General features: G+C 39.5%; 3 protein-coding genes across 4 annotated transcripts; 2 read left to right on the plus strand and 1 right to left on the minus strand.

Moving 5' to 3' along the window:
* The first annotated feature begins 8,182 nt into the window (after nucleotides 1-8,182).
* MIOS (meiosis regulator for oocyte development) lies at nucleotides 8,183-18,678 on the plus strand. The gene is made up of 10 exons (XM_069859675.1): nucleotides 8,183-9,548; nucleotides 9,766-9,864; nucleotides 10,686-10,943; nucleotides 11,926-12,095; nucleotides 13,778-13,843; nucleotides 14,465-14,623; nucleotides 15,368-15,520; nucleotides 16,772-16,976; nucleotides 18,085-18,214; nucleotides 18,459-18,678. The coding sequence occupies exons 1-10, from the start codon at nucleotides 8,252-8,254 to the stop codon at nucleotides 18,553-18,555; spliced, it is 2,634 nt and encodes an 877-aa protein (XP_069715776.1). The 5' UTR covers nucleotides 8,183-8,251; the 3' UTR covers nucleotides 18,556-18,678.
* A 3,099-nt stretch (nucleotides 18,679-21,777) lies between these two features.
* RPA3 (replication protein A3) lies at nucleotides 21,778-26,119 on the minus strand. Its single transcript, XM_069859676.1, has 4 exons — nucleotides 25,954-26,119; nucleotides 25,565-25,639; nucleotides 22,796-22,904; nucleotides 21,778-22,325 (listed from the first exon to the last, which is right to left on the minus strand). Exons 1-4 carry the CDS (start codon nucleotides 26,050-26,052, stop codon nucleotides 22,243-22,245), a joined length of 366 nt encoding a protein of 121 aa, XP_069715777.1. The 5' UTR covers nucleotides 26,053-26,119; the 3' UTR covers nucleotides 21,778-22,242.
* A 182-nt stretch (nucleotides 26,120-26,301) lies between these two features.
* Nucleotides 26,302-113,141, plus strand: UMAD1 (UBAP1-MVB12-associated (UMA) domain containing 1). 2 transcript variants are annotated; one of them, XM_069859694.1, is made up of 4 exons: nucleotides 26,302-26,336; nucleotides 34,747-34,861; nucleotides 90,384-90,469; nucleotides 111,558-113,141. In XM_069859694.1, exons 2-4 carry the CDS (start codon nucleotides 34,780-34,782, stop codon nucleotides 111,813-111,815), a joined length of 426 nt encoding a protein of 141 aa, XP_069715795.1. In that variant the 5' UTR covers nucleotides 26,302-26,336; nucleotides 34,747-34,779; the 3' UTR covers nucleotides 111,816-113,141. The 2 variants fall into 2 exon arrangements, with proteins under 2 accessions (XP_069715795.1, XP_069715794.1); XM_069859693.1 differs by lacking the exon at nucleotides 26,302-26,336 and adding an exon at nucleotides 32,251-32,441.
* Nucleotides 113,142-144,179: the final 31,038 nt, after the last annotated feature.

Genomic DNA, 144,179 nt, shown 5'->3' on the forward strand with positions numbered 1-144,179 from the left:
TAAGTTTACTTTTTTATATTCCAAATATGCTCTTTACTATAAAGAAATGCAGATTTTTTTTTCTGACTAGGAGACAGTTAATGGATGTAATTTGAAGTATGTGTTTCTAACAGTTTTTAAAAAACACTGCTTCTAATGCTACATACATCTTATTCCAATGCCATTGTTGTTCATTGTGAGTAAAGGCAATGTCTTTTTTAAATCATATCAAAAGGATCATTTAATTCCTGAATTAATTTTTTTTGTAAACCACAGATGTGTTTATGCTATCTAAATCCTGCCCTCTGGTGTACCTACATGATAATGCGTACTGGTAGTATTTTATACTGAGCAAATCATTCAGCATTTAATCAGGACACAGCTAGTAAATGAGGCTATTGTCTGGGCAAAATATTTGCCCCCTTGTAACAGAAGGTGGAATCTAAAGACTAAGATATTAAAAAATAAAACACAATGCTTCAAGGAGGCAGGATATCTCATGGAAGAAATGTTTTCATTCCTTAATTCCTACCTGATCCTAAGAAACTAAATACTCATTTTATACATTCCTCTCTTTTAGATATCCAAACTGGGTGCCCCCATACCCAAGATACAGACCTTCTGAGCACTGCAAAATCAATGCAAGCTGAAAGTGATCCCTGAATGTACCAGCAAGGTAGCAGGATCTGCTGGACTAAGTATAGTTCAGAGTTTTCAGAGAATTCAAATGACGGTCTTGTTGTGTCACTTTGGAACACATGCAATAAAGGCCTTCGAAATATTCTCCATTAGTCTCAAGGTAAATTATTATTTTAAATTGTAAGAAAACAAAGAAAGGATTAAAATAGTAACTGTTCCAAAACAGACTTAGTTTACTTCCTGGCAGTCCAACTCCTGAAATTCCACAATTTTTGGATCAGGTTCACTTTGTTGTCCCTAAAAAAAAACCGAAACCACCCCCAAAAATTTGGATTTAAGTTGTTTCTCAAAAAACATTTGACTTCACTGACAGCTTAAAGCAAAGATGACCAAAGTCTTCATGTGTGGTGATCTCATCATCTGCTATGCAGCCACTTTGTGGCTACAAAAAATTATTAGTTTGAAAAAGTGCTTTGGTCAGCCTCAGCAATGAGGAACTTGATTAGAATACAGCATACTTCATCTTCAAATCCTTTAATTCCTTGTAAAGCCCGTACACTTCAATTTATTTTTTTTTAGCAGCAGGTGACTAAGGTTACCTATCATAACATGAAAAAAGTCTTACATATGGAAAATACCCCTGCAATTTGCACCTACAGCTTCTAAATTTACACTGCTGAATCCATATAATTAGGCGCATTTTTAAAAGGACACGCATTTTACCTAGGCTGAGGGGTGGTTTTGGGAGGAGCCATGAAACAATAACAGGCAGAATGCTCCAGTATTTGAGGTATTTTATCGCAAAATATGCTGACCTGAGCAGCTTAGAGAATGCAGATGTAAAGGTATGGTTGCTAGCCATCTTTTATTCTTTTTGTTTCTTTTAAGATATTGGTGGTACACCTAAGTGAGGGAACTGTTCACTAAGAAACAGAGTAAATATTTCAGTTTATGAGAGTTAAATTGGATTTTGATTACTGTAATCCAGCTACATACTATACTAAGCAAAAGTTGTATTGCTGAAAGTACAAGAAGTTTTAGTAATCTCTATATTCCAGACTAAGTAGATCTGTAAATCATTACTTTGTTCTGGAAAGAGTACAGCATTCTTGCTGAACACTTAAGTATAATGGGAAATTCAGAAGCAGCTAAATGATCCATAGGACCAATCCTACAGAGCATTTCTCAGGATCAACAAAACAAGCCTTGTGCTCCCTAAATCACCAAGGTCAGAACTTCCTAAACAGTTTTTTTGGCCAAGTATCACCACTGTCAACAGTGTTGGAGAGAGCCTCATGTGCCTTTGGAACAGCAACAGAAAGTTTCACCAACAACAGCGCTAACTCCATGCTATGAATTAGAAGTTGCAATGGGAAGTGGTTTTGTGTATTATTAGTGTCCTTTTTTGCCAGTTTTTTAATCTCTACAATTAACTCTTTCAGGGAACTCATCAAACAAACCATTCTTTGAACAGCTGAGTTAAGGAAAGCTATTTGTTTTCATTCTCTATGTATTTCCTCTGCAAATTCACCATTTGTAATGATGGTATGTTCTACCTCCTCTTTCTGTTGGCACAGATACACGATGATGCCTAAAGTATCATCATCACTGGGCAAAACAGGACATATGTTCTTAGTAGTTAAAGAATCAGATGTTCTAGCTGGATAGTCAGTACTCATGTATGAAGTGGCAATCTGGTAACTACCAAACAGGGGAAATAAGGCCTGAGTGTTCCCTGTCTGCCTTTTCTTTACTAAGGGTATTAATGTGGTATCTCTATTTACCACCCTATAATTTTCAGAAAACTTGTATACACATTAATTATCTTTGATACATGTCCTCTTTCAAAGTGCACTGATATTAACCCTGAATCCAAGAACTTACACTGCAAGACAAAGTGACAAACAGGCAAGTGATTACACAACCTTCCCCATTCCTTAGAAGCATAAGCTAAAATTTAACTGCAGTGCAATTACCTTTATTTTTAAATTTCTCTGAATCTCTTTTGTTTCAGACACTCTTCTGTAGTTTCTGTATATGTTAGTAGCATACTTGGTCCATCATCAAGACTCAAGAAATCATAGAATCATAGAATGACTAGGTTGGAAAAGACTTGTGAGATCATCAAGTCCAACTGTACCTGTCCACTAATAAATCCTATCCCTAAGCACTTCATATGCCCATCTTATAAATCCCTCCAGGCATGGTGGATCAATCACCTCCCTAGGCAGCCTGTTCCAGTGCTTGATAACCCTTTCGGTAAATAATTTTTCTTCATGTCCAACCTGAACCTCCCCTGGCACAGCTTGAGGCCACTCCCTCTCCTCCTATCACCTATTACTTGGGCGAAGACACCAACACCCACCTCTCTATACAACCTCCTTTCAGGTATTTGAAGACACCCTCAGCCTCCTCAAGGCTAAGCAAATCGAAGTTCCCTCAGATGCTTCTCATACAACTCATTCTCCAGCCCCTTCACCAGCTTTGTTGCTCTTCTGTGGACACACTCCAGGACCTCAATGTCTTTCTTACAATGAAGGTCCAAATGAATAAGATGTCAGATATTTAAGCTGCAGATTCCCTAGTACCTAAAGAACTTCCTCTTAAAATCAAAGTTAGATGATGTGATTATTGCAAGCATAAATTAAACTCATGCCCTGTAATTTAGTATGGAAAAAAACATCAGGAATATACCAAATAAAGTTCATCTTCGTTATAGGAAGAACCAGTACATGAGATTGGAAACAGATGTGAAAAAGTCACTATGTCACACTACAACAGTAGCAAAGGAAGTGAAATAATGAAAAATGAAATAGAGAAGCACGAAACTATGGGCTGACAATTTTACCTTTGATATATGATAGACTAGTCTATCTGAATTACTCTTAATATTTTCACGCTTTTTGGTCTACTTTATTTATCAGTACAATTGTTGAGTTCCTAGAGGCAACTACTATTAAGGAAAAAAATACTGGGTTTATGAGGAAAAATGCTTTTAAAATGGAAGGAATATCAGAATGTAGGTTGTAACATTACGCAGCATTAATGCAAGGCTTGAAATAAAGAGAGTAAAGAAGTAATAATCAAAATAACTAGCACATACTTAAAAGAGAAAGGTAATTCAACCATCAAAAGGATTCAGTTACAATCCACACGAGAAATCTGAGCAATGACAACAATATCTATTTTTCAGTATTTTTCTGCTTACAAAACAGAGATAATTTGGCGTTTACCCTACATGTCTATGTAATAAGGCTTCAATTGTTCTTCCCCTGAGCATGTTTCTGAGTCTACAAAGTCAAAGACTCCTGTCTGGCATCTGTAGACAGTGGATTAGACTCCATATTCACTTGCAATTCTCAACACAGAGCACATTCAAGCGCGTATAGAACACATTTGTATAATCACTGACAGGCCGGGTACCACATCCATGTGTCAAGGTTGCCCAGTATTTCCTATTTAAGAGTCTGGTTTTCATTGTTTACGGCTTTATGTAACTTTAAAGACATAAGTGGAATTATTCATGCCAGATGTCTTTCTACCTATGTTTTAGCCAAAACAATTCACTCATTTCCAAGAATGAGTCTAATGAAAAACAGGTGTTTTTCTTTCATTAAATAAAATCTGCACCCTTAATGTTGTAGAGCAGGAAAGTTTACTTCAGATATTAAAGACCTTAAGGGAGGATAAAAATGAAAGAGGGATGTACTTACTGTAGTTCTAATGCAAATCTACGGAATTTTGGCCAAACTGCAAGCGATTGTAAACTGTAATCTGCCCACTTATTAAACACTGGAACAGGGAGAGAACTTGGAAAGAGAGAAGCTAGAGTAAGTAAATGCAAAAAGGACTGAATATGAAGGTGATAGCCAGAGTCTGTCCTTGGTGCACTATATTCCCCTCTAGAGTTTGGAATCAGACTACATTTTACTCATTCTTTTTTCATCCCTCTCTAGGGATAGTCCACAGAAACAATAACAAACTTGTCTTGCTCTCTTTTACTACCTTACCTCGAATGATAACTTCTGGATGAAGATTTCAGTTCTGATTTAAGGACAAAATCTGATCTCAATGAAGCACCGTTTTTATGGCAAGTATAGCTTTAGGATTAGTAATTCCTTCTGAAGCACAAAATTTTTTCCTCTGAAGAAACTCGTAGAGAGAATGGATCCTCAAAATATCACCAGTTTGACAAAATATCACCAGTTCCCACAGGAAATCAATAAAATATGCAAATACAATATACAATAAAACATCTCCTTTAATTGGTTTGAAGAGTTTGAGTGTTGGAAAATACTACCATATCTGTTATCTATTCCAGCCATTATTCCTTCTTCAAAATGTATACTTAATATTCTACTAGAAAACTTCGAGCTCCCCTTTCCAGCCACAGGCCCTTTAATAATGTCTTCATCTGCAACACCAGAAAGCCCTCCAGTGTCAGGTATATCTTCCATTCATGGATAACAGCTGGTAAGATTAGGAAAACGAATTTCACAGAAAACACAGATAGTTTTTTAGGTTTGCTTTACTTGTTTTCTGAAGAATTCCAACTTGAGTAACAAGACACTGCTCATATCTCAGAGGAAATTGAGGTCAGTTGTCACCTGCCCTCACACTATGACACTGCCACAGCAGTGGCTCTCCAGTGGGGTCACACATCTTGTTGATCAGCACTCTCCGTTCCACACAGGCAACAGCAAAGCTCTCCTTTGCGGCAACCAGCTTTGCAGATGGTGACCGACACAAACCAGATCCCATCTGTGCCTCCCCTTGGAACAGAAATAGTCCTTCAATGGCACCAGTGTGTCACAGAATCACTTTCAGAAAAAGCAAAACTACTCCATACAGAAAAAAAATTTATTTAGGAAGACATCAAAAATTCACACCACTAGTTTTAATAATTCCTTACCAACCCCATGTCAGCCATAGCCACCTCTTTTTGTGTTTGCGGAAGTACTGGATTTACCCCATAGGCACATGTTGCCAATAACATGACAGAAAAAATCAACTGGGAGAGGTACTGCTACTGGATAACAGTGGTGCGGCCCCCCACTTCCGTGTGGGGACTCTGGAGAGCCATTTGGACTGCAAAGGCAGCAGCGGCCCCCAAGCCAAACAGAATTTTCATATAATAATAGAACGGCTTGTGTTAGAAAGGACCTTAAAGATCATCCAGTTCCAATCCCCCTACCCATGGCAGGGTCACCTCCCACTAGATCAGGCTGTTAGCAGAATGACAAACACATAACCACACTAGGAGGTTATATGTGGTGCTTTATTTCGAGGCCCCGGGAACCAGGGGTACGCACCCAGATCTGGTTCCAAAGACCGTCACATCGCGTCCGCTTTTTATTCTCTAAAAGTTTCGCAATCTATTGTATATTCAACAGGTTACTTCATTATCTAATACATATGCATAGGTAGGTTACTTCATCGCCTTATTGCGACATCAGTCTCTATTGCGCCTGTGTAGCCCCCTCTGGGGGTCGTCCTGATGAAGTAAGTAGTCTTCCTCAGATGAAGTAAGTAGTCTTCCTCGCATTGTCCTTTTCACTTCTTGTTCTTTTGGCAAACTCGTCGATTTTTCTTGGCTGACCCGCACTTATCTCCACTTGACCGCTCAGGTATATCTTTTTTGCCTCCTGAAACTTTTTCTTCTGTCTTTCACAAGATTTATGATGGTCTTTTGGCTGTTGCAGGTGTATGTTCTACTTCGGTAGGGTAGCTAGTACGTACTTTTCCTAAGCACACTTGGATCCTATTTATCACATGAGGTCCTTTGAGCAAGTACCTTGGGGTCTGTTGCTAGGATACGTTAAGAATCAACAGAATCATGCAGTTTTTACATTCAGTCTTAGTTCTTGATTAGTCGATGATCAGTGTTTATCATACTTTAAGTGTAACTTTCCTAAGAAGGCTGTCCAAGGCCCCATCCAACCTGGCCTCGAACACCTCCAGGGATGGGGCAGCCGCAGCTACCATGGACAGCCTGTGCCAGGGCCTCACCATCCTCATAGTGAAGAAATTCTTCCTTATGTCTAGCCTAAATCTGCCCCTCTCCAGTTTACACCTATTACCCCCAGTCTTATCACCCCAAGCCTTTGTGAACAGCCCCTCCCCAGCTTTCTTGCAGCCCCTTCAGGTACTGGAAGGTCGCTATAAGGTCTCCTCAGAACCTTCTCTTCTCCAGGCTGAACAAGCCCAGCTCTCCAGCCTGCCCTTGCATGGGAAGCGCTCCAGCCTCGGTTCACACCCGGCTCCCACGACAATAACATCGCTTAGCTGCTCCCCCTCCTTATCAGTAGCTCTAGAGAGCTGACCCCCGACCAACACCACTCCAGTCCCCGGGGACTGCGCGCACCCACCCCCGCGCCGGACGTGACGTCACGAGGCCCGCCCGCAGCATCGAGCCAAGAGGAGCGTCCCGCGGGTGGAAATAAGGTCGCGGCCGGAAGCGCTCCAAGCGTACTGCCGTTCGCCCTCACCGGAAGCGCAGCGGGTTTTACTCTTCCCGCGTGCCGGATACGCCTCGGATTTTATTTCCCCGCTGTCCCGTAGTCGGAAGCTCCCGTTCGCTTCCCGTTCTTCCTGCTCGAACAGCGGGGGCGGCTGGCGGCGCCTCGTTTCCTCCAACTCCCGGTGTCACGGGAGACCCAGCGGGTTGGGTGAGCAACCTGGAGCGGGGGCGGGAGGCGGAGGCGGCCGCTCCGCTCCGTTCCGCTCCGCTCCCGTTGCTGCGGGGCCCCTGGCGGGGTGGGCGGCGCTGGGTGCCCACAGCGTGTGGTAGCCAGGCTGGGAGGGACCAGCGAACACCCAGAGGGGGGCCTGGGAGAAGTAAATAAGGCTCCCTTTTCCTGCTTCCTAGTGTAGTAGGTGCCTTCCTCCGCTATAGAAGGCGTTTATAGGATCTGTGGGTTCTTTATGTGTAGGGACGTGTCATGGTTCTGGGCGTACAGCTCCTGAAAACATAAGTGGAAATTGGCAGTAATATCCGTTTGTGAGTGCTACCAGGCCAAATACGAACAAAGGCGAGGTAGTGTTGGGGCAGGAGGTGGGATTCAAAGCAGGAGAATAAGATAAGTCATAGAAAGTTGTATTTCTGTCAAAGGGCAAGCCTTTCTAGGCTATGAAAGAGATTTCAGAGGAAACAGACTAGTTTTTGAAGGTTAGTACACTTCTGTTAGGCAGAAAAGTTTTCTTTGACATGTTTTAGGGAGTGGCTCTTTACCAGCAGCACACCCATGTACTATGCCATGTCACACCTTGGTTAATCCCTTTTTCTTTATTACTGGTGTGGAGTTTGTAAACAGAGCAGACCTGTTGTCAGTGTGTATGTGGCTATGTTGGTTCTGTCTCAGTAGGCGCATCACAGCAAAACCAAGGTGTGCTGTGGGGAAAGTGATGTAATGCAGTGAATGCAGGTTTTGACCTGGAACGCAGATGTGTTAAACCCTTGCACTAAGAATCATTCAGAACCGTAATTTTGTTTGTTTAAAGATGGTCTTAGATTACAAAGGATTTTGGGGTTTGATAACATTTCTACAAATTATTTTCTCAACAGTTTCCATATGCATGGATATCACTGAATCTTTTTACAAGAGCTTAAATTGTGTGTAAACCCGCCGCAGACATGAGTGGCTCGAAACCTGACATTCTGTGGGCCCCGCACCATGTTGACAGATTTGTTGTATGTGATTCAGAATTGAGCCTTTACCATATTGACTCTGCTGTAAGTTCAGAACTCAAGGCAGGGTCCTTGCGCTTATCTGAAGAAACTACAGCTATGCTGTTGTCAATAAATTCAGATACACCATATATGAAATGTGTGGCTTGGTATCCAAAGTACGATCCTGAATGTCTCCTTGCTGTTGGACAAGCCAATGGTCGAGTGGTACTTACCAGCCTTGGTCAAGATCATAACTCAAAATCTAAAGATTTGATAGGCAAAGAGTTTGTTCCTAAACATGCACGGCAATGCAATACTCTAGCATGGAACCCACTAGATAGCAATTGGCTTGCTGCTGGGTTAGATAAACATCGGGCTGACTTTTCAGTATTGATCTGGGATATCAGTAGCAAATATGCCCCAGAGGCTGCAGTTGCTACAGAGAAAGTAAGACTTTCAACAGGAGATGCGGAAGCAGGTCTGGTAGTCACAAAGCCACTATATGAATTGGGACAGAATGATGCTTGTCTCTCTCTTTGTTGGCTTCCACGGGATCAGAAGCTTCTTTTAGCTGGAATGCATCGAAATCTGGCCATCTTTGATCTGAGGAACACAAGCCAAAAAATATTTGTAAACACCAAGGCTGTCCAAGGAGTGACTGTTGATCCTTATTTCCATGATCGTGTAGCTTCCTTCTATGAAGGTCAGGTTGCCATATGGGATTTAAGAAAGTTTGAGAAGCCAGTTTTGACCTTGACAGAGCAACCAAAACCCTTAACAAAAGTTGCGTGGTGTCCAACAAGAACTGGACTGTTAGCTACTTTAACAAGGGACAGTAATATCATCAGACTGTATGACATGCAGCATACTCCTACTCCCATTGGAGATGAAACTGAGCCAACAATAATTGAAAGAAGTGTCCAACCATGTGAAAACTACATTGCTTCGTTTGCCTGGCATCCCACAAGTCAAAATCGAATGGTAGTAGTGACTCCCAACAGGACTATGTCTGACTTCACAGTTTTTGAAAGAATTTCTCTTGCATGGAGTCCAGTCACATCCTTAATGTGGGCTTGTGGACGACATTTATATGAGTGCACGGAAGAAGGAAAGGCTAGTTCCTTGGAAAAAGACATAGCAACCAAAATGCGGCTCAGAGCTCTGTCAAGGTATGGTCTCGATACTGAACAAGTTTGGAGAAATCACCTTCTCGCTGGCAGTGAAGATCCTCAGCTGAAATCGCTTTGGTACACTCTGCATTATATCCTTTATTTTACTGTAGCTTATATCCTAAAGAAGTAATGTACCTTAATATGTAAACCGATTGAATGAAATCCATGATAGTCTTCAAATATAATGCAACATCCTCTAAATACTTTGCAGATGTTAATAGAATGTGACTTTTAATTTTTTTTTTTTTTTAAAAAGAATTTTTTCAGACATCTGGTAAAAATTAAGCTTCCTATACATGAAAATACTTATGAAGCAGTATACTGAAGATATGGATCAAAAACTTACAGGAAACAAAGGTCCCTTAGTTTATGCTGGTATTAAATCAATTTTGAAGTCATCTTTGGGTAAGAATGTTCCAACTTTGTTAAGTTATTATTGTAGCATGTTTACAGAATGATGCACCCATGAGTTTGTCTTTAAAAATATTGAGAGAAGTATTTCAATTTGTATTTTAGTATATCTCAGTTAACAGTTTATGTTACAGTAATTTCCAGAATTTTCAGTGAAAATTCTTGCTCCCCACGTAACTATTGTGTTTTTCAAAGTTCCCCGTCAGGGTGTAGTTCTAGGAAGCTATCTTTACAGAAGTCACTGCTAGTACTAAGTATATTTATATAACTATGTTTAAATAAGCTGCCTTGTTTTGAAGTGCTAATTACCCCTGGCACATCACATTATGCCTGTCAAGCTCATTGAAGTTTTTATTAGTACAACCTATTATTTGAATCTTTCCTTCTCTATTGTGCATCTTGTTAACATTTATCTTTCCTGGAGTGAAAAATAACTCTTCAGTGGTGGGGAAGCTTCTAGCATATTGGTGCTTGCTAAGAAGAGGAGAACTGGTAGAGCAGATGTTTGACTGTGCATAAAGTTTTTTCAGATTAAACGTACTGATCACTCCTGTGAACTATGTAACAAGAACCTCCAAAATCTTAGGAGGCAGAAGAAAGAAAAAAATATTTAGTGGCAAACGTGTCAAGTTTAGATGCATGACTTTTAGCAGACCAAAATAACTTTGTGTACGCTGCTCCTTACCACAGAGTGATGTTAAAGTAATTTAATTTAAAAAAAAATAATTTAAATCTCTAAAATATGATACTCAGCTTTCGTACTCTGCTTTATGATTGCAACTTAAATTGTGATTTAACTTATTTCCCATTTCTAGGAACAACAGAGAATCTCAGGCACAGCAGGAGTGGATCTGATAGACAGGCAGATATTATTCAGTATCTGAGTGAGGAGAGATCCTTGGCTTTACAGCTCTGTGGGTGGATAAAGAAGGGAATTGACATAGATGTGGAACCTTTTTTAAATGCATTGGAACAGGAAGGAGACTGGGAGCGAGCTGCTGCTGTAGCACTTTTCAGCTTGGACATACGGCGAGCAATACAAATTTTAAATAAAGGGGCTTCCTCAGGAAAAGGTGTGTTATATGTAATGTCTTTTCTTTTGGCATTCTATCACCTTAGTAGATCTTTTTTTCTGTAAACAGAATTATGGATGATAGTATGGAAAAGATGCCTGTTGTCTTATAAAATAGTTGAAATGGCTGTATTGGAGCCTGAGAAACTGTCAGATCCTGATCAATCACTCTTCAGACTATCATATACCTTACTGTCTAGTTAAAAAATATTGTATTATTCAGAATTTCTTACTGATGCATAGACCAGAAAGTGTTACATTCCAAACTAGTGTGATTCTTTTATTTTGATGGAATTGCATCTTGACTAGGTGTCACGTGTACCAGAAAATGCTAAGTGCAGGGATGTTCACAGAACTTTCAAGCTATATTTGCATTGAATTATATTTTTCCTTGTTTACTTGTGAAAATAATTTTACTATGTAGAAACAATAAACAAAAATTTCACATCAAGCTGTACGCAGCTTTACCACCAGTGTGATGGCTGTGGAGTAACTGAAATGTAATATTCGGAGTCTGCAGAAAACACTTGTTTTGGAGTAATATTTGATCAGAGTTGTAAAACGCTGCGTGGCCAATAGAGTGGGATGGTGAGACATGAAGGGAGCTGTTAAGGTTCTTGTATATTTAATGTGTGTGTTTGCTTTCAATAGAGAAGGTACAGAGTTGTGACATGCCATCTTTGCATTCAAAAATATAATTGAATTTTCTGACAGAATGAATATTTAGATTAAATAGATTGTCTTGTGATGTTTGGAGCTGTTAATTTACCTGAACAGAGGCATTTAAAGTAGAAACTGAAAAATTGTATTCACATTTATTTTAGTTAGCGTTAGTTCTACTGCAATTTTTCTTGCATCCTGACAGAATGTTGTTCCAAACGCATGTTTTCAGTTATAGTTTTAATTGGATTTATTTTAAGTCCTTAACTTGAATATTGTTTCACTGTTATTTTGTTGTTTTGGGTATTTTTTTAATAAATCAGGTGATCTGAACCTTAATGTAGTAGCAATGGCTCTGTCAGGCTACACAGACGAGAAGAACTCCCTTTGGAGGGAAATGTGCAGTACTCTAAGGCTGCAGTTGAACAATCCCTACTTGTGTGCTATGTTTGCTTTCCTGACAAGTGAGTCTAGTTCATATGATGGTGTTTTGGTGAGTATTTCTTTTATGTTAGAATTTCAGAATTTCTTTAAGTAAAAGATGCACAAATATACTCACATGTAGGAGAAGTGCTATATACTCCATTAGCTAATCAAATTAGAATATGATGCTGGCAAATGCCATTTTTTTTTATCCTAAACAGACATCTAGCATTAGCAAATGTTGTGTTAGTGAACGGAGTATATGAAAACATGCATAAGCAGCCAGAGTGCCCAATGTCATTCTCACAGAGTAACTTTGTGTGTGTGTGTGTGTGTAATTCTTAAACCTTTAGAACTATAAACTTTACGGTTGGACTCGGTGATCCGGTGGGTCTCTTCCAACCTGGTTATTCTGTGATTCTGTGATATATTATCAAAATAATTTAAGCAGGAAGAAAAAGGGAGAGAGAGGTTAATACTGGAAATGCAGAAAATGCTAAGTGCAGGGATGTTCACAGAACTTTCAAGCTATATTTGCATTGAATTATATTTTTCCTTGTTTACTTGTGAAAATAATTTTACTATGTAGAAACAATAAACAAAAATTTCACATCTTCTGAAATTGGTATGAACTTGCTATGTGATGAGCAAACTAAATCTTTAATTATGAGATACTTTGAGCCTTCAGAGGGGTGACATACTTTGTGGTGTTCTGTAACCAAGAGCCAATGTTTGTTTCAGTAGGAATTATTTATTTTGAGGACAACTGTAATGCAACAAGGTAATTGTCCTAAAACTGTTGAAGACAAAGCTGTCATAATACAATGCTTTTAGGGTGTTAAATAAGAAAAAGTGAAGAATCCCAGAGAAGAGAAACCAGAGTCTTTTTTTTTTTTTTTCTTTTCCATCTCACACTAGCAAGATAAGAATGCTCTTGTGTTCTGGGTGTTATGTAATAATGTTACAGTTGTTTTTTATTGACAAATCGGGAACTGATAGACCACAAGGTATTTTTGCCTTTTTTAAAGTTTTTGCTTTAGTGAAAGCTGATGATACTTACCTTAAAAAAATCTTGCAGTGAATTTCTTGTTTTGGCAGTGTCAATCCCAATTTCTCTTTTGAAAATATCAAGAGGGATAGATATGGGCACAGCTAAGTACCAGAATGAATTTAGTCAGAGTTTTTCCTTAAGTGTCAGATGTAGTAGAAGGATTAGAAACCAGGAAGTAAAGACTATTCCATTGCTGCACCTTAAGTGCCAATATATTTGAGAAATCCATGTTCTGGGTGTTTGGTTGGGTTTTTTTAACTTTTTAGTTGTGATTTTAGGAAGGAATCCAGTAGTTAGAGTGGTTATTTTATAAACACGGTAGAGGAAATTTGGTTTGTTTTTCTTGCCCCTGTGACTTGGTGACACTCTTGGTTGTACATACTAGAACTATATGTCTATATTGCCCAGTCCTAGATGTTTTAAAAATTTCTGTATCCAGAATTTCATGAACAATATACCAGGCTTTCTGCCATCTGAATAGAGTGTTCCAGTAGTCACAGTCTGGCACAGATACCTGTATCTGATTATAAACAATTCATCTGATAATTAGTGTTATCTTTCTTCAGATGTGACGCTTTCTTTGTCCATTATCAAATTTATAGTACTAGGTATACAACAGTGCAAAATTTCTGACTTCTACAAAGTACTGAAAAAATGAAAGCTTGAATGTGATGGTAGTTTTCCCTTTTTTCTCTCTGAAGTATGAAAATAATGTCGCTGTACGAGACAGAGTTGCATTTGCTTGCAAGTTCCTCAATGATGCTCAAGTAAGTCTGTGGTTGCACATATAAGCAAACTGTTGAGGAGGGTTTTATTTAGAGACAAGAAACTGTGGGGTGGAGGGGTGAACAATGGGAGCAATGACTCATGAGTGATTTTGTTTTTCTCATCACAATAATATATAAGGTATACGATAATCTGGTCCTCAGTTTGTTACCTTCAAAAATTTATTTTTTGTGTTTCTTTGCTTTTAATATTTATGACGTGCTGGTTTGTTAAATGTTACTGCATTAACTCTCTTACTGGAGAATATTTGTACTTATTCAGTATTTGTTTCCACATATTTACCTTTTCTTGAATTAAGGCTTGGTTTTACAGCAGGAACACTTTCTTTTAAATTCACTGAAGTATTTAAAGAATACATAACCTCCCTTTTTGCACTTCATATCAGGAGTCTTAAAATTTGTTGATAAATATTTTAATTCTTGCAATATAGTGGATATAGCCACATACCTTTTCCTTTATAAAATCCAGCAAGCAGTGTATTCTGTTAGCAAAAGGCATACTTAAAGAAAGCTATTAAAAGTTTTGACATAGACCAACAGAAATGCATTAGGAAGAGATGAACATATGGCAGAAATTAAGTAAAATATGTATTTTTTCAATAGCTGAACAGGTTTATTGAAAAGCTGACAAATGAAATGAAAGAAGCCGGGAATTTGGAGGGAATACTATTAACGGGGCTCACAAAAGATGGAGTGGATTTGATGGAAAGTTACGTTGACAGAACTGGAGATGTCCAGACAGCGAGTTACTGTATGCTACAGGTTAGTATTTCACTCAAAAATAAATCTTTATAGAAAACAACTAATCATAGTTTCTTTAGTGGTATAATATTGAATCTCATGAACTAAAAATTAGTTTCTATAATCTGTGATGATATATATCATGCCTGTTTTGTGGAATCATCTGAAGCATTAGATGTTGACTAGAGACATGTATCTTCACTCTCTCTGGTTGAGATAGCTTGAGGAGATAATAGGGGAAAGAGGCAAAAAGAAAAAATAGCACTAGCTGAATACCCATTGCCCTGCTTACTGCTGGTGTGTTTCCCGATGTGTTCAAAACATGATTTTTTTGCTTCACTATTTTGGTAGAGAACTGAGGTGAGGGTTTTTTTGTTTGTAGGTATTGGTTTGGGTTTATTTTATGATGTGCTTGTCTTGGCCCTTCCACAGTTGCAGCTCACGCCAGCACTCTGTTTAACTGCATGTGTATTCATAACAATGATAAGGAGCCTGATATGTGACAGAATTTTATAAGCCTTCATCTGACAGGGATGAGTTTGTTGTAGGACAAGGCAGCACAGGCATTTTCAACTGGAGAGGCAGACTGAAGAAAATTTTTATTAAATGTGCATTACAATTTAACAGAAAACTAATCTTTTTCTAGACAAATTACGCTATTATTTCTCGTATCTTGTATTATGTTTTGCAAGGTCTTTTGAAAATGAGTAATATGTATTGCATATCTTCAGTGTGTATCTTGACAGTTTTTCCTGCCTGCTTTAGGGTTCTCCATCAGATGTCCTTAAGGATGAGAGGGTTCAATACTGGATTGAGAACTACAGGAATCTTTTAGATGCTTGGAGGTTTTGGCATAAACGCGCAGAATTTGATATCCATAGGAGTAAGCTGGACCCCAGTTCAAAACCTTTAGCCCAGGTAAATGGAATTTGTGTATGAAGTACAAACAGTCCAGAAAGGATTGTGGCATGGTACTTCTGTAGAAAAAAGTTGCTGGTCACATCTTGTGTTTCGTGAGGATGTGTGTAAAAAAAAGATTTCAACTAAGGCTGCCCTAAAGACAGAGCTGTGGGTTTTTTTCAAACTAATTTTTGAGAACGGACTTAGTAACTGTTTTGATAGAGAGTACAGAATATGGTAAACAAAGCAATGTTTCTTCATATCTAATAGAGGAAATCAGTTCCCTACCATTTTTATTCAAGTGGTTTTTTTTTTTTTTCCTTTCCTTAAATATTTTCTTTCAAATTAACAGGTGGTATTTCAGAAACTAACTTTTCAATAGTTTTTCTGTGGAAACTTGCTGAAAAAAAAAGCCAGAGAGGTATCATCCAGCTGAAGTCTGCATCATGGCGAGGATGATGCTGAAACTAGGGAACTGAGCTAAGAACCAGTTCAAATTGGCTGTTTTAATTGAAGTGAAACCTCTAAGCTACCTTGAAGTCTTTGAACCTAAGCTAAAAGCGAATGGCAGTTTTCATTATCAGTTCTGAACATAAAAACCCTGACACTCTATCCACATGCTATCTATTTAACATCTGGTAGTGGTTTTAACCACCATGGTCTTACCACAGCACCCTCCACTCACACCTGCTAAATCTGTGCACTACAAGCTTCAGGACCCAATGGCTTCCAAGGAAGACTATTTTGCAATTCACATATCTGTCACAACTGTTTAAGGAGAACCGCATCTGTACTGTTCCTAGTGGGAGGAAGTTGAGTTTACTACTCCTTTCTTATGTGACCTATATAAATAATCCCTAAAAAGTTTAAAATATGGGCTCATTGGTATCAAGTCACAACTTCTGTTGGAGACTCAGAGTGGGTCATCTGACTGTAAGGAGGGAGAGAGCAGATTTAATTAAGTGGAGTAAACTTCATTTCTGTCATTACTGCAAGTAAAGCTTTTTACTGTCTTAAATAACACCTTTCCAAATCTTAGCAATTGCACGTGTTTTTATGTGCTTTTGAGGTAAGTGGGCATCATTAAGACCTGCTTCTCGGGACACCGTGCCAAATCTGTAAGCCAAGAGGTTAGAAACTCCTTTATAAGTAGCCTTGGCTTTTCCAGGGCACTCTCTAGAACATCCAGTAAGTCTTTGAACTAATTCATGCATAGTTGTAGCAAAAATGCAACCAAACCAAACAAAAAATGTTTTCTGTTCTCTTTAGGTGTTTGTGAGCTGCAATTTCTGTGGAAAATCAATCTCCTATAGCTGTTCAGCTATTCCTCATCAGGGGCGAGGTTTTAGCCAGTACGGAGTTAGTGGTTCACCAACTAAGTCAAAAGTTACGAGCTGTCCTGGTTGTCGTAAACCCCTTCCTCGCTGTGCACTTTGCTTGATAAATATGGGAACACCAGTTTCCAGCTGTCCAGGTATGACACAATGGGTTTTAGGTGTTCAGCTACAGCATTAGTTAGAGGCCTAATTAGCAGTCCTTGTTGGAAGACCTTCTATTCCATCTTTTTCTTTGTATTTGTATTCATACCATGAATATTTGTGTTCATCATTTTGAGGGAGGGAGGCCATAACTGAAATCTTGTTTACATCCCATCTGATTTTATGATGAAACCTGTGTCTCAGTTCTTTGGTGTTAGGTGGTATGAATGGTTACTTGCTTCTGACTCTTTTCCCAGTGAGATTGTCAGTGAAATTTCATGGTTACACAGATGCAAAGATTCAGGTGTTGGGGTGGTCAGTTTTGTGACCTGTAAAACTATAAGAAATGAGAAATGAGACTCTTGAGATGAATTGTAGGGATGCTAGAGAAATATTGGAATGTAAATGAATTGTTGTTTAGCTGGAAGAGTAAGAGAGAATAAATTTAATGTATATACATTCTGTCACTATAGAAGAATGTATGGATCATGCCGTCACAGCTAGGAGATAATTATGACTGCAGTCTCCTGGTTCTAAACATCTTGGGCACAGTGTTATAGAAAGTCTAAATAAAACTGATTTTGTCCATATTTTTAAGTCAGTCTTATTATAGAGCCATGTGCAGCTGTGCAGTTGTCGATCTATTTTACCTCATTCTTTCACTGATCTGTTGTGACTTCTTTATTGTAATTCTTCCAATTCATAACATTTTTTGTTGCTTTATCTCTATATAATTTATATATATTTATTTTTTAAGCAGAACATTTTGTGTGCAGTAAAATAGGTCCATAATTCACAGGAACATAGTTGGATCACTGAAACATAAATCACTGTTGAAAGAGATCCTGTTTAAAAGTTGTTTAATAGGCAAGCTTAGCATGTCCATAAGAGAAAGAACAGCTGAGCAACATAATTCTTGTTTTGGATTTCCACCAGTTCTTATCTGTTTAATAATTTTACTGACTTATTTTTTTAAATCAGGCCATTTTATTCACATAATGTTCCTACTTTCAAATTTGTTCTAATAGTGTTACTGAGACTGGAATACAAATTAAGCATAATGATTTATGAACATAATGTGGGGGTGGGTTTGCCTCTGCACAGGAGGATCCAAGTCAGATGAAAAAGTGGATCTTAGCAAAGACAAGAAGTTTGCCCAGTTCAACAACTGGTTTACTTGGTGTCACAACTGTAGGCATGGCGGACATGCTGGGCATATGCTTAGCTGGTTCAGGTAAGTTGATGTTACAGTCTTTCTTGTTTCAGATGTGTATGCTTTGCTAAGTAGGACATACCTCCTTTGCTGTATCTGTCTTTATGATGTTTTGTAGGTTTAGAACATGTGCAAAACTTAACTATGATGCTGAGTTTTTCTGAGATACTATATCCCTGCACATACTTAAACATACAGATTACAAAAATCTTTTTAGTTTTATTTTACCTGTTTTTTTCTTTTTTTTTCTGTTATTGCTGTCTAGGGACCATACTGAGTGCCCAGTTTCTGCCTGCTCTTGTAAGTGTATGCAGCTGGATACAACAGGGAATCTCATTCCAGCTGAGACTGTCCAGGCGTAAATATTGTTTGAAAATATGGGGCTCTCTAAAGGCTGTCCATCATAATCCAAGCATATAGTTTAGACAAAGGTCATTTGTGACTTACTGACTGTGAAAAAATAAATTGCTCTTGGATTAGTAAAATGATGTGTGTATGACTCTGCTTGGTAGTTCCTGAAATGAGCCTCTGGATGAAGTATGTGCTCCTTGTTCAGAGATTGAAAAAGTTCAGTTCAAAAACAGTCCTGCAATTCTGGACTGTCTGGATTTTGAACTTCTAATGTTTTCAGGGTAATGACGATTGGCCTTTTTATTTGTGTTCCAAACAAAGCAGTGTTTATATGCTGTTCAAGTGGGCCTTCAAACTAAATGCTTGAAAAGCATTCTTCAGGTGATGCTGCCCATTCCTCTGTTTGGTGTTTGATCACACTTTCTTGTATGCAAACGATCATTTCCTTGTAAGTTCAATATGCAATGTTAATTGCATTCCAAATATTTTTATTTTGAAGAAAAAAACAATTTCTGTCCGTTCTCAGGTTTTGTTAGTAGTATAGCAGTACCTTTGCAATTCAAGGTTTCATTTATTTTACCTACATACCTAGCTGATGTGAATTCTAATGCTAATGAGTCTTGGGGGGTTTGTCTCCTAGTGACATCTACATCCCAGAAATGAGTTTCCTGAAAAGCCACATGTCTGTTTCAGTGTAGAGTGCAGGGAAACTACAGGAGGCTTGGTTAATTTTTAACATAGTATTGTAAAGATCTGAAATCTTAAGGACTGGAGACTTGTAAATAAACTTAAGTTTTAAACTACATGCTGAATTTTGACTATAAAAATGTTTGAAGACTTTTGGAAAATCAGCATTTCCCTGTACTTCTGAAATATGCTAGGTGAAAATCCACCTATACAAATCCTGTTTCCGGTCCCTAGTGGATGCCAGTCTGCTCCCAAAAGGCTGCACAATTTTAGCCCATTGAAGAGAATTAGTTCTAGCTTTGTTACTGGGTGGAATTAAGGTTATTTGTTAACTTGAGAAGTCAATGATGTTCTGCAAATAGTGTGCTAGGAGCTAATTGGAATTGTTGTCCTTGATTTTGTAGGCAACAACATTCACACAAATTAGGGAAAAAAACCTGTTTTAAGGTATGTGATAATAACATCAGTTTACTTGGTGTGTGTTTATTTACTCTTAGAAACAGGGTCTGAGTTACTTGTGTGCTATTAAATGCTAAAAGAAATGCTAGCAATAAGCTGGTACAGTACTGCTAGGATGTGAAAATCGGTGTTTTAAGACAGAATATATCGTAATCTGCCATGAGTTCCAAGTGCTTTAGTGTAGTTGCAAGTAGGTATAATGTGGAAATGCTTTTGGTATATGTACATGATTATATTCAGGACTTCAGGTTATATTTTCTGATTTAGCATTAATATAATACATCTGCGACATTTATTCTCATCTAAAATTCTTGCCTAATTGACAGATCTTTCTGAAGTTAAAACAACAGGTACGTGGTATTTGTAGGTATGGGAGGGCACGGGGTGTTTTTTTCTTGTTAGAATATTTATTTATCTTTCGGGTATTTTTGCACTTTATGTTGCTGTTGAAGAGCCTGCAAAATGTTGCCCATTTATAAATGTAAACTGGGGTTTAATTTATGATACCATATTTATATAAATATAGGCAATAAAACACTTGCTTTTTAGAAATGAGGATTTGTAAGTGTCAAGGGTGTGGTTTTATTCCTTGGTAGTAACGATGACTAGCATTTTCTTCTGGTAAGTTCCATGTCCAAGTGAATGGAAATGGTGTCTCATTTTCTTATGTAAAGAAAAAACATATGTGTCATTTTCAACTTGACTATATCTGTTTGTGTGAAATTCTGTCACTTCATTAAATTAGATGCTTACTTTGATACTGAGCATGTCTTTGAAGTGTTTTGGATTATGAATGTGTGCATATTCTTGCACAGAATAACTACCAGCTTTGACCATTGTAATTGGTAATCAAGCTTTCAGGCCAGTAATTACACTATTTGCAAAATTCACAGGGAGGTGTATGGTTTTTAATGATCAGATTGTCCTGCACAGTACATCACTGCACAGCTGCATTCTGGTGGCCTCCCTCAGGATCCCTACTGGAACTGAATTTCCCCAAGAGAACTTCCAAAATTTTAGTCTGTTCCTCCCTGTCATGCTCGCTAACTGCTTTCTGTACCTTAACCAACTACGATATAAAGCCATTCACCCTCTGGGCTGTCACAGTGGAGAGGGAAGTCAGGGTAGCTTACTGGCCCACAAGGAGGGCTACTCCCAGCTTTCTTACCTGGGTGTCCTTCTGTCCCATTACTACAGGGCTTTGAGCTGGAGTGACTTAACCACTTAGTGATTATTTCCATATCCACCAGACTTGCCAAGGAGAAGGTTGGCAGGAGAAGGTGGGGACAGCTGTACTGCAGCATGGCCACTGTAACAACAGCTATCTCCTGTGACTCCACACAAGGGCTGATGGGATGCAGCTGTGTCATTGCCCTCACAAAGTGCAGACATTGTGTTACCATGCATTCCCTAAATAAAACTCTCTACCACCTGTTGCATAGTTTTTATTTGCAGTTTAGCCTGCTGGACAGCTAAACTAAACTGCTGGTTTACAAACTGTTTTTCTCCAACTTCCAAACAAAATAAGTTGTCTTTAAAACAAATTCCTTGACTGAAAATGGAGGTGTCTATAAGCACAAAGCGAGCAATCTTGAAAAGGCACTAGATTTTCCTAGTAAGCCTGAAGCCTGGGTATGTGGAAGGTTAATGGACATGGCTAAAGTTTATTTTAATTACTTAGAAATATTTATTAATTCACACATGATATTTCCAAGGTTAGATTTTACTTTCATTGTGTGACCTTAAGAAATGTAAGAATTCTGCTATGTGCTGTGGGCAGCCTGGATAGTAACAAAAATTGGGAACTGTATGGAAGTTTCTATGATTCAAGTTAGGATGACAAACTGCCTGAATCTGCTTGTACTTTGGCTTAGACTCCCACCAAGAACTAAGGTTGTGAGGGGAACTCGGCAGTGCTTGAAATCCCCAAGCCTAACTAGCATCTTCCAAGCTTAACATCACTGCAAAAGGCAAGTACCTCGTGCTTGACTTTGTTAAACTGTATCAGTTATGATAGAACAGGAGTCACCATGTGTCACCGAAAACAGCACTCATAAGATGACAGTATTTCAACACAAACAGTTAAATCTAGTTGGACCTTTTATTGGACAATAGACCATTTTCAAGATGCAAAATACCGTGTTCAATAAATTTGTATCAAAGCAAATTAAAAAAAAAAAATCTTTACATTAAAACCCTACCCCGTATCTTCAATATGAGTTTGTAGTACTCTAAAGTATCCTTGAACTTCTACCAACAACAAAAAAACACCTACAAAACTTCAGTTTCCACCAATTCCAATCCTGTAATAGAACATTCCTCATTGATGCAAAAGGGTTAAATATATATAGACAGTGAGATGTCAACAGAAGTGGTATTCTTGCTGAATAAATAGTTTAAAAGAAAACATTCTTCACCATCAATACGTGGCACATGTAATAGCATTTCAGTATATTTGCTAGAAAGAAATGCAACTCTGCTACCATGCTGTCAGGCAAGAAAGTCAGGGTACTGTTGTCCCCTCTGATGCTCTAAATACATGCTAAGAAAAATCAATTGTTCCTCTCAATACCACACGGGAAATATTCAGGGAAATCATGAATAATTTTTAGTGCTTCATTGTAGAGTTCCAAATCTGAAACAGGGCAAAGAAAATGGTTATGATGTATAAACTGAATTCCCCACAAGCAAATAACAGCATTAAAGCACTGCTTATTTTAAGGCAATATAGCTGAGCGTTCCCAGTACCTCTCATCCTCCCCAGTTTTCTCAAGCCAGCCACAGTCTCATTGCTTGCTTTCTGGAGGGTATTTTTAGGCCTGCTAGGTGCACAATCATATAAGGGCCAGTGAATGCAAGAACAATGTGGCTGGGAGAACTGTCAGATCATGATCTAGACTGGCTCCAGCTGTGAGTCAGTCCTTACGGTTTGACAGTAAACCAGTGTATTTTGTACAGAATCTTTCCCATGGCACTCTCCTTTTCTACGTTCTACTCCATATCTAGCACCTCGTCCACAAATAGAGATAACCAGGCTCTCCCTTCTTACTTATTTAAGGGTTAAGAACACAAAATTAATTTGTCATAATGTATATCATTACTTACCAAATGGACTTTTATCTTCTCTGAACTGGACATAGGACATGCACATGATGGTTGCCTGATTTGTTACTCTTCCTACTACTTCAAGAACTCCTGAGATCTCTTCATCTAGCTAAAAAATATACCAAATATGAAATTATTACTACTAAATTAACTGCCATTTCTATTGCACGGTGCTTAAGCCACGAACTCTACACAACTGACTGCTTGTTCATGGCAACAGTTTTCATTCTACATCACATAATACTGAACTACTGAACACCCCCATTCTTCTCCCAAAATAAACCCATAAAAGCCTTGAGCTAGTTAAGTTTGCAAGTTTTGTAACACCAACCAACACAAAAAAAAAAAGAAAGAAAAGAAGCAGCCTCAGAGTGAAGATCAGTTTGTAAGCATATAAAACTGTCACTTAGTCACTGAGCAGAGGCTAATCTAGGACAAAGCAAGCAGAAGGATTCAGATTTTAATCCACTGCATTCAAACATGAGTAAATTACAGAACTCTGTAAGAGCTAAGGAGGTATCATATATGCCAGAGAGCAGTTCCAATATTCCAGATTTGCAAGGTGTAAGGGGAAATAATTTTTTCAGTAATATGTCAGTAACTATTCAGAATACAAGGACATTGGAACCTGACAACAGCAAGCCTTCTGCTGAACAATGGGCAGGGGGGAGGAGGCTAAACATTTCGTCTTACTCCAAAATCATATGGGTTGAACACATTTTCTTTCAGTTTTAAGATACTAAATATAAAAAAGCAGTACTATTTCAGTAGCGTTTTTCCAAAATATCTTACTTTTAGCTAATAAGTTTCCTGGAACACAGCAATAGATTGCCTCCCCTCCCTTTAATCTGGGCTTCTGTGTTGAAAGGAGGACCTACATACATGCAAACAAAGAGGGGAAGGAGGGGGAGTTAGAAAGCATATACAAGTTCCTCCATTAATTTCAACTAGAGACATGCTGGCTACTTCTTTGCACACATGCTTTTCCCTTCCCTTACAAAGGAATACTGACTGCAAAGTCCCTAACACTGCAGCTATACGTTTATGAAATTTGACCAGTTACTCTTTTACGGAAAGTTGTGCAATCTTTGGTTAGATGCTGACATCTGAAGATTTAACAACCCAAGGAAACCTTTTCAGCGAGTTCCATGAAAGACATTTTTTTCAATTTTAAGAAGAAGCCAAGAGGCTTTACATTTATAAGACAACACTGTTTGAAAGAACAAACTGCATTTTTCATCAACAAGGTAATACTACTGCCTTGAAAATCAGAGATCATTATGTGCAATTATTTCACATGGAAATGGCCAGATTTCTCAGCATTTAACAACTCATTCAGAGAAAAAGATGGAAAGGTCACACACACGTTCAGTTAAGACACAGCATTTGCCATCATAATCACAAATAAAATAATGCTTTACTTACAACATTTCTTAGAGGACAAATAATAATACATAGACGGAAGAGAATGCTAGGGTGTTACTCCTTTAATGGTAAGTGATAACAAAGGAAGCAATATTTCTGTGCCGTAGTTATCCACCGCATCAGTTGCTTGATTTAGGGGTTTTTTTTAAGAAAGAATGCTTCAAGCTAAGATGAAGTTTATTGGAATGGTATGACAAGTGTTCTAAGAGTAAAGAGGAATGTCAACTCAAGTGAATCCTGAGAATATCATGTTATTGGTTTTTTTTCAATTATCTTCCCAAAATATTCTGTTAGGCAGGTAAAGATAAAAGGAATAAAGTGGGAGGAAAAGTGAAGGGAAATAGAGTTAATAGAAGTACTGGAATATACTACACTGTAAACACACACAGTTAAAACAAAGTAGCCAAATAAGGGCGTGTCTGACAAGGAATTAACTCCCTGTTTCAATAGCAGCTAAAAATTGATGAAGACGAAGGCAGCTCATTAATATGAAGACTGAAAGTTAGCTGCAAGATGTAAGAAACTGAGGAGGAGGGAGAAAACACAGTTATTGGTGTTTATTTTTAACTCCTGACTGAAACCTCACTGCACACACTGGTTTCAGAACAGATAATACCTCAAGGAAAAAGATATATTCGAGGTGGCCACACCTCAAATACTGTGTTCAGTTTTGGGCCACTCACTATAAGAAAGACATTGAGGTCCTGAAGCGTGGCCAGAGAAGAGCAACAAAGCTGGTGCAAAGGCTGGAGAACAAGTCCTATAAGGAGCAGCTGAGGGAACTGGGTTTGTTTAACCCAGAGAAGAGGAGGCTGAGGTTATTTATTGACCTTACTGCTGTCTACAACTACCTAAAAGGTTGCAGAGAGGTGGGTGTTGGTCTCTTCTCCCAAGCGATAGGTGATAGGACAAGAGGGAATGGCATCAAGATGCGTCAGGGGAAGTTCAGATTGGACATTAGGAAAAATTTCTCCACAGAAAGGGTTATCAAGCACTAGAACAGGCTGCCCAGGGAGGTGGTTGAGTCACCATCCCTGGAGATTTTAAAAGCTGGGTAGATAAGGTCCCTGGGGACATGATTTAGTAGTAGATAGGTACAGTTGGAGTAAATGATTCTATGATTCCATATTTTTGTATTTATATATAAAAAATTTTCCTTTTTTTTTACTATCCAAAAATGCAAGGCATGCACAGGATTCAGAACAGCCAAAACCTCAGGGAACAGAGATGCATTTTTAGACGGGAAAAAAAAATACAAGGTATGCAACAGTTTTCAGAAGAGACAAAACATCTAGTTATCCACAAAAGGCAACACCAAGAATTTCAAAAGTATTCCTTAAATACCGGTTCGCTCAGCTCCACAGTCGTATGCTTCCCTTCTCCATCTGAAAGCACAAAAAGCTTCCCAGTGGGATGAATCTACAAAAGAACCATCACAGAACGGTTTGGGTTCGAAGGGACCGTAAAGATCACCCAGTTCCAACTCCCCTGCCACGGGCGGGGACACCTCCCACCACACCAGGCTGCCCAAGGCCCCGTCCCGCCCCGAGACGCCAGGCAGGTGCTCTCAGAGGGCAGATGTGCCTCAGAGATTCGGGGGGCACCGGGGAAACCGCCAACCTCCCCACGCAGGGCCGAGGCCCCAGGCAAGGCCCTGCCCTCGCCGACACCGCCCCGGGGCCCTGCGGCCCGGCCCAAAAGGGCAGGGCGCGATCGCCGAACAGCCCACGGACCTTGACGACGCGTCCCACGAAGCAGACGGGCTTCCCGATGTGCTGCGCCAGGTGAGCGGTGGCGATACGCGGCCGCGGCGCCTCATGAACGTCTCCCATGGCGGCGCGGGTTTTCCCGCCCTCGGCCGGCGGGAGGGGGAGGGAAGGCGGGCGAGCGCCGTTGCCCCTGCCAACCAGGAAGATTGACAGGGGACTGGGGAGCGCATTATAAGGTGGGGCGGGACTTAATCGCCGAGGGCCGTGGCTTCGTTGTCTGAAGAGGTGTCACTTCGCTGTTGGGGTCGTGGCTTCGTACCGGGGTTTGATGCGGAACGGGGCGGGGCTTAGAGGTTGGGGGCGGGGCTTCGCCGCCGGCCGAACGCAACCCGGAAGCGGAGGCGAAGGTCGGTGCGCGGCGGCGGCCTCGGGCGGCCGGGGGCGTGGGTGGCAGTAGGGCCAGGGTCAGCGCGGCGCGGATTCCGGCTTCCCCGGGGCCCAGCCCCATCCGATCTATATTTCGTTAGTTAATCCTTTCCTTCCTAAATTAACCCCTTGTTTTCCCTTCTGTGCGCCAAACACAGCGCAGGAAGGACATGGATCTGTTAGAGTCCGGAGGAGGGCTACGAAGATGATCAAGGGGCTCAAGCACCTCCGCTTTGAGGACAGGCTGAGAAAGTTGGGTTTGTTCACCCTGGAGAAGAGAAGGGTCCAGGGAGACCTTAGAGCAGCCTTCCTGTACCTGAAGGGGGCTTATATGAAGGCTGGAAACGGACATTTTACAAGGGCCTGTAGCGATAGGACTAGGGTGAATGGCTTTAAATTGGAGAGGGGCAGAATTTAGACTAGACATTGGGAAGAAATTAATCTCAATGAGAGTGATCAGGCATAAAACTGGGGTGCCTAGAGAAGTTGTGGATGCCACATCTCTGGAGGTGTTCAAGGCGAGGTTGGATGGGGCCTTGAGCAGCCTGGTCTGGTAGGAGGTGTCCCTCCCTGTGGCAGGGGGTGTGGAATTGGATGACCTTTAAGGTCCCTTCCAACTCAAACCATTCTATGATTCTGCAGCAGGCTGAGAGAGTTGGGGTTGTTCAACCTAGAGAAGAGAAGGCTCCAGGGAGACCTCAGAGCAGCCTTCCAATGTTTAAAGTGGTCCTAAAAAAAAGTGGGAAGGGGCTCTTTATAAGGGAGTGAAGGGATTGGATGAGGATAACTGTTTTAAGCTGAAAGAGGGGGGATTTAAATTAGATTTTATGAGGAAATATTTTACTGTGAGGGTGGTGAGGCACTGGCACAGGTTGCCGAGAGAAGTCATGGATGTCCCATCCCTGAAGGTGTTCAAGTCCAGGTGGGATGAGGCTTTGAGCAGCCTGGTCTAGTGGAACATTTCCATGACAGGAAATGGAATTGGTTGTTCTTCAAGGTCTCTTACAACCAAAACCATTCTATGATTCTGAAACGAGCCAGTCAAAAGTGGGGATTATACTGCTGTATTTATTATTGGTGGGACCTCACCTTGAGTACTGTGTGCAGTTCTGGGCCCCACAATTTGAGAATTATGTGAAGGTCCTTGAATGCATCCTGAGCAGGGCAACAATGCTGGTGAAAGGGCTGGAGGGAATGACTTCTGGATCCTTGAACGCATCCAGAGGAGTAGCCAAGGACTCTAGATTTGCCTAGTGCAAAGAAAAGGAGAATGAGGACCTCATTGCTCTCTGCATCTTTCTGAGAAGGGGAAGTGGAGAGGGAGATGCTGATCTCTTCTCCCTGGTACCCAGTGACAGGAATGGTTCACAGTTGCACTAGGGGAGGTTCAGACTGGGCAGTAAGAAGCATTTCTTTACCACCACGGTGGTCAAATACTGAAACAGGCTTCCTAGAGAAGTGGCTCATACCCCAAGTCAGTGTTTTAGAGGCATTTGGGAAATGCCCTTAATGACATGTATTCACTTTTGGTCAACCAGTTGGACTAGATGATTGTTGTAAGTCCCTTCCAACTGAAATAGTCTAATCTGTTCTGTTTTGTTCTATTAATTTTATTTCATTTCACTGTTAAAGAACTTACACTGCATCCTCAAGGTTAGAGCAATAGATGGATTTGAGACAAAGCTAGCATCTGGACATGGAGCTCTAACCATAAGTCTTGTCTTTGTGTGCATTCTCCCTGACCATCCCTTGTATGGAGAGGTTCCTCCTGATTGGTCTTGTAGCAAAGGTGGCTAACGGTATCCTGAGCTGCATTAGAAGGAGTGTTGCCAGCAGGCTTAGGCAGGTGATTCTTCTACTCAGCTCAGAATTGGTGGGGCTACACCTGGAATGCTGCATCCAAGTTCTGGGTATGAGAGAGATGTGGATGAAGTTCAAGGAAGGGCCACAAAGATGATGAAGGGTCTGGATCATCTCGCATACAAAGAAAAGCTGAGAGAGCTGGGACCATTTGACCTAGAGAATAAAAGGCTCAGGGGGGGATATTATTAACATGTATAAATGCCTGAAGGGAAGATACAAAGAAGTCTGAGCCAGGGTCTTTTCTGCGGTGCCCAGTGACAGAACCAGAGGCAATAGGCACCAGATGAAACACAGGAAGTTCCTTCTAAACATCAGGGAACACATTTTCTCTGTGAGAGTGACCAAGCACTGGCACAGGTTGCCCAGGGAGATGGTGGAGTCTCCCTCCTTGGAGATACTCAAAAGCTGTCTGGACATGGTCCTGGGCAGCCAGCTGTAGGGACTCCTGCTTAAGCAGTGGGTTGGACAAGATGACCTCTGGAGGTCCCTTCCAGCATCAGCTATTCTGTGGTTCTGAGATTTCCTTTCTGTTTCCAGGACTGGTGTTTCAGGAAATACTTGAGAAAATCTAACTCTGCCCTGGCTTAAAAGGGTAGCCTCAAGCCCACCCATATGCTAGCTGTTTCTTTTAACCAGCCATAAGTTGGTTAAGCACGCCAGCCAACACAAATTGGGTTTTGTTAGTTGACTGGGTTAGTGCGATGGCTTGGCAAGCTGAACCTGCTAGCCAGGGAAGCAAGCAAGCATGCCATTGGCCACAAGCTGTGCAGAAGGGACTCATGGATGGGAAGGAGAGTGCTGTGGGGTTGTGTCTTCGATAGCTGGTTGTTGTTGCCTCCGTGTCACTACGCCATTACCTTTTCAGTATTTATTTTGCAAGAGAATATCATCATGTCTTTAGCATTTTCAGAGATTTTAAAGGATACCTCAAACATTGTTTATGAACACATGTTTTATAAACAAAATTGGAGCAAGATGCAGCAGGCGGCTGCTGAGTGGCTCTTTAGGGCTATTTGTCTGCCACCTTTGAAGGGTCAGCTGTTAAAAAAAACCACATTGTAGAAATTCTTAAAATTGCATGTTGGTAGCATGCTTAGCTGCTGTTTGAAGTTTGCATGGAAAGTAGGTTTCAACCTACTGAGTATTGTAGCTAATAAACATCTAGCTTTCTGTTTTAGCATTTTCTGTCTTCTTCAGAGTTTTGAGTGTTCACATTGGTTTGAGTACTGTTATTCCACTCCTGACTTTGCCTTTATGACCTATGCTTTAATTGTCTGACTTGATTGTGGTTGCTTTTTTATGATTCAGGATCGTTGAGTGTTCTTATACTATGGTAATTTGAGTTGCATAGTTCTGGTATTTTTGCTTCCTTTAAATTTTAGAAAAACTTTAAAAATAAATACTCAGATTTTATATAAGTAAAAAAGTTCTTTGTTAGTGTTTTGTTATGTGTGTATGTATATATATATATCTCCTTTTTTTTTGTATTTGTGTTTTTCTTGACACTTATTTCTTTCTTCTGCTTTCAAGAAGCAGAGACCAAAGGAATATGACTAATTTTAATGCCAGATAAAAGACAGGTGTTTTTCTTCATAAAGCAGTACTTCACACTAGGCCAAAAGCTTTTAAGCTGTTCATGGTGTCACAGAGAAATCTTTAAGACATGCATATTCTTGACCCTTAAATTGGTTGTTTCCATGTTATAAGCAGGGCTATACAGGGCTGTAAACATTTTGTTCTTTTTCTGATTGCTACTTTATTGGTGAATCACAGCAGATGCTTGTATGAAAGAGAGAGTTGCTTTCCTTGTTTCCGTCTCCTCCTTCAACAGATTATGTAGGTTAAACTGCTAGATGTGAAATTACTCTGGTTTCTGCTTTCAGGTCAGTTTTATATCTTGTACTGACCTAATTTCATCATTTATGTAATTACTGGCAGTGCCACTGCAATTCTGCTCTTCTCTATGGGCATCCTCTCTTTATGTTTGTCTGCATCTTTGGTGCTTTTAATATTGAATTGCCTTTCTCCTCCTGTCACTTGTGAACATGCAAGGAAAAGCTGAAAAGTGATGCCAAATACTCTAGGATCTTCATGGTATTGAAAAAAATTACTGGATGTAATGTATTGGCTCGGCTCAAAGGTCACCCATACTTCTTGTAAAAGGAGACTGACAAAATGCAGGAGGAATAAATTAACCGCTTTATGCAGCTCTGTAACTCATCTTTGTCCAATTCCACGTATGTTCTCCAAGCCTCAGAGAAAGACAAAATATTTCTTGCAGCCTTAATGAATTGCTCTAGTTCACAGTGTATTACTTGCTTATCACTGAAACGGTGCCAAAAGTGTTATTTTTAACTATCAGTGATTGAGATTAGAGAAAGGAAAAATTGTGTTCACTTTTTGGTGAGGAGGAAACATGAGGAAAAGGGAATTACATATTCCTACCAAGGGAGATTTTTATCTTTAGGCAGCGAATTCAATTTCAGGTCTCCTATAGAAATAAAATTAATCCCATCTGGAAAGGAAAAGTGCTATGCTACACAGGAGAAATTACTGTAGGAACGTGGTACTGTCCCTGAATAGCAGGTGTATTTTCTGTGATTTTGTGTTGACAGGGTTTTTTTATCTAAAAAAAAAAATAAATGTTTTTTTTCCCTCTAGACTGTGACCACGCATTCAGGTCCACAACTTCAAATTTAATTTTTATTCTGAAATTAAACTTGTGCAGAAATCTGTTGTTCTCAGCTTTTGTTAATCTACAAGTAGTAAAACTCTAGCCTGATTCTGCAAGTGCTTAAACTGTGTTCTTATCTCTAAGAGCAGGAGTGTTTACATTCAACTCTGTGTTTCTTTGTTGGACAGAGGCTTTGTTCCGTTTTTAACATGCAATATAAGAAATTTAGTGGTTGCATTTCCCCCTTGCTGAAAAGATTTATGTTTACTTTTGAAGTCAACAGTTAATAAAATTCTTAAGAGAGCAGATAACACCAATGTCCCAGTATTGCCTGTCTACAGCATTTCTTTTACCTACACCATACTGTATACAGCTCTACTTTTTTTTTTCCTGTGCCCCCCTTCTATGCTGTTAGTTATTCTTTGTTATTTATTTTAAAATCAATACTGTGTTCAGCAAAGGTACTGAAATACTGCAAGTAGTGGTTGGCAGGTTCCTTCCTCTGCATCAGAACCTGTGAAATCTGCAAGCACGAGTGTTTTTCTATGTGGAGAAGCAAACAGCTTCTGTAAGCGTGTTAGTCTTTTTAATACATGGATTCCTTACTACCTCCCAAACATTCACAATCACAAAACAGAATATATGCTATTTTCTTACTGCTGGAGCAGCAGTTTGCTTAAGAACTGGAGGCCTGAAATTAGGGGGTAGTTTTGTTAGTTTTGTTTAGCTTTCTGTTTCAAGCAAAAGGATGCAGGGAGCGGGATTCTTATTTTCTGTTTGACAAATACCGCTTGCAGGGAAATTAAGTTAACACTGCTTCAGAAACTGAAAACTAGAGTAAAGATCAAGCCTCGTGTATGTAGATGAGATTAATTTTGTGGACTTTAGAAAAAGTGGTATACGCGGGCTGCTTTCTGTCAAAAGGAAGAAGTCTAGTAAAAGTGAGAAATGAATTTCGCTAGATCAAATTGTACAGATTGTTAATTTACTCTGAATTGAAATGTCTATTGTCCTTTAAGCAGTGACGTTTAGTGTAGTTAAATATGCAGAATTTGAAGAACGACAAATCCATATTTTCCTCTACAACTCATTTGTGCCACATATATAGGGATTAAGATGATTTTCTTTGTGCAAGAAAGAAGGGATGGGGAATACTACGTGATAGAGCTTAAAACTGTACAATAATGGAGATCTCAAAGAGACAGAAATGTGACTGGAGCAGCTGCAGCTCTGACACCTGAAGTGGCTGTCTGGAATCTGAGCCTTTACCAAAGCTATCTGTTAGATTTTACACATCAAGTTGATTTTACTTCTTGTTGTTACACACTTAAAATGAAGGTAGAATTGTGTTTTAAACTGTTCGACAGCTGCCTCTCCTTCATACATCATCGCAGCAGAAACCTGACTCTTGAGCATTACAACACCGGTTTTTACCACTTGAGCTATGGGACTGACAACTCTAATTGGTAGCAGAAGAAGACTTACTCCCTGAGGGCTGAAAAAGGAATATGCTGCTGGCGCCATGTGTTGAGCCTGGGTGCGGGGGAAGGTAAGGAATAAATGAGGTAATTAGGAGTTTCTACTCTGTAATCTCCATGGAACTGGAAATATCAGTATTTCACGTGGTAAGGTAGGAGAACAAGCAAAAAGGAAGAAAGTGTAGATAAGTAACTTTTTATTTTTAAATACCGCCTAGCTGGGACTGGGTAGTTTGTTCTATTCTTGTGTATGTCAGTCTAGTTTATTTGATTGCTAGAAATTGCACTGCGCCATTATAAGCAAGCAGTAGCTGGCCAGCCTGCGGGATATTCAGTCTCTAAGTATCAGGTATCAGGCCACAGTTTGAATTGTTGCTGCTTTTGCCATATTCTATTTATATACTGTTCTGAAAACCAGTGCTTACACTTGATACAGGACTTTCTGTGGTCTGGAGTGTGGAAGTGCTTGCTATTGCTTTTAACAGCAGAGTGTGAGGCAGTTTATATCTGGTGAATAGTCAGTGCTGACTGTGCAGTTCATTGCTACGGGTCACTGGCTAGGGCAAAAAAAGTCTTGCTTATGGGACCATGAACATTTGGGTGGGAAGTGAGGAATTTTGGATTAATCCAGGATTTTTACCTTTCTTGTTCAAATCCAAACATTGCATGGTAGCAGTCTTCTCTCTTTCTCACCTTCTGAAGATTCTTCTTTGTTAAATTTAGTGTGAAATAATGTTATTGAAACATGACACTGTACACCTCTTTTCTTTAGGCTGGACTCCTTTCCTCTGTTGGAGGTGTATGTTAGACGTTCCTATTGGTTTGTCAGTCCCTTCTTTAAATGTTGGTATCTGCAAAGCGTATCAGGATTCTGCTCCTCAAACCCTACTTCTAACTTGAAATGCCATTTTTCCACTTTTCCTAGCTCTGTATTGGTAATTTAGTAAAGAAAAGCATCGTATACATTTCTTTAAACCTTCCTTCTCTGTGTTCGGCACAGTGTGTTTCAGCCAGACCATAGGCTGCTCCATAGACTAGCATTGTCCAGTGGTCTGAGTTCAGCCCTCAAGGGCTGGAGGCGAGCACGCCTTCAAGTAGTGACTGCTGCTGCGGTGCCCCTATCCTTTTCTCATTGTCCCAGTGCTATGGACAGAGCTGCTTTTGCAGGAGGTGTCTGGGGAGACCCTCAGTTGCTGCATTCGGTGGTGCCAATTAGGAAGAAAACTGAAGGTAGACAGTGGTACATCAGTACTCCTCTAGATAAGCTGAACCTGTGAATATGTGCTTTGTGTGGTTCTGTTAGCTGTTCTTCACAAGAGTGGTGCTTCCTTATAAAGCTTTTCTTATAACTTTTTGTGGAAGAAGAGAAGCTTCCTTGAGTCTACATTTAATTAAGGCCAGAATAATTAGGTAGTTTGCTTAGAAGAACAACCATGATATAGCCATGTTTATGGGGTGGTTCATAGGACTTAATTTTATAAAAGCTGGCCCAACTGCCTACCTTTTGGCTAATCCCTAGGGGGTTTTAATGTGAATTTGTCTTTCTTACGCTGTTAAGAATTGCTTCAGTGTTATCTTCCAGTCTTGAGAGAGAAGAGATACTGAGCATAATCTTTCCCAGTGCATGTTTTTATCCCATGAATAGAATGGTTTCTTTGTTTTGTTCTAGCCATTGCGAACCCACAGTCCTTAGCTGCTTTAGAAGATTCTTTTAATGAATTATTGTTATGAAAATATTGCAAAATATGATTTTGTTGCAGTTTCTTTTAAGGAAATGAGTGGTAACTGTTAATCAAATACATCCAAGTGTTAAGCTGTCTCTAAGACTACAAACTGAAAAAATGAAAATATATGGTATACTAATATTGTAGGTAGCGGTTGGTCTTTTTAATTGATACACAGGCACTTAAGACTGAAATTCTGTGGTGCAGTTTGCTTCATTCAGGTATTCCTGCATTATAAAGCTGCATTTTCTGTAAGATCTGTGTGTTTCAGCTTCAAAGTTTAGATGCTTTAGAAATGACTCTGGTGAGAAAGTTTGTGTAACAACAATTTGAGGTAGCAGAAAAACATGGAAATGTGCTGGATAAATGCTGAAAGGAATTCACTTCAGAAAAGTTGAAGTTTTGGGGTTTTTTTAATGTTCCTTCTTCATTCATAACTTTATAGGAAACTCTTTTATACTTTACTCTCATTTTGCCTACTGAAGTAATTTGCTACGTAAAAAGATAATCTATCTGACATACAAATGCTTGATATTTCAAATCTGGTAAGAAGGATTAAGCTGTAATATTATGTAGGTAGCCTTTGGCATGGTATGAACCTCTTATGGTAAATTCTGTTATCTTTATTTAACATGTTTTGTCTTCATTTTAGGTAACGACTTAGAAGAAAAAAAAGAAAGAGGCTATGTTCAGTTTCTTCCGGAAAAGTCAAGATTCAAAGAAGGTTACAGCACCGGAGAGAGAAGCAGATGGATTTGTTATTGTGGGTAAGTGGTGCTTCTGTATAAAGTGATTCTTACAATCTTTGAAATATTAACAGTTTTTTTAGGTGCTTAGACCAAATGAAATGTTAAGAGAAGCCATAATAAAAATTGTTCAGAATTCTTACTTTTCCTGAAGGAGTATATATTCTTAGTCTCATCATTTGGACTGAATAGCTGAAATTTTATTACATAGGTAAGAACTCTTGTTCAACAGCATTGAAAATGTAGTTTCTTGTTTTCCTCTTCTATTGTGATAGAGGAGAAGTTGTGTCCTTACAAAACAAGAAAGCTCGAAGTTGAGACTTCTAGCTTTATAATTAGAGTTGTGGGAAGAGTATATCTTACTGTGGTTGTTAGAAGACTGTTCTTTTTCCCCAAGTTTGTTCTTTAATTAATGTTACCCCCAAAGTCTTTTTATATTAGAAGCCAAGAAGCGTCTGTCTTTCTAGTCACATGGCAAATGTAGATGTTCTCAGAATCTGACTCTTGCCCGGTTTGATAAAAATTAAGTAGTTTAGGGTTTTCTATGTCTTTTTGTTATTAGGAAATTAATTTAGAGCGTGCTCACTTGTGAACTGGCTGGATTTGCAGCTTTAATTTGCTGTTTTAATTTAATTTGCAGCTTTAATTTGCTGGATTTGGCTCTTTCACAGCCTTGTTGGATGGCTGACGTGTGCAGGACATAAAGACTTTATGGCTGTCATGCTGTAACTGATCCTTTTCTTTTTCCTCTTCTAAATATTTGTGATTTCCTCCTTGTAAATCTGTCATCATCAATATTCAGTTTCTGCTCCTCTGATTTACTGACTTGTTCTTATCAGGAATGTTACTTAAATGTTTCTCTATTTAAGTGTTACTTCTTGAGCATTTTCAAGTCACAAAAGCCTCCAGGTTATTGAAATTTAACAATGCAAGACTGTTGGAACTCTTTTTGAGAACTCACTTATATTCTTTGTCGTAGTTCTCCACTAGAACAATTATCCCCAACTAGTTGGTACAAACAGGTCTGGTTTCACATTTGTGACTGTGTGTTGTCAAGTTTAATGGTTGTCTTCCACTAAATTTTGTTCATCTATGCTGGTTTTGATGGCTACGTCAAATCACTCCAGGACTTGCATTGTGGAAGGGTCAAAGGAGGCACATCTTCATCCCAAAGAAGTCTGAAGAGTCTCATATTTTGTAATAGGCAGAGTTCTGCACTCAAATCTGGCTTATGTCCCACAATTGCTGGTCCTGCTTCTGCATTCAATGTAGGTTCATTCTTTTTTCTGGAAATGCTGTCACTGACTGTTTAAACTTTGTTCACATAAATTCATATTTACTTAATCTGTTAAATAGGAACTTAAGAGCTATCAATTTGCTTGACTTTTCCATTTTGTTATTTCTATTTTGGTTTTTTTTTTGTTGAGACAGAGATTAATTTATCAGACTGCAATGAAATGGACAGTAATTTCATGCTAAGTAACTTTATTGGGCAAAACAATTTCCGTCAGCCTTGTCAGTGGAGGATATCACTGTCTTGCTAGATGGATGTAGTTACAGAATTACAGGTCAGCGCTTCAGCAGATACTTTATCTAGAAGTTTTGTTTGTATAGGAGTAGCGGCAGTCCAAAACAAACCACGACTCCTAGATATTCTGCTAGTTGCTTCTTTATTACTCAGAGGGGAGAGTCTGAAGCTTTTTTTAAAAAAAAATTTACATGTGAAGTATTCTAGAATACCAGCACTAAATGTCTAGGATTTCAGGACCATTAGTGTCAATATTTCTGTAGGCAGTGAACACTCTTTAAGTGAGTGTGAATTTAATTTCTCATGTTTTAAGTTGGCTCCTAAACAGTCTTTCATTCAAAGCATATAAGAACAAGAAGTCTAGTTCACTGATATTCTGTGGACGTGGGAGAAAGTGCTTTCCTTTTCTTTCCTAGAGGAAGAGCAGGAAAAATACCTTCTCAGTGGACAGGGTACACTTGTTCCAAATTTCTGTTGTTGTGGTCAGGAGAACTTTCCTGTCACAAATACCTTGTAAGATTTTTCACACCATGCACCACTAATAAGGGCAGCCAGGAGTCTTACTGAAATTCTGAATGAGACTTATCAGGAGTCAAATGTCATGTCCATTAAAATATGAAAGAGATTTATTCAATAATATAGTGAAAGTATTGAGCAACACAATTAAATGTAGATAATTACATGTAATTATCCTGAAAATATTTTTTTTCCATCTCTTTCTGTATCATCTGGTGTTTGAAAAAGAGGGAAGAATGTCCAACACTTTATTGAGAAATATTCACCAGAGCTGTCACCCTCTGAAATCTTTAGCATCTTTTTTTTTTTGTTCTATTTTTTCATAACTCCTCCAAGTCCTGTTATATTGTGTGATATTTTATATCTCCTTTTGCTTGTAGAATATCAATGCATTTGGAATTTCAACGTCTGAATACCTATTCTTTGACTGGAAAGATGACTCATAAAAATAATGGAAACAACAAAAACAATTTTGCAGAATGGTAGCTGAAAGAAATTATCTATGTTAGCTTTTGGGGCAAATACTGTGTGTGTAGGAGTCAAGAAAAAAGAATTCATAATTCTCTGTCTACAGAATAAATGTAAAATGTAATTTTCTACCAAGGACTAAAGTGTTTTTATGTTTAGCTACCAGTTCACTTTTTTCCCAGATATTGGTCATCTCATCTGTTCATGAATCTGTAAAAGTGGTGCTTATTCTATAACAAGCAGAACTATTATTCTGAAAAAGAGGGTTATGAAATATGCACAACACATGCAGTTGGTTTTGGTGACCGAATCAGAAATATGCAAAATATTCTGCAAATATTGCAGAAATATGAAAAATGTTTTAGGAGCTTGCCTCATCATCACATATTGGTTTTACAATGAACATTCTGAATGCCAGAATTCAGAAAATGAGAAAGTTTTCAGTTAGCCTGGGGATCTTGAAGAGTAGTCATTTTTAAGGACTTTCTAGTGTTTTGTGGCTTTTGTAATATAAAATAAATTCCAGCCTACCTTCCATTCCTGCTGTTGCTAGCCACAGAGGAGATGGCAACTTAGTGTTAGCATTTTGGTTTGGCACACAGTTAAAAGTCTCCCATCATATCTCAAAGATGTATGTGACTGGTAGTGCTCATCTATGTCTACGGTCAGGAATTGAAAAACTGAGACGGCGATGCTGCTTCCCATGTGTGTTTGGCAAGAAGGTCAAAAACTCTGCAAATATCCACATGGTGATGATTGTTCAACTGTGGTGGGCGGTAAGTGGTTTTTGCTTGAAGGCAACTGAAATATCATTGAATCATAAAATGATGTTTGGGGTGGAAGGGCCCTTGAAAAGTGGCCTAGTCCAACCTGCCTGCCATGGGCAGGGATATCTTTCACCACAGCATGTTGTTCGAAGCCCTGTCCAACCTGGTTTTGAACACAGGTTCTTTTCATAGAATCATAGAATAACCAGGTTGGAAGAGACCCACCGGATCATTGAGTCCAACCATTCCTATCAGTCACTAAACCACGCCCCTCAGCACCTAGTCCACCTGTGCCTTAAACACCTCCAGGGAAGGTGACTCAACTACCTCCCTGGGCAGCCTGTTCCAGTGCCCAATGACCCTTTCTGTGAAAAATTTTTTCCTAATGTCCAGCCTAAACCTCCCCTGGCGGAGCTTGAGGCCATTCCCTCTTGTCCTGTCCCCTGTCACTTGGAAGAAGAGGCCAGCACCCTCCTCTCTACAACCTCCTTTCAGGTAGTTGTAGAGAGCAATGAGGTCTCCCGTCAGCCTCCTCTTCTCCAGGCTAAACAATCCCAGCTTTCTCAGCCGTTCCTCATAACGCCTGTATGGCAGCCTGTTCCAGCGTGTCATCACCCTCACCATTAAAAAAAAAACCCATCACCTATCATAGAATATTATTCTGTATGTGCTCCTTAAAAAGTATGGCTAAACGTTAGTTTTGTTTTCAAGTTTAGTTTAAGATGCTGAAGTGCAAGGTCTTGGTTACTTTTCCAGAAAATTTGAAGTCAGTTGGCATGAGGGAGCAGCAAGTGCTGATGGCTCCATCGGGCAGGTGAGCCTGCAGCCTAGTGAGTTTGCCAAGGTGCTTTGGCAGAGACCTCACCAGTGAGGGCTTTGGTCCCACCTTCCTGAGCAAGGACAACAGGGTAGGTCCAGTGATGGTGACCGGAGTCAGCTAAGAGTCAGGCAGTTGCCAGAGAAGTCTGTAGGGATGAAGCAAGTCAAAGGCCAGGCCAGGAAGTTAAGTCAGGGGGTTGGTGTCATCAAGGTGCATGGGCAAGCACCGGCATCCCTGCCAGGTAGCTTGGACAAGGACCAAGAACCTGATATGAGACTTCTCCTGCAGCTTTTTGCCTGGACCCTGATGGACATGTCCGGGCTGCACTGTGTCAGTGCTGGCCACAGGCATAGACACCTAAACCCCTGGGGCCAGGGAAGAGGCTGCTGATTGTTGTGTCTCTCAATAGCGTCAGAAAGCAACATGGTTCTCTGAGGAGCTCTTGATCTGAGCCTGTGACCATGCCTGAGTTCAGGGCTGCTTTATTTACTTTCAACATGTGTTTTAAAGACCAATCTGTTTCATGGATTTAAGAGTTGCTGGGGTTTATTTTCTCTTAGGGAGCTCTTAATATCTTTAATTGGAATGGAGTAAATGTTTTGGAGAGAAGCAGCTCTTGCTGGTGCTGATAAGCCTGATTTGTAAATGTATTTACCTTCTATTTCTTCCTTGAACTTCTTGCTTAATTTTTTAAATATTTAAATTACCATGGATTTTCAATACTGCCCAGTGGCTGAGAGCTCTGGTGGTAGGGAGAACTGTTATTGACATATAGGGAGCACTTAACTGTCACCTGAAGGCTTTTTTCTTTAATTCATCAATTTTGCTGTACAGCTTTTCAAAATTTCAAGAGTAAGTAAGTACCCAAGGGAAAATGGACAACTATGGGATTCTCGTCAGAGTGGAGTGTGACTGTCACAGATGCAGGGAAGCTGTGGCCATGGTGAGAAGGGTTAGCAGGAATTTTATAATGAAGGTAACGCTCTGTAAACTTCCCTTTTCCCTGGTGTGCTTTCCTAAATCCTTGGAGGCAGTCTAGAACTAGTAAGCAAATTTTGGATTGACTCCTGTTTGTTATGCTTCTCACTATCAGAGGAAACATGGGTTTTGCCTATTACATTTCCTGTGAAGGGAATATAAATAGTCATAGACATAAGAAACTAAGTGTTTTTATTTTCCCAATAAGCCGAAGGACTTGTGGTCTTCAAGTGAGCCTCCAATCTTGTCAAGTTAACTGACATGTACCTTCTGTTTCAATGTTGACATCTGAAGAGAAAGAGCTCTGCAGAGCAAACATGGTCAGGCTTGCACCAACATCTACAACCACACAGAAAAGGAGGTGGGAATTACTGTTTTTCATCCTGTTAGATGAAATACAGTATTAGGCAAGGATTTCTTTCTTATTATGAAAGTAGCTGAGAACTGGTATTAGGTGAGAAGTGGAAAGTTCAGGAAATGTTTTGTGAGAAGCAAGGGGCTTTAGAATTCATGGCTATTGCATATTGTGACCAAGTCAGGAACATACAGGACAAGAGGGAATGGCCTCAAGCTCCGCCAGGGGAGGTTTAGGCTGGACATTAGGAAAAAATTCTTCACAGAAAGGGTCATTGGGCACTGGAACAGGCTGCCCAGGGAGGTGGTTGAGTCACCTTCCCTGGAGGTGTTTAAGGCACGGGTGGATGAGGTGCTAAGGGGAATGGTTTAGTGTTTGATAGGAATGGTTGGACTCGATGATCCGGTGGGTCTCTTCCAACCTGGTTATTCTGTGATTCTGTGATAAACAGCATGCAAGAGTACATGGTGAGTTTGATAAATTATGATGGCAGATAAGCAGATATTCATATTTCAAAATGTTGATGGTTAGGTGTGACTTAATATTTTAAGCTAACATCTGCAAGGCATTCACACTTTTGTTTTATTTTAAATGAGGTACTTGAACCTTCCTCTGATGTACTTAGTGTATATATTACTGAGTTAATTCAACATTACAGTTCCTTTGTATGGGATCATCCTCATCTGTAGGCAGGAAAACTCTTATTCACCTGTGAGACTGTGAAAAGTATTATTTACAGCCGACTGAACATTCGCTTTGTTAACTGCAGTTACATTGCAAAAGAACTTCCTTAAATCAGGAAGTGTTCTGTGCTGAAGTTGTGAAAAAGTAAAACCATCAACACAAGTCAGTCTTCAGTTCTGGAAATCTTTGTTTTTCTGAACACCAATTTTAAATATACTTGCTACTCTCTAGCTTCCCATTTCTATAAATTTGTTCTGCATGTAGGTAGTTTTGGGGGTACTTTTTATTGTGCAAGGAAGAATTGGTTAACTTGCATATTTGAATTAAGGGACACTGCCACTTTCTACCCAACAAGTAAATATGTCTTAGAATAAGATCCTTATTGTTTCGTTATTTATCTTGGTAATACAGGTAATACATATCTTTTTAAGAGCTCCTTAAAGGTTTGCTTCTGAGAGAAATGTGCAAATTTAAAATCTTCAGAAGTTAGTCCTTTATGAAGGGGAAATTTACTATACTGATCCTCTCAAATCAAAGAACTATGCCCATACTAGTTTATTACTGCAATTCAAATAGATTTTGGTTTCTTCCCATTGTGTACACACCTTGAATGTTAAATGCATCAAGAGATTTGTAAAATCTTAGTGTTACTGCTGCTGTTTATTTTCTAGGAGTCAGTAGTAATGTGTAGTAGATGCCTGCGAATCTCTACATTGTTTTTTCATTAATATTTAAGGAGCTTTTAGTGGTGCTAGTAAGGAAGGCTGGGCTGCTGCATTGTTTTTAAATATACTGTTACATTAAAGAAATACGCAAGGCTTTGTGCCAGTTGGAAAAAAGCGGTGGCTCAATGTCCTCTTTCACTTTCTGCATCAATGGGCTTATATTACTTATTTTTGTATGTAACAGTAAGAGCTTGTGTAGTTATTTTCAACTTCACAGTTTTTGGCTAACCAAGCTACTATTTCATTATGTTGTTTAAGTTTATAATAAAGCTAGTATTAAATATTTTTAACCTGAAATTTGGGGAAATTTTTAATATTTGTATCTAAAGAATACACTATTGTGTCAGTCTATGCCATTTGTAAGTGAATGCTTTTGATGCGCATCAAGAAGTTACTGTATTGAATGACCTGTTTTTTTTGTAGAGCTGCTTTATGGGTTTTATACCTAAAAATCGTTAGTAGCTTGTTTAGGCACTGAATTTTACAGAGTTGATTGAAAGTGGAGGAGAAGGAATTCAGAAGAAATAGTCCTCTACCGTTACCGATCCTTAGTTGCATAAGGAGGTAATGGCTACCCTTCATTCAGTAATGAAGTCAAACTAATCCTCTTGGGTACTAATTTTGCACAAAAACAAACCGCGTTTTTCAATAGTACCGCTAGATGGGGATTTCTCTTGTATTCAAGAGTTGTAGGGCTTTTCTCTCTCCCTTTCACGCACACTTGCACACACTAAGTGGAGTAGTAGTAATTATCAGTACACCATTTTATAAGACTGTAGGTTTTCAACAGATTTATCAAAAGCTTTTTAAAGCCTAATATCAAATCTATAATGGCATTCCAACCTAATAAAAATAATGAAGCTTGAAATGTTGACAGCATGTATCTAGATGTTGGCTTGTAATTCCTTCCAAACAGATCTGTTGAGGCCCATGTGGGACCTAAATAACACAAAGAAGTAAATTTGCATATTTTACAGCAGGGGGAAAAAACAGAATGCAAAAACATGAATAATTAGGAGCACAAGCTTCATGCTATATTAATACTGTTGAAAAGCATGTGTTGATTGTATTCTGAAAGCCAGTAGTGATTTGGTTGAGTGAACTCAGTCAGCATCTCTTATGCAGATTAAAGGAACTGGGTTACAGAACAACTGAAATTCATTGTTTTGCTGTATAAGGAGGAATATTTCTTAAAGGAAATATTTTTCTTGGATTCTGAACAGCGCAGGGAATCTTTTTTTTTCATGCCTCATCAAAGCATGTGTTTGTTGACAAAGAATTTTTCAATTCTTCATTTATTTTTACACCTGTAGATTTTAAAAATAGTTCTCAGCCACAAATCAGATGTTAGTATTTTTTCATGACCTACTTAGTTTTCATCTTTTCATTCCATAACATTTGTCTCTTTTTATTCTTTTTTTTTTAATTTCTAAGGCTTGAGCCCCTGAAACACGTTCATGGTGCTATGAATTTGTTTGTTTTTAAATTTGCAGGACTGCCCTTCTTATTTAAATGTTAGCATACAGGCCATTTTTTAATCTGAATAGCATGAATCACTGTGGTCACTTCTATTGATTGCAGCTTAAGATATGTAGTGTACTTTTTATGGAAAAAATTTTTTTTACTTTAAAATGATTAATAGTCTTAAAAGTGATTGGTTGCTTTGGCTGAACATTGTCTTGGCCCCTTAAATCAAAGCTATCTTGGAAAGTTACCTGGTTTTGAACAACAACTCACGAGATGAGTAAAGAAAGAAGATGAAGACTGCTTATTTACTTCAACAGCAGTTTTAATTTTGTGTAGAAAATTAAGTATGTGCTACTGTATTAGAGCACTTTATTTTAGGGGCTTTAAGAGATACAAAAATGCACAGAGCCAAACATTTTCAATCTGTTTTTTAAGCATGCCTTATTAATTTGCATAACCAAAGAAGGAAAATGGTGAAATGTACCAGTCTTTTTAGAAGTTGATGTAATTGTAAGAGGTTAAAGAGGCATCTGGCAAAAGGTTGTCTGGAGGTCACACATGCATCTGACAGTTTGCTGCCAGCTTTCTAAGAAAATATTATTTGGAGTTGTGTTCCTGTTTTTCATATTAACTGCCTTCTGACGTGATATATAATAGTCACTTTCTACAGGTCCAGGTCTCCCAGCTGCCCCTGAGAAGTTTGATCCTACTGATTTTAACTCTTGCAGGTAGTAATAGGAGCAGAATATGCTGAAGTAAGAAAATCCTTTTTTTGCTGGAAATTTATCCTCAGAAAAGATGAAGGCATCTCTTGCATGTGACTATTCTGCAGTGATGTATTTACGTAGTCAACATAGTATTCTTTAACCTTTGGTCATAATGGGATGATTGCTGTTGACACCTGGGCTGTGACAATTTTACTCCCATGTGTAGTACTTTACTCTCTTGCAGTAGAGCTTCAATCTGTTGGTCTATGTAACTTAAAGCTATTTGCTGTTGGAATGTGAGAAAGAAAAGTAATGATTCCTTATTGTAAGACAGATTAAAATAGAAAAATGTACTATAAAAGCAGGAATTTTCAAGTGCTGGTGGTAAACTTTTTTCCCCAGGACATGCTGGTCATTAAATCTTTTCAGGAATCAAAAGCTTCTTTGCTTTATGATGCAAAGAAAGTAGTTCAAGATATGACAATATATTTTCAGCCCAGGTTTTATTTTCCTATATAAGAGAAACTTAAAACTGGGGGCTAAGTGTAAAACAAGAAGTGGAAAATACCTTACAGGAGTGTAGGTTGCTATTCTGGCAAGTGATAAATTCAGGTTGAAGTCCCTCTTTTGGCAATTTACAGCATAGTTAGAAGATCATTCTTTGCAAAGGCAGCCCTACTGATTAGCCCAGCAATCACTGCCTGTCTGGTTGGAGTCATTCAGACCTCCACAGATGTTAATTTTTCTGGAAATGTTAAGTTGAGCTGATTTGACACACACCCCTCACTATCTCAGAAAAATAAATATTTTTGTACATTTTTTTTCAGCAGAAGAAGAAAAATTACTTTGCCAAGGGTATATCAACTTGTCTAGGTTTGGTGTTTCAGAAGAGTTTCAAGTCAGTCATGTTATAGGCCTCAGTATGAAATAGTAACATGACTGTAAGTTTTTTCTTTATAAAATGGAAGATGGCTTGTCATCTTGTGCATAAAGGTGTTTTTTCTTTAGCTGTTCTTTCCTTATATATTAGGTAAGGGCAAAGAAATTAAAGAATACAGGTGATTTATCCAGTCAATTGTTTTCCACTTCAGTGCTATTTCATCTGCTTCTGCCATAGCACATCTTTGGTGGTTGCCAAAAATGTAATGTGCTTTCTGATCTCTGTTCACACAGCTGAATGATCTTCAGCTTTTTTGTGCAGCTTTTCCCCTACAAATGAGGTCTGTGTGGAGTCAGTTCTGAGATTATTCTCTCTTCCTTCAGTCAAAAATAAGCATTTGTTCACAGTGTTGACCATGGCTTGCTGAGGAAATTATACTGTAATCATTTTTTGTGACCACGATCACTTCACTTTATGCTTTTTATATCTTTTAGTAAATTATTCTAGTTCTGTTTCCATTGTCATGAGGATATCGTTCCACATGATAGTAGAATATAAAGAAGAATGCAAAGACCTCCTAGAAGTAGTGGGTTCCATAATTTCTGCAGTTAGTTTCTTTAACAATTAGCACACACTTAGCTGTTAATACAGTTAATCATATCCATTACAGGATGTAATTGCAGTCTTAATATGTATATTGTTTCCTCAGTTTATGCATGGTTATTTGTTACAAAAACTGTTTATGGGGCAAAAAAATTATAATGGACAAAATCGTTCGAAAGCTTAAGTGCGTTTTAAGTCAGGAATATTGATTCAGTGTGACAGTTTGTCTTTCACTCTCTCAGCAGTTGATATAAATGTGGGACTTCAAATACACTCAGCTGATGTATGCAGTCTTTTCTTTCTTATTTTTGTCAGGATGTCTAGGTGAAGTTAGGGAAATATGGATTAGTTGAATATGGATTTTGTATTTTGTCTATAAGAATGCAAGTATAAACTGTAGAGAGGGCTCTCAAAATTGGTAGCATTAAGGTGTCAGTGGTGAGGTTCATTTATTTTGGTGGTGTTTTAAGGTTTTTTTATCATCTTTCAGTTACCCCCCGATTAACGATGCGGTCTTTGAGTATGTGACTGCCATTAAACATGTACTTACATACTCATTTCTTCAGTTAAAATGGGCAGGTTTCCTTCAAATGATCGAAAGTCACAGACCTTTCCTGAAACAAAGGGGAAGAAAAGATTTTTGCTGTTAGACCATATCATTCTAAATCTCTTTCTGCTGGGACCTGTCTAGACCAGCAATATACTGCTGTTGTTCAGGAGTTTAAGCTCATAGTTTTCCTGTCCCAGGGTGAATCAGAGAGAGGAGCAACTTAAACCCACAAGATTAATTTTTATCTTTTTTTCAGTTTGTAGGAAACTTCAGGTCTTTGAGGGGGAGGGAGTCATACTTTATGGCTACTTCTCTGTCATTTTATTTTTAAAATGGGAACTTGCCTACATAATTTCTTCTGAATGATTTCATCCTTAGGTCCTGCAGAAGGATAAGGCTGTGAATACGGAAGATTTGATTTGCAAAACCATTAGCAAAGCTATTAGAGCAGAAAGCAGCCAATATTATCTTTAAAACACGGATATTAAATATGCATACCAATGCACCCTTCATTAGGAGAAGGAATTTGGGGGGCGATCTTTTTTTGCTGGAACTGTTTTCTTTTGCTAACCCACAAGTTATGTCAACACTATAAAGAGATGCATAAAGAGCTTTCCTTAGACTTAAACAAAATTTAATATACTTGACTCTTGTTGAATATAAACTTCTGTAGGATGTATTAACTCTTATGAAAATTTACTCCTACTTTACCACTTTGTGAACCAGAGGTGAGATCCAGGAAGGAATGAGTAGTACCTTCCAACTTGTGAATTGTGTTTTAAAAAAATAGGAAAGAATGAACCAAGAAGTAGAATTAAACATCTCTGAAATTCAGTTTACAAAATGTGTTTTGAGCATATTTGGCTAAAATGACCCATTGTCAAAATGAGAGACCAGCAATAATCTTGAATTCTTGGTGTGCTCTGGAGCTGAAGTATCTGAATCACAGTGCTGTACTTCAAGCGTGTCTGTCTGTCCACCTGATTCAAGCCCAAAAGCTGAAGTTACAGCATCTTTTTCTTGAAATATGTTTAATATGTTCTTGTGCTTATTCAGGCATTTATCTGAGAAGCAGGAGACCTCAAATCTAGTTCTGTGTAGGCTTAGCACAGTCAGATGCACATCTTCTAGCATCAAAGTCTAAAATAGTCCTGTTAGGAGGACCTCTGCTGTTTGTATTGGCTGCACTGTGGTTTTACTTCAATAGTGCAAGATGTAGGAGCTTTTCTGATACTGCATCAATCATTGAACTGCAGTGACCTGGAAGTAGGGAGGCTGGAATATTGGTCTCTACTCCCTAGTCTGTATATGTGTTGCAGGTTGGCACTTTTTTTCCTTAAACTGAAATGACTGAAGGTTAAAAAAAATAAAACAAACCAACAACCCCTAAAAAAATAGCACAAAGAGACTAGAATGTGTTGCCAACTTTTAGGCATCAGGCTCAGACTCTTTCTCATTTGTTGGATGTCTGTCCCAGGCAGCCTTTCCTTCTTGGGTAAAACAGATACAGCTTCAAAACAAAGGCAAGAAGGGTGTCCCAAGCAAGCTCCTGTGGGAGGCAGGAGATGAATATCTTCAGACCCTGGGCAGCAGATCTCAGGTCCATTTCTTCTTGAGTGGGCCAATTAGAAGATGAGGAGAAAAGCAGGATCCTCTCTCTTTTCGCGTTTTAATTTTGAGGAAAAGTGTGCCTGTAATGCCTGGAACATGCTGTGGGGGAAGCAAGGGGAGATGAGAGTTAAGCTGCTTCCTGATCAGATCCAGGATGCTTGTGTTCATGTACAGGAGCAACAGCTAATGAATTTGGATCCCTAATGTATTTTGTGGCCTCTGAAACAGCTGGTTTTTTAGATCATTGTTTGCCTTTCCAGGCATCGTACCTATTCTAATCTTGTTGATAGCAAAATATGTGTACTGTGTGAAGATAATGAGTTGTGGTTTGTTCCAATATGCTTTTAATTTTAAATAACATTAAACAGCAGTCAATTTCTATACATGCAAGTCTCTGCTATTAGACTAAATTACCTTTTTAGGAGTATTAAGAAACTGTTAAAGAAGAAGGAGAACTCTCAGAAAAATAATTGAGGGTCATACTTTTGGGTGATATTCAGCTTGTCACAGCCATGAATGCATTCGTTATCCGTCAAAAGTTGATTTTAAAAAGCCCTTTGTTGTCACTGGGAGGTGTGTTGTGGGTGCAGCTGTTTGGCGGAAGCGGGTGCATTTTGTTTGTGTGTGCTCCTTCTGCCGGCTCAGAGATCCAGTGGGCATGGGCCCCGATTTCCCGGGGAGCTAGGGCTGACAGCGCTGGCTGGCAAAAGCTATGTGACCTTCCTCTGTGTAAAATAATAGTGAAGGCTATCCATCACATTCTGATTCCATGTTTGATTTTAGGAAGTTATTGAGATCTTCAGATTAGAAGATGTTTTATAGATTTTATTTATCTGCATATTGTTTGTTTTTAAAAAAAAACAAACTGAAGTACACAGTACTGCTGTGGAAGTTGGTTTAAAGCTGATCAGGTTAGCACAATAGTGTTGGTCCACTCTTTATCCTTACACTCCTGAGCTAATTTTTCTTGTAGTGTTTGGGGTTTTTGCAGTCTTCCGTTTTAAAATAAAAAGGCAGAGCATTTTTTTCTTTTTTTTTTTTTAATGATCCCTCAGTTTCTCATGATGTCTTTTACTGGTTAAGCAACTCAGGCTCATGCTTGCTTAATGTCAGCAGGTGTCTTTCAGCTGCACATATTACACACTGACCTTCATAACAGCTACTCTTGAGTGAGACATGCTTTCTTTTCTGACCTCTGTTTGATGAATCGGATGTAAGGCTACTAGTGTCTGTGTTGCTTTTTTATGTTCTTATTTCAGAAGGTGTGATATGTGTAAGTGGTCTTGTGTACTACTTCCCTTCTCTTTTTTCCTGCCCTCTTTCTTGGGTCCAGTGAAACTTCTGAATCCTCTGGGTTTGTATTTCTTCATGTCTTCAGCACGTTCCTGGCAACATAAGCCATCTGTTTGCTTACATTCTGTAGCTAAAGTCAATGAACTTCTTGTGCAGAGAATGAGTTATGAAGTTAAGATGTTTCTGGTGAGAACACATCAAGGCACTTTTGATCTTGACTCTGGAGATCAGGCTTAACACGGGGTGCAAATGAACGCACTCTCAGGGGCTCTTGCTTTAAAACTCTTATTTTCATTCTACTACTGATGACTTTCGTTACATATACCCTTGGGTGCCTTTGTTAACTGTAAAGCAACCAGCAATTAATTTTGTTGCCTGTCTTTGTGACTTAAAATAGCATAAGTGTTATCATGTGGTACCCAGGATGTTAAGGACCAGATTTCAAGAGTGCAGCTTATTCTGCCCCTGTTGAGAGGACTGAACCATGTGCTAAGCTGACATGCTGCAACAGATGATGGCTAGCATGTTATGGGCATATTGTTAGACTTTCACTTTTGGTTTTACTTCAGAAGTGTGTCTGGGATGCCTTTTTTTACTGCTAAATCACCCAGAAGAAGAGAAACGGTGTTGAAATGAAGAAAGCAGACTGGTTTTGAGAGGCCAGGCTATTGAGCATATTCTTTAAGATATCTAACTAGATAAATGCATTATAAACTGCTTCCAAAAATCATCTGAAGGTCAGAACATAATGTAACATGGTCCTTGTCCTTTTTTCTTCACTCCAAAACAACAGCATCTAACTAGGAACTCATATTCTGAATTATAATTTGAATGGTGTGGCTGAAATCTCGTTGTGAAGTACAGTGTGCAGGTAATCAGGAGAAGTAATGTGGCCCTCACTGCTTTAGAAACATGCTGGTGGAAGTCAGAGGCCAGAATGTCCTGAAGTGCATTTACTTTTGCCAGTTGTTAAAATGCTGGCTACTTTTAGATATTCCTAGCTTCTGATGTACGTATTAACAAAAGGCAGAGAGAAGAGTCTGATATACAAAAAGATATCCAAAGGAAAGCTTTATATTCTTACATTCCCCACTTTGTAGTGGGGTACTAACACAAAGTATTTTTTTTCTTCTTAAATGGAAGTATCTTATTTGTACATATTACTGTGCACCCCGAAGCTAAGTGTGATGGACTTTTTGTAAGAGATGTGGTGAAAAAGCTCAGGAACGGTTCGTGGATTCCCTTGAAACCTTAGGGATCTGTTTGTTTGGGGTTGTGTCTGTGGCCTTCCTACTTCCCCCAGGTGGATTTGTGTACAATTATTTCTGTTGGTAAAACTGAGGTTCTCTTGCCAGTGGTCATAAGTCATGCTGTAGTCATTGTGGAATTGTTTGGATGTTTTTGATCTTGGTATAAACTTTGTAGATAGATCAAATAAATACAATTTGAATAAACATCATTGCAGATGGGGGATACTTTGTTATATGTAGTTTATTGTAAACTGAGTGGTTACCTTTTTTTTCTGCCTAAGTTCTGTTCCTTTTTTTAGTGTGGGAGGGTCACTTGTTGCCTTTTTCTCTTGTTTACACAATGTGGTGGAAATACTAGGCTGTGGAATTGGTGCTTATAGAACACTAGTAAAGGTTTACTGCATATACACCACCTGCTTCTAAACAAAGTATTTCTAGTAAGCCATACCTATATAGGCTATTCTACAGCAAATTAATTATTTTCTGAACAGTGACTTGAAGGAATAGCCTCAATTAAAATAAGTGTGTACACTGCAGATAAATTCAGTGTAATATTAAAATTTAAAAGATTCAAAGATAAGTGTGGAGTTAATTAAGTGAAGCAGATCTTCACTTCTTTCTGTGAGATCTTCGTGGGGAGATCCTTCAGCAGTAAAGCAACAGGTAGGCAGAGTAGCAAAAGGCTGAAAAAAACATTGAATATCTGGTCCAATCTCATAACTCCATTTAATTCATGTGTCCTGGTATTCTTCCAGTGTAGATATAGTCAGGTGTGTTAATATCTTGCATGATCGTGCCTCCTTGAATTTCAGGATGTTAAACATTGCGTACAATGGAACCACTGCAACTAAATCCTCTGTTAATGCCTTAGAACATGAGAGGAAACAGGAGGGGGACCAAATGTTTTTAATTTAACTTTGAACTAACTGATTTCAGGTGTCCTGTCCATTGGATTTGTTTGCCTATGTAAATTAAATGCCCTTCTGACCCTGAAGCTAACAAATTTTAACATGAAGAGATAGATAGACAATGCATAACTTACCAAAGACATGAAACGAAGTATTATCTATGTCTGTTCAGAATTCAGCTTCTGTAGTTAATAAGACCAATACCTTACAGAAACCAGTAGCTCTTAGCCAGTTTCCAGATACTTGGGGGAAGCTTTGGGTTTTAAGTACACTTTACAGCTTCCTTTAATTAAAAAAGTAAAACCCACAACTTTATATTGCCAACAATTTACTTGTGTCTAAGTGCTTTCATTAAAATAAATATTGTACCAATGTGGAAATGTAATTCTTAAGAAAACAAGCCTAATCTTTAGAAGTTCTTATGTGTGAATATATTTCACAGAAATAAATGGTTATCTTTACAAATCGTTGGCTTCAAGATTTGGCCACAGTAAGTTTTCTTTCCCTGTGTAAACTGAAAACTATTAGTCTACTTATGAGTATGTTTACCTGTTGTTTTTTATATTGGATGCAAGTTGAAAAGCTGATGGCGTCTATTTTGTACGCAGCTGTCTTGTGCGTTTTCTGCATAGGAGGAAATACAATCAGTTCAGCATGACAGAATTACTATAAATAGTTCTAGAAAGTATCTTCATTTCCTCTCCACATTTATTTTTTGTGATATGCCTTACCGGCTCTTTAAAAATTTGTATGGTGTGATCAAAATGGAGAAAAATATATTTACTTAAAAAATCCAAAGTTACAACACAGAGTGATGCCCATACTTGAGAAAAATAACAACAAAATAGAGCCCATCTTATAAAAATAATTTGGGCATATTTTGCTTATCATCTTTAGGGAAGTAAAGATACTAATTATTGCAGGTAATAGTGATGAAAGCAAGAATGCAATATACTCTTGTGCTAGAAACATTAAAACTTATTTTGGGAAATAAATAGTGCATTTCTACATTAAAAAGAAAAACTATAGATTTCAGTCACTTTTTTTTTTCCCTTCTAGTGGAAGGTAATGAGATAAAAATAATTTTACACTATTTTACTTCATGTTCATTCCTAGATGAAAAGTCAAAATTTTCAATAGGATAATAGTGCTGCCTGAGAGTGTCATAATCTGCTAAACTAGTGTGACTTGCCCACTTCCAACCAGGTATGGAAATAATGCAATCTGTGATTCAGGTAAGTGCAGGCTGCAATAACATGCAATATGTAACGCATCTGAAAGGAAAGCACCTTTTGAAAGAACTTGTTCCATTACAATCTGCTCTCCTATGGCTTTACTGCTCACTAGCCTTAGCCCTCCTCCCTTATCATCCTTCAGTTTCATCCCTTCTCCACACAAATTTCTCCTTTAATGGCTTGGCAAGGAATGGCACTTCTGAGGCTAGATGCTGCAGTGGTCCGGAGCCATGTAGCCAGCACAGGGGATGGTAGCCACCCTCAGATAAGCCTAATGGAGTGCTTGGCTTTGGGCCATTGGTGGGTAACAGCTAACTGGAAAGGCTGCTTGCAGAAACGTAACTCCTGGTTGTGCTGATCTGGTTTAGCAGCTCTGTTTTAGGGACTTGGTTGAAGCTTAATTGACACAGGTGAATAATCATGAAAGTTATTAATGAATAACCAAGGAAAACACTCAGGCCATGCAACTGCAAAAACTTTTTTTTTAAAAAAAGAAGAAATGTTAGCAGTGTGTTGCTTGAAGCTTTAAAAACACTGGGGGTTTTGTACTCCTTACCTTTGAAAGGGCGTGCATTGTTATGCTAAACTAACTTTTTCTTTTAGAAATGTTTTTCAACCTTTTAAAAGTATTTTGCTTTATTGTAACCATTCCATAAAACTTAATTAAAAGTGGAAAAAGTCTTAGATTTTCATGCCAAGTCATTGTTATTTTTATTTTCAAAATTGGGCGGTTCAGTAAGGTATTCTTTTATTATATATAACAGTAACGGCATAACAGTATTGTTTATGTAGACAAGATTTGCTAGATTAGTGTTACATTTGCAAAAACCCAAGTAGCCCTGGCTGAGCTTGTTCAACAAACACAACTGAAGTATTACAACACTGTTTTGATACTAATTATTTTGGTTTGGGTTTTTTTGATTTATAGTATTTTTGTCCTTTGTTTAGAATAATTTGATTAATGCTGTCACACCATAGGGTGGGAAACAGTTGAAAAATTCCTGGATGGAAAAGCATTGGAGTGCACATCTCTCAGCATGGGTCTGTCAGTATACAGAATACTTATGTTCCCATTCCCGACTATCTGTATCAGGCAGAATAAAATTCTTATTCACATAACTGTGTAAACTCTCATGGGAACTTTATACTTGACTTACCTTACTAAGAAAGCAACTTTTGGGAGAGCTGCAAAAAGATGGTATGTTTCAGTTGAGAAAAACATTAGGACTGGTCCCAGGGACTTGATTGTCACTGTTCTACGTGGCAAGGAAGTTTTCCATTATTTGTGCCCATACCAGGGGAAGATGACAAGCCATCTAACCATATAAAAGCTGGATATTAAGGATTGTGCCTTCCTGTTACAAAACTTGATGCAATCCCCGAATTCTAAGGAGATGAGTGTATGTGCAAGATCTCAAGAGTATCAAGAATAATGGAATAAGGGATTATGCAATGAAACAAATGTATTAGAACGTAGGTTGATTAGGGTGACTCCATTTGGTAATAATGCTCTGAACCTTGCTGTCCTAAAAGTATCTTATTAGGCGAGTTCAAAGACTCTTACTGGTGAACTCACTTGTTTGGGTAGAAACAACTGTGGACAACCTGTCTGAGGGCAACCATATGCCTGAAGATGACTTAAAAGTATGCTAAGCCAATGATGTTTCACAGAAGTATCTTTCCATACAAGAAAGTTGCTTGCTTTTGCAAATCTCTGTGCTAGCTAGACACACAGATGGCTTGATATCCCAAATTGAGTCCTTTCAAAAGGAAGAAAGGCAAGTATACAAGAGAAACTTTTTCTTCTTTAAAAAGAAAAAAGCATGAACTTTTAGAAATCCTGTAAACTGGGAGCAGGACGCCACTGCTTTGTTCCTGAGAACACAACTTGCCACCTGGAATTTTATTGAGGATGATGAAGAACAGATGGATGAAGCATAATACATAGTGGAAGAAAGATGTCAAGTCTACAGAGGTATTGCTTAGTAGCTTCAGAGCCACCTAACTATTAAAGCCAGGCATTGTCCAAAGAAAGTAGAACTCTAAATCAATTGACATTGTTGGAGAAAATACTGCCATAATGTGTGTATGCATACAGATGCATCTGCCTAGCTATTGCATCGCTGGTAGATTCCAATTGTAGTTTAGGTAGTTTTACTGCTATGTTTAAGGCACCTAATACAGTACCTTTATACTTTTAAGAAAACATGGGTTTTTAAACCAGAACTTTTTCACAAGTGCAGTGAAAGCAGGTTGGAAAACTTGCCTCAGTGCTAGTATGAAAGATGTCTGATTATCAGCAGACTTGAGTAAGTTAGAACATCTTATAAGGCTGCAAAAAATCTTTTAAATCTCCAAAAATAATAGTCATCATCTACTGCAGACTCTTTTTTTTTTATCTTCTTCTGTGTTAACTAAGTTAGCTTTCAATACGAATTGCAAAGTCTTGGTATGATTAAGGGAAGTTTTTAGAAAGTTAAACAGTTCTGTAATTTTGACACATCAAGATAAGTTGTTTCATATTGCCTATAGCTTCAAGTTTATTTTCAGTAAAATCTAAGTGCTTAAGAATTCTCAAGTGGTAAACAGAGCAGTTGTCACCGTGAAAGTTTACAGTGGTAAGATTCAGCTCGTACTAACTCAGACTGAGGAGGAGATGTATCTTTTAGTTTATCTGTTCACCATGGTGACTTGTGACAATGAAATAGAGTAGCTGGTAGATCTGATCTGATAATGGAGTTGATCTATCTACATTGCATATGTTGCTATATGTCCTTCTAATGTGTAAACATTGCTAAATTTTCATGGCCTAGAAAATACAGAACAGAAGAATGTAGCTATTTTTGCTGTAAATTAAAATTTTCTTGTAGTTGAGACTTTGAAGTGTGCCATCCACACTTTGAAAGTAGGTTTTTTGAAATAGTTGAGTAAGGGCCGAACAAATGCCAAACAACTGTCAATCAACTGAATGCCAAACAGTGAAATCTTTGGACAGGATCTGCGGCAAACTAGTGCAAAAAAGTGCTCAGTATAAAAGTGAGGCAGATGCAACAATTAATGAGATGGATTATGTTGAGTAGGTCTAGAAGTTGAGCGTAGGTCCAGCATAGAGAACTTATTTTGATTCTGCTGATCAAAGCTTAATACAAGTATTGGCCAAGCCTTTGACTTGTTATGCACTTCAGTGGATGAGGTGTTCTGTGACATTTGAACAATGGTTGTAATGTGGTAGTTTGGTATCTTTCAAAGAGTGTAAGAAAGGCATTCTTGTATTAGGAATTCTGGACCTGTGTACTTTCATGTGTTATTGATCCAGATTTCATATATGTTTATGCAAATTACAGATATTCTTTCATACCTTGTTCTGTTCAATGCTGTCCAAGCACAGACTGAGCTGTATTTTGGTCTTCTACTGCCAGCAGGTAAGTGCAGAGAAATCCGTGTATATATACTGGAATATTTGTTTTTCCTAAGTGTTCAGTACAGTGGGTTCCAGAGCAAGAGTGCCACACCTGCCCATTTGGCCACATGCTGGCCAAACTGGTGTCTCAGAATCTGCTTGATCTTGATGGTCTTGCTGGTTTTGGCTCTTGGTGCATCTGAGGTGAGGATTTCGTAACAACTGGAAGACGAATGAAGGTGTGTTGATTCTAGAGTGGGACTTGGTAGGTGTAGCTGTTCTAGGTGGAGCAAACTTTGCCCTTTCTGTTCATAGTCCGCCAGGGGGAGATGAACACCAAAGTTTGCAAGAAGATGAGCATACCAGCAAAGAGCTTGGCTAGGCCAGCCTGCTTTCATCTATCTGGAAGTACAGTACCTTGTTGCCACCTCTGTGTTTTAGAATCAAGATGTGGAACGGGCGGCAAGTAGTTTATTGTCCTTGTGAGCAAAGAGCAAGGCCACCACTGTATTTTTAAGTGGTTTTGCTGCTATACCTTTGCCCCGGTAAAACCTTGCAGGAAAGAGAATGATAGTGATAATCTCAAACCTTTCTGCCTGGTTGGCCTGTGGCTTTTGCAACTGATTTAACTTCAAGTGGTATCTTCTGTCTGTCTCTGTCTGTATGGATGAGTCCAGACAGATTCCAGTGCATGACTAGTGACTGCTACAGAATTTATACTGTAACTTTCTTTACAGTGTCAGTCCAGTAAAATGTAACACAAGGAGGATGTATTTTAGCTAAAGGGTCATATGTCTTAAAATCTGAACATGTTAAAAGGAAGTCATCCTACTAAATGCCATTTTGGAGCATCAGTCTTGTTTCAAACCTGTCACTTTAATAATAAGTTCACTTAAATAACTCATTGATCAGTATGGTTTTCCCAGGAGTGACTACTTTTAGTCAAGCATTTTGCTTGAGATTGGGACCTTCCCTTAAAGCTTAGTGTTTAACTCAAACAATTTTAACAGTTTATCATTCTTAAGAAGCATATGTTGTGATAAACTTTCTTCCTTCAGTTATGTGCCCCATCTTTAGAAGTTAAAAGCAGAGTTGTGCTTTTTGAGGGTTTTTCTTGTTAGTTTTATATTACATCTTATCACTGCTCGAGTGATCAGAGACAGATCATTTGGTGTATAGAACATAGCATTGCTTTTTCTATGCGTTAATAAACAGAAGAAATGGGAAAGAATACTTACATGTAGATTCTACCTCATTTTAGATCTCTGCTTTTAGTGCTAGATCACACACATTATCTAATGTAGTATCTTTACACAGCAGTGTGTCTGTGTATCTTTTCCTGTTCTTCATATTTGCATACCTGAAATCTGCTGTTTCTATAGTAATTATTCCAATGGTTCTGGCCCACTCTTCAAATAAATAGATTGCCTGGAGTAGAATGGAAATGAACATCTGTGGATGTTCAGACTTGCCAGTAAAGTAAATCATTGGCTTCTTCTCAAGGGTATGTTTAGCACTTCCTTAAAAAGTAGGTATGAAAGCTTTCTTGACTGAGGGAAGTTGAAAAGATTGGGCTTTTCCTGCTTTGTGATTTTGATACTAGGATACAACTGTGCTCAGTTTTTATAGATGTGTCTATGAAATTCAAAATACAAGCTGACTGGGGAGACCTAGGGATACTTAGCCATAGATGCTGTCATGTTCTTTAAAGATTTATTTTTAACACTGTCAATGTTAAGACTACAGTAATTTCTTTTTCATCTTTGTCTAAAAGTGTTTCATATTAGTAGCTGACAAACCACCAAAAGTTGGTGGGAGGACAGTGGCATTTACCCCCCCCCCTTTGTGTTTAACATAATATAGCAAAATCAGCCAGGTTGGCAGGGCTTGATGTAGAATCCTTATGAGAAGTTTTCCATTAACTGGAAAGTCCCGTAGATGTCAACTTTAAAGGTGAAATAGTTAAAGTCATATACAGCATGTCGTAAATAGTTGTCAGGTATATTTACATTTGTTTTTTACCATGGAATTTCTTGCCAGCTGTTGATTTTAGGAAAGCCACTAAAATTGCAGATGTGGAATATTTTTAAAGACTCTTTTTTGGGGTTGCATTGTTTTTCTTTGTTTGCTCCACGGATATGTTCTTTGACAAATAATGCAAATCTGCTCTAGTGAAAGGCTGTACAGTTTATCTGTGACAGTTTAATCTATGTTTGCTAAAGATCTTGTCTGATTCTTTACTGTTTGTTTGATACTAAGGACCACATTTATCAGCTTGAAAGTATGGGGGAATCCAGGCTCTTACCATGCATTGTTTCCCTTTTATACTTTTATCCTGGTTAGTGAGGCTTATATTCTGACTTTTTTATTGTAAATCTATTTGATAAACCATTTTAGTTTTACCCTACATCCTGTCATAAGCGTGTTTAGCTAGCAAAGAACCTCATCCTTGGTCTTTTTCTTTCACTTTTGTGTTCAGCTGCTCCTGAGTAATGTACTAAAGATAAACTAACTTGACTGAGATTTCTTGTTGACATTTGTGTTTAGTGAGTCATTGTAGTGTGTTGCTATATGATTAAAATCTATTTTGGCTTTTAATCATACATTGTGGTGCATTCTTGAAAACAAGAATGTTGAAAATTCTGATTTCTGTCCTACCAGTTTATTGAGGTCTGAATCTCTGTCTAATATTGAACACAGTAGCTGGCTGTTGTCTGAATATATCAGGACTCAGCATTTTTTTGCAGTATCCCGTACTGTGACCCAGTACAGACTCTGCAAAAGACTAAACAGAAATTTTCATTGAACCTTGCCAGTTAATGACACTTTTAGTGCTTTATAGAACTTTACGAGAGGAGGACATCTAGAATCTAGACTTCATCTAATTCATTTAAAATTAAGTAAACAAGGAGGGGCCTGTCATAAAGCCTGTGGCTTTCTTAAATGAGATTTTTGTGTGTGCAGCGTTAAACTTCCTGTAAGAGGTTTGTAGGGCTGATATATTGATTTTCATCATCATCCTCTATATCATTTGTCAAATAGTCCATATGTCAATTTATATAAATTTATATATAGCATTTAGTGTTACCTATGATATTTTCTGCCTTGCATGTTATTTTAATACAAGGTAGCAAATAGCTTTTGTTAGTCCATGGTTCTGTGCTAATTTTTGCATGCCTATATGCGTGTCCTGTGAAAAGTAGCAACCACATACATTCCATGTGCCAGCATTGCTGGTATTGCTGCGCACTATTTGGGTCAGAGAACTGGTCAACTAATCAGGTACACATTGAGAGTCTGACCTGCAGGCAGTGATGCAGTCTGGCCGGGACAGGGGTGCGAGAAGAGAGAGGTGGGGTGACAGCACGGACGATTTCAGTTGCAGCTTGCCCTTAATGTTGGTTAAATTGATTGTGAAACCAGCCCTGAAGGTAAAACTGTACAGCATATAGAATCATAGAATCACCAGGTTGGAAGAGACCCACCGGATCATCGAGTCCAACCATTCCTATCAACCACTAAACCATGCCCCTTAGCACCTCGTCCACCTGTGCCTTAAACACCTCCAGGGAAGGTGACTCTACCACTTCTGTACCCCAACTGCAACCTGCTCACTTTGGGAAACCTTAGACTGGACTTCTTGCAATCATTAATTACGAGCAATTGGCCCAAGTAAGCAGAGTGACACGTGTCTGTACTTACTACATTTTTGTAAGTAAACACGCAATGAGGAGAATGTAATCCTTCTCACAAAATTATTATAACAGTTGCCTGAATTTTCATAGTAAATATTGCTGTTTTTCACAAGTGTAAATCAGAAAATACGCGTAGGCAATACTAAGGAGACTTGTTCTCAGTTGTAGTTCTCTTTCTGAAAACTGGTCACTTTTAAAAATCAGCATAGAAAAAAAATAATAAGAAATATATCTTAGAATTAAATGGACAATGTATTTAACATAAATGAAAAATCAGTTTAAGTTAGCATATCATTACTATATTGATTCCACTGACACAGTTACTCAATAGTCAGGTCTCCTAATGGTCTGGCTTGCTGCTCTTTCTCATTTTCCTTTTCTTTTTTTTTTTGTAGTACACATCTAGATTCATCAGGTTAAATCAGTGAGGCGGTAGAGGCCACAATACATCCACATGCACATATCTGAGATTTTTTTAAGTCCATTAGAGGCTTGATTAGAATTTTCTGGAGGTGAAAAAAACTATCCTGGCGCAGTTTAAGGCAAATATGAACCTTTGCTTCTTAATAAGGAATATAAGTAGCTGCAAGATTCTTGTTATGATACCAGAAATTTTCTTCCACTAAAAAATCATACCAACTGGTAAGTCCTGAGTCATTCCTTATGGTTCACTTTGCCAGTTTACATATAACTAAGTAATGGTGGTTTTCACGCAATATCTTTTTTTTTTCTTCTTTTATTGTTGCAGTAGAGTATCACCAACCTGGGTAAAGATTAGTGCAGTTATGCTTAACAGTTTAAAACCAGGACATACTGCTTCATAGAAAATCTTGCAAAATTAGGGAGCTTATATGTAGAAAAACTACCTGCTTCTTTACATCATACTTCAGTGCTGTACAGCATATTTTGAGGTAACCAAAGTTAGCACAGATGTAAGATTAAAGTATGTATATATGTGTATATATGTGTTTGGAAGAGCCCTCCCCATCCCAGCCATCAAGGAGTTGCTGTTCTATAATATTAGTGGAGTTATTTCATTACCATTTTAATTTTCTGCTTATAAAACTTTCTTCATGGGATCTGCTGTGTGCAAGTTTCTTCAGAACAGTTTTTAATCATGTATTTGTACTTTGCAGCTTTGCTTAAAATCACACAAATGGAGCAGATTCTTAAATGTCAAAGAAGAGGTATGTTTTCAGATGCTTTCCATACCCATGGTATTATACCTCTGTTTACAGTGGTAGTAGTAATGTTTTGAAGAATATAAAATCAATATCTTGGGAGTTTTTAAAAAGGAAAAGATTGTCCAATTTGTCTTGTTAGTTGCTTGCAACTTCCTGTTAAGTGACAGATTGTCTAAAAATCTGTTTTTACTGAAAAGTTCTGTTAAATATAGAACAAAAGCAATTTATTTCTTAAGACTGAAAAAGCAATTTTTTTTAAATTTCTGTGTGACTAATATAGAACGTACAATTTTAATTGACTAATATAGCTTTAGGCTTCAGTCTAGCCCCATATATGAAATTTCAGCATTTACAAAGCTCTGTTCACAGAACATGGGACTAGGTGCATGTCAGATATTCTATCTCATCTATTGACCCTGCTCACTAACTTAAAAAACCCATGTAGATACTAGCACCACATCGTCAGTCTTGATCAGACATGCTTTAAAAGACTGTATTTGTTTGTCAGAAATTAAATCTCACATTGAGATTACATGCACATTAGAATTTGTACCCAGTTCAACTTTCAAACAGCATGCAAGTATCAAATGAAGGAAACTACAGAATGGAAGAAAAATCACCTCCACTTTACTGTATAAATGGGGTTCTCCTAGGGCATTGCTCAAGTAATAAATCTCCATATTTACCAAACTTTCATGTAATAGAAATAGATGTCCAGCTGATGTGTTGGTTTTTTATAGCTTCATTTATAGCCCTATGACTTCCCACAGAACTCTGAATGTAATAAATGACTCCAAGAAGTAAATCTACTAAATTACAGTTTGTTGCAATAGTGCTGGGTATGGTGGAGGAGTGATTACACTGTGACTGAACACTCCTGCTGGCTAGTCATTAGAGGAAGGGACATTAGATTATTTTCTGGGCATCTAGTTCTGAAGTCCTTGCTGAAGCAAAACACTTGTGGTTTTGGTGGGGGGTGCATGGGATGGAGTGTCATGGCAGATTTGATTGTGTTGGTACAGGGACTATAGCTTGAAAAGAAACAGTCCATTAGAGGGAAATACAAGGTAATAAACTGGCTTAATTTTTCCTTTGGACATGGATATATTGAAGGCCAGAGCAAGACATTTTTTGCTTTGGGGATGGAGTCAAAAAAGTGGTACATAGCTTTCAGAACACTGCAGCTGCAGTTACTTATTTTCCTTTTAATCCCATCCCTTTAGTGTTTGCAATAAAAGCTGTATTTCACCTCTGGTTTAAACAAAATCATTGCATAGTAATAATTTCTGTTTGGTGATAACTTTATTTTGTCTATTAGCCAACTTTTTATGGAAAGTGTATGCATATCACAAACTGTCCCTGTCCCAGGAATTTGTCATCTGAAAGATAGATAAGAGTTGCACAAATGAAAAAAAAAATTGTAGAGGGTTTTTCTTTTTAAAAAATAAAGTTGGTGTGGTTGTTGCTGAATGGCAAGTTGGTGTACTTGTTCCAGGGAGAAGAATTTTGGGAATTGTCTTGAAAACTCTTGTGGATTTTGTTTTGTAATTTTTCCCGTTTATGGCTGGTGGCATAGAAGGGTTCATCAGGTAAGCCAGCTGATGTTATCTTTGTGGGTTCACTTTAAAAGAAAAATAGTGGTAGTACAAATGGTGAAGGTTTATTCAGAGGAAGGAACTAATGTGGAAAGGGTGGGAGTGAAGTTTAGTCAGAAAAGGAGCTCAGAGTGATTTTGGCATCAGCAGTAATTTGATAATTGAGTTATCTGGAGCAAATTATTATTCAGTCAACATGGGTTCACAAAAGGCAGGTCTTGCCAGACTAACCTGATCGCCTTCTATGACAAAGTGACCCGGCTACTGGATGAGGGAAAGGCTGTGGATGTGGTCTTCCTGGACTTCAGCAAAGCCTTTGACACAGTTTCTCACAGCGTTCTGCTTGAGAAACTCTCAGCCTCTGGGCTGGACAGGCGCACACTCTCCTGGGTGGAAAACTGGTTGGATGGCCGGGCCCAGAGAGTGGTGGTAAATGGTGTGAAATCCAGCTGGAGGCCAGTGACAAGTGGGGTTCCCCAGGGCTCACTGCTGGGTCCAGCCCTGTTCAATGTCTTTATCAATGATCTGGATGAAGGCATCGAGTGCACCCTTAGCAAGTTTGCGGACGACACTAAGCTGGGTGGAAGTGTCGATCTGCTGGAGGGTTGGGAGGCTCTGCAAAGGGATCTGAACAGGCTGGACCGCTGGGCAGAGTCCAATGGCATGAGTTTTAACAAGGCCAAATGCCGGGTCCTGCACTTGGAGCACAACAACCCTATGCAGTGCTACAGACTGGGAGAAGTCTGTCTAGAAAGCTGCCTGGAGGAGAGGGACCTGGGTGTGTTGGTTGACAGCCAACTGAATATGAGCCAGCAGTGTGCCCAGGTGGCCAAGAAGGCCAATGGCATCTTGTCTTGTTATCAGAAACGGCGTGACCAGCAGGTCCAGGGAGGTTATCCTCCCTCTGTACTCGGCACTGGTGAGACCGCTCCTCGAATACTGTGTTCAGTTCTGGGCCCCTCACCACAAGAAGGATGTTGAGGCTCTGGAGAGAGTCCAGAGAAGAGCAACAAAGCTGGTGAAAGGGCTGGAGAACAGGCCTTATGAGGAGCGGCTGAGAGAGCTGGGGTTGTTTAGCCTGGAGAAGAGGAGGCTGAGGGGTGACCTCATTGCTCTCTACAACTACCTGAAAACCTGAAAGGACGTTGTAGAGAGGAGGGTGCTGGCCTCTTCTCCCAAGTGACAGGGGACAGGCCAAGAGGGAATGGCCTCAAGCTCCGCCAGGGGAGGTTTAGGCTAGACGTTAGGAAAAAATTCTTTACAGAAAGGGTCATTGGGCACTGGAACAGGCTGCCCAGGGAGGTGGTTGAGTCACCTTCCCTGGAGGTGTTTAAGGCACGGGTGGACGAGGTGCTGAGGGATATGGTTTAGTGTTTGGTAGGAACGGTTGGACTCGGTGATCCGGTGGGTCTCTTCCAACCTGGTTATTCTGTGATTCTGTGATTCTGTGAAATCTTCATGGTTGTAGCTAAAATGATGCCAGAGAGGAAAGCATGCGGAGAGGAAACTTAGAGAGACTAGTGGTGACTACAGATTTTTATGCATTACATAAAGACTTTTTATTTACAGTTACTGTGTTAACGGATGCAGTGAGTTGCCAGACATCATGAGTTAAAACAATTTTTCTCAACCTGTCTGTCATTGCAGCAGAATGTTTGAGATCTGTCCGTTGCCTGGGCTTCAGATTATCATGTGCTAGCCTAGCATGTGCTTGAGCTTTGAATACTGTCTTTTCCGACTGAATTGTTACCTGTGAAGGTACTTTCTAATAAGCCTTTATATTAAAGCCATTACTACCTTTTAAAGTTCACAAAGCTTAATAGGTTACACTAATGTTGTTATTTTTCTCTGTCGTCACCACAGTAATTCTAGGGCAACTAGGCCTAAGCCTTTGCTCTGAAAAGAGATGAAGAACATCAGTGTGCTTTCTTCTGCTGGCTGGTCTACAGGGTTGGTGACCAGCAGCTGTGGTGATGGGAACTGCTCAAGCTGCTCCAGCTGGTGTCAGATATCCTTACTGTGATAACGTGTGATACTGTATTTGAGGTTTTGGCCAGATGGTGTCAGTTATGGAACCAAGAACCGAACTCAGGAAATGCAGAAGTTAAGGCTTGATTAAACTGTGTTAATTGTTTATCCATACAAACTGTATTAACGGCTCTAATTAATAAGAATAGGCTATTTCAAAATAGAAATGTTTAAGATGTTACTGTACTTTGTGCTTAAAAATTATTTTTGCCTTATGTAATGGATTCTGTGCTCTAATTTGACATTGCAGAAATTTAATTGAATTTGCCTCATGTTTCAACAGCAGATTAGTCTCTGAATTTTTAGTTCAGATTTTCTCTTTCTAAACAACAGTGTAAGATAATATAACATTGCGTGTTATATCGAAATCTTCTGTACTTCTGTATTTCTCCTCTGCTTCTCCAAGGAAATATTGAACAGTTGTAACTCTGAGGTAACATGATCTCTCAGTAACTATTATAGACTTTATCTTTCAGAATAACTTTTTTATTCATTTTGGTTTTATTTTAGTTACCTTGCATGTATGTTTGGTAAAATGCCTTTAAGCAGGAGAACTTTTATAGGCAGAGGTGATGTCTCCTATTTACTATGAGTACAGTTTGACAAACTAGACCGGTTTTTCAGAGACACCAGTCCTTCCGTCAGGTGTGAAAATGAAAGTTGCTCTGCTCCTCAGCTAGAAAGTGTCAGAGACAGTTGCTCAACATATAGGTGAAATAAACCATCCTGAGAAGAGTAGTGAGTCGATGCATTTTAAAGGGAAGGGAAGGGAAGGGAAGGGAAGGGAAGGGAAGGGAAGGGAAGGGAAGGGAAGGGAAGGGAAGGGAAGGGAAGGGAAGGGAAGGGAAGGGAAGGGAAGGGAAGGGAAGGGAAGGGAAGGGAAGGGAAGGGAAGGGAAGGGAAGGGAAGGGAAGGGAAGGGAAGGGAAGGGAAGGGAAGGGAAGGGAAGGGAAGGGAAGGGAAGGGAAGGGAAGGGAAGGGAAGGGAAGGGAAGGGAAGGGAAGGGAAGGGAAGGGAAGGGAAGGGAAGGGAAGGGAAGGGAAGGGAAGGGAAGGGAAGGGAAGGGAAGGGAAGGGAAGGGAAGGGAAGGGAAGGGAAGGGAAGGGAAGGGAAGGGAAGGGAAGGGAAGGGAAGGGAAGGGAAGGGAAGGGAAGGGAAGGGAAGGGAAGGGAAGGGAAGGGAAGGGAAGGGAAGGGAAGGGAAGGGAAGGGAAGGGAAGGGAAGGGAAGGGAAGGGAAGGGAAGGGAAGGGAAGGGAAGGGAAGGGAAGGGAAGGGAAGGGAAGGGAAGGGAAGGGAAGGGAAGGGAAGGGAAGGGAAGGGAAGGGAAGGGAAGGGAAGGGAAGGGAAGGGAAGGGAAGGGAAGGGAAGGGAAGGGAAGGGAAGGGAAGGGAAGGGAAGGGAAGGGAAGGGAAGGGAAGGGAAGGGAAGGGAAGGGAAGGGAAGGGAAGGGAAGGGAAGGGAAGGGAAGGGAGTAGAGACCCAGATTTTTGTCAGGAGCGGGAAAGAGGTTGGTGGGGAATGGAGATTTAGAATTGCTGTAACAAAAACATATTTTTTGAGGCCACGATTCTTCGTCCTTCAGAGAAATTAACAGATACTACTTACAAACTATGTGCAAACCTGAAGTCAATTCCAGACAGTAATTTTGCACTCATATTCCATTTTCAAAGCTTCATTGTTACTGGTTTTAAGTTTAAAGGACTTCTGTGACCCAGAGCCTTATATTTCTGTCTACTCTAGTTGATCTAAGAAGATATATTACCTTTGCTTATAGACTTTGTCCTTCCTGAGTTCTTCGACTTTTAAAACTACAACAAACCACCACTACAGTTATTTTTAAAAGTCACTTGTTATTTGCCCATGAAAGACGTTAATTTTGTTCTGGTAGTTGTCTGAGAGCATGTGTGGGAATATTAAGAGGTTGTCTTTGATATTTCCCCCCTCACTCTTTCTTGACCATCATTTCACATTTACCTCAATCTGGGATTTGGGTTGTCCAGCAGCTTTAGGCTTGGTTTTCAGTGAGGTAAGTAGGCATAATTTTTATTTTCCCAAAGACAGGTCTACTGCATTATTACCAGGCCCTAAGAAAAACACCCACTTAAACTGGCAAGTTGAGCTTATTTAAAGTGCCGGCGCAATTTAACTTTTCTTGCATTCACACTAAATGCAGCACTTGTATTTGTGTGTTGTTTCCAAGCCAGTTATTCGCATACGTTTAAGAAGCAATCAGATCTAGTCTTTTAGGTCAAGATAATATGAACATAAATGCACATTCTTACAAATAAGCTGCCCTAAAATATATAATAGAAAAACAAATGTAGTGTGAAATGCTATGTAAAATGCAGACATAGCTTAATTAGCAAAGGACAGTAGAAATGCTGTTTGTTAGGACTTGAATAGTAACAGTCAATTAATTTCTCACAACAGGAAACAGCAAAGCATTTAACAAAGAAACATCATCTGTCTCTACGGCGCAAAGACTATACAAAGATTCACAAAATGGAGACAATTAATAGATTGTAAGTCATGAATTAAAAAAACAGAAGGGACTGACTTCATATTTCTTTGCAAAGAAATCTGTCTCTGTATATTTTAATAATGGATAGATTTTATTTTTTTTTAAATAGTATGTGAATGAAGCTACTTTTTATTAGAATTTACATACACAAAGCACAGCTAATTGCGTATGTTGGGGTAAATAACATGTACAATGTAATTGTACGCTTGATAACCCAGGCATAACCATCATTATTCAAACTAGCTATAAAAAAACTCTGTTTATCAGTTCAAAGTTAACTAGTAAGGATATGATTAATGTTTTGTCCTTTCCTTTTCCTCAGTACCAGAATAATGGAAGTGATCTAAGTTGGATAAACAGAGAGGCAAAGAAGCATTGTGTTAGATGCAGAAAGAAAGCAATTATAAACAAATCAGGCTCTCAAGCTCTTGTAATAAAGCCAAATCTTATGATATAACATTTAGTACTTAATACCTTGAATTGCCTCCAGAAAGCTTTGGTGACCATGTAAACTCACTAGGCTCCCATTTATGTATATTCATGGAATTCCTTGTACTAGATCGTATGGATAACTGTGACCAGCTTATTTTCGATATAAAATAAGACAGTAGAACCTCTCTCCTCCTATAGTACGCTTGATCTTGCATTGCTAAAGTTAATTACTTTTCACAGGACCAGGATCAAACTCCTTGAGAGGATGCAAGGGTATTTTAAGGGTAACACAATTAAGGGAAGAAATAACATTATCTGAAAATGTTCTGTTATCTGGAATTTCTGGCTTACTTCTCTGCAGCTTTTCCAAACATCACATGTCAGGCTTTTGGGAAAGGTACAGGTTTCCGTTTAGGTCCCCAGGGTATGCAGGGTTCTGCTTAGCAATTTTTTTTAATTGGGATTATTCTGAAAAAGGCTGATGCTACAGAAAATAAGTAGATTTTTAATAGAAGTGATAAGTTGTGTAGTGATACCATGGGTGCTGCTTTTTACTCGTTTACTTAGTATTTTGAAAACCCTATTACAAAGTATATGTGACTTGGTATTACTCCTCTGGTTATTTGGAAAAAAAAAATATCCTTCCCTCTCCTCTTTCCCCATCCGACAAAAAGAAAAAAAAAAGGAAGGAAGAAAATATTGGACCTCATTTAAAATAGAGAGGTGAAGGCTAATGCAAATTGATTCCTGAAAGAGTAGATAAGGAAGGAACAGGGAGAGGGGGAGAACAATTTGAGTCTGCATTGCAGAGAAATGTTACCAACAAGAATATGGACTTGCTATAAATTAAGTAAAGTGATACTTCTCAGACCACAAAAAAAAGTAAAATAAATGTCAGTTGCTAGTTTTTTCAGTTTTTTTTATCTGCTGCTGTGCCAATGCAGCAACACGGTATTCACTAGTCACAGCAATTTAGTCCAATAGTCATATACAGAGTGTAATATGCTTGATCTGGTGGTGCTGCAGTCAGATATATGAGTACAAACCTTGTCCAACAGTTAAACATTAACTTTACAAGTTTGCCCTTGGTTTGCATGCTTACAACTGGTTTTTTGTTCTGCAGTGTTCTAAGACATTTGTCCACTGTTGAAGTACTCTCAGTATAATTAATACTGGGGAATAGTGGCAACATCTTGGAAATTGTGAATGCCTCAAATTACTTGGTAATAAGAGGCTGAAAATGTACCTATATCTCAAAGAATTATGGAGTCAAATACAAATGAAATTTAGGGTACACACAACGTGACACTTCATACTAAATTGCAGGTTGCAATTTAAAAAAGTAATTTGGATTCTATTGGACATGCATTAAGAGATATATATTTTTTTTTTAATTCCACTTCAATTCCAGTCGAGCTCTAATACTCTTTTTTCTTTGAGGGATACCACCCTACCACTGCAACTTTAAAATCCCAGCAGCTTCTGCTGCGAAGAATTGTAAAGAAACATTTTACTTGGGGATAATTTGAAAGCAAGGGGAAGAATTTGAAAACAGTCCTTCATATATGCCTCTGGAGATACCCAGCACAAATATTTAATGTAAAATGGCTGACTTCCAATGCCAAAGACACGGTGCTTTTTGGTTAGTATTTTTGCATTTTAAAACTGTGCAATAAACAGTGTTGCATTATGTGTGGCAAGTGAGGAGATCTTAGAGCTCTGTGAATTGCTGATTTTTAGTTGGTCTGCAATAAATGCCTGTAAGTGCTCACATGCTCCCCGTTTTTCAAGCACAGCCTAGTACTAGCTTCAAGTGACATTCTTAGAACATCTTTCTGTTTAAAAAAAGAGGAGAGGTAATTTATGAATAATGGGAGAATAACCTTGTGGATCTTTGTGCATGAGGCTTCAGAGAAATGTGCAGATAGGACTGATGAGGTTGTTGAACAGATCACTGTCACCAAGAAGGGCTGGCTTCTTCCTCTCCTGCACCTGAGTCAGTGTAGCCACTTGTCTGATTTTGTGGTGATTTGATTAATTTCACTAAGTTGGTGAAAAACAAGTCACACACACACACACGCTTTCGGATTTCCTGCCTGCTTAATAAACTAGCTGCCTTGCCAAAGTGTCAGATGAACAGCAGAGGCAGTTTGAAGGACAAGCTCCTTTGGTGAGGTCTTACCTAGGCTTAGCTATCTTGAGACTACAGGCTAGGAATGACTGCATGGTACATAATTTATAAGAAAGGAAATCATATTACTTCAGGTAAATACTCTAAAATCAGCTTGAAATACTGTTCAGAAGTTGTGTATTTTGAGTTGCAGTAAAAATGCAAAGAAGTTCTGCTGCTGTTGGACAAATATTTGAGCAAAGATTGAAAGTAGTAACAAGAGTTTAGAAAAAGGAGTTAGCATAACTCGGAGATAAAAATGCATAGAGAGCTTAATTAAAAGCAAAAGAAGACAGAAGATATTGAACAAAGGGGTAGCTTTTTTGTTCTACTAAAAATGGCCTTTGAAGGCAAATATTGCCATCAAGAGAAGCTGATTTAAACTGTGTCTCATAGTCCAAAGGAGCATGGTCTTCCCAAATACTGATTCCTGTTTCCCTTAGCGTTTGCATGGACCCAAGCAGCAATACTTTACGTTTTGCTGCTGTGCCATAAATAGAGGTATATTTTTTTAAAACTTTTAGCGTTTTCAAATCTAGTAGTTTCATTTTTGTATTCCTTCATTAGACTGAAGAGACTTAAAATGTAAATTGATCACTGAACAAATGTTTTACTAGTTAAATGGGAGCTTGCAGGTAGTACTTTGCTGATTTTATGTAGTAGTTACTTCACTTCTCTAACCTCTAAAATGTGCCCGTTGTAAAATTAGCCCTTGCCAGTTCTCTGAATTGCTGCAAATATAGTGAGAATTATGAACAAAAGCATGCAGAAACTACTTGGCCACCACTCTGATGGTGGAGAAAGGAGGTCACTGTGCAAACTGGGTAATGAGTGCCTTCGTGAATTTTGAAAGTGGAAACCAGTCTAGGATGGTGACATAGACCAAAGTCTTCGCATGCAAGCTATATTATGAAGGCACTGTGCTCTTACTTTCCTGTATTGCTCTGTATGTCAGTGAGTTCAGCCTCTCAGTCTTGTCTTCCAGCTCTTTATATTGCCACACACAGTGCATATTTCTAGACCTACTTACCTTTTCAGGACAAACTTTTGTGGGAAAATGCTTTGTGGAAAACTAAAAAACAACCCTTTATCACCTTATCATTATCCAAAAAAAAAAAAAAAGCACGCTATAAAACTCATCTTAACTTTCTATGCAGCCTTTATTTTAAGTTGCTCCCCAATATTCTGAATGTATACCTGGTAGGAGATCAATAATAAGGGAAAGAAAGAATAAACATCATACAATGAGGAAAACAGTCATTTGCAGTAAGAAGAAACTGGTGTTGCTTTGCCATATATGTCTATTTATTGATAATATTATTGCGGTAATACTGAAGTTATTGTATTGGCTCTTAAAATTATCTCTTTCTTTCAGTTGTCCACACTGAAAAAGGACTTTTAGAAAGGTTTTTTGTAATGGAAAACATGTTGTAGCTTTTGACTCTGGTGCTATTACACTCTTTCAACTATCAGTATCAGCACTGCCTCTCTCAAATTAATGGAAGTGCAGATGATTGAGAACAAAGAGTTCATGTGATTTAAATGGTTTTAATCCTGGATTATTTAAGTCAGAACTGAACCTTAAAATATAGTAATTCTAAGTGGGTGGGAAATGCTTAGGATTTTAGAGCTTTTCCTAGTAAATGACAGTGTATCCAGCTTGTTTAAAACATCAAAATTTACTTCTTAACAAAGGTTATGATAGTATCCAGTCATTCAGTTACTCCCAGTGTATGTTATCAAAGTGAGAAAAATCCAAACACTCCCTCTTCTCCCTCGAAAAATGGTGAGGTCTGCTTATTTCTGATTCTGATCTTATTTTTGATCTAGACTTTGCAGATTGTGCCTTACACGGTCACAAAATTCCTGTCAACCTTAAATAGTTTGGATTTCAGAAAAGGTAGTTTATAGCTTTGTAATATCCAGTACAAACTTTCAGACATTCTAAATGACTAACAAAATGACTGCTATATATGCATAGTGCATTTTGGTGTTCGTGAAAGTGTATTGATTGTGGTTAGTTTTTATTCTACATATATAAATGTCTGAGTTTGCCTTCCTTTTGAAGCAGCTATGTATGAAGAGCATGTATTTGAAAATGTTACTTAAAAAAGTTTTTAGGTCTTACTTAGATGTTTGACCTTAGTTTCTGTCCTTCTTACTAACTTTAGAGCCCTCAAGGAATGTCACTTGATTTATCTTACTAACATTTCTGTTATAGCAGGTCTTCCATCTGAGTGAACTGGAAAGTATTATCGAAACTAAAAACTGCAAAAGGAGTTTCATAATATGCTGTTAAGGTTAAAACAACTTTCTCAAATTTGCATCCCTAAATCTCTTTCTGCATTTAATTCAAACACTTCAGACTACATAATGTTTGTGATGAAACTTTTATTAGATTATTAAAGATTAGATATTCTTAGAAGTTTCTTATTCTCCCCGTCTAGAAATATTCAGCTCCCGTAAGACAATGGAGAAATGAGATATGCACACATAATAGACATCAAATGGATTTTTCATTAAAAACTTGTAATTGTTTTCTCTCCCTGCATCCTCTCCCCTCATGACTTCAAGTGAGACATTTTCCTGTTGCCAACAGGGAGAGGTGCTGTGTTGGACCGTGCTCTCACCAGCAGGGAAGGGCTGGTGTAAAGTGTGAAGCTCAAGGGCAGCCTTGGCTGCAGTGACCACGAAATGGTGGAGTTCAAGATTCTTAGGGAAGTGTGGAGGGCATGCAGTGAGCTCACTACCCTGGACTTGAGGAGAGCAGAGTTTGGCTTCTTCAGGAAACTGCTTCATAGGATACCACGGAATAAAGTCCTGGAGGGAAGATTGGACCCAAGAAAACTGGTTAATATCCAAGGATCACCTCCTCCAAACTCAGGAGCAATGCATTCCAACAAATAGGAAGTCAGGCAAAAGATGCCAGGAGGCCTGCCTGGAACAGTGAACTCTGGGATAAATTCAGTGCAAAAAAGAAGCCTACAGAAGGTGGAAGCAAGGGCTGGTAGCTTGCGAGGAATTCAGAGAAATTGTCAAAGCAGTGAGGGATCAACTTAGGAAGGCTAAAGCCCTGATAGAATTAAATCTGGCCTGGGATGTCAAGGGCAAAACCAAAAGCTTCTGTAAGTATGTCAGTGGTAAAACAAAAGACTAGGAAAAATATGGTCCCTCTGCAGAAGGAAATGGGAGACCTGGTTACCCAGGATATGGAAAAGGCCGAGGCACTCATTGACTTTTGTGCTACAGTCTTCACCAGCAAGGACTCAAGCCACACTGCCCGAGTTGCAGAAGGGAAAGGCAGGGACTGAGAAAATGAAGAACTGCCCACTGTAGGAGAAGATCAGATTTGAGACCATCTAAGAAACCTGAAGGTGCACAAGTCCATGGAACCTAATGAGATGTCCTTTGGAGACTAGTGGATGAAGCTGTTAAGACATTTCCCATCATACTTGAGAAGCTGTGGCAGTCCAGTGAAGTTCCCACCAACTGGAAAAGGGGAAACATAACCTACATTTTAAAAAAGGAAAATAAGACAGACCCTGGCGAACTACATGCTGGTCAGTCTCACCTCTGCCCAGCAAGATCATGGAGCAGATCCTCCTGAAAACTCTGCGGAGGCATGTGGGAAATAATGAGTTTCTAATCTAGGTCAAGTACAACAGGGATAAAGGCAAAATAAATGAAATGGTAATAGGGAAGCTACAGACAGTATTTTAAAGCAAAATCCTTAATGCAGCTCGGCTTTTTTTTTCATTACTGGGAAATGTGTGAATTTAAACACCTTGAAAGAGTTGGTTCTCATTTTTGCAACAGTCAACATTAGCTTAGGGAAAACTCCTGCATATTTTAATTTGAATAAAATGGGAAGTGTTTTCAGCTACATGCAATTTTTTTCTGGCGAAGACATCCAATAAATTTCACGTAGCCAAATAACTAAAAAAGCAAAAATTTGACTAACCCTTCACTATTTTTTAAGTAAAAAGTTAATTTAGCTCTGCAGTGTTTCCTGAATGCATGCTAGTCTGACCACCGAGAAAGTGTTAGTAGTGTACTGTAGGAAACCTAGATAATAGGTTTGGCTCTGATATTTTAATAAAATCATTTTCAACAAAGTAGAAAAAAACCCCTCTTCTAGCATTTTTGTGGGTGTGGGTTTTTTGGGTGTCTTGATTCCTATTGTTATGAACACTTACATTTCCTTGTAGTTACCTAAAAATATGAAGCAACAGATACAAAAGTTGTGCATTGCAAGATTTACTAAATGAGTTTTATCCAAATTACGTATTATGACTTAATTTGCTGCACCGTCACTGTGATGAGACTTCTATTTCATATATCATAGAGAAATGTACATTCTTGGAGAACAGTGATCAGGTGTTGAATTTTGTTTTGTCTCGATGAAGGAAATTATAATTTTATATCATTGTGTTTATGTGTTTCAGTAATAATAAGGATTATTACTATTAATTTATTATTTTCCACTTGTCCCCTGTCAGTTAATATGATATTTAATAGCTTCAGTAGTGATCAGCTAATTAGCAGTATGTTGGTTTGTTGGTTTATTCAAAGTTAAGCATTGTAGTTCCTATTTAGTACAACTGCAAACTTGCTGTAAACGATCATTAAAAGTATCTACAGGAACGCATGTGGTGCGTGTAGGCATGGGGGAGGTGTTAGTTTTGCTTTTGTTTTTTTATGTGTAGAGCAGCAGTGATGTAGAAATCAAAAGCTCAGAGTAAAAAGAAAACACTTGTTTCCAGAATAGTGAAGACCTTTTTTTCTTTTTAAAGTCTTTGAAAATTTGGAAGTAGTGTGGTTTGTTTTTATTGTGAAAATTCTCAGGAAGAACAATTCAGAGTCGGTGCCATTCTTCCCAGCTGAATGGTGCTTGGTTTGTGAAATGGAGCAGCTGCGGTAGTTTTAGGTTGGCTCACAAAAACATTTGCTTTTTAATCAAGAACTTCAGATTCTGTGGTGGTTGTTCATGATGGAGATGGCCAGCTACGCCCAGTGAGACAGCTGTAGTATAATTGAGACAGGCTATGTGAGGCAAATATAAATGCTAGATGGATGTCTTAAAAGCAGAACATTCACTAAACTGTAACTGAATTTTTAAAACGATGAGAAGCATTTATACAGGCAAGAATTTACTACACAATGTAACATTTTATGTATAGAAATGTTCTTACATACATTGCATAAAACAGGGTTTAAGTCTTCCGCATTAGTATTCAAGTTATACAGTGCAATAATCCAGGTTTGGTGAAGTATATATATATAACTGCATAATGAGAAATATCCCACTTTTCTAAAAACATTTTTTACAAATACTGTTGAAGTCTCTTTCTTAAATAGTCTGGGATGCACTGTCTGCTTGAATGTAGGTGTATGTGTCACACATTTCATACATGTGGTTACTGTAAGAAATAAAGATGCTTGTATTTCATTGAATGGAATAGAAGGCTACTGGAGGCACAGAGAGGAGTCATTAATCTTTGGTGGCAGTTGTGGCAGTTACACACGTAGAAAAACTTTTTAAAACAGGGGAAATAAGTGTTTCATCTTGTATAATGTAAACCCTCAGACTTGACAGTTTGTTTTAGAAGGGATTTTTCTAAATAGCAGTGTTTGACTAACCCCAAAAGATCTTGTTTCAGAGCACAAATCAAAAAGTGCTGCTGGTATGTTTAAAAAAAAGATAAAAGGTTAATTTCTAACATTTTGTAGTAATTTTATAGTCACAGTTAATAACTATTTTGAAATTGGAGCAGCTAGTTGTGTGTTCTGTGCTGAACTATACATTATTCATGTACGTGACAAGTTTGTTATGAATTAATTGTAAAGATCAGAATATTTCACTCTCTCCAGAGAGGCTATTCCATTCTGTTTCTGACTTTTACATAAAGTTTAGCTTAACTTTTAAAAAAATACTATACCCAAGTAATATGAAGATAACAGTCCTTGTGGCAGTATCTAATGTTGCTCCTAGATGTTCTTTGTTTTCAAACACTTTGTCCCATTTTGTGTTTCCAGTGTGTGCAGTCTCAAGCCTCTTTGATGCTGACTAATTGGGGGGGGGGAAGGGGGGGGAAGACAATGTAAAAGGGTTAATCCGTTACACTGGTATTAATGAGTCAGCTGGATCCCTGCCATTCTCTCATTTCTGGTTCACTTAGCACCGATTAGCACAAATGACAGTTTTGTGGGAAGCAAGCTGGGAGGACAGTAGGTAATGCAGATATCGGATGAGAAGTCTGGTCTCAGGTTAATACAGGTAAATATATCATGCCATGTGGGTTGAGATAAGAAAATAATCCTGTTTTCCTGCTGGACCCCTAGGAACACTGACAGTGTCGGTAGGGCTGGGATGTTTTAGGCTCACACATGGTTTATCAAAAGGTGGTTAGGCTGTTTTTCTAACTCCGTTGTCTAATGTACTGCTGGAGGTTTGAGTGCTGGATATACTCACCTGAGACCCACACATTAGAAATGAGAATTTGATTGGGTATTAATACAACCTTTCTATGGTCTGTCTTGAGCTTTTAATCTAGAGTTCTGGGACAGTAATAAAGAGACACTAATTCTAAGATGTATTGCATTTTCATTATTTTTGATTGCAAGTATAACTGTAAATTGATTAAAGAAGCAGATGGGGAGAAGGAAATCATGCTTCAGAACACACTTGTAGTCAGTAACTTTTTACAATGCTTTTTATTAATTTAGAAACAAACTTAAGCAAGGTAAACTCAGAATCTCTCTCTTACACCTTCATTCAACATACACCCTAATGTCCATTGAAGCTTTGACTCCTGTCCACTGGTGCTTCTGGCTTGGGTCTTCCCGTGATTAAGGCAGAGACCCCTGTTCCCACCTGATTCCTTCACTGCAGACATCATTTCACCTGCAGTGATGCCTACAAGAAAGCACATGCAAGGTGGCTGCAGCATGGCATGGACCTCAGGTGACCAGGGCAGGGTTGGAATGTCGCTTGCACCTGAGCATTTTCTTCCTCCCCAGATCTCTTCAGTCACTGGAATGCTCTTAGGCACATGATCACACCCCATATGTGAAACTCTTCTCACTGTAGCAGAGCTTTTCTTTGATCGCAACCTTTCAGAACAGCTGCCTAGATTCAGTCTGCCCTCCATATTGGAGAATGGTGCAGAGGTCGTGGATAAGGAGTGTTTAACTTAAGATGTCTTCATTTGGGAGCAATTCTTCCAATTTAGTCACTAGATGGAAAGATGCTTCCCTGCATGTAGAGCGGGTATTTAACATAGATCCCTCCTGATCACCTTTGTGGGAAGCCTGTTGGCAATAGCTATAATGGGGAGCCTCATCTCCTAACTTAGGGGTCTGTGTTGCAGCAGTTCCCCTTTCCCAGTAAATTAGCTGCAAAACATGCTGTGCATTTGTACTCCACACCTACATTTTAACAAATTCACGAGAGGCAGTGTCTTCCAATCTCCAAGTTGCTTAGAAAGTTTGAAACTGGTTAGTTTTGAGGCCTTCATTCCTAATTAATCTCTCTGGGGCAGGACAGTAAAGCAGAGGAAGTTTTTCTAACCACAAAGGCTTTTGGTTAAATAGTGTGGGATATTTCAAAGGCAAAATTCCATATGCTGTCTTCTCCCATGTCTGATCTTATTCATCCAAGAGTGGTTTGGCCAGTGGCAGTTTTGCAAGGGGGATAATGTGATTTTATCAGCCTGCTGCCACTCAAAAGCAAAGGTGGTGCTTTCCTCCACTTCAGGGAATCTTACTTTGCTCCGTCTCCAGTGTTTGCTGGACTTTGTGTATTGTCTCAATTCCCAGAAGAAGAAGGGTTAATAAGCAGAAAGTCTGTTGTTCTTTAGAGTCAGTGTAAGGGCAGGACCTTCCAGTGAGGGGAAGAGAAATTGCCCTCCGTAGTGGTGATGAGCAATTAGATCGGCTTGTGTGGTCTCACACAACGTCACCATTATCTGGGTAGCAACTAAAGATAACTGATCATACACAGAAATAGTTGTGCTGTTGAGAAAATTACCTAGTTTTGGGCTGATCTTCTGGTCTCCCGAGAGGGTACGAGTACCTTCATCCTGCTGCAGACTACACTCTTCCATTTAATTTTCTGCAGTTCTGTAAACGTTCCTCCTGGTTAGTGTTGTGCTGTTCTAGTAAAGTGAATTGGCGCAAAGGGGTTGAGCAATGAAGCTAGGTAAGGTAAGAGGGAAGACAGAGTGCTGAGGAAATTGGAGATGTGAGTGGAAACCAGTCCTTGGGTGAGCTGCTTGATTGCCTCTCAGGATCTCGTTGCACAGTACTATTCAGGTACCTGATAGAGAGCCAGGTCTGCTTATTAAGGTGAGAGAAAAGTCAGCCAACTGAAACAATTCTTCTAGATTAGCAAGCCGAGTAACAGCTCAGAGCAGAGAGGAAAGATGGACCCAAACATTTTGGCAGCATCAAATTGACAACCATGTACATTATCTGCCCTGCTGTGGTCCTTGTGTGTGTAGACCTCTAGGCACTAAGGCTACAGTCTGTACCTCTTCTCAAAGGAGAGATGAAATCAGTTGTTTTCTAGATAGAGGCTGTGTTCTTTGGGGAAGAAAAGAGTGTCATTTTGTATTCGTGGCCCTGGATTTTTTCCCTTCTGTTTTTTCTGCACATCAGGCTGCATAATGATTGTGGGCAGATCACGATGTGAGGATGTTGGTTTCTGAATGTAGGACACATCTCTGATTAGGGCACACATAGAGCAGTAACTGCATCATGGAAACTGAATTCTCTCTTGTTTTGTGAAAATCATTAATCTGCCATAGCGGCTGCCTATCAGATACAGGAGTTCAGGTCTTTGTGACCTGGAATTTCATCTGCCAGTTTTCAACTGGCTGAATAGGTATCTGTTAATGCAGCCTTTTGTGCATGGGATGGATTGGTTCATTGGCTTGTTTTATGGAGAGATAGCAGAGTGACATTGTTGGTCTGTGCTTTCTCTGACTACTGAGTTCAAAACAGAGGAGGAAGGGAGCATGGCTAGAGATCAGAAAGAATATGACTGTTTCAGGTCTCATCTTTGCAAAATTCCTCATCATCAGAGTTCATGTAGGTGTATCTTAGACCCAATTTATAAAAATTGCATGAATTTACCTACTTTTTTTTACTAATATACCCTCAAGATATTAAATACTTGCATTGACCTGGTAAGATTTCAGATGTTATGAAGATTTTATGAAAAAAATTACTTTGCCTGTCATAATTCTTAAAACAAGATTACAGAAGTCCTGAAGGAGCTGTCGTCCAGACTAATGTTGTTTGCTTCCAGAGATGCCCCCCTGAACGCAGCAGTTCAGCTTCATGTAGTAGATGTCCCTTGTCTGATTCCCTGAGGCTGAGAAGTAAAACTGAATAAAAGATTCTCGTGAGGAGAAAGCAAACGGCAGAAAAGTAGTTGCATTGTTGACCACTTAGGAAGAAAATTAAAAGAAAAATATATTAATCTCTAGTTTTCTACAGCCTACTGATAATTACAAAAAAAAAGAAAGAAAAAAGAGAATTTCTTAATATAATAAATTGTTTGGGGATGTTGTATGATTCTACGACAAAGTCACTCAGCTGCTGGATGAGGGGAAGGCTGTGGATGTGGTCTTCCTGAACTTCAGTAAAGCCTTTGACACAGTTTCTCACAGCATTCTGCTTGAGAAACTGTCAGCCTCTGGCCTGGACAGGCGCACACCCTCCTGGGTGGAAAACTGGTTGGATGGCCGAGCCCAGAGAGTGGTGGTAAATGGTGTGAAATCCACCTGGAGGCCAGTGACAAGTGGGGTTCCCCAGGGCTCAGTGCTGGGTCCAGCCCTGTTCAATGTCTTTATCAATGACCTGGATGAAGGCATCGAGTGCACCCTTAGCAAGTTTGCGGACGACACTAAGCTGGGTGCAAGTGTCGATCTGCTGGAGGGTAGGGAGGCTCTGCAAAGGGATCTGAACAGGCTGGACTGCTGGGCTGAGTCCAACAGCAAGAGGTTTAACAAGGCCAAATGCCGGGTCCTGCACTTGGGGCACAACAACCCTATGCAGTGCTACAGACTAGGAGAAATCTGTCTAGAAAGCTGCCTGGAGGAGAGGGACCTGGGGGTGCTGGTTGACAGCCAACTGAATATGAGCCAGCAGTGTGCCCAGGTGGCCAAGAAGGCCAATGGCATCTTGTCTTGTTATCAGAAACGGCGTGACCAGCAGGTCCAGGGAGGTTATCCTCCCTCTGTACTCGGCACTGGTGAGACCGCTCCTTGAATACTGTGTTCAGTTCTGGGCGCCTCACCACAAGAAGGATGTTGAGGCTCTGGAGCGAGTCCAGAGAAGAGCAACAAAGCTGTTGAGGGGGCTGGAGAACAGGCCTTATGAGGAGCGGCTGAGAGAGCTGGGGTTGTTTAGCCTGGAGAAGAGGAGGCTGAGGGGAGACCTCATTGCTCTCTACAACTACCTGAAAGGAGGTTGTGGAGAGGAGGGTGCTGGCCTCTTCTTCCAAGTGACAGGGGACAGGACAAGAGGGAATGGCCTCAAGCTCCGCCAGGGGAGGTTTAGGCTGGACATTAGGAAAAAATTTTTCACGGAAAGGGTCATTGGGCACTGGAACAGGCTGCCCAGGGAGGTGGTTGATTCACCTTCCCTGGAGATGTTTAAGGCACGGGTGGACGAGGTGCTGAGGGGCATGGTTTAGTGTTTGATAGGAATGGTTGGACTCGATGATCTGGTGGGTCTCTTCCAACCTGGTTGTTCTATGCTTCTATGATTAAGAATTTCATCATTGTTTTGATACATGAGGGTTATCACTCCTTTGAAACTTCCCATGTTGATTTGTATAATGTTTAGAGTGAAGACTACATTTAGATCCAAAATACTGCCTTCTGTTTTTTCATGATGGAAAGCAAGACTGGTGCTGTGATAGGGTACATTTCCGCAGGACAGCTGAGCAACTTAACTGCCTGAAGAACAGGTCATCCTGCTTCTTGCTCCTGGAAGCAGGGTTATTTTCCATTATTTTTCTGCCAGCTCTGCAGGCTTATTTGACATCTCTGATTTAGCTCTATAAACTGGCAGAAAACTAACCCAGCAAGGAAGGGAGTATGTATTTATCTTTTTTAACTAGTTCAGTGAGCTCACATCGCTCGTGAGACCTCGAGAGGCTTTAGGAGCCACCACAAAGGAAACAGCAGGAGCACCAGGGCTGGGAGGAGAGGCGGGGCTGCTCTTTTTAGCAGCACGGAGCTGTTAGCCTGACTCAGCCCGGTTGTGAAAACTCTCCCTTAGGTAATAAGTGTTCACGCTACAGGTTGACTGACAGTTCTGCAAATAGTAGCCAGAAGGGAGTTACCAGATGTGCACAGTTTGTTTTTGTAGGGTGTTGGTTTTGGTGTGTTGTGTTTTGAAATGGATACTCACTCTATTCTAATCGTGTTGTTACATGAAAGTGTTGTGCAGAAAAATTATGTGTAGGGTGGACCTGCCTGGGAACAAGCGAGGCGGTAAGGAGCCACAGAACACGGAGAAAATTGTTCTTCAGTCTCTGGCACAATATGCCTGTTGGATTTTGAGGAATTCAAAAACCTTTGTACTTTTTGTCTGCTGAATGTTGAAAGCTCAAAAGCCTGAGACAGAGAGTGCTCCTTCATCTTGGAATATTAGGAAGTTTTTCTTGGAAGATCTGGTGGCCTTTGTTAATGTAGCTGACACATCAGCATGGATCTTGAGTGCCCATAAGCCTGGAGTTCACTGGAAGCCCTGGCTGCAGTTTGAAACCTCGCTGGCTCCCCAGGGCCTCTGTGTGGTTGCCATCTCAGGAAACAAGAAATGCGCTTTTTTCTAAAACTGCCTCTCTGCCTTTGTGCTCTTGAAGTTGTCATGATCCTATGTGGGTGTTTTGTTGTTCGTTTTTTGACAAATAGAAATGTTTTGCTTTCAGCTGGAATATGCTATTTCTGTGAAGACTTTGAGGGAGGGACTGATATACAGTGTAAGCATAAATGATCATAGACCTCAGACAGTTCCACACCATTAACAGTTGGTGATAAAAGTTACAGCCATCTGTGACCTTTCTTCTTTTCCTCCATGCATGATAAGACTATGATATAGTCCTGGCAGATTTTATTTTAACAAATTATTCAAGTACTGCACAATTAATTGATTTTTTTCTTTGCTTTGTGGGCACTGTTAATGTCACTTTTTGGTGTACACACAAATGTTTGGACGTTTCATTGAAAGATACAGCCAAAAGTGTATTAGCTGGAATTTTATATCCATTGCTCTTGTATCTTTGTAAATAGACATTTTAATGTGATGGGGAGTTTTCAGACTTTGTAAGCTAAATTTCTGTTTTCAGAATACTCATTCATCTCTTTTTTCCCCCTCCAACATAACTTCTGCCCTCTTCTTCAAGTCCTTTATAGAATTCTGCCAGTGCTTTTTTTTGTACTGATACTTCAATTTTTTTCTTAGCAGGTCTGCAGTACGTTTGTGTAATGTGAAAATACAACTGAGGGTCCAAGCAACATTAGAAAAGTTTTAATGTGCTGAAGCTAGAAATACTAAAAATCTGTGACTATTTAATGCTATTTATCTCATTGCCTTTATAATCAAGCTATTTAGTGAGAATATTTTGAAGTGGATATTTCCATATTCCTTACACACAGGTCGAAAGTAAATAGAAAGTTCTACATCTTCTACAAAGATGGCTTTAAAATAAAGTTCCTATAAATACAAAACTAGCTTAAAGCACAAAAAGTAATCAGAAAATAACATGTTAATCCTTGTTAATCCACATTATTGACCTATGTATCCAAATAAGTAAGTAAGTAAATAAATAAATGTATATAGTTCTTTACTCATTTGTATAGAGCTGTTTTTTCATGGGAGAGGTCTGATCCGAAGACTAGCTCCTGTGCTGTTTGTTGCCATTTCTGAGGACAGGTTAAATAAGTTTTATTTGTGAAGACTGTCTACTTCTTAACCTGGGTTGGTTGATTTTAGATCCCTTTCCTAAGATTGGAGTAGATGAGAAGAAGGTAGTCATACAATGGAATTAACAGTGTGAGCCGAAAGTAATATTTCAAGGAGTTAGGGAAGCAGAAATATTTTGTTTGTTTATCAAATAATGTGTTGAGATTTCTTTTGGGTGTAGGTTTTCCTCTTTTAATATTTAGAACCTTTGTGTAACAATTTTAGGTATGTTTATAAACTTGTTACTACACTAAATAAAAAAAGAGTTTATACTTCTTTTTAGAGGAAAACAAAATATGCTGTGTTCAGAGATACTCTGCAAGTATGTGTTAGAAACGAAACAGCAACAGTGGATGTAACATAAAGTTTTCTGCTCTGAATTGACATTGTATAGTCACTGTGACATATGATTGCCAGACTGCTGTCTAGAAAATAACTTTCAGAAAAATGTAGGGTGGGAGGCTTTTTCAGCTGCAGTATTTGTGGTCCTTCTGACAGAAACTTAGATATTGTGATTTATATTTCTACATCAGGTGTTTTGGTGGCTGTATGTCGCACAGACATATACAACCTGTGTATCAGTGTATCCATATAACTTTGTGTGTGGTTGTTTATGTTTTAATCTAATTCTGCTTAACTTTCTTTCAGAATGGGGGCTTTCATACCTCTGAGAGGCTGGCATCACTTTAAGTATGAAGTCATTATTACTTTGGAGAAGATTTCTTAAAATTATGTCACATAAAAATTATCTTAAATGAATGTTCTGTCCTGTGCATTAATTCTTCTCCCACAAAGTATTAACTTAGCTTTCTGGTACTTTCATAGTTTTTGGAACACAAAATTTTCTTAATAATTAACATGAATGTTGTGAGCAGCTGCTCACACATGAAGGCTAGTTCTTGGTATGAAGCAGTAGGTGATCATAGTGACAAGAAAATGATACTGCTAAAATATGTTTAAAGGAGGTTGCTTGCTAGCAGTACTCTGTGAGCTGTACTATTGTCTTCAACAGAGTTTACTGTTGTTACTAATGTTTCCCCTAAGTTTTTTTGCCACTCATCAGGAGCTGAAGAGGTAAAGACTTTCATTATTTTGAGATTAAACCTTTTATCATCCTTCCAAGCAAAATAAGAAAACACAGGAAGGATTGTGTAGATTATGGCTGTCATATTCTTATCAAAGTTTAAGTAGACAAAGTTAGGCAAGAGGAACAGAACAAATAAAGGCAAATAGAACTGTCTTTATCTCCCTCCCTTGGAAAAGCAAAAAGAGTCTAGTAGGAGACTCTGACCGTAGAGGAAAAGTTAACTTTCAAACTGCTGCTTCTTTTGCACTTTTTCCATACCAGCACATCTGTATAGCAAAGTTAGATTATGCTAAGCATAGATATCTTTTGCTATGCAGGAAGCAGATGTGAGAGTGAAGTAGAAAAGAAAGAGGTTATATAAATTAACACTAAAATTCTCCAAACTTCTGAAAATGTAAGGGACTTCTTGTTTTATTCTTATTCTTAAAACAAGGTACTTACCCTATGGGATGATTGAGATTGGCTTTACAAGGCCAAATGCCAGGTCCTGCACTTGGGGCACAACAACCCTATGCAGTGCTACAGACTAGGAGAAGTCTGTCTAGAAAGCTGCCTGGAGGAGAGGGACCTGGGGGTGTTGGTTGACAACCGACTGAATATGAGCCAGCAGTGTGCCCAGGTGGCCAAGAAGGCCAATGGCATCTTAGCTTGTATCAGAAACGGCGTGACCAGCAGGTCCAGGGAGGTTATCCTCCCTCTGTACTCGGCACTGGTGAGACCGCTCCTTGAATACTGTGTTCAGTTCTGGGCCCCTCACCATAAGAAGGATGTTGAGGCTCTGGAGAGAGTCCAGAGAAGAGCAACAAAGCTGGTGAAGGGGCTGGAGAACAGGCCTTATGAGGAGCGGCTGAGAGAGCTGGGGTTGTTTAGCCTGGAGAAGAGGAGGCTGAGGGGAGACCTCATTGCTCTCTACAACTACCTGAAAGGAGGTTATAGAGAGGAGGGTGCTGGCCTCTTCTCCCAAGTGACAGGGGACGGGACAAGAGGGAATGGCCTCAAGCTCCGCCAGGGGAGGTTTAGGCTAGACGTTAGGAAAAAATTCTTTACAGAAAGGGTCATTGGGCACTGGAACAGGCTGCCCAGGGAGGTGGTTGATTCACCTTCCCTGGAGGTGTTTAAGGCACGGGTGGATATGGTTTAGTGTTTGATGGGAACGGTTGGACTCGATGATCCGGTGGGTCTCTTCCAACCTGGTTGTTCTGTGATTCTGTGGTCTAGGTGACCATGACAAGAGGCTAACAATGATTAAATAAACAATAAATCTAAAAAAAAAGGATAATAATCTCATAAAACTTTTTCAAACAAAGCAGATTAAATGGTTTACTTCACCAGAATACTAAGACTCACTTGGGCTTGGAAGTTGCATTTGCTTTGATATGAAGAGCAGGGGTTTAACTGCCAGATTAAGTGAATGACAGGGAGATTAAAAGGTTCTCTGGGAATGTCAAGAACTGCTACTTGCATGTAGAGACTGGCCAATGGCATATATTCTGTGCCTCTAGTCAGTTTTGCAGATTTATTTTAGGTACAATGTTTGTGATGAATACTGTCATATAACAGATATGTCGGGTGCTTATCCATAGTACTGTATCAGTTGAACAAAGGAAGAGTAGTGAATAGTTTTGAGATTCTCCCTGAGGTATGGGCACACACTCCCAGATAAGTACGATTGTTAGCTCAGAAGACTTAGAGGACACACACTTCTCTTGTGTAGATTTGTTTTCAACTGCTTTCTTACAAAATGTTTGAACATGTCGTAAACCCTTACTTGGATCTGTACTGTGTTCATTGCTTCAGTACTGAGAATGTACTGATAAGTCATATCACCTGGTTATTCTGATAGCAAACCTAGATAAGAAAGGTGAGGCAGCTTCTAGGGTAGTGAACTCCAGAATGCCATTTCCGAATAGCAAATTTAAAAAGTGAGATCTACTGAAAGATATGCTGTGCTGGGAGCGGGGCGGGGCGGCAGTGTTTGTATGGGCTACTTAGAAAGGCTGGTGTGCACATACAGTGGAGGAGAAAGTACTTCCATGGATGCATCACACCAGTAAATCAGAATGAGATTGATCCTCAGAATTTCTTTATGCTTGGCATTACAGTATTGTAAGTTAAAATCAAACTAAAATAACCTTTTTTGTTGTAAGGGATCCTAGCTCATGGATTAATGAATTCTACATCTTTCTTTGAATGTGACTCGACCTGGAGGTAGCAAGTAGCAGAGGGATAGATAGGTGAGATAGGATAGATAGAGAGGTGAGAGAGGCAGTGGAATCTTCATCTTTGGAGACTCAAAATTTTATTGGATAAGCCCTTGAGGAACACAGTTTCACGACAAAGTTAGCCCTGCACTGAACTAGAGTTTGGACTAGTTTGACCTCAAGTTATTGCTTCCAGCCAGACTTTTGCTTATGAAACTGGCTTTTGATTCATCAGCTTTCTGAAAGGACACCATATAAATGGAGGTCAGGGGAGTTGGAATCATTTAGCTTCAGTGAAGTGGTTAGAGATGGAGCTGGATTGAACTTTAAGGATCCTTTGGTTTACGATGCAGGAGACCTTTGAAAGAAGTCAAACTTCTAAGAAGTTGGAAATACAAAAATCAAAACAAATAAAAACCTTTTTGCAAACTTATAACTATGTAATCTGGGCTACTGAAACTCTATAGGAGCCTCTAATGTTCTCATATTGTTTTTCCATTGCCATCTTCCTAAAATTTTTTGTTTGGGGGAAAAAAGTTTCCGTAGGGGAGTTTTTAGTCTGTGGTTTTGCTGTGATCTTGATAATGTGAGAGTTGAGAAGACCCTGACATAATTGTTTAGGAAAATGTATACTCTACCTTAAGATCACCTGTAACAGGATGAGATACCAAAATAAAACTGTGTGGCAGTTTGGAGTGCTAATCCTGTAAACTTCAGTGGATGTGCTGTAGATGGATTTGCTATTCCTCTTAATTGGGAAAGGACTGAACCTTGTTGCTTCGTGTCTGTAAATGTGAAAACATTCAGGCTAATGTACACCTTGTTACAGTTTTCCCCTGCTCTTCTACAGTTTGAAGAAGTCAGGTTTTTTGAGTTCTCACTCTGTAGGGTTCATGTAGTTTTTTCTCATGGTTTGTCAGGATAATTCTGCTCCCAGTCGAAGATTTATTTGTAGGACTCCTTAAAAATACTATATGTGTCTATAAAACACTGTTGAAACTCCATATAAGGCTGCCAAAGACTTACCATGTGCCTGCTTAGGCTAACGCAGACCTCTGCCTTAGTGTGAGCTTACACAGACTTCCTTCTCATTCACCCTTATACAGCATAAACTCTTAAAATCTTGTTTTGCTGAAAATTGCAGCTGTGGATGATCTTTTTGCTGATACGTTGGATTTTTAAGGGGTATTATTAGCTTGTTGAAATGAAACTGCTGTTGATACGAAAAGCTTTAACATGAAACTAGGATGAGGTGATCTGAAACTAGGATGACTTCATTGTTTTGCCAACTATACATATTCTTCTAAAGCTACTATGTCTTGGCCATGTGCATGTGGAAACTAAGGAGGATTAATGCATAGGGTATGTAGTGCTAATGCTAGACAGAATGGTAGCCCTGCTTCTAAGAAAAAAGAACCACCTATCCATGAGTTTCCCATCTCTGCCATTGAAGAGGACAACAGCTGGCTAGTGCCTTATTTGGTTCAGAAGGATCATTGAGTAGTCTGTTAAGCACCGATGAGAACTGTCACATTACTTATTGTATTTTGCTATAATTGTGTACAACATTTAAAGAGTCTTTCCAACCCAAATCATTTGTGTTTCTATGCTCATTAGCAAAAATTTCTAAAGTTCTTCCTTCTGTCATCTGTTAATTGTCTTGATCTCATAAAAACAGCACAATTTTGTGTTTTGGGTGCTGCCATCAGTGTTCCCTGGTACTACCCCTCTGCAGTCCCCAGCTCACTCATAATGTAGGAACTGGCTAGTAAACATACCTGACTGATATTCTGGATTGACAGCTTGGCACTCGTTCGTACTAAATACATCTATGGGTTGTTCTTGAAAAGAAGAAGAGTGACTGAGATGAGTCTTGAGGATGGAAGTGGCAGTGAGGAAAACAGCAGCAACTTGACATCCATTGCTGATTGCCTGTTGGCTGTATGCACAGAGAAAGGAAAATAACTTTTTACTGTTAAGCTTGCACTCATGCTGGAAGTAAATGGAAGCTGTGAGACCTTGGCAGTGGCTGCTGGAGAAACAAGCAGGGCTGGGGAGAGTCTGAGCAGAAGAAACACGTTTTATCCCTGTGGAAGGAGTGGGGGGCTATTTAAATGAGGCCAAGGGAGGAGCAGGGGAGCAGGACTCAGAAAAATGTTGCTATCAAAACCCTTTACACAGAAGTGCAATTGTAGGGACCCCTGAGATTCAGGCATTCAAAGGGGAGAGGAAATTACAATCTCCTTAAATACCTCCCTAGATTGAAAGTGCTGCCACAATCGATGGACTGAAGCCTGAAATTGTGTTAGTTTATTCTGGAGCAGGGTAAGTTAAATTGGTATGTCTGGCCTGTCTGTCTCCCTTATCTCAGGGAGAGAGGGGAAGATTTATGGGTAAGAAAGAGGGGCAAGAAACTGCAGTAAAACCGTGATGCTTCCACTGAGTCAGTGTCTGCTGTTCTCAGATTCTACTAATCCTCTCTTAAAACTTTTTGCATTTTTGTTTCCAAGTAGAAGCCAGAATACTCTGTTGCATTTCTGTGCAGGATAAAGAAGATAATGACAGGCAACAGAGTTAAGCAACTGAAAATGGCTGTCTTCCTTTTGAAGCTGAAGGTGACATTTGAAAATCCTTGCATTTGGTAGCTATTTGGTGTGTGCAGTATTGCATATGTTTCACTGCATCACAGAATTCTTTCACGGACCAGGGCAAATGGCAGTCTAAGTTACAGAAGACTAAAATATTTTTACAATTGATTTTAATTTCTTTAACTGAGTGTCCAGTAGACTTTTAAATGAGAGCTTAAGGATAACAAAATGCTGGAAGAGGAAAGAGTATAAATAGAAACCTCACTTCCTTGTTGAGTAGAAGCCAAACTTGTGCTTTCTGTATGAGAGTTTGCTGAGGTCCAGGTAAACAGCTGAATGTAGATTTCTGAAGAAAACAACAATTCTGTGGTCTGAAGGGGAAATGTAGATAGTACATACTGAAGACTGGACTGAGTGTTTCTTTAATGTGCAACACCTGGCGGCACTTCTTGGAAAAAGAAGATTTCAGTGGAACTCTGAGAATGTTGGTTCAAGCCCAACACTGGCTTGGTGAAAGGAGAGCTGTGTGTCTGACCTTTGAGTGCAACACCACTCATTTGGGCCTGGACGAGTCTTACTATAATTTTTAAAAAAAAGCTCCCAAGGTTGAGGAATTGAAATATGGGCTTATCTGGACAGCAGAAATATGTCTACTACTGTCTTTTCAAACTTGAAAATAGTTTTCCATTTGTAAGTAAGAGAGTATTTTACAGCAATGAGCATGAATATTTGGCTTGGTATACAGCTCCATGTAACTGTTTTAACTCCATTAGCTCAAATAATAACAGTCTGTACAAAGATTCATAGCATATTCCTGCAGGACCATATGCCTGAAAATTCAGCAAGATACTTAAGTTTTCCCATTTGCTTTTGGTTTTTTTATATGCAAAGAAGAGCTCTGCATTAAAGTTCAGTTTACAAAGGCAATTTGAGTTGTGAAACACTAAAGATATTGCTACATTTTGGCCTCCTTAAGAACTTATGACCTCTGGGAGTTCGATGTCAAAGTTCTAAGTAAAAAAATTAATTTCTCTCCAGATAAGCTCCTCTTATTCTTCCTTTCCTGTGAACATTTTTACGTTTCTGACCTTTTGGTCATGATTTCAAACAAAAATTTCTTTCATCTTAAGGAAAACTGATCATAGGGGAAAAAAAATATATTCTGAATAGCATTAACACACATTAATTTGGTCTTTTGGTTTTTTTTCATGTAAAGGCTTCTGTGTGCTTTCTCAGGAACGGTATGTAAAGACAAGGATTAAAAAGTTGGTATCTGTATTTCTTAAGACTCCCAAGTAGCTCTCTTTCAGCATGTTTACGCATATACCCAATTTTACCCAATATGATTCATCTCAGTGCTTTCAATTAGCTGCCCCTTTGCTACTGACAGGCTATGCAGCTCTTCCCTTACACACTTGATAAGTCTTTGTCCAGCTCACTGCAGTCTACTTGCATCTTCAGAAGTCTCCATGCGGGCAGTGTAAGTTCCCTTGACAAATCCTGATTATAGGGAGGGGTGGGTACCCTGTTGAGTCTTGTCTCCTGTATCCTTAATGGAATGCAGGACTAGAAGGGAATACAAAAGGTCATTCATCTTCCTTGTCCTGGCAGGACTGAAACCATTCATCAACAAGATGTTTCTTCAACCTTCCTCTGAAATCTTTTGGAGATAGACCCCTCTTTAAAGGGACTATTTCCTTGGGTCCTTTCAAGTGCTTAAGTAGCCTTACTCCTGGGGAAACTGATCTAGCCTAAATTTGATGCAGTTTAAACTTTTTTGCACTCTCATCCACAGCAAACACACCAAAAATATGTCTTATTGTCCTCTACATGTATCTGTTAATGATTTTCACTCCTCCCCAAGCTTTTGCAGTCTTTCATTGAAGAGTGCACTTACAAGACCTCTAATAATTTTGCTTTGCAGGCCTCTTCATTACAAATGTTAAGTAATAGTTTGAAATAATTTACTCTAATGAGTATTACATAACTCATTATCTTATGGAAGCTTGCAATTTTTGTTTTTCACAGTATTGTGGGGTGGAATTAAAGATGAACCGATTCCCTACCTCCTTTGGGCTGCTCCCCTGTGCACCTGGTATCGCCTTCACACCAGACACTCATACTGCCATGTCTCCTTTGCTTGATACTTTGCCAGTATTAGAACTTAATGGTCATAAAGTGTGCAAGAATAGGAGTCCTGCTTTTTTTCTTTCTCTCTTTTTTTTCCCCCTTAACTAACTGACAAGGATTTATTCCCAGGTTTTGCAGACTACTTCTCAATGTTTTTAATTTTAATTTTTTTTTTTTTACTTTGCCAGGTGAAACAATTGATGAGCAAAGTAGAGAGTCAAAGGATAAAACTTCATTTCCGGAGAACAGACCAACGTATAACCAACCTTCACAGGTAGGAGACTATTTCCTTACACACGCATAATGAAACTTCCATAGCAGCTCATTTAAGAAGTATGAATGTCCTGCAGGAGAAGATTTCAACACATTCACATCTTCCATAGCCTGATTGCCTCCTCAGCCTTCCTTGCTATCTATCATAAAAGACGCATTGCTAGTAATTAGACAGCAATATTATCAAGGCCACCAATATTGATTTGAAAATGAAACAGTAAGAAGGCTGAGCTGTATAGCATTGCTTATTTTTATACTTGAACTGCGCAAGCATGAAACTGTAGCTGGAATGTTAATTAATTGCACAGAAGCAATAGCATGTAAGCAATGAAGGAAAATCAAACATTTACCTGAGTCATTTATTTCCACAGCTACCATTATAAGTAACGTGTTATAAATGTGTGAGTGTAATATACTGTCTACATTGTATGTTTGCTCTCTGTTTCAGTACTGTGTGACTGTAAACCTGGACTTCTTTTTATTAATCTGGTTTATTTAATATTTAATCCATGTATACCAAAGAGGGATTTTCAGAAAATTTCTGCATGTGATGTACACGTATTTTCTTCTCCACCTTCTCTAAAAATGTTTTTGCAATCAACCTGTTTTCCATTGCCATATATTTTTTCGATATTTGCAAAATAACTGTGAGACGTTTCACTTGGACTCTGTGCTTTTATGGTGGGGCCTTTTTGCTTAACCTATATTTCCTCTTTCTTCTATCAAGCCTTGGAACCAATTGTGTCTCTGTCTGTGTCTCTCTTCTCAATGCCACTTTAATATTTATTATTGCTAACTCCCGTGGTATATGAGAAGTGTGTGTGATAATGTATCATCTTTAAGAGAGGTCAACAGTTGTGTGTGATCTGTGGTCTTTTAATTTCAAATTAAAAACTGTGTCCAATACAGAAATCTTTAATTTATCTTAAGTAGTGAATGGTTTGCCTGCTGATAATGTGGAAGTGTGAATTAGTTACAATTGATTGTAAAATTTTAGTCTGATGTCTGAATCCAGGCATATCTGTGCCAGGGTGTTTTGCAACTGAAGTCCCATGTACAGTACAATGAATTTATGTTGTGATTACATATTGCATAGACAATGTGATGTTCTTTCTTGTTGTTGTGAACTTCCAGTTACAGTTGCATCCATGGTTTGTTCAGTTCTGTGGAATTTCAGTTAAAGAGGAACTTCTGTAGATTTCAAGTGTTTATGACTTAGAAGAAAGAAGCGAAGTTTTCAAAATGAAATAGCAGATATTGCTCTGAAAATAAAACAAAGATTTATTTTAACCTTTCTGTTAGAAGACTTGCATGTCACAAAAATACTTTCATGAAGTGGCTTGAGACATCAATTAAGATACAGCATTTGGTAGTACCTAGCCTAGGTTTTGCTATTTGGACTTAACAGTTTCAGTTCCCAAATGAAATTCTCAATGTCTCATATAAAACAGAGCAACTGGGGATCATGGAAATGAAAGTGATAATTCTGGCCATTAGGAAAGCAGTATTCCTGTTTGCAGTGGTGAGTATAGTTTTATAAATCTGTGGGAGAACTCTACCAATTTAGTGAAACTGGAAAAGCGTTGTATTGCATATGTCATTGAGACATAGAACATTAGTTGAAATAATGGGCTTGTTAGCATTAAAACAAGAATAGTTCATAAATATAGCTCAATATATTAAAAGATACGTTAGACTATGAAGTAGTATCAGATATTTGTGATACAGAGTTGAACAGAAAGAGCATTTTGTTTTCTTAAGTGCGTCTTTCTGTTGCTGGAAGCTTGCTTTTATTTTGAAATATAAACTATTTTGTAACTTATTAGATAGAAACTCTGGAACATGGAAAGTGCTTTTAGAAATGCGATTTAAAGAATAAGTAATACTTTGTACATGGGTCACTTCCTTATTCAAAAGGGAAATGAGGTTGGGTTTGGTTTTTTGAGGAAAGTATTTTCTGAAGTATTTTTGATAACTGTTGTAATCTTTGGAATTTCCCATTTACTTAGGTACTATTGGATTTGTTTACTGTGCAGTAACTGAATTCTCAAGTACATATTTTCGTATGATCTTGTATAAATTATTTGAACTAATGCGCAAATGAAATCTTACACCAAGATAATGTTGCTGCAACTAGCAACATGTAACAGAACCTCTAGTAGCCACTGCCATACCTGCACAGTGCATTATTTTAAGAGGTTTTGGTATTACATGCACGTTGGAGGAACTGCAGATATTTAGAAACTGCCTGGAGGAAGGGTGTTCTCAAAGGCCAACTTCAGTCCAAACATTTCATCTTCTGCTGCAGAGAGTGGGAACAGAAGCTAATGCTTTCAGCAGTCACATGTGGAATATCCTTTCCATCTGCATAAGGATGGATAGAGGTTTGGGAGAGTTGTCTCCTGATGCCAAGTCAATCCTAGGGAGATGCATTGTCCAGCAGGGTAACGAGTGCTCTGGGCCTAATCAAACAAGTGCAATTCCGCTGAAGTTGCTTCAGGCTCATGATCTAAAAGTCATACATATATTTAAGTGCTTTTCTGGATTGGGGCCAAAATGCTTAGCACTCTGTAGGGCTGAGAACTTAAATTAGTCTCTTTGTAATGCTGAAATACAAAGCTTCTAATTTTAACAGCAACACCATCATAATAGAAGGAGATACAACAGTTTTATTTTTTCATGCTTGTGAGTTTTCCATTATTATAGTTCAATTTCCAGATAATTCAATCTTTATCTGCTTTCACTGGGAATCTAAGGTTATAGAAATAACAGAATGGAAAGGTTAGTATTGATATACGAAGAGTGCTAGAAACACTAGTGTTGTGCTGGGGTTATTTTTGATAATGAGCTATTCCATTGGTAAAGCAAATTAGTGCAATGGTATATTTTTGTTCTACTGTGAGAGCAATTATGTAGCTTATCTATTAGGAGACATAAAAAATATTTTTGACAGATGGTATGGCTGTGAATTAGGATTTATGAAGATTATTGTATGTCTGGTGTCCAGGACACCTGGGATTATTAAATTGATGTAAGAAACGATAACAACAAAAAAAATTACATTTCTGATAATAGCTGCAGTGTTTTGTATCTCTCTACTGTCACCTTAAGAAGCAGCTTGTGTTTATTTGATATTGCACTTCTTGATAATCCAAAATGCGTTCTTTAGCCAACAGATGTCAGCAGATTTAATGGGTGAAAACTGTACCAGTAAGTGTATTAAAATAGACTACAGAAAAAATGAGGGCTGTCTTTAGATTGTAAATTAAGATTTTTTTTCACTTACTATGTGTTATTTTTTTGTTGTTTATAGTCCTATTTCTCCTTCAGATACTCAGTAGCTATTGCCTTCTATCTAAGGAGCTTGTTATACTTTTTCTAGGGCAAGAGAGAATCCCCCAAGGGATTGGTTAATCCATAATTATCTAATTTATATGTTGTTGTTATAGCCACCCTTAATTATATATCTTACTGAGATACTTATCATCATAGGACATAGTTTTCTATATGAATTGCAATAGTTCTGTTACAGCTCTTGTGCCCTTCCTTGGCATAATTTTGTATTACAAACTGAGAACGTGGCAGACACAAAGAGCACTGCTCCTGAAGTAAATTTACAATTACCTATGTTTTTCTGTATGTAGATGCTGGTGTGCACTGTTTTGGGCAAGTGCCTAAATAAATTAGAAAATAATATTTTTACATCTGAAATGGCAGATAACATTCTCTTCAAACTGATCCTTTGCAAAGCTGCTATGTAAGGATTCCAAATAGATGTAAATAGCAGTTTCCTAGGCATCTGGTTGGGGGTGATATTAGTCAACTGGAAAGGCAGAAATACTATGAGATATAAAGTATCAAAGAAGAGATACTGGGAGATGTGGGTCCACAGAATAGGAGGAGAGGGGAAATTTAATTTTATTTTTAGTGATCTAGAGAAATTAGCAAGCGTTGCTGAAGCTGATAGACTTTTAAGATATCCTTTTGAGCAGTTCACCTGATATAATTCCTGGGCATGAATAATGCTAGTTCTCTCTTTTTTCCTTTTTCAAAAAGAAAAATCAAAATTAATTGGTCTTCCTAACCTTTTACTGCCTAGTTTTTACCAAAGTTTAGCTGTCTGGAATATTTTTACAAGTTACTGGAAAAGAAGATATTACTAATCGTGTTCTTCATTCAGTCACCCAGTCAACAAGTTTATGGTTCAGAGGGTCCTATATTTTAAAATTTGAGATGAGTGTTCTGGGCCTGATTTACTGCATCATTTTAAATTCCCTATATTTACTTTAGAGGTGTGTTTCAAAATTATCGGCCAGTATTTTTGATTACTTTGCTCCATTTTGATAAAATATACTCTCTATAGAAAATGTTAGATTGGCTTTTTTTTTAAGCTCTTATAAGCTAGAATTGTAGTCATGGCCTGGATACATTAATTGCTTGTCATATGTCATATTAACTCCAAGATCATCTTTTTCACCTATAAAGCCCTTAAAGCACGTTGGTCCTTATTTTCTCTCTTCTTGATTGGGTATTTGTGCAATAATCACTTAATGAAATTATCCACTCTTAGAAGGGACTGGAGTAAGTCTGCAGCATGTACGTTTCTCTGTATGCTGGTACTGTCAGAAGAAAGATCTTATGTTTCACTCAAGTGTTGTACAAGACCATAGGAAGTGAAGTTTTAACATTACATTGAAAGAAGGATGACTGGTTTTTAGTGTTGGCAGCTGCAATGGACATCCTCCATCCTTTGCATGTATAGTAAATAGCAGGCAGTTCTTTCGGGGTCTTGCGTGCAGCCACAGATTAAAGTGCCTACCAAGTACAGCTGCTGCCATATGATAAGAAGGGCACAGTATGTGGCTGTGATCTTTCTGAGAACAAAGGTAAATAGCCCAATCATCTTAAAAAAAATCAACTATTACATATCACATATTAAAACTATTACTACACAATTGCATATTTACCTTATAAAACTTCATTATATTGTAATACTCATATTGCTGTTTGATAATTGACCAAAATATTGAAGAAATCCTTTCATATTAGGAAGTGCTCTAGAACTTATGTGCCAGTGGACTTCTGTCTGCCCTCAACAGCTGGGCAACTTGGCAGGGGAGAGGAGGGTGTATGTACATATTATACAGAAAATTATTAGGTATACATACACACACATGTAAACTTTAAGCAACATGATCATACATACATACATGCAAGAGAACCGGGTGATCAGGCCCAGTCAACAAGGGTTCACAAAATGCAGGTCTTGCCAAACTAACCTGATCGCCTTCTATGACAAAGTGACTCGGCTGCTGGATGAGGGAAAGGCTGTGGATGTGGCCTTCCTGGACTTCAGTAAAGCCTTTGACACAGTTTCTCACAGCATTCTGCCTGAGAAACTGTCAGCCTCTGGCCTGGACAGGCGCACACTCTCCTGGGTGGAAAACTGGTTGGATGGCCGGGCCCAGAGAGTGGTGGTAAATGGCGTGAAATCCAGCTGGAGGCCAGTGACAAGTGGGGTTCCCCAGGGCTCAGTGCTGGGTCCAGCCCTGTTCAATGTCTTTATCAATGACCTGGATGAAGGCATTGAGTGCACCCTTAGCAAGTTTGCGGACGACACTAAGCTGGGTGCAAGTGTTGATCTGCTGGAGGGTAGGGAGGCTCTGCAAAGGGATCTGAACAGGCTGGACTGCTGGGCTGAGTCCAATGGCATGAGGTTTAACAAGGCCAAATGCCGGGTCCTGCACTTGGAGCACAACAACCCTATGCAGTGCTACAGACTAGGAGAAGTCTGTCTAGAAAGCTGCCTGGAGAAGAGGGACCTGGGGGGTGTTGGTTGACAGCCGACTAAACATGAGCCAGCAGTGTGCCCAGGTGGCCAAGAAGGCCAATGGCATCTTGGCTTGTATCAGAAACGGTGTGACCAGCAGGTCCAGGGAGGTTATTCTCCCTCTGTACTTGGCACTGGTGAGACCGCTCCTCGAATACTGTGTTCAGTTCTGGGCGCCTCACCACAAGAAGGATGTTGAGGCTCTGGAGCGAGTCCAGAGAAGAGCAACAAAGCTGGTGAAGGGGCTGGAGAACAGGCCTTATGAGGAGCGACTGAGAGAGCTGGGGTTGTTTAGCCTGGAGAAGAGGAGGCTGAGGGGAGACCTCATTGCTCTCTATAACTACCTGAAAGGAAGTTGTAGAGAGGAGGATGCTGGCCTCTTCTCCCAAGTGACAGGGGACGGGACAAGAGGGAATGGCCTCAAGCTCCGCCAGGGGAGGTTTAGGCTGGACATTAGGAAAAAATTTTCACGGAAAGGGTCATTGGGCACTGGAACAGGCTGCCCAGGGAGGTGGTTGATTCACCTTCCCTGGAGGTGTTTAAGGCACGGGTGGACGAGGTACTAAGGGGAATGGTTTAGTGTTTGATAGGAATGGTTGGACTCAATGATCCGGTGGGTCTCTTCCAACCTGGTTATTCTATGATTCTATGATTCTATAAGACAGTCTCCTTCTGCACATTGCAAAGGATAAGTTGCGACTCATAAACAACACTTTGTAAACTCTGATTTGTGCAATGTATTGACCCAGGGTCAGCCACCAATACCTGGGGGCCTTGTAGGGTTTTTCTCAGTTCTGAAGTGAGGAATTAGACTTGTTATCTGTGCAATAAGACAAACAGCTCAAAAAAGTAATGTAGCAGTCTTACAAAGCACTTTTCATTAGCACTTAGCAAGTGTGAAATAATGGTAAGCCCTTTCTTTAATTTCAGTTCAGTTTTCATTACAAGAATTGAGGAAGCCTTACAGTCCTTTAGGATGATACATGGATGTTCTTGTCTGGCCAGCAAACACACATAAACACAACAAATGGGTTAGAGTGTCCCTCCCTGTGGTGTCCGTAGTCAGTGCTGTGGCCGATCTGTATGATTGGAAAGGTTTGAGCAGCAGAAGACACAACCACCTCCTGTAGGGAAAGAACAAACAAGCATGGTATCCTTTCATCATTTAGTCCTTATAAATAACAATGTACATGCCCACATATTAAATGTTCATAAAATATTAAAAGTGACCTGATTATGAACCTCTTCATTTTGAGAGCTAGGCTGTAGTAAGGGAACACATACTCCAAATAGTGACCAAGGCACATGTATCCAGAAGCACAGTTTGCATACCTCTCTCTTTATTTTGGGCAGAGATTCACTATACTCTTGACTTAATTGCATGCTTATTCAGTTACAGTGGATGGTTCTTTGTAGCAGGAGATGCTCAGATTGGGTGCCCAGATATTATCATTGCATTTTTTTTTTTAGCCTTTCTCTAATTTTGGGATCTTCTGACTAGCTTAATCCCCAGATAAAACTACTGATTATCCTGTATCTCTTGCCCAAACACACGCGGTTGGACTAAAAGCCAGTAATGCTGCTTTACTTTGCTGCTGTCAACAAATTGATTGGTCAGTCATCCTGCCTCTGGAAGCAACCCTTCTGGGTTTTTGAAATATTAAAATTGATCTGAAATGCAGTGTAGATCATTCATCACTTGATGAGACTGAGTGCTAATACAGCCTGACAGTACAGTGCTATTTACAACACAATGCATTAGTGTAAAATGGTGGCTGAAAGACTAGTATAGGGCACCTCATTAATAATTGCTCTAAACACCAAGTAAGGAAAATAACAATGTCTTTAGGTTAGTTTTACTTCCACTTGCAGGGTAAAAAAAAACCGCACACAGACAGGAGTGAGGAGTCCCTTTTAATGGAAAGGAAATACGTCATAAAAACTGGCTTGCTTGAGTCCAAAGTGCTAATATTGACAGGTATATGTTTTTCTGTAATTTCCATCAGCGTGGTTTGATGCTTTCACTGTAATGTGCTACTACTGCTGTAATTTCTGCCTTAAGAAAGTCTCCAAAACTTTACTACTCCTCAGTCATATCATGTTTGTGAAAGACTCTCCTTTAGGTAGCACATAGTCAAATTTTGTCCTAAAGCACTTTTTAAACATACAAGATAAAATGGAAAATACTTGTTTGCAGATTTCTTTTCTTCCACAGTGTGACAAATTTTAATACTTTTCTAGCTTTATAATGCAATTAGAAGACCTGCTTGGTAAAAACAAATATATTTTGAAAGCCAAAAAAGTGCTGCACTTCCTTTTGACTATGGTCAAGTTATCTTCCTGCAGGAGAGAACCAGGAGGTGGAAAGAGACCATCTTGATTAAACAAGAGGTCTGATATTTGTTCCCTTTTCATTTATATAATTATTTTTTTTGTCCTTTACTGCTTTAAGAGTCATTGGGCTTTTATTCCTGCATCTCAAAAAGCCTAAGCAGTAGGTGTTTAGGCACCTCAGTCTTGTTACTGTTTGTAGATGGAAGCTTTACACTCTGGCTCCTAGTAAGCTGTTTGCTGAGGGTGCTCTTGAAAAGTGCTCCAGTTACACGCTGTGTATGGAGGAACTTAAAGTCAAATATCCATCCTTCCTTTCTCTTGTTGACTTGAATCTCTATGGAGAGAGCAGATGGGGAGAGAGCAAATGGGAAGTTGTGTTAGGAAAGAATAATTCACTTTTTTGGGATAAGAATATTTTAATTCTCTAAATAGGACATGTTGCTTATCTTGCCACGTGCTTGGGTTTTAAGCAGCATATTAAAAAACTCAGGATAAAGCACTTAGTACAGCAATTTCTATTCACACATTTGCCTGACAATTAATTTATGTTCTTCAAGACTGAGGAGAGGGACTGTTAGGAAGATCCAGAGGTTTAGTTACCTAACAAAACCTCTGAAAGCGCCACTGAGGACATTGTTTGCAGGGTTCAGACTAGGCATTCTCTCTGTTCACTGTACTCAATTAGCTTTCTCAGAAAACCAAATCCAAGATAAATTCCTTTTCCTTTCCTCTTACTGTAGATGGAAATTGTTATCCCTCTGTCTTTTTCCGCTCACTGATATTAATGTTCTGAAGAGACATTTCACGAATGTCACTGACTACTTCAATTACCCAAGGAGAGATTTCCTTTTCTTTTCAGAACAATAACTTCTGATTTAGCCAATTGGGCCAATTTACTGAAAAATTTATTGACTTTTTTTGTGAACCATTTGCTAAATAGTTTCTTACTAGTCTTTTATATTTAATTGACTTTTCTAAGTTCTTTTCTGACATAGATACCTTCTTTTCCCATTCCAGTGCTTGGATTTTCATACACTTAGTAGAATAATGAGACAATGCAGTATTATCCCTCTGTTGTAGAGGTTCTTCTCCATGGGCATCTGCCATCTCTGATGAACCGTCATCTTTTTCCTGCCATAGTATGTTACCACGCTGGAGCTTCTACAGTAGCAGGGGTTGGGAACAAGATGTAGAGACATGGAGGCAGAGTCCCAGTTTGTCTAACTTTCTCCTACTGAGGTCATCAGCTTCCTGAAAAGTATTCAGGATATTTTTCTGCTTGGAGTACTAGTGAGAAACTGAAATCTTATTGTCACTAGCTATATCGACCCTATATAGCTGCTAAATTAAAATGGATTATTTAATACTGTTTATTTCAATATGCAATTAAAGTTTTATAGAAAACTAATTTCTTAGTATATTCTGTGACTATACTGAAAAGTTAAAAATATAGCCTTTCCTCCTGATTCCAACTGTGTTAAATGAGTATTTTGGGGGGGAGGGGGAAGGGAAGAGGGTGTAACATTTGTATCCTAGTTATTTAAAACTTATTACCCCGCATACAGAGAACCCATACCTGGTTCAAAGTTCCTTGAATAGATAACTGAATCTTAGTAGTTAATATATGTGTTTTGTATTATATCGGGAACGAAGGTAGCAGCAAAATAAATGTGAGTACGTTGTGCTTTTGGATGACGCTGAAGTTACAGAACAAATTCATTATCAGCATTTATCAGACTTCTCTATTCATTTTGCAGTATATTGACTTGTCCTTCACTTCTGATTTGTGGCTGCGGAATGCACTGCTGGCTGTCTAGAGATGCCAGTACGTTCAATTACAGTTCTTCTGGCTGCAGTTTACTTGCTATAGCAATTTTCTCGAACTTTTAAATCTTTCAGCATACATGCTATAGAAAAAAATAAAACCAAAAGTTCTGGCCTAGTTAGTAACATTCCCTTGCACTGGTAGAAGCACAACATGCTGGATATTGTTCATGTTGCTTATTATAACGTATGAGATCTTTGCTGTGATTAGCTTGCATAGTACTTTGAAGGAACAGGGGAAGCAGATAAATTGATCCTTACTGAACCCACATCTCTCTCTTTCAAGATAGTTCTTATCACAATACTTATGTTGCAGAGGGGAATGTTGTCCAAAATTCACCTGTTAGTACAGTGCCCTAAGCTCAGGAGCCTCCAGAGGGGCACAGGGAGGCAGCAAGAACAGGAACCATGCTACTGAGGGGGCATAAAGGCTGTTACGGCTTGTCAGTTATCATATTCAAAAGTGCTAAAGTTGGTTGGGATAGAAGGAAACATAAGAGAGTAGTTATTTTCATGATCATGAGAAATTAAGACTTAGCATTTTTAATAAAGATTTAGAATACTTTTTTGTTTCCTTCTCATTTCTGCTTTCTCTTATATCTGCAGTCTTGCTTCATGTTGCACGTTACACCTGTTTATTCACAGTTTTACAGTTTCTCATTATAGATGCTCATAGAATCATAGAATCACCAGGTTGCAAAAGACGCATCGGATCATCGAGTCCAACCATTCCTATCAATCACTAAACCATGCCCCTCAGCACCTCGTCCACCCGTGCCTTAAACACCTCCAGGGAAGGTGACTCAACCACCTCCCTGGGCAGCCTGTTCCAGTGCCCAGTGACCCTTTCCGTGAAAAATTTTTTCCTGATGTCCAGCCTAAACCTCCCCTGGTGGAGCTTGAGGCCATTCCCTCTTGTCCTGTCCCTTGTCACTTGGGAGAAGAGGCCAGCACCCTCCTCTCCACAACTTCCTTTCAGGTAGTTGTAGAGAGCAATGAGGTCTCCCCTCAGCCTCCTCTTCTCCAGGCTAAACAACCCCAGCTCTCTCAGTCGCTCCTCATAAGGCCTGTTCTCCAGCCCCTTCACCAGCTTTGTTGCTCTTCTCTGGACTTGCTCCAGAGCCTCAACATCCTTCCTGTGGTGAGGCGCCCAGAACTAAACACAGTATTTGAGAAGCGGTCTCACCAGTGCCAAGTACAGAAGGAGAATAACCTCCCTGGACCTGCTGGTCACACCGTTTCTGATACACGCCAGGATGCCATTGGCCTTCTTGGCCACCTGGGCACACTGCTGGCTCATGTTCAGTCGGCTGTCAACCAACACCCCCAGGTCCCTCTCCTCCCGGCAGCTTTCTAGACAGACTTCTCCTAGTCTGTAGCACTGCATAGGGTTGTTGTGCTCCAAGTGCAGGACCCGGCATTTGGCCTTGTTAAACCTCATGCCATTGGACTCAGCCCAGCAGTCCAGCCTGTTCAGATCCCTTTGCAGAGCCTCCCTACCCTCCAGCAGATCAACACTTGCACCCAGCTTAGTGTCGTCCACAAACTTGCTAAGGGTGCACTCAATGCCTTCATCCAGGTCATTGATAAAGACATTGAACAGGGCTGGACCCAGCACTGAGCCCTGGGGAACCCCACTTGTCACTGGCCTCCAGCTGGATTTCACACCATTTACCAGCACTCTCTGGGCCCGGCCATCCAACCAGTTTTCCACCCAGGAGAGTGTGCGCCTGTCCAGGCCAGAGGCTGACAGTTTCTCAGGCAGAATGCTGTGAGAAACTGTGTCAAAGGCTTTACTGAAGTCCAGGAAGGCCACATCCACAGCCTTTCCCTCATCCAGCAGCCGAGTCACTTTGTCATAGAAGGCGATGAGGTTAGTTTGGCAAGACCTGCGTTTTGTGAACCCTTGTTGACTGGGCCTGATCACCCAGTTCTCTTGCATGTGGTTCATGATAGCACTCAAGATCACCTGCTCCATGACTTTCCCTGGCACTGAGGTCAGACTGACAGGCCTGTAGTTCCCTGGATCCTCCCTGCGACTCTTCTTGTAGATGGACACAACATCAGCCAGCCTCCAGTCCAGTGGAACTTCCCCAGTCTTCCAGGACTGTTGGAAGATGATGGAAAGGGGTTTGGCAAGCACACCTGCTAGCTCCTTTGGGTGGATCCCATCTGGCCCCATAGACTTGTTTGTGTCTAGCTGGGCAAGCAAGGCTCTGACTGCCTCCTCTTGGATTATGTGAGCCTCATTCTGCTCCTGGGTTTGTACATGGAGGGAACAACTTTAAAATTAAGGACTGGGGCAAAGAAGGCATTAAGTACCTCAGCCTTTTCCTCATCCCCTGTCACTGTTGTTTATAGGAAGAATTTTTTATTATCTTTCACAGACTTAGCCAATCTAATTTCTAGTTGGGCCTTAGCGCTTCTGATTTTTTCCCTGCATGATCTCACTTCCCGCCTGTAGTCCACCCAAGAAGCCTGTCCCTTCTTCCAAAGGTCATAGACATTTCTCTTCTTTTTGATATCTCTCAAAATCTCCCTGCTCAACCAAGCTGTTTTTTTTCCCCCATCGGCTCTTTTTCCGGAACATGGGGATGGCTTTCTCCTGAGCTGCTAGGATTTCCTTTTTGAAGAGCTCCCAGCCCTCATGGGCTCCCTTGCCCTTAAGGACTGTCTTCCATGGGACTTTGCCAGCCAGCCTTCTGAACAGTCCAAAGTTTGCCTTCTGGAAATTTAATGCGACTGTCCTGCTAACCACCCTCTTCACCTCACCTAGAAATGAAAACCCTATAATCTTGTGATCGCTTTGTCCCAGGCATCCTCCTACTGCCACATCCCCCACAAGGCCTTCTCTGTTCACAAAGAGCAGGTCCAGGAGGGCACCTTCCCTTGTCGGTTCACTCACCAGTTGTGTGAGGAAGTTGTCTTCCACGCACTCCAGGAACCTCCTAGACTGCTTCCTTTCTGCTCTGTTGTACTTCCAGCAGATATCAGGAAGATTGAAGTCTCCCACAAGAATGAGAGGCATCGATCTAGAGATTAACCCCAGCTGTTTATAGAAGAGCTCATCTGCTGCTTCTCCTTGGCTGTGTGTTCTGTAACAGACTCCCATCACAAAATCAACCTTCTGGTGGGCTCCTCTGATTTTAACCCACAGGCACTCAATCTCCTCCTCGCCACAATCCATCTCAACAGTGTCCAAGTCCTCTCTTACATAGAGGGCTACCTCACCTCCTCTCCTACCCTTCCTATCCTGCCTGAAGAGTTTGTACCCCACTATAGCTGCACTCCCAATTATATGAGTCATGCCACCACATTTCTGTGATGGCAACAACACAGCAACATAGCCTCCTTGCCCCACAACAGCTTCCAACTCCTCCTTCTTATTCCCCATGCTGCGTGCATTGGTGTAAATTCACTTCAGCTGGGCTGGCGAACCTTCAGCCCTCATAGAGGGAATAGAGTTTATTCCAAATTGCCTAGTCGTTGGAGTAGCTAATGCCAGAGTGCCAGTATCTTCCTTACCGTCATCAAGTGTAATCACCCCAACTTGTTCTGTGGTGATGTAGTGGTGGTCCTCACCAGCACATGTTTGACTTGTTATGGTTAAACACTTACTGAATTAAATAAAAAATAAGAATTAGGGATAAAGGAGTAAAAGAAGGTTTTAGGAATAAAAATGTCACTATAGAGTTTCAGTTACATTAAGTTCAATATATTTGCTTAATCTATAACCGCACCCCTCCAGGTATTTCCTGTTCTCAATTATTATTATAGGAGATTGAGTAAAAACAGAACCTTAATCTTGTTCTGGTTTGAGTTTGCAGAATTCTTAATGAAGGAAAGCAATTTTTTTCCTCTAGGATGAACAAACAATATAGCTGGTTTAGACACTAGAGATGCAGTCTTTTGTGGTACTTAAGAATACTTTCCAGGGTAGAACTGTATTTTATGAGTGTGTTATAAGTGAAACCCACAGGCATCTCTAGTATTTACTAGGATAATAAACACACTAGGATAATTAAACTAACACACTTAAACTGTGGAACATTCAGAGTATCCAGAGTTCAAATGGCAATGCCCAGTTCTTCACCTCTGCAGAGATTAACAGTTTTAGCTGTTTGAGAGGGCAAGGAGCATGTACAAATTACAGAAAAATCATTCTGCATTTAAAATATCAAATTGTTCCTATGTTAGAGAAAAGCACAGTTCTGAATAACTGCACTTTTCTAATTGCTTTAATGCCAGTAAGGATGTAAAAATGTACATCATTATTGATACTGAAAGTGTGGTTTAGCAAAGATTCCCCTACTGTTCTTTGCAGGCCAGGATACTCTGTAGGGAGCTTTGCTGTAATAATGAAATATTGTACAATGTCAGAGGTGCTTTTCACTGTTACTCTAGATGCTTTTTCTTCAAGATTTCAGCAACATTAACCTAACCTAACCTTCATTCTGTTTGAGTCTCAGAAACAGATGAAAAGCAAGCTATAAAGTGGAAAATGAAAAAGAAAATGTATGCCTTAAATATATTTAAATATTTATTTTAAAATCTAGTTCTGTTTTGCTTTGAACAGCAATAGAGATAAATGGAGAAATGCTGCTTACTAATCACACAAAATTTGCACAGGTAGCAGAAGCTCTTTAAGAAAGACAAATCACTGCTGTAGTACAGAACCAGAGTCATAAGAAGTTGGGAAACAGGAACTCAAAGCTGATGGGAAAGCTGATTTCTATTGACAGCCATTGTTGCTTCTAAAAGCCTCTCCAAGGAGTCGATCTTATCCCGGAAGCCTGCCCTGTTATAACCACTGACAACAGCAATCTTAGGCGAGTGTTATACAGTCCTATTCACTGCATTGCTGTTAAGAAAGAAATAAAGAGACCAGAATCCATTTGGATATGAAAATGAGCTACTGCCAGGTCTGCAGTGTTATTTCTTCCATCTACTTTTGTTCTCCCAGACAGAAATAACTTTTTTCTCAAGTCCCTAGGGTATGCTGTCTAAGATTTTGATTGAGCCTCAAAAGAATAGCAGCTCTCATGATTCCTGTGAGGATTTCTGAACAATCTTGGGGGCATCTGTGTTGTGCTTGTCCAGGTAGATTTCTTCCCTTCTTACAGTTCTGTAAGGATATACATCACATACATACCAGTGTGTTGGGTGTAGGGGTGTTTTGTCATTTTTTTGGGTTAGGATTTTTGTGACACATAAGAACTATCACGTCATGTATATTGTTTCCCCTTCCAGCCAGGTTTTACTGATCCTTTTCTCCTAGCTTAATTTTTCAAATAAAAGATGCTAAACACTTAGAGCACCTTGCAAGTAATTTTTCTTTTGCCCTCTGTTCTTCATTGCCATTACTGTTCTTATTTGTAAAGTGGGTCAATCTCAGTGGAGATGCTCACTCTGGAATTCCTACAGATTTTCTAAAAAGGCCCAGTGAATGCACTGAAAAGCAGCAATTGAAACACAATAGGCAGAGCAATCCCCTTAGACGATTTCCATTGCTAGGTACATCAGAAATAACTGTATCATGCTACATAAATTCTGAGATGCTTTATGATGCACCATTTGCTGTAATACTGCAAAATTGCCTGAAATCAAGAAGTTTCTGTATCACCAGTAGAGTTGTTGACCTCTGTAATAATTATGATATTGCTGGATATTTAGTAAATATTCTGGAAGAGTGAACATACTGTTTTTTTTCCTCAAAGCTGTCTTTTTAAGGAAGATGGGCCTACCTCTGGAAAAAAATACAACCAAACTTTTTTTCTAGAGAAAGCGCAAATTTCTTAAAATTAATCACTTTTTGCTAGAAAACCTTGCTTAGTAATTTGGATAATAGTGATGCTAGCACTGATCTTTGATTTTTTTTTTTCTTCAGAGGACTGTAAATCCAGCTTCTCAGTACGTTGTAAATTATGCATTTTTTCTTCCTTACGAGACTCTCGGCAGACTTTGTGGTTAGCACACAGAGATGCAGATTAGAAGTTAAAGGCAGCTGAGAAACATTTGGGAGGAAGAGGCAAAAAGGAAGAATTTATAGGATAACTTTATACTTTGTTAGTATTGAAGTAACTTGTAACATGCTTGCAGTCAGAGTGCAATGAGTATCTGGTGCATAGCTACCATGTATATTTACATACTGTTTCTTGAATCACTGTTCCTTTGGATTCCAAACCAAGAATGAAGAAAACACCTTCCTTATTTGAAATAAATTTGATTATCATACCTTCTGTAATTTTAACTGCTTTTTTTGATTCTCTGGTGTTCAGTGAAATGTAAATTGTTTGGTGATGATATTAAGTGCATTCAATTAATATTTCTCATAGCAGGATTGTGTGTTATAGCATTTGGCAGTGCTTTGTTCAGCTAATGTCCAGATAATATGCTCTGAATAGTTTGTATTCTGGATAAATAAGTTATGCATTTCTGTAAAAAACAGTGTGACTAATGCAGGATATCAAATTCCCTAGGACTTGCAGTTCTACATGTGCTTGAAGAATGCATGCATAAAAACATAAGCCATTTCATAACCTTGACTTTGGTTGTATCACATAGCTTTGTGCTGGTGTTGTATTGTAACCAGGTTGGGCGATCTCAGCATTGATGGGCAATTAATGTTCTCTACTAGAGTGCCAAGTTCTTCATTATGTTACCACAGCCGCTATAAAAGTCTGCTAGTCCAGTTGGCTTCATCAAAGTCTTTTCACTGATGTGGATTCTCCAGCATATGAGTGAAATAAGTCTTAACCCATTTAAAGGATGTCTTGATGATCTGGAAGCCTAAAAATATGTCTGGCTCAGTAAGATCTTGCATGTGAGGCCATTATCTAAATAGCACTGCAAGAGTACTCAGAAACAATTCTGCATAGTGAAGGCCAATTATTGCCTATAATGGCTGTGCTAGGCAGGATTGAAAAATTGCTTCTTGAAACCTCAATTGTTTAGGACAGGAACTTTTTCCTTGGTATGTAGAAACCTAGCAAATAATATGATATATAGGTAATACAATATATGCCACACGGTGCACCAGACAAAAAGATGGGCTCTACAAACTGCAAATGTGACAGAGTTTTCCAGCAGCTTATCTTTAGTTAACTTTCCAGGTTAACTTTGGCCAGTGTTTCTCTACCATGTTTGGATTTTGCATACTGCATTAAAGAATTGTCCTCCACAGGTCTGGGGTTTTTCCCATTGCATAATTTGTTGGGATGTGAGTCCAATAATAGTAACAAAAAATATGACTTGATGTAAATGACAAAGTGAATGTGAACATTTTAAGATAGTAAAATACAGCCATTTTCATGGGAGAGACAGTAGTGGTTTATGTGTGAAACTTAAATAGGAAATCTTGAGTCCTCTTCTCATTTCTGCTGTAAACTGATATTGTCATATTGGACCCAAGACCTTCTTATGAGAGGCTGAGTACACTGGGACCAGAAGATCATTGGATGTGAGATTGGATTATGGTATTTGTTATACTGACCGACGTGACACTTTTATTTGTTCCTGACCTATCTATATTATGGAGCTCCCAGCCATTTCAGGCTTTATTTATGATACTGTTTTCACTATTCAAATAATATTAGCATGTGTTAAAAACCTCAGTGACAGTATGCAGAGATTGAGTATGGTGAAATGATGTTTAACAGTAAAAGAACTGTAATGTAATTCATCCCTCCTTACTGCAGTATTTCTTAGAAATGTAGAGTGGGACTTGAAGGTAAGAGAAGCTGATTCTTTCTCTACCATTGTCAATACATGGTATATGCAGTTTGCAGAAAGGATTTTAATTTCTGGGGTTGCTCATTTGGCACCTTCCTAACAAAGGTAAAGTTTCTGTAGGGAAAAAGAAGATCCAAGATGTTTTGTGCTCTTTCCAATTTTTATTCTTTCTTTGAAGTTAGTTTTGCCATGTGATAGTCTGCTTGTTGTAAATTGAGTTCATCCAACTTGTGGGTCAATTAACATATAAACAGGTTTTCATAAAAGTATAATTTGCCAAACAAAATAAACATTAGGTTCTAGGGATTTCTGGTTATCATCTGAGCTATGGGAATAAGACAGCAGGTGAGGGATCATTTTTCCCTAGAATATGGGAGTGAGGGGAGGCAGAAAGGTCTTTGAAGATTTTGTTTAATTGATCCTAGATGTAACCTTTTCCTGTTCTTCATCTGGGGCTTTCTGGCTCCACTTTCCTCTTCAGAATATGGAACTGATGTAATACTAGCAAATACCAGCCACTCAGTAAATGCTCCACAGGTTATTTCTTTCAAGAGGGAAAGTAACAAATTTGTGCAGAGTAGAAATTAAGGGAAGTTTTAAAGTTCACCGTAGCTAGAGATTGAAGTACTTATTTGAAGTATTGAGGGGGCATATAAATATAGTTAACATAAATAAACGTTCTGTGTGTTTGGCAGTGTTCTTAGCAAAAGAATGTGTGTATAGCAGATGTTTATGAATTTTGTTACAATGCAGACCTTGAGCCTATTTGGCCATGAAAAGAAGAAGGACTTCCCTGTAAGCAAAATCAATTAGCATCTATAGAAGCTAAGATCCTTTTTAAAGCGAGAGCTGCTGCTCTTCAGCTTGGAGATAACTGTGCTGATTAGAACAGGCAAATACAACAGGTTTTAGGATTCTTCCTGAACTTATGGACTTATGGTGTTATCGCCTTTGGGTTTTTGCTCAGAGTTTGGAAAGCTGCAGTAGGACAACTATGCAGGCTATCTTCCTAACTTCTCTGCTAGCTTTCCTATTTGCTCTGCCCTCTAAAGAAACCAGAATCAGTAAGAAAAGGTAAAAGAAATCTTCTTTATCAACTCTTGCCTCTGCTGTTGCATGCAGCATTCTGAAGAGCTGTTAGTTACTCATATGAACAGAGAACTGAGAAGAGGAAAGCTATGGGAAATTGAGAACAAGTATTGGAATACTGTAGCTGTAGGAATTATGTAGTACAGACTTGCTGGTATTATGGTAGCTTAGAGAATATTGCTACAGCAGGAGGAACCCCATGACATACACTGTCTAAAAGGGTCTGAAGTGGCCTAGAAGAATAAACAAAGATGAGACTACTCTTCTCTTTTTGTCAAAGAAAATAACATGTCTTACAGCCATTAGCCAGCAGGTTATCTGAAAGAGGAGGAGGGGGGGTGGAAATCGAACAGGATTTATACTGGCAGTGAATCCTAGCAGCTCAGTAGGAAGATGCTTTCCTCCTGTGCCTCCTTTGGAGGTTTTTTGCTCCTCTTTTGTAATGGATCATAACCAATAAGTTTAGTAGTTATATCTAGCAGTCATCTCTTTTATTAAGACTTCTTGACTTTAGGAAATTTTACATTATTATCCTGTGACACAACAGCAATGGATCTTGGGAAGCTTATCTTGAGCTTAGCTTTCTAATCATTGTGAATATAAACAAAAGCTTCAGAGTGAGGGTCCATTTCAGAGCATGCAGTACCACTAACCCTTTCTGTTCCAGTAGCTTATAAGGGAGCAGTCTTCCTAAGACAAGTACTGACTCTGAACTAACTTGGATTGGCAAGATTATCTACTTCATTGTTAACAGTTTAATAGAAGGTTTAAGGATTTTTTTATATGCCCAATTAGATGAAATCCTGGGTTGCATAAGGAATGACTAGTGCTCCGGTTGCATTGAAGTCAAATCCAGTCCTTCCTTTGAGAAGGAGATGGAGTGCCTTTTGCCTGGCTAAATGCTTAGCTGTGTTACATACTGCCTGGCTAGCAAACAAATAGCCCCACTGCCACTTCATCACCCAAACTGTCCTTCTGTCAAACAGACACAACCTCAAGTTCTCCCTTAACAACCATGATCTGTAACATTAAACTCTGGCAGAGGTTAGATCTTGAGCAGCACAGCTCCCCTAAAAATCATGGAAAAATGTAGGATGAAAGTGACCTCTGTACAACTAGATCCATTTAACACATATCAATTGAACACCAAATTAGCATTTAAAGCTTTCAGTGCTTTGCATTCCCTAATAACAGTATAAGCTTTGGGATTTTCTGGCTGTGTACTGAGTTTGGAGGGTTGAAAGGAAGAAGTCAGGACTGCAATCAGAAATTCATGTCTAATTTTCTTGGTTCTGACATGGCTCATTAAGCACTTTTGAACAAATTATGGAATAGTTCTGTATGTGGGCTTATACAAAACAGAAATCCATATAACAAATACCTTAGTCCTAGAGATGACATGACAGCTGTCTGTTTGCATAGCATTTTGTTGCTGTAAATAGTAAAACAAGTTAGATTTTATTTCTGGAGGCAGTTTTTCTGGTTTTAGAACAGTAGAAATTTTAGGATAGACACTTAATAAGGTCATATTAGTAGGCCAGTGTCAAAGCTTGCAAGTCTATTGGGTCCAGTACACTATCTGCTGGTATTTTCAGTAAATTATATTGACTTCTTCTGCATGTCAGGGTGTTTGTTTGGTTTTTTTTTTTATTTCATTGTGAGTTTTGGTTCAGGGCTTTTGTAGTGGTTTTCTTTTTTTTAAAAGTTTTGTTAGCTGTGTTTTTCCATAACACCCGTATTTGGCAATGCATATGTTGCCGCATATAATAGACCTCACCAGGCAGTCATGCAATTCCATTTTAGATTGTGAAGCAACATCAGCAGTACTTTGAAATAACTGGAGTGGATTTTAATCACCAAAGCCATGCTTTTCTGGGATAACTTCTGAAAAGGCACAAGGGGAACAAAAGACATACCTTCATCAGTTTATGAAAGGAATTATATGAAGTAATTTCCCCTAAAAAAAGACTGGACATAATGACAAAAAGCCCTACCAGCCTTAAGGGTTTTGTAAATGCAGAATAACATTAGGTGGAGAAATCCCACTTCTCACTCAAAAAAGTTTATTGTTGTTTTTGCTTTAAGTCAAGTCAACCTGACCCAAAGAATTATATCAGTAAGTATTAAGAATTGCTATTTTAGATCTACCCGAACCAAACTCTGAAAGTGATTTATTTTATTTTTTTTGTTTCATTTCCTAGTAAGACATTCTCGTTCTAAGTACAAACCCTTAGCTGCCTGACTTGTCATATCTAAATTTCTATTCTTCTGTTCTCTTTAGATAAATACAGGGCACCGATCACAGTTGCCTGTATCAAGTGCAGAGGTGGGAAATGAAAGGAGTCAAAATTTGGAAAGCAGCCCTTTCATGTCAGATCTCCTGAGTGACATACCCTTTGCCCTAGCACCACATGTGTTAGCAGTAGAGGGTACCTGTAACGATGTTCCTGACCGATTGCTCACCTACGACATCAATGATAATTTATCAAGATTTTGGTATGACTTTACGCTTGAAAATTCAGTGCTTTGTAATATGTAATGTTTTCTTTATTTTTATTGTCTATGTAAAGGAAGAAGTCTTGAGGTGAAGATAAAGACCTAATTTAATTGACTTAATATTTTGGGGACCTGCCACTGGTGTATCAGATGCATTGCATTGAAAGGATTGTTATTCACAACTGTGTTATATTTCTTAGCTTTAAGTGAACTGTAACTTACTATGTTAAATATTCTGTTTATCTCTAAAGAAATCAAGCAAAGCTGTTGCAGCCTGAGTAGGAGACTGGCTGTTGGTACCTACTTCCAGTAGGCAGGCTGCAGACACAAACATTTCATAACTTTAAGAGGAATTCTGTGCATGTCTGCACTGTTTTGTTATTTCACTCAGCTCCTAAACATGTAGGTCCTATTACACGTTTCTTTAGGATCACCTCTGATTTTCTACAGATAGAAAGCAAAAAGCAACCCTGCTTTGCACGATTGGACAGACAGATTTTCAGTTAAACCATATTTTAAAACTCAGAGTTAATTAGGATTACTTAAATAGCTACGAAGACTTGTTAGAATTGGTTAAACTTACCAGTTTGTAAGTGAAAATCCGTTGCTCTGCTCCCTTTCCAGTAGATGGTATTTTTGTCCATCTTATTTTGTGCCTGGACAAGTCCTCCCCACATGCCTGTTGTCTGCTGTTTTTTCTCATTATCACATGTGTTCCTGATTTATACACAGATCAGCTTTTCCATTTTAACCTCTTTGCCCCCTGAAGAAGGAAATCTCAGGACATCTACTTTTTTAATAGTCACACACTTCTTTTTCTAATTTGTGTGCCAGAGATACATATGGCAATGTTTAACAACAGGAAAACATTACATTGTTTCTTATCCAGCTAAATTAAATGGCTAAGTACCTAAACATGCATTCTCACAGACCACTATGTCCCTCGCTCACAAGCTTTGAGCATGTTTTTGCCGACTAAAACCAGAGCTGCTGTTGCATAAGTAGCATCTCTCTGATGTAACATCATAATTGGTGATGAATAATGACCTGTGTCTTGGGGTAGAATACTTATATAAATACTTATATTGTGCCTAATATTTGTGGATATTTTCATATGTTTTCTATGCTCTGTGACAGCTTAAAATACAAGTATTTTCAGACTTGCATCCTCTTACAGTATTTGAGATACATACTGTAAATGATGGAGAAACTACATAGTGAATACACCTTAGGTTGCTAAATGTTCATGGTTTAGATTTTTTTTAATGTATGTATTTAATATTTTTGACAGCTGTGTTCATAAATGTTTTGAAGTTACTGCTTCAGGGAAAGTATCTGTGTTGCACTCAATAAAAAATACTGAATACAACTCTGAGTTACTTTTAATGTGTAAGAGTTATTATTTGGCTTCACCTGTACTGTTTACCGTAACTGTTACCATTCAGACTTCATGGGAGCTTGAACTTGGAAATTGAATTTGGAAATCTTTTTATTGTCATTTAAATATTAGGGTCCTTCTAATCAAATATATCACACTTGCATCTGATGTATTCTGTGTTCCATGTTGGTGGCTTGCAGTGTTTTAGGTGGCATTCATGTCCCTGCTCTAAGTAATTCTCTAAGTCAGAATTAACTTTACCAAGTTGTTTAGAACTGATTTGTGTGCTGAATTTTGTAGTTAACACATATATTTTCATTATTGTTTTATATTTAATCATTAATCATTAAAAAAATAATCATTCTGCCAATAGCATGTTCCCGTTCCAGTTGTCCATTTCAAATCTGCGATGTTTCTGCAGCTCAGCTGGTCTACTGCAAAACACTGTTGAAGACTGAACAAACTCACAATACTTGTTCTTTCTTTGCTAGTTGACTTGCTATGTAGTTTCTTGCATTCATGTTTTGCTTATAGATTATTTATCTAAAATAATGACAACTTCTCAGAATTGTACTCTGTTACACTCACAAGCATCCTTTCAGAAGAAGAGAGTAGGAAGGAGGCTGTGTTCAACCATGATAAGAAATGTAGACGGTAGGTTAAACATCCTTAATTGTGTTCCGTAAAGGGTAAAATTTACACCTAGCAGCAAGTGCTGAGTATTGAACAAGGGTACTGGTAATGTCTTCTGACTGCCCTCTCTCTAACAGGGTCTGGGATGCAAGCCTGTCCCTCGCTTGACATCGTCCATAAAAAGTGAATTGAAACCTAACAGTATCCAGACAGCAAAGGTGAATTTCTTTCTACTGGGATAAGAAAAAAATACACTTAAACTGTTATAAATTAGTGAGATTTATGGATATTATTGCTTGTGCATTAATAACTTGAAGATGGCACAAAATCTTCAGAAAGTTTAAGATTTCAGAGTCTCAGTTTATAGAAAAATGTGAATTGCTTGTGTAAGATATGTTTAACATCATACGCTAAGTGATTATTACATAGAATATATGTGTCTGTCACTGTCAACAAATACTGGATGGTTCTATATGTTGTTATTCAAACATTTTACCAACAGTGAAGGCATATGGTTAGTTTTTAAAAAGTTTAAAACTGTTAAAATATAATCAATATTGATATCAAAATAGTAAAGCACCCTTGCTGTCCTTTCTGTATATAAAAATAAGAACTTGGCTAGAGCTGTTCTCTTTGTGATGTGTGCATATGTATGCAAATTGTTTTGGCAGAACTGAAAGGTATTTCATAGCTGATGTCATTAACATTAGAATAAAGGCAGGTTGTCAACTCCAGAACTAATAATGAAAGACTGAGGTGCGGTCCTGTGCCAGTGAAGTGATGTAGATGGGAGTTCGTCACTGCCACTAGTGGACATAATCCTAGGCCCACACTCCTTTATTAAATAGTTTATTTAGAGTCTTTTTGGTTGGTGGGAGATTTTGAGTTTTGTTTGCAGTGCTCTACATTTTCCTTACAAGACATGTGCTCGTCATTGTGTGATAGCTTCCTTATGGAACTTTCTAATAAATCAAACATAACAAGACGCTTCTTATTTCCTCCTTTTTCCTGAAAAGTTGTAAATATGGGCTTTAAAAAAAGTCTAATTTTAAACATAGTAAAGGGGAGCAAAGTCCACATATTCTAAGGTAAAGCAAAGAATAATTGCATCCAGAGCAGTCTGACAGAAGACTGATTGGGAGCTCATCCCTACAGACAACTCCCTGGTGACAAACTCAGAAATGGAGCCAGACAATGCCGTGTCCGGCAGGTCAGTCAAGGAGATGGTTACAGATCCGGTTTCTAATGTTTTCTGTGAAGTATGATCCAAACCCTGATCTGACAGTACTGCAAATATGCACTGATGCAGTCACAGATGAGAAGTTTTGACCCTAGAGCAAATAAAGGAAGAAGGCAGAGGGCACATTCACCGTGGTAATTGCAGTATCTCAAAATAACAGTTTATTGCATTTTTATCTGGAGAACGTGTTATGTTCACAGAAGCACTGAAGCAGCCTGCTGAGGAAGGTGAGTAGGTTGCTCTGAACAATAGCATAAAATTTGTGCATGGGAATCCTCTCTCCTCCTCACCACCACTCTTTTGTTATGACATGGTAATTCATCTTACTCTGGGTTTTCTCTGCTCAGCCTAGCGAGAATGGAGATGAACCAGAAGTGCAACTCAGAGGCGTTAAGTCTCTCCCTTCCTAGGTAACTGCAACTCTATTACTGATGACAGAGCAATTCCACATTAACCAGATTTTCTTTTGAAGCCACAGAGTCTCTGTGATAGCAACAAAGAGGAAGAAAGTCCCCATTAAAATCCAAAAGTAGGCTCCTGTTTAGTCCTGCAGGACGAAGAAAGTTTAGTAAGCCAAGCTGGGTTCAGCCTATCCGTTCATCATCATTAAGCTTGACATTGTGTAGTGAGCTTACAGAATTAGAAACAGGTTCAGTAGAATCATAGAATAGTTTGGGTTGAAAGGGATCTTAAAGATCACCTGGTTCCAACCCCCCAGCCATGGGCAGGGACACCTTCCACTAGATCAGGCTGCCCAAGACTCCATCCAACCTGGCCTCGAACACCTCCAGGGATGGGGCAGCCACAGCTTCCATGGGCAACCTGTGCCAGTGCCTCACCACTCATGGTGAAGAAATTCTTCCTCATGTCTAGTCTAAATCTGCCCCTCTCCAGTTTATACCTGTTCCCCCTCGTCCTATCACTACAAGCCTTTATGAATAGTCCCTCCCCAGCTTTCCTGCAGGCCCCTTTCAGGTACTCAAAGGTCACTATAAGGTCTCCTTGGAGCCTTCTCTCCTTCAGGCTGATCAACCCCAACTCTCTCGGCCTGTCCTTGTATGGAAGGTGCTCCAGCCTTCTGATCATCTTTGTAGCCCCCCTCTGGACCCTGATTAGGCCTAATTTATTCTCATAAATGTCAAAATTTTTTAAATTAAGGAAAATTATTGATCTTCCTGTATCCTCCATTAAGACCATGTTCTTTCTTTGGCGGTTAGATATTTACGTTCTTTGAGTCTCCTAGAGAACTACCTCTTTCTTATCAACATCTTTCACAGAATTGAGATTCTTCTCTGAAAAGAGACCTGCGCTTCTTTCTGCAAAAGGATTCTATTCCCACAGACGCTTTCTTAGCCTTCCTTCTGTCTGACTCAGCCATCTAAAAGAAGAAATGTAAGTATTCGTGCTTACTGGGTGGGAAGAAAAGTCACTACCTTGTTCCCATAGCATTGGCAGTCTGATAACTTGGAAGCGTTACTGCCCATAGAATTAAACTGAGATGTTTCTCCATTCAGCATTTCACCCTTATTGGATGTTAGGAGGTGTAAGAAGTAAACTTGATCTTCTAGGCATGGCATCTCACTGTCTCTTTATTTCAGCGGTATGCATTTTAGCTTCTATGTACAGGTATGTGATGTTTCTTTTTTGCACTATGTGATGCTAATAAGTTAGACTGTTATAATTCTGCACATGCTGCTGGAATGGCTGCATGATGTAAAAAGCAGTAAGAGCTGAAGCACTACTTTGAGTTCTGTGAATGCAGTCCCTAGTAAGAAACTCTTGTGCAGAATATTTTTTCTTCCATGTATAAATGGGTTTAGGCATTCAATAGAATTCCTGAAAAATAACATCTTAAACTTAATTTTCTGAAACATTAATGGAAAGATTTTCTGCCTTTGTGATGAGTGCTACAGATCTTGACTAAGCCTACATGCAATTACTTTGAGGCTGTTAAAAATTACTAGTTTTTTACAGGTATCTACCTACTATGAAATCGCAGAGCTATTATGTGTTTGTTCGTTTTTCATTTGTATAGGAGGAAAAGTACCTAGTAGAATTACATCAAACTAAGGGTAGTGTTTAAAGTGGTTTTCACTGAAGGTTATATCTGCAGAGGCTAACATTGGCTATAATGAAAATATGGAAACTAAATGTAGTACATGTGGTAAGAATATGATGACTCTATCACATTTGTGATCAAAATAAGTAAGTCAGGATTGTGCCCCATAGTCTAGTTTTGTGTACACGTAGTAGATAGCACAACAGTCCCCAACGCTAACGCCTCGGTACATTAACATAAATAATGGGGAAATAATGATGGATCCCATACTCCTTTTAACATCTCAGAGCAAGTATTTGGTTTCAGTTTGCAGCCTTCCGTGCTATAGTCTTTGTGGAGTGTTTTATGAAAAGGAAAAAAACCCCATGCAATACTTATTCTTTTAAGGTTTACTTTCTGATGAGGTACCAGGGCAGCTCAAAAAGCTTTGCTGTATCAAAGCTCAACGTTTTGTCAAATACATTCCTTCTGCAGAAGCAGGACAGCCTGAGCACAATCCATGGTTCATGCAGTAACCCAAGAGCTGTACAGCTTTCTGTGTCATACAACAGGTTATGATGGGTCGCTGGAGAAGCCTTTTTTTTACTTCTGTGGCAAAACAGAGCATCTAGGGGTGGAAGTAGAATTTATGATGACCCCAAAAGAATGCTGCAGCTGTAGAACAGAGACAAGAGAGGGCTTAGTTCTGCCAGCCAATTCAATTCACTTTTCCTTGCTGCAAAGATAAAATAAACTCTTGAGATCAAAGATCTCATTTACAAGGCTGTCCTCTTAAGTCAGTCAACACATGCACTTCAATAACAGAACATAAAAGAAACTGCTTACAAGCAAACAAAAAAACAGATGAGCCTCAATTATAAACATCCCACATCCAACTGTGAGTGGATATCAGCATTATGGTTAGAGTAGCCACTCATGGCCAAATGTTCACGTAACTGTTCTCAGGGGTCAGCTTTGGGCATCCATCTAAATCTCACTGGAAAAGAAGCCTGAAGCAGATGGGCTCAGAAAACAAGGTCTTGGTTGAAATGGACCATCGTGGTGAGAAGGGAATTACTTATTTAAAGCAACTAATACTCGTTAGATCTGAAAAAGACTTCAGGACTTCAGTCTGACCACTGTGTCACCCTTTTTATGAAGAGATCTGCAATTTGTCTGTTTTCCTTAAGAATATTAAGCAACGTGTGATGTTTTGGAAACTGTACTGTAATTTCTTTTTTCAGCTGTTTTTAGAAACTACTGGTGCATCTGCTTGACTGATCCTGCTCTTAAAGGCATTTTTAGATTCCTTTAACCCTGTTTTTGTCTATTATATGTTTACATAGGGCTTTTGGCAAAGACTTCATATGTATCTTGCCAACTGATTCAAAGGATCTTTTTGTTGTTATTTGACTTTTGTCTTTTGCAGTTTGGTTAGTTCTCCTTCAGTTGTGTCTCAAACAAAAAAACATTTACACATTCTCCCTCTACTTGACAGGGTGAAATAGAAGATATACATTAAATTTATCCCAGAAGGGATTGCTAAGTATTATTTTAAGTAGTATTACGGTACTTGCAGATATTACCTATCCATCTTAGTATAATTGTGGCTAAAACTGGCCATACAGGGTTGACATATTCTCTGTCTTTTGATGTAGATTATCTCATGTTATAATTTAACTCCTGTTTTGAGGGTAGGCAAAGTGGGAAGATGTCATATTAATAATGACATTTCCTTTTTCTATATTTACTACATGTAGTATGCAGTATCTGCATCCACTTAATAATAAAGTTCAAATAACTGCTTCAGGTCTAGAAGCTGCCATTGGGTTTTAAAATGGCACCAAATAAGAGGCTATTGACTGAGAAATAGAAATGTAGTGCTTTGCTGCAGAACTCTGGAATGCTTTATAGTAGAAATCAGTATTAAGATTCATCTTGAATCTTAATATTCATTAAATTGAAGACAAGTTTTAAATCTTAGGAAAGCTGTAAAAAATGGAGTGAACAAACGAAGATGGACACCCCATTGTTGCTTACTTGGAGGCCAGGTAAGCAATATTATCTCTATTAATGTTGCAGTTGTTTTCATGTAAAAAATTGTATGGCAAGCTGTTGTTGTAGCTATGGATTTGTACAAATATAAGAGAATCTCTACGAATAAAGCTATTTTCCAGGATGATAGGTTTTGCCCAAAATGGTTCACCTATGTATTTAAGACCTCCAAGTCTTCTCAAACTAACCCACTTCACCACCACCTCCCATGTCTGTCTTTCCTTCAGAAGGAAGTTGTGTCCTGTTTTAGAAATGTCAGTCTGATGCCTCCTGCTACTCCATCTAGTTGGGTCTTGATCACAGAATCACAGAATAACCAGGTTGGAAGAGACCCACCGGATCATCGAGTCCAACCATTCCTATGAAACACTAAACCATGCCCCTCAGCACCTCGTCCACCCGTGCCTTAAACATCTCCAGGGAAGGTGAATCAACCACCTCCCTGGGCAGCCTGTTCCAGTGCCCAATGACCCTTTCCGTGAAAAATTTTTTCCTAATGTCCAGCCTAAACCTCCCCTGGCGGAGCTTGAGGCCATTCCCTCTTGTCCTGTCCCCTGTCACTTGGAAGAAGAGGCCAGCACCCTCCTCTCTACAACTTCCTTTCAGGTAGTTATAGAGAGCAATGAGGTCTCCCCTCAGCCTCCTCTTCTCCAGGCTAAACAACCCCAGCTCTCTCAGACGCTCCTCGTAAGACCTGTTCTCCAGCCCCCTCACCAGCTTTGTTGCTCTTCTCTGGACTCGCTCCAGAGCCTCAACATCCTTCTTGTGGTGAGGCGCCCAGAACTGAACACAGTATTCGAGGAGCGGTCTCACCAGTGCCAAGTACAGAGGGAGAATAACCTCCCTGGACCTGCTGGTCACACCGTTTCTGATACAAACCAAGATGCCATTGGCCTTCTTGGCCACCTGGGCACACTGCTGGCTCACATTCAGTCGGCTGTCAACCAACACCCCCCAGGTCCCTCTTCTCCAGGCAGCTTTCTAGACAGACTTCTCCTAGTCTGTAGCACTGCATAGGGTTGTTGTGCCCCAAGTGCAGGACCCGGCATTTGGCCTTGTTAAACCTCATGCCATTGGACTCAGCCCAGCAGTCCAGCCTGTTCAGATCCCTTTGCAGAGCCTCCCTACCCTCCAGCAGATCAACACTTGCACCCAGCTTAGTGTCGTCCGCAAACTTGCTAAGGGTGCACTCAATGCCTTCATCCAGGTCATTGATAAAGACATTGAACAGGGCTGGACCCAGCACTGAGCCCTGGGGAACCCCACTTGTCACTGGCCTCCAGCTGGATTTCACGCCATTTACCACCACTCTCTGGGCCCGGCCATCCAACCAGTTTTCCACCCACGAGAGTGTGCACCTGCCCAGGCCAGAGGCTGACAGTTTCTCAAGCAGAATGCTGTGAGAAACTGTGTCAAAGGCTTTACTGAAGTCCAGGAAGGCCACATCCACAGCCTTTCCCTCATCCAGCAGCCGAGTCACTTTGTCATAGAAGGCGATCAGGTTGGTTTGGCAAGACCTGCATTTTGTGAACCCTTGTTGACTGGGCCTGATCACCCAGTTCTCTTGCATGTGGTTCATGATAGCACTCAAGATCACCTGCTCCATGACTTTCCCTGGCACTGAGGTCAGACTGACAGGCCTGTAGTTTCCTGGATCCTCCCTGCGACCCTTCTTGTAGATGGGCACAACATCAGCCAGCCTCCAGTCCAGTGGGACTTCCCCAGCCTTCCAGGACTGTTGGAAGATGATGGAAAGGGGTTTGGCCAGCACATCCGCCAGCTCCTTCAATACCCTTGGATGAATCCCATCCGGCCCCATAGACTTGTGGGTGTCTAGTTGGGCTAGCAAGGCTCTGACCACCTCCTCTTGGATCATGGGAGCCTCATTTTGCTTCTCTAGCTCCTGGGTTTGTACACAGATGGAACGACTTCCTTTACAATTAAAGACTGAGGCAAAGAAGGCATTACGTACCTCAGCCTTTTCCTCATCCCCTGTCACCGTTGTTCCTTCTGCGTCCAATAGGGACTGTATGGTCTCCCTAGTCCTCCATTTATTATTTATATATTTATAGAAGGATTTTTTGTTATCTTTCACAGACTTTGCCAATCTGATTTCTAGCTGAGCCTTAGCCCTCCTGATTTTTTCTCTACACAATCTCAGTTCCCTCCTGTTGTCCACCCAAGAGGCCTGTCCCTTCTTCCAGAGCCCATAAACGTTTCTCTTCTTCTTGATATCACTCAAGATCTCTCTGCTCAACCAAGCTGGTTTTCTCCCCTGCCGGCTTTTTTTTCTGGAACATGGGGATGGCTTTCTCCTGAGCTGCTAGGATTTCCTTTTTGAAGAGCTCCCAGCCCTCATAGGTTCCCTTGCCCTTAAGGACTGTCTCCCACGAGACTTTGCCAACCAGCCTTCTGAAGAGTTCAAAGTCTGCCCTCTGGAAATTTGATGCTACTGTCCTACTAACCACCCTCTTCACTTCACCTAGAACAGAAACCCTATCATCTCATGATCACTTTGTCCTAGGCATCCTCCTACTGCCACATCCCCCACAAGGCCTTCTCTGTTCACAAAGAGCAAGTCCAGGAGGGCACCCTCCCTTGTAGGTTCATTCACCAGTTGTGCAAGGAAGTTGTCTTCCACGCACTCCAGGAACCTCCTAGACTGCTTCCTTTCTGCTCTGTTGTACTTCCAGCAGATATCAGGAAGATTGAAGTCTCCCACAAGAATGAGAGGCATCGATCTAGAGATTAACCCCAGCTGTTTATAGAAGAGCTCATCTGCTGCTTCTCCTTGGCTGTGTGTTCTGTAACAGACTCCCATCACAAAATCTACCTTCTGGTGGGCTCCTCTGATTTTAACCCACAGGCACTCAATCTCCTCCTCGCCACAATCCATCTCAACAGTGTCCAAGTCCTCTCTTACAAAGAGGGCTACCCCACCTCCTCTTCTACCCTTCCTATCCTGCCTGAAGAGTTTGTACCCCACCATAGCTGTACTCCAGTTATATGAGTCGTCCCACCATGTTTCCTTGATGGCAAAGACATCATAGGCTCCTTACCCTACGACAGCTTCCAGCTCTTCCTTCTTATTCCCCATGCTGCGTGCATTGGTGTAAATGCACTTCAGCTGAGCTGCCGAGCCTTCAGCCCCCTTAGAGGGAACAGAGTTCATTCCCAATTGCCTGGTAACTGGAGTAGCTAGCTCCAGAGTGCCCGTATTTCCCTTACCACCCTCAGGTGTGTTCTCCCCCACTTTCTGTGTGGTGAGGTACTGGTGGCCCTCACCAGCACACCCTCTCCCAATCACCATTGCCTCACGTCCATGCTTGTTCCTGTCTAGCCTGGACTCAACCCCCTCCCCCTTCACATCTAGTTTAAAGCTCGATTTATGAGCTTAGCTAGGTTTTTAGCAAGGGCTTTAACCCCCTTAGGAGACACATGTGTCCCATCCTTAGCAAGAAAGCCTGGGGGTGCGTGAGCCACCCCATGATCAAAGAAGCCAAAGCCCCTCTCCTCACACCAGGCTCGGAGCCAGGCATTAATTGAATTCTTCTTCCTGACTTCCTGCTCCTCTCTATTTAGCCATGGGATGGAGCAGAATACTATTTGTGCCCCAGAGTCCTCCATCATTTTCCCAATGGCCCTGAAGTCATTCTTGATGGTTTTGGTCTTTTTGTTTAGTAGATCATCATTACCAGTTTGGACTACTATCAGAGGATAGTAGTCTGTCTCGTGGACCAGGGAAGGAAGTTTTCTAGCTATGTCCTTCACTGATGCCCCCAGTAAGCAGCAGACCTCTCTGTGGAGCGAGTCCAGTCTGCAAATGGGTCCCTCCGTTCCTTTTAGGAGGGAGTCCCCTACAACAATCACCCTCCTTTTCTTCTTAATGGAGGATGTTTTTATCTTTTTCTGAGATGGTGCGGCCTAGGGAAGGATTCTAGGCTGTGGGAGCCATCATCCTCATCCTCAGGGTTGGATTCCACCTGCAGCACCAGATACTTGTTCACCAGGGGGATCTGGGGTTTTGGTGTCTGGGTGAGGGGAGCAGGTTTCTTTCGTCTGGCAGGAACTTGCTGCCATCTCCAACCTTGCAGTTTGCAGGTGGATGGTGTTCAGACACACCAGCTCCAGCAGGCTGCTGAGTTAGTGAGAGGGCACTGCTCCACTGGTCTGTCACCCTCTCACACTCCCTGATGGTCCTCAGCCTCTTTACCTCCTCCCTTAACTCCTCCACCATGTGAAGGAGTTCCCCCACTCAAGTGCAGCTTTCACAAGTGGAGCAAGAAACAGAGGCATGAGCTGGTGTGGGAGGGGGGCACTGCCTGCAGCCCAGGGTCTGGGTAGCTGCATGCACCCACTGTGGTTCTGTCTGAGTGGCAGCATCCATCCTGCCTGCTGCAGCACATGGAGCAGCTTTAATCTTCTGCCTGGTGGCCACCATGGTCCTCGGTGTCTTCTGTCTAGTCTCTAGATGGATGCTTTGCTTCTCGGATGGGGCATATCCTTGTAGACAGACATCTCAAGGGCAATAGTCCTTAAAGAAGAGGACGTTGCACATCAATTTACATGGGTAGAAACAATGAAGATTCCATTCCTGTCTCCTACATGACTAGCCGTGCAATGACAAGAGATCTGGCACAATTGTTCTAAGCATGAAAGATGGTGCTGAAGTCCCACTCTATCTTCCTGGAAAACAATTTAGCTTTAAAAACTTTGAAGTTAGTACGATCATCTTCTTGTGATCCACCAATCTCAGCAGATTGCCTGAGCCATTTCACCCTGCTAAGACCAAAAGGGGAGATTTAGGGCAAGATGCTAGAGGCTGTCTCCTAGATCTAAGAAGAATCATCCCATTATTGATCCGTTCACCATAGATATCAAAAAAACATTGGATAGGACTTTTCTATGGGCATGTCCTGTGGCAATGAAATAAGTCTCTGGCTATTTATGTGCACAGTGACTAAAAAAAACCCCTTTTTGATATTATGTAGGTTTGCATATCATTGTCTTCATAGCATAGGACAGGAAAGATGGTCATATTGTGTCCACCGCAACAGGAACCTTGCTGTACAAAGATTATTTACTCCAAAATAAAAATAATTGTTAGTTTGGAAGAATAAAAACTGATACACTCTTCTTAAACAAATGAGGTAATTCAAGTGATGGATAAAATCTTACTTGGAAATTTACAAAGAGATTATTGTGTCTCTATATAAATTGCAATTCACTAAGAAAGGCCTTTCTGGCACCTTCTGCCTCATCTTGCTTCAAAGAGTTATTTTGGCTCGTATGCAAACTAATATTCTGCTTCCCCAAAGAAACAAACTATGAAGATAATGCTTCAAAAGTTATCCTTTGAAACACCATTTGCTTCTGATATATCATTTTAGTCTGGAAATCATCAGCCAGTAATATGCCAGTGTCCAAAAGAAAAGTCCTAACGTGAAGTGGTAGCATGGCACTTTGCTCATATTTTAAAAACAGTAAGTATCTACTTTCTAATAGCTGGCAGAAGTGGTTTTGAGAGCAAGGTAACTCAGCAACACTTGGCTTACTCTGTTCACCTTTTCCCCTCCTCCTGTATCTAGTGATCTTAAACTCCTTTGACCTAGAGAAAGCCTCTTGTGCAGTGTTTGTTACTTTATTAAGATGATGAAATTTGGAGTAAACAGAGAAGAGGGATGATTCTTATCTGAGAATTTCCTCCCTTAAACTTTGATACATCTAACCTGGACTTTTAGGTGCCCTTCCTAAGAGTCTAATGGCATGCTGACTCAGGCCAGGCCACAAGGTCCAAGCGGGGAATTTCTGAGATACAAATCTTTTCTCTGCTTCCTCTATGCCAGTGTGCTTAATTACAATCCCAGTCATCCTAGTTTCCGTCTGCTCACAGGAGAGGAGGGAAAGGAGCTCTTCAGCCAACATTAAGATGAGAATCACCCTCTGGCATGTCCTCACATCCTTTGGCCATCTGTATGGGGAACATGTGTGACTGCTGCTGCCAGAGATTTGCTTCCAGCAAAATGGGAAGAATTTATCTATCTAAGCCTTTTTAACCTAATTCTCTCCTGATGAATTATTTCTGCAGAGATCAGAGTTGTCATTAGCAGTGGAAGTCCGTATTACAAATGGAAATTCATTTACTTATTTAAATAAGTGTTTTGATTTGTTCTGAGTGTTTAAGTCCTGACAATATGGTGTGGGAAAGGTTCAGTGAGCTGTTTCTTTGCTCCAAATATAATGAAAGAGCTGGTCTATTGCCAGCTATGAAGGGAGGAGGAGGAAATTAGAATGTAGAGCATTTAAGGAAGAAGTCAGATAAAAATAAAACTTTGTTCTCTAGATGGAGTTTCAGTTAAGAGGTGAACAGAAGTCCAAAGTAGAGAGAAGCAGAGGACTGTATTGGGTTTGCATGGCCAGGTTTTGGTAGTGGGGGGAGCTACGGGGTCACTTCTGTGAGAAGCTCCTAGAAGCTTCTCTTATGTCTGACAGAGCCAATGCCAGCTGGCTCCAAGACAGACCCGCCACTGGCCAAGGCTAAGCCCATCAGGGACAGTGGTAACGCCTCTGGGATAGCATAGTTAAAAGGGGAAAAAGTTGCTGTGCAGCAGCAATTGCAGCTAGAGAGGGAGTGAGAATATGTGAGATGAACAACCCTGCAGACATCAAGGTCAGTGAAGAAAAAGAGGCAGGAGTTGCTCTAGGCACTAGAACAGAGATTCCCATGCAGTCTGGGGTGAAAACCATGGTGAGGCAGGCTGCCCCCCTGCAGCCCATGTGGAGGTTAACAGCGGAGGAGATATCCACTTGCAGCCCTGGAGAACACACACCAGAGCAGGTGGATGTCTGAAGGAGGTGGTGACCCCGTGAGAAACCCACACTAGAGCAGGATCCTGGCAGGAAAGAGAATCCTGCCCTGGAGAAACGTCTGCTGGCAGGATTTGTGACCCCATGGGGTATTTGTGCTAGAGCAGTCAGCTCCTGAAGGACTGCACCATGTGGAAAGGACCCATGCTGGAGCAGTTCAGGAAGAACTGTAGCCCGTGATAAGGACTCAAGCCGAAGTTTGTGGAGAGACCCCACAGTGCTGCTGGGCAAGAGTTCCCAAGGAGGAAGGAAGAGCAGAAACATGATGAACTGACTACAATCCTCATTCCTTGTCTTGTGCTGCTCAGGTGGAGGAGGTAGAGAATTTGGGAATAAATATGAGCCTAAGAAGAAGGGAGGGGTGGAGGGAGGTGTTTTAAGATTTGGGTTTGTTTCTCATTATCCTTCTTTGATTTGATTGGTAAAAATTATTTTTCCCCCAAGCTGAGTCTGTTTAGCCTGTGACAGTAATTGGCGAGTGATCTCTCTGCCCCTATCTCAACTCATAAGCCTTTAATTATATATTCTCTCCCCTGTCCATCTGAGGAGGGGAGTGACAGAGAGGCTTTGGTGGGCACCTGGCATCCAGCCAGGATCAGCCCACCACAAGGAAGTTAATTTTTAATGACCACTTTCTAAAATGGGTTGAGCTGCGATGCAGAATATACTTAGTTGTATGGTAGCAACTAGTGATTTTCAATCCACTGCTTTCTTGAAATGTGTGAGAAAATGGCCTCATGAGTTCACATGGCTTTTATAAAGCTCACTTGCTAGTTGATGCCTGCACCTTGTCCTCAGTGTAGAGATATTCTGTGCACACAAACAAGTTATTGTAATTTACATCATCATAACTAAGAACAGGATTTGTCCTGGAGATTATAGCAGAATTAATGTAAAAGATTTGGGCAACAGAAACGTGTCATAATATCAGATACAGAGAGTGTAAGTATATATGATACATCTGTGGAGACAGACAGACAAAACTATTATTCACAGAGATGCATTGTGTGAGACTGGTCTTAAGTCCTTCCAGAATAATTTCTTATGTCCTTTAATTCAGATGCCAGTTGTTTCACATGATTCTACTGGCTGAAAGCCTGTGTCATTTTGCCCTACCTACTGTTAATAATGCAGTTTCCAGCTAATCCACATGCAGGACAATAAAAAAAGGACTTTTTTTTTATGCCCAATTGACATTTTCTTATTTGTAATTTGTATGAAGGGGCTAAGTAAAAGTAGCTATATGTATAAGTGAAGTTTCTAGACCTGAATCTTTGCTGGTTTCATGTGAGTCATGTACCTTTAAGAACTACTCTATATCCTCATTATTCCTTATTATAGGAAATTGCAGTTGGCAGCAATCAGGTTAAGTATTTAAATATTTTACATTTAATTGAGGGGATTAAATTCACATTTCCAATTTAAAATGTTTTCCCATCTTAACTACAAAACCTAGTTGTATGTTTTAAAGCTTTTTAAAAATGTTAATACTGACTTAGTATGAAAATACTTGACTTCATGAGCACAAAAGAAAACACTATTATCTTTTTTCTTGTCATTTAAAGAAGGACACATTCTCTAGCAGGCACCAATTGGTTTATTATGTTGATTGTTGCCTTCCCTTCGCTCTCCTTCTCCTGTCCCTCTCCCAGTGATTGATTTTACAAGTCAAATGTGAAGAAAATCCTCATAATGAAAGAGGGGGCAGAATCTGGACAAGAACAGTGATCCCTCTTGGTAGGGGATCACATCCAGCTCATTTTTTTTGTAGTCTACATTTTCCTACTTTTCTGTTTTGGTCTAAGTGACTTAAATATTTCCAAGAATGAGGTTCAAGGAAAAGGAATTGTGGGTGACCTCTACTTTGAAGTAAGATTAAAAAAAAGACAGGGAGAAAGTCTATTAAAATGTGGCGGCTTTCCATGCTTTTTAAAAACAGGCTGTTTGTGTGTGCAATGCCTGCGAAGGAGCCCTTCTGCGCCTTGTGTGTTCTACTCCACAGTGCTCACACTGCAACTGCGTCTCATCTCTTTTTGGGCAACTCCATCTCACCTTTTCTCTGCTCTTAGCAAATATCTGAAAAAATTGCCAATACAGACTTTTAGTGGTTTCAGCCATCAGACTGGTGAAGGCAGCTAAACCCCAGCACCATTGATAGACCAGGTAGGGTGGCAGTTTGAGCCAACGTAATGGATTTCAGGGCAAGAACTGGGTTCATGTTGTCCTAGGGTTGTTTTCCATTTTTTAAATCTAGACAATTTCAGCCATTTAATTCTAGTATAAAAGAGATTAAGATTGCAAACTAAGCATGAGAGTTCTGCTGCTTTGGGGGGAACATGCTGCATCTGGAATATTTCCAGAAGCTCAGCAACGTGGCTGTTACCGCAGGATTCCTAAGAGGCAGCCAACACAAGAGCTGTGATTTTTAGGCCAGCACTTGCAGCTAATTGCCTGTCTCGCTGACATAGATTGGAACCTGTAGCCCCTCGCTGGGTTCACCTGCTGCTCCTGGAGACAGAGTGGTCATTTATCTCAGTGAAAGCAGGGAGATAAGTTGGGACCCAGGAGGTTTTTTTCTCTCTCAAAGGCAAATCATTGTTCCTGTGACTGGTTAGTGCTCCCATTTCCAAGCTCCTGCTGGATCTCAAGCCTGCTTCTCATGTACACAGACTCCTACTTCACAGTTGCTAGTAATTATACATCTAATTTAGGGATCAGAAAGACTTACTTCTTGCCTCAGATACACACCCAAATTGTATCCTGGGTGTGTATCAAGGCCGTGGTGCCTGCTACCTTTTCCCCACGTTGCCTTCATTTGGAAAGAACATGTGTGGGTAGAGGAGGAGCCGTGGTGCATTTCAGCAGATCCTCATCTGGACCACCAGAGCATCCCACATCCCAGAGCATCCCTTCCAAAAGTTCACATTCAGCAGCAGTCTGATGGCTTTTACAAGAGGGGTTAAATTCTTTCCTTCCTCCTCTGTTTCAAGCAGAAATGTCTTCAAGCAGAAAGGTATGTTTTCTACCTTTAGAGATTTGGAATAACAAACAGAAGGTTTCGAAGAAAAAAAAATCTGAGAAAGATCATTCAAGTATAGTCTATTCACAGTCAAAATAAAATGCCACTGGAAAACACAAGTTTCCAGGTATTGCTCAGACTGAAGGGTGAAATAAGCTTGATTTCATGGGCAAACAAGTTCTACATGCTTGGGTTTAGCACAGCAACACTGCAGCTCCCTCCATGCCTCAGGCAAACCAGCATGATCTCTTCGTGCTGTGGAAGCATCACTCCTTGGTGGGAGGCAAAAAATCACATCCTGCTAGGACCAACTCCATTAGGTACTTCAAAAGCCAGCAGAGCCAACCTAAAATCTATCTGCTGCTTACTAGAGGAACTTGTAAGCTCTGTCAGGGCAGGCATGGTGTAATTGTATTTTCTTAGCCTGATGAGCAAGGATGCAGTAGGAGCAGCAAGTACAGAATAGCTGGGTTTGAAATTCATACAGGATGGTTGCAGCTGTGGAGGACAGGGAGTTCCTAGAAAACCCTGAGTTCTATCCATCCTCCTAAACAGATATCAGTTTAAAATGATACTCTGGGTACTATTCTTTATTAATATTCAGTGTAGTAATGCTTCTCATTAGCCATGTCCATACTACAGCAGGTAGTGCAGCCCAAAAGGAGTGTGTCTGCAGAGCAAAAATAAAAGAACAAGGCTGAAGGCTTAACACTTGCCCTTACAAGCATTTCTAGTTTAAACTACCATTGCTTTTGCCCTAAGAGCTGAGTGTCCCCTGTATTCCAAAGCACACCTTTTGGCTTAGTTTCATTCAAAAGGAAACCAGCTTGTTCTGAGTTGGTTCCATGATTCTGATGGAAACACAGTAAGTTGGAATTTCTGGACTCCCAAGCTGAATGTACACCCCTTTTGTTTAAATAGGATTTCACTGCAAGGGCTCAGCAAGCACAGACTTGAGCTGAAGAGATGTTGAATATTCTTGTGAAGACATAAAACAGGGATTTGTTATGGCAATTACATAATTATTATGTAATTGCTATGAAAGTGGGATTTGTCATAAAATCAGTTATCCTCTTATCCTCTCAATGCAGATCAGATAATAATATTTTTATTCAAGAATATCATCCAGTTTCCTACATATTTTCACTCTCTGGGTATACTGAAACAGTTCAATAAATTAATCTGAAATGGCTCTTGATTCTCCATGCTTTACCTCTTATACATGCAGCCAGTGGGGTGACAGGTTTTGTAGTTTTTAGAAGATTTTCTTAAATTATTATTCCAGTTGAAAGAAAGCGAAGTCACAGAATCACAGAATAACCAGGTTGGAAGAGACCCACCGGATCATCGAGTCCAACCGTCATCACGGAGTGAGACACAAAACCCATTCACTTGTAAGTTTGTACTACTTAAAACCATAAAATAATGTAAAATAACTTTTCCACTTCTGATATTCATTTTTGGCAAGGTAATTTTTAAAACAAACTAGAACAAAATGTTGAAATACATATTAATGAAAATATTTTCTTTTCCTTCCAAGTAGGAAGTTCTCAGAATAGTAAAGCATGGGAAGAGTTTAAATTTTGATGACTCTTGACTTCCCAGTGGAAAATAATGTGAGTAAAACTGATTAGTTGCTTCTTTAAAGGTAAGGAGGAAGATAAACAACGCTTAGTTGTAAAATGTCTTATCTATCCAAAAGGAGAAGCAACTACAAGATTTTGAAACTTCCTCCAGATTCTTCATTATCATTATCTGAGGCAGCCTTCAAATTATGATTGCCACTGATCGTGCGCTTTTTGATAAGAATTTTTTAACTGGAAAAAAGAATTAGAAATGTGAATTGTTTTCTGCATATGCTGCACATGTTGCACATAACTTTTTCCTAATCACACCACGAGATGTGGCACAGCCTTGTGGTGCCTACTAAGGGTTTAGGTTGAAAGAAGAAGCACTTTTCAATGTACAAACTGCAGGTGTAGCTTTTTATGACTCTTAAAATGATATATGTAGCTTTATATGACTCCTATATTGAGAAGCTTTATATTTCTCCTCTGAATGCAGTCATCTCCCAGAATCCATACTGTATTGAACAACCTGAAAATGTTATTGATGAGAAGGTAGTCACCGACAGAAAGCATAATCATGTTTGATTTTAGAAAACAATAATAAATTGAGCACACTGCCTGGATCTCACTTGCCTATTTGCCTTTTACAAAAGGCTTTATAGGCTATGGATAATTTATAAACAAATAGTATTATGTTATTGATCACTAATCTCCATGGTTACTGGGCTCCTTCAGTTTCACGTTGGCTTCTATGTAGTTAAACCTTGTTGCACATGTATAGCAGTGCAAGCTAGATTAGGCTGGAAATGCAGGAACAAAGGCCAAAGAAGGAAAATTCCTTTATTTTGCACCACAGCACAACTGGCAAAGCTGTTTTGTCTCTGCCTATGGAATTGGTGAAGAAAAAGCAACATTGTGCTCAGAACCTGAGTTTTTGCCAGTAACAGTGCCCTGAAGTTTATGGCGTGCTGACCAGGTTTAGGTCCTGATCGTTGTCCATGGTATTGTTTCAGATCTTTTTGGCACTTTCTACCTGTTGTCATTCTGGGATCTGGAAGAATACCCTCAGCCTGAGAGCTCTTCTGTTCTAATGTGACTTTAAAGTAGCAGTAAGTACTCAGGCTTGTACAGTTAAGTATTTTAACATTTTTTTTCTTCCTTATTGCTGTATGAAAGACCCAGGCAATCAATGGGAGTGCTAATATTATTTTTTTTTAAAGACAACATGAAAACATCTACATATAAAATATTAAGTACTGTAAAATAGAGCTTTCTTCTCCCCTCTGTTGTTCAGTTACTGTAATCTCAGTTCTTGGAGCAACAGTTTGGGAAAGTTTAAAGTGAAGTTTACTTTTTTTAACAATCATATTTTGAATACTCTTCTATGTCACCTTTGAACTGATCTGAAGCAGGTTAGTCCTCTTCTAGATACCTTGAGTCCGAGCTATCTAACTACTTAAAAATGCAGAGAAAATAGTTGAGGAAGATTTAAAAAAATCTTTCTTTTAGTCTGCATGCAATGATTATTCTTTCACTTTTCCTGATCAGACTGTTTTCCATTTAATTTTAGTTTCTCTTTTTCTGGATTAAATTTCCCCTAGCTTCATCTTTGTGGCATATTTATCCTGCTGCAAGCTACTCCCCAGGGTTGTGGATATCTACTTTCCAATCTAATTGAGAGGTAACTGCTCTGAAGGACATTGTCACCTTTATCATGGCAGTTACCAAAGGGCACACAGACTGCTCTTTCTTCTTGCATTTCTGCATCTTTTCAAACAGTAAGGTACTACTTGTTACCCTTGTTAATGATTTTTGCTTTTCTTGTTCCACAGTTGTTAAACCATGATGCGTAAGTACTACTGTAATTACAGAAGGACCACAATCAACAAAGAAATCCACTTCTAAAACATGAAGTATATACAAGACTGTAGAAAACAAAATATTCAGCATAGGGAGAAGGGATTTGTGGATGGTTTTGGCTAGATCAAATAAAAAAAACTGACAGTAGGAGTCCTTCCAGAACTGCATTTAGATTACGTCGTCTTCAAAAGGAAAATAGTGGTCAAGAAGTGAGCCCAAGTGAGCCCATTAGTGAGGACTGAAAATACGTGGTTGAAAAGTGGAGTCTATGGAAAATTACCATGAGGAGTATATATTAAAAATTATAAAATGCAGCTTCAGAAATCAGAGAGAATAATTTAGTCTTCACTTCTTCTAAACAAGTATAATAAATTGCAAAATATGTGAGGCTGGATCGCATTAAAGAATCCTCATAAATTATATATTACATATTTGGACATTAGACTGTTAACCCAGGAAAGCTTCAGAGTATGGGTTTCCAATTTCCACTTTATGAATTTTTGTCAGCACAGCTTCCTGTGGTCAGATGACTTACCTTGTTAGTGCCAGCCTTTTTTCCCCAAAACTACTTAATTGCATTTTAATGTGGCATAGAAACTCACACACTTGTGTTTGGTTGAAAGGCTGTGCAAGAGATCATTCTGGTTTTTTGCTCCTGATTGTACCTTTGTGATTTCTTACTATATTAATTCTTGTAAGCACATCAAATTTTCTCACTGAAGACTTAGCCACGTGAGCCTTAATTAAACACATTAGTAGTCATGGAACAATTAAAGTAAGTCTTCATCAGAAACAAATTGGTCTGCAGGGAAGAGGAGCTGTACAGCAAGTGTGCTGTGTGCTAGCACTTTATTTACAGAAACCATGCTGAGAAAATCCAAGATCAAATCAATAACAGGTTGTCAAGAGAAGAAACTATTGTGCCTCATGGATTGAGACACTAAAGTCTTCTTCTTGCCTGTTATTCTTAATACACAGCCGCTGTCGTGGAGCTTAATTAGAATTCATGAAGCTGCTAAACCCAAGGAAGATTATTGATCTTATTAAAGATGTAAAATCACCAGACTGAGATGATGGGGCCTCCAGAGGATGAAGAAGATGGAAGCCTCTGGGGGAAGCCAAAGCAGATATTCTGCACTCAGCAAGTTCACTGTCACAACAGACTAGAAGCACTTTTTTTCCATAGATCAGGAGCTTGAAAGCCTGAGCACAACTGCCCCACATCAAGCATCTAAATCCCTTTACCTACAGCTTCTAAGTAAACCTTCCTGGTCATCATCATCAACATTTTAATTAACTTTGAAGACCTGATTCCTTCTTCATTTAATCTTGCTTAATGCCACTGAAAACAAAGGAGTGGCATAGGTGTAGCTAGGGAAAAAGTTGTAGATTAGAAGGATGTTAAAGACAGCCAGATTTAACTGACGCAGTGAAGAGAAGATCTAATAAACAAATCCACATTCTTTCTTCTTTTATACACTCTCCCACTTTTTCCTCTCTGTCCCAATCCTTTTGCCTGGCAATTCATAACAGATTTTCATTTTACCCCTCTTCCTTTACCAGTCTTCCTGTAATTTTCTATTTGTTTGGGGTTTTTTTTCCCTTGTTCTTTGTTTTTCTTAACTCTTCATGACAATCCCAACATATGTAGAAGAATCCCTATCTCATCCATATTTTTTAAAATCCTATATTTGACCTCACTTTGTTCTTGGATTTTTGTTGAGTTTTCCTCTTGTCTATAACTTCTAAAATAAAATAATGCATTGCCTGAAACAATTACCTCAAATGGCTTTCTGCCAACTTCAGCTTTTCCCAAGTCATCTTTAATTTCATCTGTGCAATACTCCACTCAGCTCCTCTGGGGTGACTATTAATGATGTGACCAAATCTCAGGACTCCTTCCATCTCCACAGCCTGTAACATTATTGATCATACTGTGACTGAAATCTTGTCCTCTCTTGACTCTCTGTCTTCTCTTCTTTTCTTTTCCATATCATTGCCAATTCTTTAACGTTTCTTTCATCTGTGGAAGATCTCCATCCTACCTTTCTCTTTGAACAGATATCTCATCAGGCTCTATTTTTACCTCTTATTATTTCACCTCTGTGTTTTATTAGGTGATTTCTTGTAATTGCATCAATGCAACTGTCATCTCCACAACACAAGTTCTCCACTTTTCATTACACATACCTACTTTCACATTAAGCCTAAAATATTCAAGTCAAGATGACCTTCCTGAACTCTTTCTATGATTTTCTCAGCCTGTCTTCATATACTTTCCTGGCATTCCCCCTTACCGCCATTTTGAAACATCCATTGGGCACCCATATATAATCTTATCTTGTATCTTACCATGCAGTTCATTGTTTCAAGCTGATGATGCCATTTTCAGTTGCCCACACATCTCTCTCTTTCATAAGTTCTTTCATACATGTCTTTCAGGCTTTCTTCTAGAAAACTATCCTCAAAATAGACAGTAAAAAACCTACACAGCTTTCCTTCAAAGTTTTCTCAAATCCCACTACTTTCGTGATGCATTCAGGAGACTGTCAATTGTTATTGGTCTGTGGCAGTGCCAGTGGGGAGTGCTCTTTTTAACTTATTTGTAAATACATTGTGTGCAACATTTCATAGTATCCAATCTATTACTAAATATGTACTCCAACTTCAATCTGGCTCCCTTCTCCTTTTTTTTTACTTCAGTTTCTCTTATAAACACTACAAGCTCTTTTGCTTTAAGAATTGCCTTTTTTGGGTGTGCACAGCAACCAGTACAATAACCCATGACACAACAAATAATGCTAATTGATTTCTCTTTAACTCTACTCACATGACACTAACAAGCTTTCCAAAAACACTTATTCTCCCCAGACACTTGTAGCAGCATATACACAACAGTAAGACTCAGCACTATTTAAGATGTGATAGCGAAAAAGTAATTAAGTACAAAGATGTCAGACGGTTTGAGCCATTAATATTATGGCATGTCAGTCTGTTTCATTGCATTAAAATACTGTAAAAACACAGACTGAAAACCAAACTTATAGTCCAATCAATATCTTTTCATAGGTAGGTTTTCACTCCTATTTTTAGGATAGGGAGGCAGAGATTCTCACTGCTGCCAGTCAGAATCCTATCTATCAGGAGAGGAAAAGGGGATGAAGAGGTACTTATGTTCCATGTATGTACAATAACAGACATACTAAGATCATGATCAACCACTAGGTCACTCAGGTGCTATGACAGTAAACAGGAAAAACAGTTGAATTAAAGTTAGCTAAAGAATATTTTGAATTTAATTTCTTAAAGATGTGAAAATCCCAGGCCATTTCAGATCAGCATATTCTAATTTTATAGAAAACAAAAAGAGAAAAAACAAACCCAAAATATGAAACTCAAGGCCACTGGATTACATAACTTACAAATCACTTCAAGAGAATTCAGTGTGAAAGGTGATATGAAAGTGCAAGTTGTTAACCACCACTGCAGCTGACTGAATATTTTGTTTATTCTCTAACCAGATTCTGCTTCAGGAGCCTGTACCACAACAAATTAACCATAATGATATATAATTGTACAAACAGAATATATAATAGATCTGTATGATATATAATTAATTCTGCCCTTAAGGAAAGCTTTTGTAAGTCAAACCCTGTGTTGTTTGAGAACTGCCTCTTTATATATTCTCCCTTATAAGGCAGGCATATTTCCCTGCCAGCAAACCTCAGGGAACATTCTAGAAAGTAATGTTCGTTAAGGCTGGCCAGGTGTTTTCTTGCATAACTTACTACTTGGGAGCCCCGTCTCCAAAGCTGAGGCGGTTGCTGCTGCCTCGTCTCCTTCCTTTATACAGCCCATAGTGAGGAAGGGGCTTCTGTACAGAAACGTGTCTGCTTTTAAAAAAAATCAAACTTACTTGCTGTCATCACACAGTTGTTAGTTGTTAAATCTGAGTTTTGCCAGCCCCACTTTCTTTATTTTTGTGTGTATTAAATTCTAGGCTCAACTCCACTATTGCCACTGGACCTGCAAGACCAGAACAAACCTGCAAACAAATACAAATATTTTTGTTTCTGGATTATGACGCATAAATAAGCACAGCCTGATCTGGTTGGAAGATTACTGTTCTGCTGTCTGGTGTTTGATGTGCTTGTCCTTCCCATGAAAAAAAAAAGGACATGCAGGAGTTCAGGAGACCTCAGGGTTCGACATCTGGTTTCATGTGATGAGGGTCTGCTTCCTTGAAATGACAGAACTGGCAACATCCATCTTTAAAACCCATTCAAGCAAAGGTGTGGAAGTGCCATGTCATCCTTACTTGGGGACCAGAGCTTTGTGTGTCCCAAGCTGTGGCTGATAGAGCAGTCTTGAAACATCAGACATCCATTTCCAAGGACCACTGGGCATTGGTTCATGCTTTGGACATCTTAAATGTATATGATAAAAGAAGTCAATATGAAGAGAAGCTGTTTGCTGAATGGAAGGAAGAAAAAAAGAAACTGAAGTTTCCTTGATCTAGCCACTACTCTGAACAGGAGGCACAGGTTCACATTACACTCCTCTGGAATGATAATCACACCCTTCCTCAAGCCTGACACACCACTGGCAGGATTATTGTTGCATGGCAGTCTAGATCCTTCTAACTGATAAAGCTGCTCTATCTGAGAAGTATTTGGCAGAACTGTCACCATATACACAAACAGAGGAGCTGACTCTCCTAACCTCAGAGGCTTGGTATGAGGAGTAGCCTGTATCAGCTTTTGTGTCCTCCAGACCAACTCTATAGATCATCTATGCAACTTGTAGAACAAAACATACAATTGCCTTGGGGAGCTGTGAGCTGGTTTTACTAGTTGGCATCTAAAGCTTTTGAGGTAACATTTTTAAGGTAACAAGCTTTTTCTTCTTCCATTGTTTTCCCACCCACATCTGCTTTGGAATTCAGAACTGTCTTCGATCCCCTTGCAAGCTAAGAAATCACAGAATTATTTTTCTCTTCTTCCAAAATCAAGAGATTCCCTTCTTCTGCCCTTGCATGATCAACTGCACTCCTTAATCTCTTCCTCTATATTTCTTATGATGAGTTATCTCACATACTGTTCTTTTTCCAAATAAGTTTTCTGTTTAACATTTCCTCTCATGGAGTAGAGATACATTGTCTGCTGGAAGCCATAACTCAGTACCATAGGAGAAGGTCTTCCTCCTGAGACATCCTGGGCTTATAACAACTAAAAAATCACATCAGAGAGTTCTAGTTCTACATGATATGCCAATTTCAGCAGTTTATTTGAATGTAGTATTAGAGTTATATCTTCACCAGCAGTGGTTACATTATATCTCAAGTATAAGGGCAATTATCTGTGCCCATGTCTACCTGGCTGGCCAGTCCCAGTTTGCACATGACAACCCTGAAAAGAATTTCTTCAAGTAATGTGTGGGCTTTTTGTCATTTAAGACTAAGAAGAATCTGAAGAAATTATCCAGAAGATGTACTTCATTGGAACTGTCCTGATCTCTCAAAGAAAAAACTGTCTTTCTGGGCAAATGACACAAGTAGATAGGTTTGCCAAATAATGCTTTTCTTTCCAAGATCTCATAAATCTTAGATTACTCTTGAGAGTAATAAATGTTGCAGTAATGCAGTTCTTGATTACAGGCAAGACTACAACAGCTCTGACTGGTAGTGATTCCATAATTACGTTTGATTACAGACATGCTCCTACTGTACCAATGCAAAGGTACTTGTTGCCCTCTATCAGTTTCCTGGATTCCACTGGAGACCAAGAGCACCACGTGCCAGCATACACAGCTTACTCAGCTGCCCTCCTCAGAGCTTTGTCACTAAAGGTTAACAGGACCTATGAAAGACAGGTGTGGAAAACCCTTTATGAAATTGTAATTAAAACACTGTGTAAGTACATCAGTGGTGCCAGCTTCTAAGAGGATCCTGAATTTCAGCAACTCTTAAAGACCCAATCTTGCAAATAAAGTTTTACTTCACAGTGCAGGGGCTAAAGTTATTAATGTCTTTACAATACTACCATTACAGCAAGAAATGAAATAACAATGAGAAATAAAAAAAAACTATATTCAAAACATTGTCTGTTCTTTCTACTACTACAGAACTCAAAAAAAGAAAAATTGTTAGGTAGCTTTCCCCCTGTCAATGAACAACAAGAAAAGAAAATCATGCCTTAAACTTTATTCACTAGTGCTTTGTTTATTTGGTATTAAATGACTCATGGAATAAGGTTTCCACCTCTTCCCGTGGGAGATTATCCCAGCTGCTGAGACATACTAGCAGTTCCCTTTCTTTTGCCTCCCTTTTAATGATGCTTAAGTTTTGCATTCTATTTTACTTTGGGATGTAAAAGCTACAGAGGAAATTCACATCCCCAAATCTGCTTTTAAATGTAATTAAGGTCACGATATGAACCCACAAACCCGAGGAAACATGCATTTAAACCAGAAATGCATCATGTATTTCACTTAAATACCAGGCCGCCTCAATGGTACACTTTTAAGCTAATGGCATGCTTCCTTGTTTTTAAAGGCTTGCTCCTTAGTGTTATGTAAATTAGCATAAGGTGAACTTTTAAAGCCTATTTTATAGGTGTCACACCAAGAAAACACATTTACAAGTAAATATTTGTTCCACAGGCAAATATATTACCTGTCTGGAAATAATAATTATTTCCAGTATTGTTTCTTACTGCTGTCACTCTGCTTTGGACCCATCTGAAATGGAGGCTGAAGTTCCCAGAGCCTCAGATTTGCCTTTTAAATTGATGTTGTCAAAATGGACTCTTATTAACACCGCCACAAACCCTGGTAGGGGCTTTTACAGTTATTGTAGTTCAGAAGGAAAAAAAAAAACGGATATGGACCAAATCAAGAAATCTTAATAGGAAGATGGTAAGGACTCTAATATCAGACACTTCCAACTGTTTTAATGGGTTATAATGGCTTCAAATACACCTCGTTAAGGGGGTGCTGCTCATCTAAGAATTAAAATGTTATATAAACTGAAGTATACAACACGTGTGCTTTCCTAATAACCTTAGCAAGGTAACTGCTCACATGAACTGGTGCCTTTCCTTTCATTTATTACATTTGGTATGATCGGTTATAAATGTAACAATATATTCAATTTGCTACTGGTATTTGCTTACTTGACCTTTTTCACTGAGGGTACTACTGCTGTACATACTTATCACAGGATAACCATGGTGAAAACCTGATTTATTTTCTCACAGATGGTTCTAAGATGTAGCATGAGTGCGTTTTATAAATAGGAAGAATTATTTTCACTATGTTCTTACACAACACAAAGTGTCACATTGGTTAGTAATTATTGTTATCAGTAGTAGTATTTTACAGATAAGACACTGGTAAGAGAAATTAAGGTAAAAAAAATATTTGACATATCAGGTTATCAGAATACTTACTGTTTACACTGTTCCAATCCTCTTCACCTTGGTATACACCAACCACACAAATTTAGCCTCAAGTGTTTTGATAGAGATAGCCTAGAAATGGAATTAGGGGTAAAAAAAAACTGCAAAAGTCCTCAGCTATTCCTGTGAAAGGACTTGGGCTTAGTCCCAGCTATGCGAATTGGATCTTTTTTTTCCCCAGATGACGAACTGGGGAAAAAGAATGGAGATGACAATAGAGTTAGGTGACAAAACTCAGAACAGTAATGTAGGGCAGAATTGCAGGCTGGAGAAAACTCAGATTCTCAGAGGGGTATGGTCTCACACAGTTGACTTGTTAGCTAAAGGGAAGTGTTGAACAGAATTACCTGTATCAATGGACAGAAAGAAAATCTTCACATCAAATGAGGCGCCTAGAAAGAAGGACTGGTGATTTTAGCTATGAGTTGAATGTTTGCCTTTATGTTAAACCAAATGCCCAAGGAATACATAATTCACAGGTCCCAAGTGGTTGGCCTATTTTTCTCAAGAAGAGACGATGATGTAGTGGCAGGTCTGATTCCAGATGAGGTAAGATTTTGTTATAACAAAAGTAATAGTTAATGGGTAGATTCTGCTATAAGTGAGTTATTCTGTATCACAAAAAAAGCTTCTGGCAGACAGGAAAAGACGACAATTATCCAAAATGGTATTCAATTTTCTTAATGGAAAATCTTATCATTCTTATTCTGTAGTGTCTTGGCTTGTTCATTATGCAGTCCTCACTCATAGCAACAATCCTGTGCACTGAACGAAATACAGTAGCAAGTAGCATTTGACTAAAAAGACAGCAATATAATACCTTTTTTTCTGAAATGCAATGCTAAACTTAATTCTGAAATATTCCACTTCGTGAGTATTAGTAAATACTAATTTGACTTAGTGCAAATATTGTTGGATTCCATGGGTCTAACATTCCTTTACTTAGTGTCTTCTCCTCATTTCCAGGAAAACAAAGACGCGAGGAAATGAAATCTAACATTGGACCACATGTTTGGCCCTAGGATGATCAACAATGTAGAGGTAAGTTCTCAGCAGTGATTTTCCTTTTGTTGTTGGAAGATGACTTGAGCATGTAGAGAACTGAAAGTCATCATGAACTGGAAACGTTGCAAGTGGAACTGAATGGGGAGACAGAAGTTTTGTCTGCTTCTACCTGCCCCATTTTGGCTCCCGCTCTCCTTTATTCTCTGTGCCTGAATCCTGGCCTTCCTACCCCATTCCTACATACTTTCATTGTTTTTTTTAAAAAAAAAAAAATGTTGTGTCCCATTTCTCACTCCATTTCACCCAGACTTCTCAACTGCAGCCTCTTCCCTGGTGAGAGAAAACAAAACCAGGAATGGGGATAAGAACGTAGGCAGAGAGCGCTCAGCTGATCTGAGGAGATCATATCTGTGCCATCAAACATTCTGCAGCTGTGAGATGATGGAACATGCTTGACAAAGGCAGAGTCCAGCTGTCAAAAAAACCTTCTAGTAAAAAAAAATTCCACATATTTTGTTTTTCCCATGACTGGCTTGTTCTAGCTAGAACTTTTTTGAAAGGCAAAACAGTTCAAAACCTAAACCAACACCCCTACAGCTTGAGACAGATGTTTTCTAGCAAAATTTGCCACTCCTGCTTCAGCAGAGCTACTCATCAGCAGAAAGCAGCATTTCACACTGGAGCCCCAACTACGGGTGGCCCTCCTGTTCCTGCCTAGGGATGCTGCAAGTGCAGAGTGGCAAGCATATTTTAGACCTAGTTTTACCATTTGAGATCTGCACCTTATGTTGTTCGGGGTTGTTCTAGCCTCTGACCGCAGCTCATGATTTCTGGTCATCTCTTCCAGAATATTACTGGGATGTAAGTATTGTTATATTGTTATTACTCTCTTGCCAAATATAATATTCCCAATTGTATATTCATCACAAATAAGTGAAACACAGGAAATGGAAACAAAAATACATGAAGATAAATGTATTGTTTCTGATTACTATTTTGTGTTAGCTGCTGTGTGAAATCCTCAGAGATAGTCACAAAGGACATGTTTCTAAACAGAATGAGCAAAGAGCACCAAAGGAAACATAGACAAAGGTAAGAGAGGATAATAATGGATAATAATAAAACAACCAGGTAGATACACTGGGAGCAGAGGCCTTACACCCAGGCTAAGAGTCTGGAAACAAAAGATAAGTCCATATTTTAATTTTTTCCCCCCCTCTAAAACCTTGAAGTAGGAACAAGCTAAGGATTAGGATTGTACCATGTCTAGTGACTGCCTAAACCTTCTCTGTTTCCATGGCTCATGGCACTCAAGTAAACCTGGTTTTGCCCTTGAGAGATGAATGCATCAGTAACTGATAACAGAAGAGATGTGTGCAACTTTGCTGCACAGTTGCTTGTGGCTGTCCCACTCCTTCAGTTCACTCTCTTGCTCTGACGCTCTTGCTCAATGCATAGTTTCCACTGCTTTCAGCATGCCCCTCCCAGAAGCTGTGCTAAGGAAGCCCGTGTCTCGCAAAAGGATTTCATTTTCAGAAACATTCGTTATCTCCAGTGTAAACTCCCTTATGCACATGCCATCTAGTAAGGTATCTTCTTAAAATGGAAGTGAGAAGTGAGAAATGCCTCTTACATGACTTGTAAGTTGTTGTCTTGAGGTACCCAAGGCAAACACAGATTTTTGAAAGATATGAAGATTCTGATAGGAGCTCGTTTTTTGCTTCACTTTCCCTGTTATATCTTCTCCTGAATATTACAGGGCAATGGTATCCCCTGAGGGAAGTACTCTGAAACGTGGACCAAAACCATAATGAAACATTCAGCAGTTTGCACACTTTAAAATAAAGACTACCTTCTTCAGCTCTCCCAAAATTACTGTTTCCTGGGCACATGGCACAGTGTTGTTACCTTATGTATGCTAATTCTAGTTAGATTAGGGATCAAGATGGAAATAACCTTTGGGGAGCGAGGTCTATCCAGTAGAGTTGTTTATGTGTCTGGTAACAGTTCGACTGGAAGTGGCCTTCTTTTAATGCCATGCAGGCAATGGGTCAATTCAGTTCCAACTGTAAGGTTGCAGCATGGTCCTCCATTTGACTGAAAAGGAAGACTTGCTACTGATATTCTACACTGCCATGGTGTAAAGTTTAGAGGGGGTATGGGTTTTGGTCTGGGGCTTCTGGAATTTTCTGTGTATCACAGGGTTACCTTGTCTTTATCCATCTATTCTTCTTATCTCACTTGCTTTGATGGGGAAGAATATGATGGAATTACTTGCAGGGATTGTAGAATAGTGTCTGAACAGCTAAATTCAAGAGTTATACTAGTTCACCTTTAATTTGATGCAACACTGAGCACTGGCAATAGCTGCAGCACATCAGCTACTGTCCTAGTCAAAAACGCACTTTCTCTTTCAGCTGACATAAAACGATTTTTGGTCTATAACACATTCCTGTATCAGCAATGTTACAGATAGAAGAAAATGTGCTTACTGTTTAAAAAACTACTGATATTGGTGTTGGCAGACTACTTCTACAGGTGAATGCTTTCCAACCATTTTGATCCCAGTGCAGTGAAGCAGAAAAAATAAACAAGATAGACTTCATAACTTCTGATTAAACACACTGCAAAATCCTTGGGGGAAAAGTCTCTACCTTACAGTTATATAAACAAATTTGGCTCATGGTTGCTGATTTTTCTTAAAATTAAATTATACAAGTGGCTTTGTTGCCCGAGCACATGTTCATGTGGATGTGAGGTGTATTTTTCCAGCCCTTTCTGTAACATAACTGGGGTGACTGCATCACATGGTGCCAGTGCAAACAAAGTCTCCTTAACAGCCCATGAATAGATGCATTTTCCTAGAATACAGTTTCTCATTGGGACTATCAACTGGTTCCTGGACTACCAGGCATAAGGATAGGTACAGACAGCTTCAGAAGTATAGAGCAAGTGTAGTAACCTGCAGCATGCCACAAAATAATTACGAGTGCTTATCATATAATCAAAAGGAGTACAAGGGATACAGTTAATTCTGTGACGCTTTTGCTTGATTACTGATTGACCTGAAGGCAGTATCTTACATAGTACTAACTTGTTAAACACCAACCACTCCACTTCTGTTTGTATTCCATGTCCTTTTTGCTCTCTTAAAGCCTACACTTTGAATCTGAGAGGCCATCACACTGAGCTGGCTTCCTCCACTAAGCAAGCCTCACCACATTTTTCCTTCACCTCCATTAGCATCCTATTCGATCACATCCAACACAAACACCACTGTCTTGACG

The sequence above is a fragment of the Phaenicophaeus curvirostris genome, chromosome 6, assembly GCF_032191515.1.
Source record: "Phaenicophaeus curvirostris isolate KB17595 chromosome 6, BPBGC_Pcur_1.0, whole genome shotgun sequence".
Taxonomy (NCBI): domain Eukaryota; kingdom Metazoa; phylum Chordata; class Aves; order Cuculiformes; family Cuculidae; genus Phaenicophaeus; species Phaenicophaeus curvirostris.

What these genes read in the sequence shown, in the direction of transcription:
- RPA3 (XM_069859676.1), bottom strand. Translation starts at nt 26,052, where the DNA reads ATGGGAGACGTTCATGAGGCGCCGCGGCCGCGTATCGCCACCGCTCAC. An exon ending in TCGTGGGACGCGTCGTCAAG is followed by an intron (nt 25,640 to 25,953) that starts GTCCGTGGGCTG and finishes GTTCTTTTGTAG; the next exon opens with ATTCATCCCACTGGGAAGCT. An exon ending in CTGTGGAGCTGAGCGAACCG is followed by an intron (nt 22,905 to 25,564) that starts GTATTTAAGGAA and finishes TATATTTTTTAG; the next exon opens with CTAGATGAAGAGATCTCAGG.
- UMAD1 (XM_069859694.1), top strand. Translation starts at nt 34,780, where the DNA reads ATGTTCAGTTTCTTCCGGAAAAGTCAAGATTCAAAGAAGGTTACAGCA. An exon ending in AGATGGATTTGTTATTGTGG is followed by an intron (nt 34,862 to 90,383) that starts GTAAGTGGTGCT and finishes TTACTTTGCCAG; the next exon opens with GTGAAACAATTGATGAGCAA. An exon ending in CGTATAACCAACCTTCACAG is followed by an intron (nt 90,470 to 111,557) that starts GTAGGAGACTAT and finishes TGTTCTCTTTAG; the next exon opens with ATAAATACAGGGCACCGATC.
- MIOS (XM_069859675.1), top strand. Translation starts at nt 8,252, where the DNA reads ATGAGTGGCTCGAAACCTGACATTCTGTGGGCCCCGCACCATGTTGAC. An exon ending in GCTTTGGTACACTCTGCATT is followed by an intron (nt 9,549 to 9,765) that starts ATATCCTTTATT and finishes ACATGAAAATAC; the next exon opens with TTATGAAGCAGTATACTGAA. An exon ending in GTTCATATGATGGTGTTTTG is followed by an intron (nt 12,096 to 13,777) that starts GTGAGTATTTCT and finishes TTCTCTCTGAAG; the next exon opens with TATGAAAATAATGTCGCTGT.